Below are 105,859 nucleotides of genomic sequence, written 5' to 3'. Positions count from 1 at the left end.
TTCCAGACCACAGTGGTCCCAAGGGCTGATCTTTTCTTTCCTTCCTTCTCTCATTCAATTACCTGACAAATATTTGTCCTGAACTTCTTGTGTGCCTTTCTAGGTAGTGGGGAGTCAACAGTGAACAAAACAGACAAAATGCCTGCTTTCGTGGGCTTTGCAGTCAAGAAGAGGGAGAGGGGTCATCAAACAACCTAACAAACCGGGTCCTGTGCCGGGGAAAACTAGTAAGTGGGAATGTGGGGCGGGGGTTGGGTGGTTTGCAATTTAAAATGAGGGGCTTGGTTGGGGGGAGGGCAAGTCGGGAAAAACCTCACCGGAGGCTTTAAAACAAGGGTGTCATTAAAGCAAGGGTCTGGAGGAGATGAGGAATGAAGACAGGAGGGCGGGAGGGGAGAATGTTCTGGGGAGACCGAAGGGCACCAGCAGGGGTCCTGAGTGGGGAGTGCGCCTGGGGTTTCAGAAACAGCCACAGGGCACAGCAGTGGGGCAGGCGGTCACAGGGGTGAGGGGCAGAGGACCCTAAGGGCTGTGAAGGACGTCCTGAGGCCTGGCTTTTCTGCTGGATGAGAGCGAGCACTGCAGGGTCTGGAGGGGAGGATTGAGATTTCTGACAGGCATTTTACCAGCGTCTCTCTGGCTTCTGTGTTGAGCAGGGACTGTGGGGGATGAGGCCAGGATGAGGCGACCAGAATGGAGGCTGCAGCAAAGGCCCAGGTAAGGGGTGAGGAGTGAGGGTGGCTGGGACCCAAGAGTTGCAGGAGAGGTGAAGGGGAGGGCGGGGTTCTGGATACACTGGAGGGAGAAACAACAGGATTTGTTCAAAGACGTGGAGGGGAGGGCGTGAGAGACCACGAAGAGGCAGTTCCTGGGCTTTGGCCTGAGCAACTGAAGAACGCAGAAGTCATTTTCCAAGATGGGAAGACAGTGGCGGGAGCAGGTTGGCCGCAGAGGCACGACCAGGAGTTCTCCTCTGGCCCACATCAAGCTTGAGTTGCTGAACAGAGATGTGGAGCGGGCAGCGGGATGCTTGGGGACAGGGCCACGAGGAAGCCTCAGTGGAGAGGTGCTGGTCACAGCCCTGAGGCCACGAGATCCCCTGGCGCTCTAGATGGTAAAAGTGAGCCCAGGGGCCACCAACATGTAGAGGTGGGGGAGGTCCCGGGTGAGTGTGGGCCCCTAGAAGCCACGTGGAAGGCATGTGCAAAGATCAAAGCAGGGTCAGCTCGGGACAAACGCCGTCTCTGAGGACTGACAATCACCGCTGCCGTGGAGGCCATTGGTGACCCCGAGAACACAGTATGAGCTGTGTGGTGGGGCCCAAAACCTGACTGGAACAGGTTGAGGGGAGGACAAGAAGAGGGGATTTGGAGACCACGGCACCTTCGAGCAGTTTTGCCAGTAAAAAGAGCAGAAAATAGGGCACTAGCTGGAGGGCCAAGAGAGGGTTTTTTTTTAAGACATAAAAGACCTTAAGGTACCTGAGCTAAGCATCTGACTTCCGCTCAGGTCACGACCTCACGGTTCATGAGTTCGAGCCCCGCATCGGACTCTGTGCTGACAGCTCAGAGCCTGGAGCCTGCTTTGGATTCTGTGTCTCCCTCTCTCTCTGCCCTTCCCCCACTCACGTTCTCTCTCTCTCTCTCTCTCTCTCTCTCTCTCTCTCTCTCTCTCAAAATAATAAACAAACATTTAAATTTTTTTCTTTAACGTTAATTTTTTTGAGAGAGAGAGAGAGACAGAGTGTGAGCAGGGAAGGGGCAGAGAGAGAGACACACACAGAATCCGAAGCAGGCCCCAGGGTCTGAGCTGTCAGCACAGAGCCTGATGCAGGACTCAAACTCACGAACTGTGAGATCATAACCCGAGCTGAAGTTGGACGCTTAACCGACTGAGCCACCCAGGCGCCCCTGTGAGATTTTAAGTAATCCCTATACCCAGCGTGGGGCTCAAACTTACAACCCTGAGACTAAGAGTCCCACGCTCCACCGACTGAGCCAGCCAGGAGCTACCCTCATCTTTCTTTGAATGGCTTCAAATTCTTCCATTCTATGATACACCGTATGTATTTTTTATCCAGTCCTCCACTGACAGACAACCACCTGAGATCGGGTCTATTATTATCTCCACTTTCCAGAGAGGCAGCTGAGCCCTGAGAGGTCCGTGGGCTCCACTGTGGGTGCTCAGCTAGCGTGCTGTGGCGTGAGAACTCCATGCCCTTAACCACTCACTAGACTCTCCTCCTCCTCCTGGATTAGCTTCCAACCCTATCTCTCCCTCACTCCGACACCTTTAGCAATTATTTCGCTATCCTTTTGTTCATCCAGATAACACATACTTACAAGCCCTGACCACGTGCCAGACACAGGGCTGGGCCCAGAGGATGTGGAGGGACATGACAGAGAAGTCCTCTGCTGGCAAGGAGCTTACTAAGTCTTTGTGCGCTTTTGTAAGCCACCTCAAATCTTCCACGGAACAACGCAGGGAATTAATAAAGGAGCCTGGTCCCTGTTTTTCCTAATGAGGAAACCAAACGTGCCAACAAATCACTGTTGCAGTCCTGTGAGCTGAATACCGTAACAGCCTGGGAACCCAAAACGCTGAACTCTGCAATGCTGGCCCCATCCCCTCAGCCTGGCTCTCCTCCAGTTTCCCATCTCAGTGAAAGGCCCACCACCCAGCTAGTATGAAAACCCTCCTGCTTTGGCTCTTCCCACTTCCGTCCCTGGGTCACCCACTCTATCGCCGCCGCGACCACCGCCTGAAGACATCTGGACTCTGCCCAACTGTTCTCTCCATGGCTACCAGCCTTACTCGGTTCTTCTCTTAGAGGAGCTACCCAGTAACTTCCTCCCCGGTCTTCTTGTTTCCACCGCAGCCCCTTCCCATCCACTGTCCATCCAGCCAATGTATCACTGTGTCATTTCCCTGTTCTACCCATCTAAGTCTTCCCTTTGCTGTCCTTGGGCTAATAATGTCCTGGTGGCACAGGCCAGTAGTTAGGATCATGGGCTCTGGAGCCTGAATCCCAGCTCTGCCACTTAATACCTGTGTGACCTTGAACGACCTGCTTAACCTCTCTCTGCCTTAGAGGAGGCAAAATAATACGATAAATGAGAATGATAAATGATAATGAGATAAATCAGATAATAATAACCCCTACTTTATATAGCTGTTGTAAGGATTAAAAGTTAATGAATGTTATAATGATAAGGCACTTGTGATCTGGACCCTGCTGAGCTCTCCAATCTCACTGGTTCTTATATCCCTATAAACCAGCTAAAATACTTTTGATTCCCAGAGAGCATCAAATTCTCTCTCTCTCTTCCCTGCAATCTCTCTGAGCTGAAGCTGGACTTGGGGCCCAGTTCTTCTCCACTGGATCTCCAAAGCTGGGCACACAGTATGTTAAGTGAATGAATGAATGAAATAGGCATTGCATTTGGGTTCTGATGGATGAGTAGGAGTTTTCCAGGTAAAGAAGTGTTTGAGGCAGGACTGTAAAAGAACTTGCTCCATCCCAGTGCTTGGAGAACAGAAGGGAGGTGAGACTGGAAAGAAAGGCTGGGTTCAGTCCAGACCTTTCTGCGTGGGCAGAGAAGGGAAGGCTTTCGTGACAGTGTGGAGGTCACTTGCCGGAAAGACTCAGGCCGGGAACTGGGGTATGTGGCTAAGCTCCAGGGGAGTAAAGGAAGGGACTGAACCAGAGCAGTAGCAGTGGGAATGGAATGAAGAGGGAGGTTTGAGAGATTGAGAAAAAGACTTAATATCATCTCCTGAATGCTTTTCCTGAATGCCTCTTAGAAATGATATTAGGGGATTGTGGGAATAAAGAGCTGAAGTAGCATTTCCCCGCTGTCTTCAAGTAGCTCAAATCTTAGGAGAGGCAGACAGACCTAAAAATAAAAATATGGATGCAGAGAAGGCCAAATTAAGTATCACAGCCTCATATCTCTACACGTGTAAAATCAGCAAATTGAAGCACCATACATTTCTGAGTGCCTGTCATTTACCCCAAGGCTTTTTTTAAGTTCTCAAATTTTTATTTGGTTTAAACACACTACAGTACATTTCCACAGTCCACCAACTTTGAGAGGCAGTGTGGAGGTTTAGATGGGCCCTCTTCAACCACTTAACAGCCCATGATCTTGGCCAAGCTACTGAACTGTCTTAGCCCAAGTTACCTATCACATGAAGGTGAGGGAGGATAGCACCCTTGGCAGCCAAGAGAACAAAAGGGGGCTGGAGGTGTGGGTGGTGGTTAAGATTCTGCAGAGTCTTGTGAGGTACTATAAAGCTTTTGGACTTTTTTTTTTTTTAATTTTATTAAGTAATCTCTATACCCAAGGTGGGGCTTGAACTCACAATCTAGAGTTCAAGAGCCCAATGCTCCACCCACTGAGCCAGCCAGACGCCTCAAGGTTTTGGACTTTATTAATTAGTTCAGGGGGAAGTTACTGAGGTTGTTTTTTGGCCCCAATCTATTATCACTTTTCAGTTGAGATGTAATCTGCCTACAATTACATGCAAAGATCTTAACTGTTGAGTTCAATGAGTTTTGACAATTGTATACACCTGTGTAACCCACCCCTTAGAAGATAGGGAACATTTCTATCACCCCACAAAGGTCCTGCCTGCCCCTTTCCAGTTAATTCTCCTGCCTCCAGGGTACTGAAGGGTCTAAGCATATCGTGCTGCCTCTTGAGAGGACCCCTCTGGCTGCAGCGGCGGCTCAGAGCTAGGCCTGAGACCAGCAAGGAGAGAGTACTACACAGGCCAGGTGAGAGAAGGCTGAAGCGCAGCGAGGTTGCCTAGCAACCAGCAAACGCAGTTGGAGCCTCGACTGCTCCTCCCTGGCAGTAGGGGAGGCCCCGCCCCACCTTACGTCACGTCGGGGGGCGGGCGAAAGCTTCTTATTGGTCCGTTCTCCGGAAGCGACGGGATTCGGAATCTCGCCCAAAGTCGGCGGCGCGTGGAAGCGCGGTGCGTGGCGTTGGCGCGTGGCTCGGGCGGAGCGGGGGGGGGGGGGGGCTTGGTAGGGTCGTGTGGCGGGCGCTCGCACCCCTCCCACTAGAGCGAGGGTCCCTCCCGCTGAGCCTCAGTTTCCTCTCTTTGCAGAGGCTGAGCGCGCCCCACACCGGTTACTTGGGGCCCTGCCGCGCCGCCCCACTGCCGGCCTGGGTTGACGGGAGCGGAGAGTCTCAGCAACTGGGACGGGACCGAGGGGGTTCGGGAGTGCCCACCGCCCCACACCCGGTGCTTGACTGACGCTCCCATTCCCAGGACCCCCGCGCGGGCCGGGATGTTCGTCCTGGTGGAGATGGTGGACACCGTGCGGATCCCCCCGTGGCAATTTGAGAGGAAGCTCAACGACTCCATTGCCGAAGAGCTGAACAAAAAGTTGGCCAACAAGGTACTGGACCGACGGGGTCGTGGACGGGCCTTGGCACGGGAGGGCCCAGCACTGCCCACCTGCCCGCTGCAGGCCTCGACTTGGTCATGACAAACCTTGGCCTCGGGCAGGTAGCTTCACGTGTCGGAACTCGGTTTCTACACCTGTACGTGGGATGGGGGGCAATCCACCTGCACATGGGATGTTAGAGGGGATCAAAAAGGGAACTGGGATTGAAAAGGGTCATTGTAACTGGGAGGTGCTGGACTCTACACTGCCAAATTACTTTGCAGTCTTGGGCAGGTCACTTACCTGCTCCGGGCCTCAGTTTCCGTTTGTAAAATGGAAATCATGGTGGCCGTGTAACCGTGCGTTGTCTTTGTGAAGATGGACAGTGGTTTAGAGTTCACTGTCGGGAGGTTTATCCGTTCATTTCTGCGAAAAAGTATTTGTGCACCTTTTATGTGCCAGGCTTGCATGCCTTAGTGCTAGCGAGTACCTAGTGCGGGGCCTTCCCACTGCCTTCTCTGTAGTAACCCTCCCTCAGTTACTCTGTGTCATTATCACTCTTTCCTTCTTAGCACTTATCAGCACTATTTTCTTGTTTACTTGGTTACCCTTTTTCTTTCCCTCTGCATGAGGGCAGGGACTTTTGTCTTTTTCCTCAGTGTCCCACATATTTTGCCGGAGCCTGGCACACAGTAGGTGTTCTGTAATTGTCTGTTGATTGTATGAATGAAGCAGACAAGGTTCTGCTGTGTCGTGTGGTGGGAAAAGCAGATATGAATGGAGAGGGTCCCACAGTTGAGTATGTGATGACAAGTTGAGATAGACGCTGTGAAGGACAGGCACTCGCGAGCCTGTGGAATGAAGGAGAACTCTGCCTACGATGAGGGACAAAAGAGGCTTTGTTAGGGATGTGGTACTTGAGTTTGAGCTGAGATCTGATGCTGAGAAGAGGAACTAACTAGGGGATTTATTGAGGGTGGGAGAGGGCTGGGCAGAGAGAAGAGCTGGGCAGGCAAAGGAAACAGTATGTGCAAAGACCCTGTGGCAGGAGGGACTATTTCACCCATCATGACATGGAGGAGCCTGGTGTGGCCTAGGCAGAGGGGGACAGAGAGGAGAGGGCAGACTGGGAAGGTGGCAGGAGCCAAGGCACACGGAGCCTGAGGGACATCATGGTGGTACTGGTCTTCATCCCTAGAACAGCAGGAGGTGATAGGCTGAGAAGGAGTCAGCAAGAGGAAGGTTGGCTGGCTTTAGACAGGAGGCCAGTCCCTTTGATAGAGGCCGAGGTCATAGAAGGGAGGTGGACAGATCTGGGGAGCTGTTGGTGGAGAGAACTCATGATGTTCTTAGTGGATGGCTTGTGGTTACTTTGCGAGGTAGAAGGCAAGGGGGTCTGTGGAGGGACCAAGTGTGAGCATCATGGAGAGAAGAGGGGCGAAAAGCCCAAGAAGGGAATGTAGTCCCTTTGGGGATACAAGTCCTTCAGTGACCTGTTGAGACAAGTCTTCTGTATTTGAGTCATTTGTTAAATTTTTTTTTTAAACGTTTTATTTATTTTTGAGACAGGAAGAGACAGAGCATGAACAGGGGAGGGTCAGAGAGAGGGAGACACAGAATCTGAAACAGGCTCCAGGCCCTGAGCTGTCAGCACAGAGCCTGACGCGGGGCTCGAACTCACGGACCGCGAGATCATGACCTGAGCCGAAGTCGGCCACTTAATCGACTGAGCCACCCAAGCACCCCTGTATTTGAGTCATTTGAGTGGAGGCTGCACAAAGAGGTCCGCGGTCCAGCCAAGGGCACAGATCTTGTGCTGCCAAAGCCAGCCGGACTCTATGCCTCATTGTGGTGAGGTCTGGCCAGGACTCTGAGCCCTCTGAGCTTCTTGGTAATCCTTGAACAGTCCTTCAGGGTCTCTAACTGGGAGGTGATGACGCTGGTGGCAGATAAGCTGACACCAAAGGGGTTCAGTGGTTTGAAGCACCATGGGGTGGGGATGGGGGCATGGGATGCTCTCTGCCCAGTCTCAGGGCCTTGGCCGTGCCTCAGTCCCTGTGGCCACTGGTGTATGTCTGATACTTTGTGAGCAGAATGGGGATTAACCAGGACTCTGACACTCACTCTGAGCTCTAGTATAGACCTGGAGACTTTGGGAAGTGTAGGTTTGACCAGGGTCCCCTCCCAGTGTTCCTCACTGGCAATAATAGTGATCTGTGGGTTGACTGTTATTATTTCCAGCATGTGAGCCAGGCACTGGCATAGGGGCTTCACATCCATATGTCTCTTTATTTAACGAGCCTGCAGCCTGGCAGGTTCATTTTTGCAGATGGGGGAAACTGAGGCTCGGAGAAGTGACCTTGGAGGTCACACAGTGGGTGGTGGAACTGTCACTGTGACCTTGATCTGCCTTGTCACCAAAGGCCCTGCTCTTTCCAGAGCTCCACATTCTTCTGAGGCTCCTTACCCATGGTTACCTCACACCGTGCCTCGACTCCTTGCTAGCTATAAAATGGGGATAATCCTACCTGCCCTGAGTGGGGAGGGTCTCAGGAGAGAATGCTGGGGAGCTGGGCCTCTGGGTCACTGTGTGTGTGTGTGTGTGTGTGTGTGTGTGTGTGTGTGTGTGTATGCGGATGCACACAGGTCGTGTACAACGTGGGGCTCTGCATCTGCCTGTTTGACATCACTAAGCTGGAGGACGCCTACGTGTTCCCAGGAGACGGCGCATCACACACCAAAGGTGGGTGCCCTTTCCTCCTCGGTGTTGGGTTTCTTGGGGTTTGGGGTTTGGCTGTGGGAGTCCTGGTCTAGGGATTGGGAGACCTGAGGCCTAGTCCTGACTGCCAGGAATTGACTGGGTGACAGTGGGCAGAATCCTCCCCTGTCTGGGCCTTGGTTTCCTCATCTATAAGAAACAGTGCACAGGGCAATTCTTGAGGCCTCTCTGGCTCTGAGATTGTGGCTGTGTGTCTGTGCCCCCTTTGGTCTTGTTTATTACTGAGCTCTGCTCTGCCTGGCCCTCTAGCTGCTCAGTCTGGTGGAGGGTGGCCAGACAGAGATGAGGACACTTGGAGTAGTCATCACTGGGTTAAAAGTGTGGAGAGCAGAGGTGCCTGACTGGCTCAGTCAGTAGACTGTGCAATTCTTGATCTCGGGGTTGTGAGTTCGAGACCCATGTTGGACTTAAAGATGACTTAAAAATAAGCTCTTCAGGGGCGCCTGGGTGGCTCAGTCGGTTAAGCATCCGACTTCGGCTCAGGTCATGATCTCACGGTCTGTGAGTTCGAGCCCCGCGTCGGGCTCTGTGCTGACGGCTCAGAGCCTGGAGCCTGTTTCAGATTCTGTGTCTCCCTCTCTCTCTGCCCCTCCCCTGTTCACGCTCTGTCTCTCTCTGTCTCAAAAATAAATAAACGTTAAAAAAAAATAATTAAAAAAAAAAAAAAAACTCTTCAGAGGCACCTGGGTGGCTTAATCAGTTAAACATCCGACCTCGACTCAGGTCATGATCTCACAGTCTGTGAGTTCAAGCCCCACATCGGGTGAGCTAGAGCCCCGCTCAGGGCTCCACACTCTCTCTCCTTCTCTCTCTCTCCCTCTCTCTCCCTCTCTCTCTGCACTTTGTGGGATTCCCTCCCTTTCCCTCTCTCCCTGCCCCTTGCTCGCTCTCACTCTCTCTCTCTCTCAAAAGTAAATAAATAGGGCCGCCTGTGTGGCTCAGTTGGTTAAGCGTCTGACTTTGGTTGAGGTCATGGTCTCACAGTTTGTGAGTTTGAGCCCCTCATCGGGCTCTGTGCTGACAGCTCGGAGCCTGGAGCCTGCTTCGGATTCTGTGTCTCCCTCTCTCTGGGCCCCTCCCCCACTCCTGCTCAGTCTTTCAAAAATAAACATTAAAAAAAAAAAAAAAGCAAAAATAAATAAATAAAATTTTAAGAGTTTAAAAAAAAAAAAAAGTGTGGAGGGATGCCTGGGTGGCTCAGTCAGTTAAGCATCTGACTTCAGCTCAGGTCATGATCTCGCAGTCAATGAGTTCGAGCCCCGCATCAGGCTCTGTGCTGACAGCTCAGAGCCTGGAGCCTGCTTCAGATTCTGTGTCTCCCTCTCTCTCTGCCCCTCCCCCGTTCATGCTCTGTCTCTCTGTCTCAAAAATAAATAAAAACATTAAAAAAAAAATTTAAAAAAAAAGTGTGGAGAGCAGAGGGGAGTGCATCTGTTTCCTGGGGAGGAGGCTGGTTGAGGGTGGGGGACTTTTGACGGGCACTATGGACATAATGGTTAAGCGTGGCCTCTGCATTTGAATTCCGTCTCTGCCACTTATTTGCTATGTATCCTGTGCAGAATATATAACCTCTGTGCCTCTGCTTCCTTGCCAATAGAATGCAATTAACAGTAGATTTTATATTACAGTCCTGATGTGATGATTCTACTGACTTCATATGTGCAAAGATCGTAGGACAGGACCTTGGTTCTTCTGGACTGGCTTGGCCAGTAGGGTGTAGGGCGGCCTCATGTGACTGGCGGCTGGCAGGCTAGTTGGTGGGGAGGGATGGCTCATCTCTGCTGCCTGTGGTCTCATTTTTGCTTAGGGGACACTGGGCACCATAGGGCAGCTGGAGCCCCCAGGCACCAGCCACTTTTCAGTGTCTGCTTCTATCCCATTGGCCAGAGCAGGTCACATGGCCGAGGCTGGCGTCAGGGGATGGATAAATAGCCGCCACCTCTTGCTGGGAGGAGCCAGAGTCACATGGCAAAGGGGCACGCACCCTGGGAAGGGAGGGTTGGTTACCAGACCTGGAGGTGTACCAGGAGGGTCACCTTGGCTACAGCTCTCGGAGAGGGAGTGGGGCATTCTTCACTCTCCTCCCTGGACCCCACCAAATCAGAAGCAGAAGGCAGGAGGGCCACTGAGGTGGTTCGGGGCTAATCAGTGTCTGCGTGTGGCTCGGACCTGCTGAATCACAGTCTCTGGGGGAGAGCCTGCAGGCTGTTTTAGCAAGTAGCCAGGTGATTCTCCCACCAGGCCCTGTGTGAGGAGCCCTGCCCTAGCCCATCCTGGTCAGCCTCTGGGCACAGAGGTGTCGAGCATTCTAGAACGTGCCATGAGGCTGCCTGATGCTGTCTGGGATCCAGAGACTTCATTAGTTCACAGAGATGTTAACTGCTCTGTGGGCAGCCCTAAGAAACGGGCTGTGTTTGTACCGACTAGAAGCATTTAGCAGAAAAATAAGACGGTGATATAAAACAAAACCAGGGGCCTCTGTTTACAAAGAAGGATGCCCTTAAGCTGAGCCCAGTTTCTGCCTTTAGCTGGTGGTCCAGGTGGTAAGAGCCACCAGAACTTGAAGGAAAACTGGGAGAAAAAAAGTTAAAATTGAGGAAATTCTGTTCTTTCATTTTGTTGTTTCTGCCACTTAGTGTAAGATTTCCACTTTGGGTTTTCATTATCCCCCACCCCCAGTTCACCCTGGACCCCCTGGTTCTTTGGGAATGAGGTGTGAGGATTAGGGCACTGGGCTAGGCATGTCACATGGACCTGGATTTGAATTCTGGCTCTGACCCCTCTCTCCCCTGCATACCTTGGGCACGTATCTCTCCACCTCTCTTGGCCTGGCTTCCTCATATGTAAATGGGTTAACACTCGCAGCTATAAAGCTTCTTGCGGTCCGCCAGGCATCATGCAGGGTGGCATTTTATGGTGGGGATTGGTTGCCATGCTTTAAGGCTGATTCTCGACTTGCCCCATTTCTGCTGCCCCCCCCCCCCCCCCCCGCCACTACCTCCCCCTGGGCTGTGGCCAGGTGTGCCGAAGGAGGCCTCAGCCTTTGCTTTGAGGACTCTTTTTTTTTTTTTTTTTCTTAATCCTGAGAGAGAAAGAGGGAGAGGATCCCAGGCGGGCTCCTCGATGTCCGTGCAGAGCCGGACTCAGGGATGGAACCCACAGACCATGAGATCATGACCTGAGCTGAAATCAAGAGTTGGACGCATAACCGGCTGAGCCACCCTGGAGCCTCTGGAGGACTCTTCTTTTGCTCACTGCCTTCTGCTTCTTCCTCCCCCCTCCTCTTCCCCCTCCTCCTCCTTATCTCCCTCCTCATCTCCCTCCTCATCTCCCTCCTCCTCCTCCCCAGGCCAGATTGCTTTCCCTCTCGACAGTAAGTGTGTACAAGATGTCAGCCTTTGGGATTTGTGACACTGGCCCCAGTTGTCTAGCCTCATCTCTTGTCACTTAGGGTACGTTTACCTGGCCCCAGTCCCATGTTCTCTATGTCCCGCAAGCCAACTGGACCCGGCCTCCCTGGGGAAGCCTCTCTTGACCTGCTCCACCACCCTGCCCCGCTGGGAGCTCCAGAGCAGCCTAACTTCATGCCACCATTTCTTTTTTCTTTTTCTTTTTTTTAAAGTCGTGATAACATACATATAACATAAAATTGACCATTTGAACTATTTTTAGTGCACGGTTCAGTGGCACTGAATACATTTCACATTGTTGTGCGACCATCACCAAACTTCTTCATCTTCCCAGACTGAAACTCTGTCCCTATTAAGGATTCACTCCCCATTTCCCGCTCCTCCAGGCCCCGGAAACCACCGCTGTACTTTGTCTCTATGAATTTGAGTATTCCAGGTACCCATATAAGTGGAGTCACACAGTGTCTGCCCTTTGCAGAAACTCACGTGCACCCCGAGGGAGCCCCACTTCTCCTGGGACAGACTTTGCCCAAATCTGCACCTGACAACAGGTCTTCCTCTCAATGATCCCGCAGACCCACTTTTTCTGACTTTCCAGGCCTCCCGCCTGCCCACTCAACACCCCTGGAACTTCAGGTGGGGCCCTTGGGAGGCGGCTCGAAAGAGCACTGTCCCTCCGGCTGGTCTGTGGCCTCCTTTTTAATTGAGATCTAATTCACATATCGTAAAATTCACCCTTTGAAAGCTTAGGATATTCACAGACCGTGCAACCATCACCACTGTCCAATTCCAGAACATTTTCATCCCCTTAAAAAGAAACCCGTACCCATCAGCAGTCACTCCTCATTCTCCCCCTTCCCCCAGCCCCTGGCAGCCGCTGATGTACTGTCTCTGGATTTGCCTATTCTGGACATTTCACATAAATGGAATTACACAGTATGTGGTCTTTTGTGACTGGCGCATTTCATGTAGCATAATGTCCTCAGGGTTCGTCCATGTTATGGCAGGTATCAATACTCCATTGCTTTTTAATACTGAGAAGTATTCCGTTATATGGATAGGCTACATTTTGTGTATCCGTTCATCTGCTGATGGACACTGGGTTGGCCACCATATGCTTTTGGGTGTAGTTGTTCCAGATTGGAGCGCCCTGGGCACAAGACCACATGCAATTCTGCCCCCATAAGCCCAGTGCCCAAACAGGCCCTGGCACAGACTCGGTAGAGGCTCTGTGGGGATTTGTTAAACTGAACTGAATGTTGGGTCAGATGGGGGACAGGGTTTTTCCATCCTGTGGCTAGGTGACCCTTGGCTGCCCTCAGCTGCTCTCCGCAAGGTCAGCAGGAGGCTCTCATCACAAGGAGGGGAGGGGATACCAGCTGCCCCCTCTTCTTTTCCCATGCTTCCTGCCTGGTGGGGCCACGGAGAAGCAGCCTGGCAGCGAGCTGGGGGCCCAGTAGGCCCTGCTGTCCTCAGTGCAGCGTTGGAGACCAGGCAGCTGAGGGTGCTAGTGGCAGAAGCGTGTGTCTGGGGATGAAATCTGTCCGAGGAAGGCAGATTCCACCCTGTGGCCCTGTCTGGTGGTCCAGGAGGACTTGGAGTCTTCTGTGGCACAACAGGGCAGAACGGCTCTGTGGCTTTGAGTATGTTACCCAGCCCCTCTGAGCTGCTTCTCCATCCTGACAGTGGGGAAGCATGATGCTGATATGGATGCGTTGTGCCGGGCATGACCAGCAGGAAGTAGCCTCGTGGTTATTCTCTAGCTCCGGCGGTGTGTTTAGGCCAGTAGTGGTCACCCCCTTTGGGGCTTTGAGGGGCAGGAGTGATGAGGTAATAGTGGGCACAGACCCTACCTGATGTTTTCCTGGGGGTCTGGTGAGTGGGGAGCACTAGGGCAGGGCCTGAGAACCCACAGAGGGCATTTCTGTTGGGTTATTGCCTCTGCCTCCCCCCACTCCCCCTCAGTTTCAGGGCATTTTTAACATCATGTTCCAGGTCAGAGCTATGCCTGGGGCAAACTTTCCAGAGGGAGATGGGGAACTTGTTTCCAAACCTGGCTTCCTTTGCCAATTACTTCCGCCCTTTTTAGAATTTAAGGGAGAGAGTCTAGAGGAAGGGTGGGATTGATTCTGGAGTTACCCGTGGCCCAGAATCCGGGTTTGTCTAATGGGTTTGGGGGCCAGCCCTCACTTCCAGGGCTGCCGCTGTTGGCCTGTTATGGGGGCCACACTGTGGCCTTGCAGGGGGCTGGGTCTGGGTCCAGGGGCACTGGGTGTGGACTGCCCAGCAGACTCCTGGGTGGCCAGAGGGCCTCCAGGTCAGCAGGCTGGCCAATGGGGTCAACACTGGAAAGCCTGGGCCGCCCCAGAGCGGCCATCCCTCACATGCTTGCTCGTCACCGACATCCTTATCCTTTTTTCATTTCCAGTCCATTTTCGCTATGTGGTGTTCCATCCATTCCTGGATGAGATTCTGATCGGCAAGATCAAAGGCTGCAGCCCGGAGGGAGTTCACGGTAATGGTGGCCCCGACTCGTCACACGAGGCCTGGGAGCTCACTGGGGCAAGTGGCCAGGCCAGCAGGCCTCCCTTCAGCTTCTGTCTGAGCCACACAGTCAGGGGAGGGGTCAGGAAAGCTCATGGGTGAGGGGAACACACAGCCCCGTCGTGCTCATGTAACCATGAAGACCTTGGCCAGCTGTGGGCCTTCCCTGTGAGGCCCTAACTCAGCACCTCGGGTTGGGCACTGGAGCTGGTGGAGGGGACTTGGGGTCCCAGGCGCCTCCTGGTCCCCATTGTGTGTGGTGTCCGCCATGGGTTTTGGTGGCCACTCAGGCCGTGTAAGTGGCATCAGCAGAGGTGTGGGGCTTTGAGGTGGGGGAGGCACTCAGATTTCCATGCCAACAACTGCCTCTGTCCCATGCTGTCACTTTCTTCATTTCTTCCAGTCTCTCTAGGGTTCTTCGATGACATTCTCATCCCCCCAGAGTCGCTGCAGCAGCCAGCCAAGTTGTATCCTCCCAAGGTTAAAGCGGGTCACAGGGGGCTCAGGTGTTTCCAGAGGACAGCCCCGCTCCTTGGGGTGGCCCTGGCTCCTGTGATCTGATACTGCTGACCTCCCTGTCCCCCCCCCCCCCCCAAGCCTGCACATGTGCTCTGGAAGCGCTGGCCTGCCTGTGCTTCCCGTGCTCGTGTCCACACACCTGTGCTTCTGTCTGGGCCGTCGGGCCTGGTTGGGTAGGTTGTGCTCTGTAGGTGGCATGCTATTCACTTCCGGTTCACTTTGCTTCGGGTGTCGTCTCCGGGATCATATCAAAGCTTCCCTCCCTGGAAAGGTTTGCCCTGCTTGGCTCACCTCCCCTGGTATGCAGACAATACCACTGGCTGACATTTGAGGGCTCGACTGCCTGGGCCTGTGACGGGTTGTTTCCCTCTGCTGGGTTCCCCCAGCGCCCTGCCCCAGCCCTTCCCCTGCTGCGCTGAGTGGTGTTTCTGCGGGTTCTCCTCGAGACTACTCACCGGAAGGGACCCCGTCTTGTCAGGACTCTGTCCACAGTGCCTAGCGGGGGGGGACCTGACAGAGGGGTTAAGGCAGGACCCTTTGCAGCATCGCCACTAGAGGGCGCTGTGGCCCCTCGGTGTGCACTGAGGGAGGGGTTGGGCTTTGTAGGGAGTTCGGGGGTGCTGCCCTCACCGGATGGTTCATCAGATCCGCTCTGCCTGGGCCTCTGTGGGCCAGGGGCAGGGTCCGTGTGTGACTCCAGAGCTTGTCAGAAAACCTGGCCCTGCCCGGCTGGGCCTCTTGCTGGCCACGGGCCCTCAGGCACGTGACCTTCCATCTGCCACGTCTGTCCTCCTGAAAACTGGGAAAGTCCTTGTGCCGTGTGTGGGTCATGGTCGCGGGGCATGGTTGGGAAGGGGCGTGGAGTCGCACTGCACAGAGGGCATAGGACAGCTTCAGCCAGCACTCCAGGACCAAGTGTGCAGGTCCTGGGGAAAGCACTTTATTACCTCCACCATGGCCCTGTGAGGGCAGGCCTTGCTACAATTCCTGTTTTACAGATGGGGACCTGAGGCACAGAGCTTGGGCCTGGCCCCGGTCACAGCTGGCGGAGCCGAGATCTGAACTTGGCAGTTGGACCGAGAGGACACCCAGGCAGGGAGAGGACCCCAGGCAGCAAGAGGCCCTCGTCCTTCCTGCCTCAAGAGACGGGGGACCCGCTCTGCCCTTGAGCCTCCTTCCTGCCCTGAGGATGTATGTTACCAGCCAGGGCCCTGGTACCCCAGCGTTCCTGCTCTTTACTGTGGGGCCCAGGGCGGGCCCAACCTTGCCTTCTGCACGTGGTGTGGGCTTGCTTTTCCTGGACCTCCCAGGCACGGTGATCTCCTTCTGGGATTGGATCTTCCTGGGGGCGGGTATTGTGGGAGGAACCCCCACCCCCACCCTCAGGCTCCCCCATGTCTGGTTGTTGCCTTGACCCTGCACCCCGCCCAGCGACGAGGCAGAGCAGGTGTGGGTGTGGGAGTACGAGACGGAGGAAGGAGCGCACGACTTGTACATGGACACCGGCGAGGAGATCCGCTTCCGGGTGGTGGACGAGAGCTTTGTGGACACGTCCCCCACGGGGCCCAGCTCGGCAGAGGCCACCTCTTCCAGTGAGGAGCTGCCAAAGAAGGAGGCTCCGTACACGCTTGTGGTGAGATGTCCTGACGCCGCTGCCAGAACCGCGGGGATGGTGTGGGGACAACCCAGGCGGTGGGGTGGCGGGGGAGCCGCTTCTGAGGGTGTTCGCCCCGGGTTCACCGCCTCGAACCCCTCTCCCCGCAGATCAGGGTGCGGGTCCCTGTTTGGTTCTTAAGCGGTCGCTTCTCCCTGGGGAGCCTGTTTCGCAGGTCACAGGCCAGGGCGTAACACCCATGAGGTGACGAAGCTGCCGCGGCTGTCGGGGAACGGGGGGGGGGGGGGGGGTCAGGCTCCTGACCGCAGGAGGGACAGGGCCCAAGTTGGGTGACAAGGCTGTCCAGCAAGACGAGGCCAAGGGAGAGAGACCAGGGCAGGGGTTTGGGAGCGAACCAAAGGTGGGGCATCAGGGACAGGTGACCCTCAGGGCTGTGCCTGTACCAGACCCTGTACGGACGTGAGGTGGCAGGGGAGCTGCGACCAGCCAGATCTGACTTGGGTTGTCGTCTACTCTCATGGGGTGAGACTGTGATGCAGGACAAAGTGGGACACGGTTGTTCGCTCGGGGGTAGCCGTTCTCTGTCAAGGCCATCCCCTCTGCGTGTATTTGGAGGCTGGGACTTTGTGGCAGGACTGCCTGGTGCGAGGAAGGGTACCTGACTGAGCCGAGGCCCTGGGGCAGGAAGGGCGCGCATGGGCTGTGTTCCTGTACGGCAGCTAGGGGCGCTGGTGTGGCTCCTGGGTTTCCCCATCCCCCGGCCGGTGTGTGCATGTGTCACCACCGTTCCCTCTGCCGGTGCCCGGAAGGAAGGGCCCCTTTGCCTCCTGTGTTCAAGCCCTTGAGGTGGATATGTGCCTGTTCTCTGTCTACCCCTGGCAGGGATCCATTAGCGAGCCAGGCCTGGGCCTCCTCTCCTGGTGGACCAGCAGTTAGCCCTGGGGCTGGACAGACCCCCACCCCCACCCCGCCATCCGGGGAAGGAGGTGCCGCTGGCCATGGAGACAACAGCAGCTTCTGCAGGTGCCAAGGAGCAGAGTGTGTGCCCCACCGGACTGTCCCCTCCCTCGCCATCCTGGCCCTGTTTCTGGAGCTACCCTGAAGTCACTGTTCCTGTGGACTTCTGCCTCTTGGTGACAGCAAAGACATTTAATAAATAAGGGCAGCATCAGTCAGGGAGGAGCCGCCCTTGTCTCCTTGATCTAAGGTCACCGTGTTGCCACAGCTGGGACAGCATGTCCTTCCTCTCCCCGGATGGCTGCTGGAGAAGAACTCCCCCTGATGGCAGGACGTGGTGGTGAGAGATCATTGGCCTCATGGGCTCTGGGCCGGCCTAGCCCGGCGGCTCCTAAGGTCACCAAGAGAGGCTGGCCTGGGGCAGCTGCCAGCTGTTGGTCGGAGTCTTGACCTTTCAGGGACGACCATCTTCTTTCCCACCAGCATTTGGAAGGTGGGGGCCTGGGCTTAGCTGGCCCAAGGTCAGGGATGGTGACTATCCATGTCGTCCCTCCCACCAGAGGTACAGCTGTCACTTCCAGACCCTGGCCGCACCAGGACCCTGTGTGTCAGCTGGTGATGCCAGATCCTGGACGAGGGCGGACACCACACCGTTTACTCAGCCAAATGGCTTTGGCAGGTCCCCCCTGCCCCGTCACTCCCTCGTGCACAAACCGCACGCTTGTTCTGTCGGGCAAGTCTTGTGCTGAGGAAGGGACCTCCGCGGGGCCTGCCTCCTGCTCTGGTCTTTCAGCTCACACAGGCACCGAGCATGGAGGTGGAGGTACTGCCGGTGGACATCACCCCAGGGACAGCAGCAGCCGCGGAACGGTGCCGGCCGCCACCTGGGGCTGAGGGGCAGGGCGGGGACAGAGCACGTAGTGGACCAGCTGTGTGACCTCGGATGAGGTGGCCTCTTAGAAGGGGGGCTGTGCCCCGCCTCGGGGTGTTTGCAGGGCTGACTCTACGCCCAGGGGAAGCGGAGGCTCCTGGCACACGGGGAGGTGGGGGAGGCCGCGCTGTGGGCGGAAGTGGGTTAGGGCAGGGAGGCGGGGCTGAGAAGCAGCGCGAGATCCAGCCCCGTGTGTCCTCCACCGCAGTGGCAGGTGTGCCATGGCGTGGCTAGCGGGAGCCTCTGCCGACTGGCCACGAGGACCCAGCCCGAGCCCTGGAGTCGGGGACGATCCGGACACCACCACTCACACACCGGAACAGTCACTGAGTCCGTATTCTTATTTTCCTCATGAGAGCGAAAATTTCTTTAAAATCTTTCAGCCACCAGTGAAATGATGAGGCGGGAGAAATAACTTTAGATGGGAGTCTTGTCATCAAAAATAAATACAGTTGCATGGAATTGTTCAAGATCTGAATCAGACTAAAAATGGGAAGGCAGGGGGCTGGAACATTCTTTTAAGAGCCCTCCCCCCGCTCACCCACCCACCTGTGTGTCCCTCGGCCGGCTGAGGGAAGGGAGGGCAGGAGGCCTGACCACACCATCTTGGAGCAGGAAGCCAAGGCCGGAAGAGGGCAGATCCAGTTCTGATGACGCACTGACTGCACCGGGGACCCCGGAGCGGGGTCCAAGGAGTAGGCAGACAGGTGGCATGGCTGGACCTTACTGCTGCTGCAGCTCCTTCATCCTGTTCAGGGCGCTGCCGGCGCGGAACCACTCGATCTGGGTCTCGTTGAAGGTGTGGTTCAGGAGGATGGTCTCCTGAGTCCCGTTGGGGTGCTTGATGATGCATTTCAGGGGCTGTAAGAGGAGGGGGAGTGGCTCTTAGGAACATGACCCTCGATTCTGCAGGAGGGTCAGAAAGGTAGGGTGCCCCCAGAGTGGACCGGCAGGCAAACGGAGGTCTAGGCCAGGTCTGAGCTGGGGTGGCCGTGGTCAGACCCGATGTTAGAACTCGCGGAGCCTAGCGAGCCCCGCCAAGCACAGGCTGTTGGCCTCTGACTGCCAAGCCTGAGCTAATGAGTGAGGCCTGAGCTGGCTCCACCCTCGTCTCTGAGGAGACACTTCCTTTCTGGGGGGGGAGGGGGTGCTTGGAGAATTTAAGGGCCCTACCAGCTGGAACAAAGGCTCATGGGAGGAAAAAGGGGGGTCAGAAGTGGGCATAGAAGGAGGGAAAGCAAAGTGGCTGTCCCCGGCCCACCCTCCTTCCCTGGCTCCCTGACCTTGCCAGGAGCGAAGTCTTTCAGGCCCTGGATGGTCAGCTTGTCCACAGGGTGAATCTTATTGTAGTCAGCCGGGTCAGCAAAGGTGAGGGGCAGCAGGCCCTGCTTCTTCAGGTTGGTTTCTAGAAGGCAGAGGGCACACTCAATCCACAGATGGCAGAGCCAGTCTCCGTTCCTCTGCACAGGGAACCTCACCAGCCAAGAGAGCTTCCTTTTCTAAGCCCAGTGACAGCTCTGGGAGAGGCCCCTAGTCTTGCCACCTGGGGTCCTTCGAGAACCTTCTGCGGGTGTGCTGGTTTGTGTCTTGGCCTTCCTGACATTCACAATCAGAAAAATCCTCTGACCATGTGCCCTGGATTTCAATTGCTTAGGTCTGCAAGTTTGGAAGCAAGACTGGGGCTTCCCGTGACGGGAAGCTGTGGGCATCACGCTCAACACAACTCAGAAGGGGTAGAGACGATGGTGGAAAACAGGAGCCGGGGACACGGCTCAGTAACCTGGCATGTGGCTCCAGGCCTGACTCAGCCACCAGCAGGTTGGGTGACCTTGGGCTGCCAGTAGGGGAAGCGGGCGTGGCTAGACCCCAGGCTCCAGCTTACCATGGATCCTGGCGAAGCTCTTGGTGATGATGGCCCGGCCCCCGAGGTGGCGAGGCTCCAGTGCTGCGTGCTCCCGGCTCGAGCCCTCCCCATAGTTCTCGTCTCCGATCACCACCCACCGGATACCATGTTTCTGTCAGTGAGGAGGGTATGAGAGAGAGGAAGACAGTGGTCCCTTGCTGCTGCCCCTGGGCTTCCTGAAGCTCAGAGGCCAAGAGGCTAGAGAGGCCCCTCCTTACCTGTTCCCCAAGGAAGGGCTGGTGAAATCAGAGGTGAATTAGGCCCAGACCAGGCCCTGAGGGGACAGAGGTGACCAGACACAGGCCCTGGCTATCTGCAAGGGGCCTGGGGAGGTGGCGCGACCTACCCATCAGTGCCCAGCATAGAGGCGGGCTTTTGGGGGAAGGCCACGGTATGGGATTGGAGCCCAGAGCAGGAGTATATGGTGAGAATGACACAGGACCGCCCCATGGCACCAGGGTGTCCTTCAACTGCAGAGCTACTGGTGTGGAGTCCTGGAGAGCAACCCCCTTCCCTGCACCCCCACCCCTGCCCCTACGGACTGGGACCCACCTTGTAGTAGCGGGCAGTGTCAGGGACAGGGCCAAACTCCTGGGTGACAGCATTGCGCACGGAGTTGGCCTTGCCATTTTCAATGTTGATGGCACCAATGAGCAGATTATTGGAGATGTTGTCCAGGTGCCCACGGAACTTGAGCCAGGGGCCGGCAGCGGAGATGTGGTCAGTGGTACACTTCCCTTTGACCTTGGGTGGGGGACAAGAGAGGACTAAGGTCAGGGCATGGTGCATGCGTGAGAGGTGGATGAAGGGAGAAGCCCTCCTAGAGGCCGGTGGCTGGACCCGGGAAGGGGGACAAGAACAGCGGGTCTGCAGCCCTGGTGCTGCTACACTTTGTCCATGGGGCTCAGGCAAGACCATCACCCACCCCTCGAAGGCCCTGTGCTGCTCAGGGTCTTGTCCAGGACAGGGCACTCACAGGGACAGAGGCTGGACAGGCAGGACAGGAATGTCTGCTCACTCACCCTTCAGATGCCCAGGCTGGAAAAAACTACTGACCTCATGCTGGACACAGAGGAGCCCGAGGATGTGTCCTGCTCCTGGCTGGTGACCAGTTTTATCTATCATGTGGGCTTAATACTGGCTGTGTCACTGCCTGGCGACTCTTAGTAAACAGGATGAATTCATGTCTGACACGGGCCTAAGGCCTCTAGCCACACCATGAAGCCTTGTGTCTGCCCAGCTCCCAAACACAGGCCATACCAACTGATGCCCAAGTGTGGGAACTGAGGAGTCGATGGCTTTTGGAGCCTACCAGGTCAAGCTAGAGGCGTGGAGACCTGCTGTGCAAGGTCACATGTGCCCTTCTTGCTGCATCCACTGCCCGTGGCTGCCAGAGGTGGCCCTCACCAGCTGCAGCCGATGGCTGCGAGCCCTGGACACAGCTGGCCAGATCCAGCTCGGCCTGGCACGGGGCAGTGGAGAAGGAGACACAACTGTGGATGCCCCGGCTCCTCTCTCCGCAGCCACACCTCTCTCTCTCCCTGCCCCCACCCTAGTCCTGACCTTCCTCCCTGGGGCCCAGGGAGAACACGTGGTTTCACAGCCCTTCCTGCTGCCAAGGGGAGGGCCCCTGCCAGGCTGGGGCTGTTCTCCCCCGATCCCTGCCCCATGTCGCTGACCTTGATGAGGATTTGCAGGTCCTCCAGGTCTTTGCCATCCCACTTGTCAAAAGGCTCCAGGAGCTGCAGGCGCTGGCTGGTGGGGCTCACGTCCACTCGCTGCCCGCTGCTGTCCTTGGGAGGATGCTGGTAGGTGTCCTGCCCAGGGTCAAACTCCTGCAGGAGGAGGCAGGGGCGTGCTGGGTGCCTAATTCTCCGTCCTCAAGCAGACGGGCTCTTGTAGGCCCCACACCTTCCCCTCCAGTGCACAGAGCTGCCTCATTCTTGCTAACTGTGCCATCCTGCCTGCCCAGGATGCTGGCATGTTGGGAAGGAGTGTCTTGGCCACAGAGTAACCGGCAGGGGCCCGAGGCGGGCCTGCGGCGGCTAATAGCACCAGGTGGCAGTGCCTGCTCACCGCTCGGGGAAGCTCGTCTGCATCTGGGGCCTCCAGCTTGAATTTCTTGCCATCCTTGCCTGTCAGGAAGTCGGTCTCTGGGTTGAACTTGAGGGTGCCCGCAATGGCCAGGGCTGTGACAATCTGTAATAGAGGTGGCCCACTGCTGCTTAGTACCAAACACCACTCCCATCCCCCACCCTAGCGGGAGCCCAGACATAAACTGAGAATGGAGCCCACGTATATCTAAGATCTCCACAGTCAAGTCCTCCAGACAGAGGCCAAAACTGCAACATCATCTCTGAGAATGTGGGCTACTGGGCCTGGACCTCAGCGCCCTCCTCAGGGATAGTCTCTCCCCTCAGGGGCATGAGCCCTGGCACAGGAACGATGCTGTGACAAAAATGTTCCTAAATGGGCAGCTGAAGGGGCACCTGGGTGGCTCAGTTAAGTGTCTGGTTTCAGCTCCGGTCATGATCTCACGGTTTGTGAGTTCGAGCCCCACGTCAGGTTCTGTGCTGACAGCTCAAAGCCTGGAGCCTGCTTCGGATTCTGTGTCTCCCTCTCTCTCTGCCTTTCCCCCTCTTACACTCGGTCTCTTTTTCTCAAAAATAATTTAACATTAAAAAAGGGAGGGGGGGAGCTGAAACAATGGAAGGCACCACCTTTGCACTCATTTTTAGCAAGCAAAAGTATTTCTGGAACACTCCTTTAAAGAGACAAGAAAGACTGGCTGTGCTCAGACAATGGCTGAGGCTGGGAGCACTCGGCTCAGTTGATGTCCGTCATAACAAGAGGCCACCTTCCCAGCTTGAAGACAGTGCAAGTGCTTTCTAGACTTGCTCATGGAATGGTGACAGGACCCCCGGGCACAGAGAAGGAAAGTGACTAGGACAAACCCATCTGGCCAGGAAGAGGCAGGGCAGGCGTTGGTCCTGGGCAGTCATTCCAAGCTCCTGCTTATGACCATAACTGGGCCAAGCAAGCACTTGGGGCTTCTGAGACCTGAGGGGGCCAAGCAGGGAGCACTGAGGGAGCAGGATGCTTGGGGCCTGTGGCTCTTGGTTTGTGCCCAGACAACCTCTTGCTCTGTGATGCCAACCCTCCCTCAGCAGCCCCACAGGGTCAGACGCCTTGTTGCAGGCTCCATTTTCCCCACTGACCAGCCAGGGGTAGGTCCCCAGAGGCAGTCCCAGGCTATGGCTGGGCTACACAGTCTCACCTCTGGGGACGTGACGAAGGCATGGGTCTCAGGGTTTGCATCATTGCGGCCTGTGAAGTTCCTGTTGTAGGAGGTGACGATTGTGTTCTTCTCCCCCTTCTTGATGTCCTTTCTGCCAGGTCAGAAGAGACAGGGTTAAGTGTGTCTGCCTGCCTTATGACACAGGAGGGGAAATGAAAAGACCCTGGAATAGTCACCTTCTCCCTGGGACTCACGCATACAGAGCAGGAGGGAACCTGGGAGATCGTGGCGGTTTGCCTGAGACCGCACCTAAGACAGGGAGAGCCCAGACCAAGGCCTGAGTTTCCTGACCTGGGGCCATTGCCTTTCAAATGCTTCCATCCGGGCTCCTGGCTGCATCTGGCTTCAGCCAGGTGGCCAGTCAGTCTCGTGGCAGGGCTCTTCCTCTTGCTTCCAGACCAGCCTTCTAGTCCTGCCTAGAAAAGTCTCCTAGAAAAACCCCTAGTGTGCAATAGCCCCTGAAGCTAGAGGCCTGAGTCTCTTTTCTCCACCCAGTAATGTTTCCCTTCAGCATCTGGGACTCGGACCCCAGGACACAAGGGGTTGTCTTAACAAAGGTGCGCCTCTCACCTGTCCCACTGGCCAATGCAGGGGCCACAAGCATTGGCCAGGACGATGCCGCCTACTTCCCTTAGGATTTGTGCCTGCAGAGGAGAGAGCAGGATGGGGAACTGTCAGGGGCAGGCTAATGGCTGACGGGAAAGGCTGGGTGGGCAGCCTGAGTGCTGAAGAGCTGTATCCGAACCCCGGGGCAGCTGCGGGGCACCTGTACCCGCCCCGGCTAACAGGGCTGTGGCTTGTCCTGCCCGAAGCCACGCTGCTCAGCAGGGGGGAGAGGGAGCCAGGGGCAGGGGGTGTGGGCACTCACATAGCCATCCCGCTCAATGGTGGCACGGATCTGCTCAGAGCCCGGTGTGATGGTGAATTGGGACTTGCACTTAAGCCCATGGGCCAGTGCCTGCTTGGCCACGGCTGCCGAGCGCCCCATGTCCTCATAGCTGGAGTTGGTGCAGCTGCCGATCAGACCTGGTGCATTGTGGATAGTGAGGCCAGGGGTCAAGATCAGAGGTCTCCACCTGACCTCAAGTATCCAGACTTGGTCAAGAGTTCACCAACTGTGCTGGGCTGGGGCTATCCTAAACGGAGACAACCTGGAAGCAATCCAACTGTCTAATAATAAAGGACAGGCTGCGCCGTGGCCCAGCCACTCAAGGGAAGACGAGGTGCCAGTGAAGTGACATGAACACTGAGTCAGAGGGCTCACTCCGGAATATTGACAGTGACCACGGCTGGATGAGGGCTTACAAGAGATGCTAATTTTCTTCTACTTTCAAGTATTCTCTGTTTTTTAAATGCTTTATAATCAGGAAGAAAAAGAATTATTTTTTAAAAGTCTATGATGGTTATTCAAAAAGTCAGTAAAGACTGGATGACATCACATATTGTTTACAGATATCAAAACAATCTCTCTTACCAGTTCAGCAATTTATTTCCAATTAAATCACCAAAGTTTTAAAAAATGTACTTAATCTGCTAAGGGCGAACAAATTACACGGCACTTGTTTTGTGCCAGACACTGAAGAAAGTTCTTTGCGCACATTAACTCCTCACCTCTCTCAACAACATTAACGGGGAAACACAGTATCACCCTCATTTTCCAGACAAGGGACCAAGGCACAGGTAGGTCAAGAAACTTGCTCAGAGTCACCCAACGATGTAGCACCGGAAGCTCATTCAAAGCAAGGCCACCTGGCTTCGGGGTCCATGCTCCGGTCACACTGTACTGTGACAAGAGCAGGTGCCCGTCATCCCAACATGCTAGTGTATCTTCCATGTAAAGCACGCAAAGTGAAATCAGGCAACAAGGTTGGGATGACGAAATGTTTGTAAAGCAGAAACAGACACACATCAGTATGTACACACACACATGGAAACGGTATACCTCAAGGAGCTTCTGAGCTGGTTTCTGGTTGGGAGTTAAGATTAGGAGTCTTTAAAATTCGTTTTGTCTGTCAATATGCTCTACAATGAGCATGTGTTTCTTTTATACCAAGAAAAGGTAATTTTTTTTTAAACCCATAAAGAAGAAACCAACTATTTCAAAAAGTGCCTGGTACCTTTAGGAAGCGCTCTGTGGTAAGCACAATGGTAACCCACCGGCCCAGAGGCCTGTTAAACCCACAGGGTGGAAGGGACTCACCCACTCGGATGTCCAGAGGCCATCCTTCCTTCTCTGCCACAGTGCCGACCTCTGCCACAGGGTGAGCCAGGTCGGGGGTGAAGGGCCCATTGATATGCGGCTTCAGCTGAAGAAACAGAGAAAGGGGAGAGAACAAATCTTGCAGTGTGGGCAGTCTCTGTTCTTCAGAGGCTGCCTGACTCCCACTCAACCAAGTCGAGGACCCAGAAGGCCGACTTACGGCTCAAAAATTCAACCCAGGAAACACCCGAGCAGCGGGCTCTATACATGCACCAGCTCCAGGATCCCTCCAACCCCGTGAAGCTGGTATTATCTCCATTCTGCCAATGAAGGCGATGGCATGCCTTGCTCAAGGTCACAGAGCTAGGAGATGGCAAAGGCATGGAATAAATCAAGGAGGTCAACTTCGTAAGTCCATTATCCCCTACAGTGTGATGCTTGTGTAACCTTATGACAAAAATAGACTTCAAGCCAGGTGCTTTGTGATAATACTTACCAAAAAATGCAAACGCTTAGCAAAGTGCCTGGCACACACATCTCTCAATAAACGTTCCCAATTATGACTATGTGAATTGGCGCATTCAATTCCATGGCCACCTGAGATTTTACACATGATAAAGTAGGGCCCACAGAGGTTGAGTAACTTGTTCAGGGTCACAGGATTAAGTGGCAGAGTCAGGAATTAGGACTTAAATTCATGGAGACGGGCTTCAGGGCTAAACCCTCAACCACTCTACTTGGCTGCTTCCGTTCCTCCAGTCTGCCTTTCCCCTGGCCTTCCAGATGCTCACTCTGGCCTGCAGGTCTCAGGGTGCCAAACCCTGCACAGGCCTGGGAATCTTGGGCCTTGAGCTCTAGCACTCTGACAAAACTGCAGGGCAAAATCATGGCTTCAGCTAATGGTGAGGTGGAGGCAAACTGAGCCAGTTTCTGAATCACCAGCCACAGCCACATCTCCTGCCAACCACAGCCTGATTTGGGCGGCAGTGTGCAGGGGCACTGGGGAACCAAAGGCCCCCCCACCGTCCTGGGTGTGCAGACAGGGCCCACTAGGGGTCCCAGATGAGGCTTGAACACCCCAGCCTCAGAAATTCCTTGGTCTCCCCTCCCTTCCTCACCTCATTGAGGTTAATTTCAATTAGTTGGTCATAATGGCAGCCAGGGTCAGGTACCAAGTGATCCTTATATTCATCAGCTAGTTTGGCAATGTCTGAAATCAATAAGGGAAGAAGATTAAACCATGTAGAACAGGAAATGGTCAAGAGACAGACCAACTGACTGACTACCCACCCACCCACCCATCCATCCATCCAAGCCAGTTACCTGGCACCTGTTAAACTGGGCCCTGGACACTAAGCAAACAAAGGAACAATGAAAACAGCACAGGACACACAGTCCCTGCTCTCAAGGAGCATGCAATCTAACGAAGGAGCTATCAACGAACTGGTATGATATGATACAACAGAGACACATAGGGACACAGAAGCACCAACCAAGGTTCAAAGTCAAGGAAGACTTCCTAGAGATGAGAAGTGTTGAGTTTTGAAGAAGTTACTTGATAATGAAAGAGAGGGATGGGACTTCCAGGTAGGACTTCATGTGCTCAGCACTTGGACACAATTGGACAAGCTCTCCCCATGACCCCTGGCCTCTGCTTCCACCAATCACCCTTGCTCATTTCCCTTCAGAGGCTCCAACAATCCCTCCCACAGGCCCTATTTCTTCCTCTGAGCTTCAAAGAAGTCAAGCTAGAACCTCAGGCAAACGGGGGGGGGGGGGGGGGGGGGGGAGGCTGGGAATGGTTCTGGTTCCAGATGTTTTTTTCCTTCTCCAGGACAGGAATCATGAACAGATCCCTGTCATTTCTGGAGCTTCCTATAGGGGGCACCAGGGACCAGACCAAAAGACCCCAGACTTGGCCCTCCTTTCAGGTGAAACTAAACTCCAATCTCAAGGCAGGGGAATCTCAAACTTAGATGCCAGGCCCTTTGACAAACTGTTGGAGTTGCAGACACGCTACTCAGAAACAATAACACATATAACTTCATACCCCTCTGGGGGCTTCTCAGGGCCTCTAAAGCCAATCTAGAAACATGAGATTAAAGACCCCTGCCCTAAAGGGAAAGGTGTAGCTCAAGGGTCTCCATGCAATATGACTGCTCTGCGGACCGCCCTGCCCCCGCCAGCTCACCCTCCCGGCCTGTCTTGCTCAGGTACTTCTTCATCCTGTGGTTGTAAGGAAACACTGACGTGGTGGCCCCGATCTCTGCGCCCATGTTGCAGATTGTCGCCATGCCTGGAGAGAAACAGAGCTGGTGAAGCTGGCCTAGCGGCTGGACACGGGCCCCATACACCTATCGGGTGTGCGCACGCATCTTCACGCCAGGGAGCTGGGGTCACTTCTTCCCTCGCTCACGCAGCCATCTAGTGGCAGCAGGCAGACTCGTCCCCCATGACCCACAGTTAAAACCAGGGCCAAAGAAAACACAAAATTCAGCCCCTACCAGCTGGGTTCTAGCTCTGGGCCTGGCTATCCTGGCCAGACTGCCTCGCCATTACTGTGCCCATCTTGCAGGTGAGGGAACTGGCTCAAAGAGGTCCAAAGTCACGCCATAAAGCAAATGCAGGTGCCGGCATTCAGGTCAAGGCCCACCTGCCTAGTGCCCGGACCTGCTCTCTTTCAGTCACACCACGGTGCCGTGTGGAAGTGTTTCTGGGTCTCAGGTTTTCCAGCAATAAGACTGGAATGAAGTGCACTGTCCCGACCACAGAGCCTCACGCAGAACGGGTGAGACTTACAGATATCCTGTTTCATGGGGTTGCTGGGACATGGGACCAGGCTTGTTATCAACTTCGGAACTGAGCTGTCCAATGGTAATAAGCACTACCTGTAAGAGTGAGCCCTGTCTCTGGAGGGGTGCAAGGGCAGCTGAACAGGAGCCCCGTGGGGCTGCTGTGGAGCTGAGGCAGGCACCGGGGGAAGTCTGGGCTGGACCATCCATAAGGCTTGTTCCAAGTCTCCCTGCATTCCTGAGGGCCTAGGCATTGAGGCCAGGTCACCCGGAGTGATGAGTAGAAGGGGCCCGCTCGGGGCGCCTGGGTGGCGCAGTCGGTTAAGCGTCCGACATCAGCCAGGTCACTATCTCGCGGTCCGTGAGTTCGAGCCCCATGTCAGGCTCTGGGCTGATGGCTCGGAGCCTGGAGACTGTTTCCGATTCTGTGTGTGTGTCTCTCTCTTCCCCTCCCCCGTTCATGCTCTGTCTCTCTCTGTCCCAAAAATAAATAAAAAACGTTGGAAAAAAAAAAAAGAAGGGGCCCGCTCCTACTTGGTCTTAGAGCCTCGTAGGTGATAAATCTAATCCAAGTAAAGTGAGTGAGGCTCCAAGGAAGATGTGGGGACGGGGCTGCTCTGTGAATGAACCCTGGCTCTGGCTCCCCATTCCACCACCACCTCCATTCTCTCTGGGATTCCCTTTCTGGATCACCCAAGGCAGCGCAGTGCCAGGGCAGGCGGGGTTGGCTTGGTCCCTAACTCTGCGTGGCCACAGGGAGGTACTCGCCCACCCCCCCAGAAGAGGCCACCATCTCTTAGACTAGAGGAACCTAGACTAATCCCCCCCCACACCTCTAGGTGTCCATCATGTCCCCAAACTGGATGGATACTCAGGGGAAGGCCATTCACTGCTTCCATGGATCAACTACTGGCCCCACCAGGCCCAACACAGGCCGCGGGGCGCGTCACATGGCCGCCCTCCTCACCGGTGCAGGAGATGGAGTCCACGCCCGGCCCGTGGTACTCCACGATGGCACCCGTGCCACCTTTCACTGTGAGGATACCCGCCACCTTTAGGATCACGTCTTTGGGGGAGGTCCAGCCAGAGAGGGAGCCCGTCAGCTTCACACCAATCACCTGAACAGGAGGGGCGAGACAGCAATTACAGGCACCGTGTACCATGCTCCAACCACGAAGCCAAAGCATCTGCCTGCTGGGATTCCCATTTCTGCTTATTTACCCCTGGCTCTCCCCCAAAGAGACTGGAGTCTGAAATATTCCCTCATCCCTTTTGGGTTTCACAGACTTCCATTCGTCCCCACCAAAAACACCCCTGAAAGAGCGTTTCCCCACTCCTCACCTTGGGGCACTTCAGCTCCCAGGGGATCCCAGCCATGACATCCACTGCATCAGCACCCCCGACTCCGATGCAGATGCCCCCCAGGCCACCGCCATTGGGGGTGTGGGAATCAGTGCCAATCAGGAGAACCCCAGGATATGCGTAGTTTTCCAGAATGATCTGAAAAAGAACCCAAGATCTTCAGCTTACCAGCCCTCATCAGAGAATGGAAGTGGGGACCAAGAGGGGTCTGCAAAACTGGCCCCCTGGGTCATTTCTAGGCACCCCTCCAGGAGAGGGCCTCTCAGGTGTGGCTGGAAGGGCCAGGGGCTTGGGAGACAGGTGGCTTGGGCTCCCGAACGGCTCCGACAGTCCTGGACTGTCTGACTTGGGCTCGCGAGTGCCTTCTTGCACCTCAGTGCCCGTGTTTGCGGCACAGTAACAAGAACACATGCACCACACTGAGCCGAGAACCGTGGTGGGAAGCAGATGAACTGGGATACGGAAATGTGTCCTGGGACAAGTGTGACTGCCTACTGGGCTTCATAGGGTGGACAATTCCTTCAGGACCCGGCTCCAGTCTCTGCAAGCAAGCACTGGGAAGCCAGCAGGAGCACAGGCCACGAGCTCTTCTGCTGCTGATCTGAAAGGAAGTACAGACGATGCCTCCCCAACCCCAGAGGCCTGGAGGGGCTTAGAGAACTGAAGTGACTTGCACGTGAAGATGGCACCCTGCCTCCTCACCTTTCCTGTTTTACTGTGGCTCCTTCATCGAGGGACTCCTAGCCGGGAAGGCACCGACCATGAGCATTTCTCCAAAACATTTGATTGCAGAGGCATGGCTGTCGTAGCGCGGCCCTGACCCTACCCAGGCACCTGAGGCTGCAGCATCCCAAGGGAAAGCCCTGGCCAAGGGGCCCCAGTCTGAGCTCCGGCCCCACTGCCTACGAGTAGTTGTGGGACGTCGGGCAAGTTACTTCACCTCCCAGGCCTGTTTTCTCGTGGGTAAAAGTAGCCAGTTCTGCTCACCTCATCGAATCACAGTGATAACGCCATGAGAACATGTATATTAAGCTGTAAGAGTACCTGGGAGAGGCCTTCTTTTTACTTATTCTGTAGCACACACTGGGATGTTAGGAAGAGCAAAGGAGGTCAGAGACAAGAAAGGCTCCATGAACGGTCAGGCCTGACTAAATGGTGAGCAGGGTCCATGCACTATTATGGAAACCCCATGGCCCCTGCCCTGGGACAGGGCACACTCCCAGCACACTCAGCAAGGTGTGAGTGATCTTGCCTGTCGGAATGCAGTTAGAAGACCTGGTCTCTTCCCAGGAGGGTGGCAGCTGGCTGGGAGAAAAGGCCAACACAGAGGAAATCCTGAACAAACAACTGTTGGACAGGACACTCGCTGCTCAACTGTTTAATTTTTCTGGCCTCCGTGCCCCAGCCACAAAGATTTAAAACTAGTTAATCTCGAGGCGCCTGGGTGTCTCAGTCGGTTGGGCATCCGACTCTGGCTCAGGTCATGACCTCATGGTTTGTGGGTTTGAGCCCCACATGGGGCTCTGTGCTAACAGCTCAGAGCCTGCAGCCTGCTTCGGATTCTGTGTCTCCCTATCTGCCCTTCCCCCTCTCACACTCTGTCTCTGTCTCTCTTCTCAATAAAATAAATAAATGTTTAAAAATAACAAAATAAAATAAAATAAAACTAGTTAATCTCTAAGGCTCTTCAAGGTTCTGAAAGTTTGATCCATGAAGACCAGACACAGAATTCAGTGTGGTCTACACAGTATAGACCATGAATATGGCCCATGTTCAAAAGGGAGAGGGACCTTGGGTCTGAACTAAGGAAAGAGTCACAGTGAAGCTGGCTGTACAGTGACCTCCGCAGTCAGCGGGATATGGCTGCGTGGATGGGGGTGAGGGTGGGGGATCAGTGTACTTTAGTCTGGACTAACACCTAGAACATAAATCTGGAAATTCAGCCACCCCCGGGGGTGCTCCTGGCTGGCTCAGTCGGTATAGCATGCGACTCTCGATCTCAGGGTTGTTAAGTTTGAGCCCCATGTTGGGTGCAGAGACTACTTAAAAGAATAAAATCTTACAGAAAAAAAAAAAAATCAGCCTCCATCTGCACAACACATGTACACCGAGGCCTCATTCTGCACCTACCTGGCCCCAGGCCCAGCGCCAGAGAGGAATAAATAAACCACAGTCTCTGTCCCCAGAGCATGTGGTGCGGTAGGGGAAGCACCTGGCACATCCTGGGGTCATTATGTGAAGGGTCCCATAGAGGATCACACAAGGGGGCTCCAATGTCCAGCACCAGGGAGGACTGGGGGCGGGGGCTTCACAGAGGTGACCAAAAGGCAGAGATGTGGAGGAGGAAGGATGTGCCGGGCCGAGCACAGGACGTTCAGGGTGGAGGGAAAGGGGTTAGGTTTGGTTTGGTAGATTAAAGCTGCCGATGGCCTGACATCAAGGGGGAGAGAAAAGCAAAGCTGTACAGAGATCACATGCTTCCTGGGAATTTTCTTTTTAAAGGAACAAATCTACCAGGCTATACACTTAGCTGGTGGCCAGAGGCAGGTGTGAGCTGCCATCATTCATAGCCCTGAACTTTGGCCATGAGCCGCCAAAGACGCCCGGGGGTTGGAATGAGGTGGGAAGGGAGACACTTGGGACTGGGGAGCCGTTCTTGACGAAAGTCCAAAGCTGGATCTACCCGACTCCCTAGCCCTGCTGTGGGGAGAAGCTTCCTAGCCCCTGCAGACTGACGTGACCTGCCATTTGCAGGCAGTCCCTTCTTGGCGAGGGCAATATTTTTAAAGGGCAGAGCAGTGACCCATGGGCTCTGGTTTCAGAGTGGGGCAGTGCCGGGAGCCCACGCAGGGTCGGATTACAGCCTGACTCAGCTCATCCTGAAGGAGGGCTGGGATGGAGGTGGGGAGAAGGGTCACCTTGGGAAGGCGCGAAGAGGCACATACAGGATGGATGGCAAATAGCCAGTACAAGCTAGCGCTCCCCACAAACCAGTCACCCTGGATGAAAGCTGAGCACCTATCTCCCAGAAACACGCGTGCACACAAAATTGCCCATCAAAAGAAAATCCATCCTTCGGGAGAGCCCAGAAGAACTGGCTGACACCGCCACGTGACCTATGGTACCTCCATCCCACACAATACCACGAAGGGGCCAAGAAGACCCCAAGGAGCGCTATGTGCGCCGAGGAGGGGAGAAGCCTGGGTGTGACAGGAGGCACACCAGCAGCACACGGGCGGAGCACTGGCTGTGGGGCCAGACTCTTGGATCAGCCAGCTGTCCCTGGGCAAGTGGATTAACTCCTTCGCGCCTCAGTTACTTCACCTACACAGCGTAGATCATGAAACCACCTACCTCACAGAGTTGTGGTGAACAATGAGTAAGTTAGTATCTGTCGAGTGCGAAGTCTAGTGCCTGGCACACAGAATGTGCCCATCAAACGTTAGGTATCCACACAAAAAGGAATAACGTTTGTGGAAAAAAGCAAGACAAAAAAATAATACAACACCCCTCTGCCCTCCCGAGCCTCTGGCCTTCTGTCCCGCAGGCCAGGAGATGCTCTCTGGTTCCCTAAGGTCCCCTCCCCCAGAAAGGCAGGCCAAGCCCTGCTTTACCTGGTGAATGATTCCAGAGCCAGGCCTCCAGAAGCCCACGCCATACTTGGCACCTGCAGTTGCCAGGAAATTATACACTTCCTGGTTTATGTCCTATTGAGACAAATCAATAACCAGAGCATGAGTAACACGGTTTGTCTCTGGGACGACTCCTGCTCACCTCCCCCCCACCCCCCCCACGACTCTGAAATGCTGGCACTGTGAAGTCAGGCCCTCTCCTGGAGGTCTTCTACAAATAATTCCAAAAGGGCTTGGATGTTGGCCCAGTCTCAGCTGGCCAGTCTGGGGAGAAAAGCAAGGAAGCAGGGATGGAGCCTCAGTTCCGTGACACCTGGCCAGGGAGCGGTTCTGGAGCAAGTCCCTTCCCTACCCTGTTCTCAGTTTCCTTATTTGCAAAAGGAACTCAATTACATCATCTCCAAGGGTCCCTCTGGCACTCAGGTCTTCGGTCAAGGCCAGCAGTGGGGGGCACATCCAACAAGACCATCTAACTGGGATATGGTGTTGGGGGAAGGGAGCCGTCAAAGGGAAACAGTGGCATCGAGTGGACATTCCAGTTCCAATGTAGCTCAGGCAAGGTGTTGTTAACCTCAGAGGCCTCATTCGAGGCAAGGTCAGAATCCTAGCTGACATTTACTGAATGCCCACTGCACTGAACACCCTCACAATCCATCCCAAGAAACAGGGAAGGCACTGTCACCAAGGCCATTTTACAGACGCAAAAACCGAGGCTCAAAGGTGAAATAACTTGCTGGAGATCCCCAAAGTAAATCCCAGGGTTTGAAACCAGGCCTGTGCAACCACATAGCCTGAGAGCGACATTCTAATATAAAATAAAGCTACCTCCCCTTATAGCAAAGAGGGCATCTCAGAACACCAGCGTCCGGCATGCTGTAGGCGTTCCATACTTGCTGGTTTGATGGGCCCCAATGAGACTGTCAAACGGACCATGTTCTGAAATGCAGATTTCAACAAAACAAGGCTGGGCCAGGCCCACTCTGCCTAGAATTTGAAGGTGACCTCCTCAGGGGGCATGGAAGGCTTCCCAGGACAGCTAATGTGAGGCCAGGGTTTATCAGGAAGACATGGCACGCTCCTGGGCAGGGGAGACTCAGTGATGGAAGGGATGGGACCAGGCGGACGGCAAAGACTCCCCCCTGCGAGGAGGAACGAGGCAGTGAGATCTGCTGGCCTCGGCACAGGAGACTCATGCCCCAAGGCAGAGGGACTCACTGTCAGCTCCCTGGACCCTCAATAAAACACCCTCAAGACCATGCAACCTCCTTCACCTAAACTCCAGACCAACCACACACACCCTTCTGAGGCCCGTTTCGTACCCCCAGGCAAAAGAATAGCACACAAAAAACTTGGGCCCCCAGAGCCGTCTCTCTCTGCTTAATAATGAAATGAATATGCCAGCTTTTTCCTTCAAATCCGTCACTTATAACAAGGGTACCAAGGGCAGGAGGCAGTGGCTGTGTTCTGGGTGCGTGTCCTCGGGTCTGTGTAAGTGGTGGTAAAGAGACAGGGGTGGCAGGGCACAGAGCTGGGCAGCAGAGTCTCGGTCTGAACTCAGCCGAGAGTCTTCTCTGGCTATGCGACCCTGGATAGGTCACTCAGCCTCTCCGGTCCCTGGCCAGAGGGACTCTTTATTTACAAATATACGTCAATCTGGCCACACCCCTCCTTGCTTAAGCCCTTCAGGGACCCCTAGGATGATGCCCATGGCCCTCAAGGCCCTTTCTGAGCCTGCCCCCACCCACTCATACCACCCTCTCTTCCACACACAGCTCCAGCCCCATGGCCCTCTTTCAACTCCACAAAGCATCCAGTTGCTTCCTGCCTTGGGGTCTTTATATACACTGTTCTGTCTACAAAGTTCTTCCTCAAGTCAGTATCAGCTTATCTGCACAGGTTTCAGCTTACGTATCACGTCCTCAAGAGGCGGTCCCGTTCCCCCAGAGTCTAAACTGAATGGCTTTCTTACACTCTCACAGTCCTATGTCTTCCCTTCATAACATATATACAAACTGGCAATTACCTATTTGTGTGATGGTTTAACGTGGGTCTCCCTCCTTGTTCATGAAGGCAGGGCTCCTGTCTTGTTCACACAGAAACCCCAGCATCTAGCACAGTGCCTGGCATACAATTAGTGTTCAATAAACACTGGTCAAATAAATGAGTGAGTCCTGAAATCCTTGATTCTGTGAATCTCATCTCCAGAAGGCAGATTCTGAATCCATAAAGCAAAGCGAGGGCCAGACCCCAAAGGCGGTGGTGGCCCTGCTGTGGGCAGTCATCCCAGGGCGGTTCCCGGCCAAACCCAGCTCCTGGCACCGCAGGAGCCCCTGTACCGCTACCACCCCCACTGCTGCTAACATGGAAACCTCTGGCCAGCAGGCTGGGCTTTCAGCCGAGTAGAAAAACAACCACCGGCAACCAGGACAAAAACTGGCAGGGCAGGGTGGGAAGAAAGGGCTCCAGTGGGAAAGCTGAGTGCTTCCCATGGGCCTGAGAGGCGCTCGAAGCTCCACTGACCCTGAAGCTGGAGCACTTTCAATGGCAGCCCAGCCAGCATTCAGCTCCTGCCAGAGGCCCCCCAGGAGGGCGCCCCTTCCACTGCGGGGGGGCTGGGGGAGGGTGTGGAAAGGGTGGAGGGCCAGAGCTGGCAGAGGCACACGCAGAGGGGCCACAAGCAGAGCCTGGGGGGAGGAGCAGGAACGGGATTTCATGAGGAAGGGTGCGAGGAATTCAAGGAAAAACCTACTCATTGTGGCACACGGCCCCTGCTATGTCCTTAAGCAAACTCCCGGAAGAAAGCCCCCAAAGGAGGCCAGTCAGTAAGAGGGCGCTCGGGACACGGCACTGGTCCTAACCACGTGCCCACGCAGCCGAGGTACCTCACCGCACAGGGCCCTGGCCGCCTCGGATGGACAACGAGCAGCACCGCCTGCCCGCCTCCCTGGCGGGGTCCTCGGGGCTCGGCCGAGCGCCTGGGTGAGCGCACGTGTGACGCCGGCGGAGAGGAAGGAGCAAACTACCCTCTGCAGAGCGACCGGCGATCTGTGTCATAACCTGCTGTTTCTAATGTGCCAGAACAAAGACCACACAAGAACAACGTGGTAAGATTAGGGACGATTTGGGTTTTGTCTGTTTTTAGGCATTCTCTAACATCTTCACAATGAGCAAACGGTATCTTCAGAGTTAGTAAAGAGCAAAGATGTTTTAAAAAAGACTAAACCAAAGAACCTGTTAGAATTGCAAAGCGATGCCTTAGCTCAAGGGCTTTGCCTCTTGTCCCATGTCACACCCACCGTCCCCCGATGCCACCTTCGGCTCACCTTGGCCCGACGCAGGTCTTTCTCACCCCCGAGCTGGGCCTCAATCAGGTGATCGCAGTGGATGGTGGACGGCACAGCCACCTTGGGCAGCCCGCTGCTGATGAACTGCAACATGGCCATCTGGGCCGTGGCATCCTGCATGGCCACACGGTCGGGCCGCAGCCGCAGGTACGTCTTGCCCCGCTCGATCTCCTGCTTGGCTGGGTCATCCAGGTGTCCGTATACAATCTTCTCTGAGAGGGTCAGAGGCCGGTTCAATCTGCGGGGAGAGGGAGAGGTGCCGGCTGCACAATGCCCTGCCTGCCCACAGCCGTGGCAACCATGAGGGGTGGGCACGAATCAGTCCCTCTGACACTCAGCACTCACTGGGTGCTCCAAAATTACTTAAGTGACTGACAGCATCATGAGAGGTGGGCAGGTTGCTTTTTCACAGAGGATATCTGCTCTTCCGGCATATTGATCACTATTATCTGATGAACCCCTATTACATGTGTGTCTCACTGTTCACTCCTCATTGTATCCCTGTCATCTGATAAGACGGGCAAGAGGGAAGGGAGGCTCGGCAGAGTGGCGGTGATCGCTCCAGCTCAGTCAGGGTCTTGCTTGCGAGCCTCTAATTCTCTCTGTCCCCGGCCACTTCTCCTGTGCTCTCGGCCCCACCAAGACACAGAGGATCCCACCAGCATCCCACACAACCCACAACCCCCTGCTGTTTACACTGCTGGGCTGAAGCCCTTCCCATTAGCCCCCCTTGCTCTCACCCCATTCACCCAGCACGGCTATCAGCTCTCAACAACGCACACCCAGTCGCTGTCCCCAGCCCCTCACTAGACCCTCTTCCTAGACCCCCTCTCCCTGGAGGTCCCACCCCTCCCTTCCCCGTTGGGGCCAAAGTGGCAGTCCGACCCTGGCTCCCGGGCGGCCCCTGCCAGGCCTCAGGCGGCCTCCTCCTCACCAGCCTCCCCCGAGGCCGACTGAGCTCGGTGCAGGTCAGCCCTCAACCGCCCACCCTGAGGCTCCCTGGTGACACCCACACAACCTGGCTGCCCCGTGCCGCAGAGCAGCCTCCCCTCTGCCCGCCACAGCTGCCCTGGCTAGACCTCACACTCTGCCTCCCAGACCAGAGGCCTCCAGGGAAGGCGGTTAGCGTTCCCTTTCAGGGAAGGGGTGTAGCTGCACTCACACCCCACGAGCCAGGAAAGAAAAAAAGTATCAGACTAAGGAGTCAGAGGCCCTGGGTTTAGTCCTGACCCCAGTACTAAACCCACTGTGTAACCAGAAAAGCCACCGCTCTGCTCAAAGGGCTCGCCACCCCACCTCCGAAGTCCAGGGCCCGGCCTGGACCGAGGTAACAGCGCTCATTCGGCGCTTGTTTTTAAACAGCCTCACTGAGGTGTAACCGGCCTGTCATAAGCCGCGCACATTTAAAGGACACAATTTGGTAAGTCTTGACACAGTACATAGCTACACACCTGTGAAACTGTCACCACAGTCAAGACAATGAACACGTCTCCCAAGCAGCCAGTGACCTGCTTTCTGTCACCACAGACTCATTTTCTCACAGAACTTCCTCTTCCCTCAGCTCGGCTCTAAGCACCTCAATGGATGCGACACGTCGCAGCCTCGTAACACGGACGAGGGCACCGAAGCCCAGCGAGGTGAAGCAACCTGCCTCGGGTCGCGTGCTGGCGAGCAGCAGAGCCAGACCGCGAGGAGCCAAGCCGTGTGGCTCTGACGTCTGTGCTCTTTATTTACATAGATTTTTTTTTTTTTAACCTAATCTCTGCACCCAACATGGGGCTTGAACTCACAACCTCAAGTTCAAGGGTCACTCGCTCCACTGACTGAGCCAGCCAGGCGCCGCGTCCACACTCCTTACATTGCCCTATACCGTCCCTCTGTAACTAACGCCCGGAAACTCAGAACAGGGCCCAGCCTACAGGAAGTGTTCGAGTTCTATCATTACTGCCACTAGGACTCTGCTGGGAAAGCAGAGCAACTTCCTTCCGATGGCCTGGGTTCTAGCCCCCCATGTATCTAACCCTCAAGAGCAAGAGCTCCCTAAGGGGCTGGCTCTGTGGGCAACGGCAGAGCAAGTGGCAATTCTGAAAACCTCTACGGTTCTGCTGTCATGAGAACCTTGAATAAAAATAGCACTGGCCTGAGGTACAGCCTGCCCCGTTTTGTGGCAGCATCTCCGAGGCTGGTGTACGGGCAGTGACTCGCTGCGCAGAGCGCAGCCCCTCTTTCTGGGCCCCAGGGGAGATGAAAAATAGCACATGGGCTTTAAAACCAAAGACCTTGACAGCAAATGCCCAAAGTTGTACAAAAAAGCCTGACAGCGACAAAAACCTAAGGACATGTTCCGCACCACATTTCCTTAAGGATTAACTGAGGATGGCAAAGTGGGTCCTCTACGTCCATCTGTCCCTCTGCCATACTGGATGACAAAGACCTAGTTTCTCGAGAACAGAATTGAGCTCCTTCTGTCACGAACACAGGGTGGAGAAAGAGTTCCTCTGCAAGCCCCCGGCCTTCTAAATTTTTTTTTATATGTTTATTTATTTTTGAGACATAGAGAAAGAGAGAAACAGAGACAGAGACAGACACAGAATCCGAAGTGGGCTCTAGGCTCCAAGCTGTCAGCACAGAGTCTGATGTGGGACTCGAACTCACGAACCCCAAGATCATGACCTGATCTGAAGTTGGAAGCTTAACCGACTGAGCCACCCAAGCGCCCCAAGTCCCCTGGCCTTCTAAAACATTCTTACATTTTCATCCACTGATCTCTGTTTTGAATAGCCTCATTTCTAATAAGCTCCCAGGTGATGCTGATGCTGCTGACTCACAGACCACATTTTGAGGAACAGGGCCCACACCATCGGAAGGAATCAGGGCCCAGGTGTTGGTAGTTTTAAAAGCTTCCGAAGCGGGGAGCCCGGCTGGCTCGGTCGGTGGAGTGTGACTCTTGATCTCGGGACTGTGGGCTCAAGCCCCACGCTTGGCGTAGAGGTTACTTAAAAATAAAATCTTTAAAAAATAAATAAATAAAAGCTTCCAAGATGATTCTAATGCGCAGCCTAGACAAAACCCACAAGAATGCTAGAACAAACACTGGGAGGCAACAGAGCCAGACAGACCTGGCTTGAGTTTGGGTCCAACCACTCAATAGATGTATGACCTCAGACTGGGTATTTCCCTGACACTCGATTTCCTTATCTGCAAAATGGGGAGATGGATATAATAACAACCTGTAGGGGTTGTTGAGAAGAAAAGAAACGTATATGAAGTGCCTAGAACAAACTGCACACTCAAGCAGCCACTATTATTATAGTTATCCTTGATGACCATTAATCAGTTCTTACTATAATTAGGTGATGCCATGCGGGAGGCTGCTGGAGATAAAGACTATGACAGTCCCTACCCTTAAAACCAAAGTGAGGATACCAGTAAAGAGGAAGCAAAGTGGCAGCAGAGAGGGAGCGTGGGAGTACAGTTAGAGCATGGGCTGAGGGCAGGGAGACTCACTGTGTGACCCTGGGCAAGCTGCTTCTCCACCTGAGCCTGTTCCTCGGCTATAAATGGGTATATTCATATCTGTTCTCTCTTACTCCCAGGGTCACGGTCACCAGGTGGGCGAGCGCCCAGCCCTATCTACAGTTGTTCAAGCTCCAGGGGCAGTGCTGGTTGCAATGTACTACCAGCCCCACTCCCCATCCTCTCGTGGCATCATCCTTCCAGCACCAGCATCTGGCCCAGGACCTGGCACACAGGACAGCAGTGCGAAAATGGCTGCCATCTTACCAAACAAGGAAAGAGAGGCCCAGAAAAAAAGATATGCTCAAGACCCTCCCTGAGCTTTCTTCTGGGTCTCAAGCCTGAGCTCTCCTCTAGGACTACACACTGAAGAGGAAATACAGATATTTAGCCAGCCTCTGGGCCTGGTGGATCCCACAGGGCCAGCTCAGGGTCAGCAGTCCATCTTGGAAAAGGTGGCTGGGAGGTTCAGGCCACAATACCATAGAGTGTCTGAGACCTTCCCTGTGGCCCAAATCACCAGGCTTCTGGTAAGAGATCTTTCCTTGGCAGAGAAGGCCAAGGCCCACCACCAATCTGCAATGCCTTTCCCCAGCAGGGAACTTCGTACCCTAAAGGCCTTGATCCTACCACCATCACCGACCGTCCATTGCCAAGCACCTCCTGTGCTGCCTGAAAGGGGCAAGAAGCACAAACAGCCCTGTGGCGGTCTCTACAGCTCCCCCATCGCACCCCCCGCAGCCTTACCTTTTGCGAACAATGTCAATGTTCTTCTCTAGCAGGTCATAGCGGATGTACTCATTGGGCTCAAAGTGGCTCATGGCCACCTTGGCCCGTTGGCACAAGACTGAGGCCACATGGTACTGCCGCACACCCAGGGCTTTCTGCAAGAAGAAAGACAAGAGCAACTGTCAATGGAGTATTTAGGGTGGCCCGCCCCAGAGGACAGCTCAGTGTGGTGAAGAGAGCAAGGAAGTATCAAGAGCTCACCAGTGACTGTGGCCTCCATGTCCTCCTCTGAGACAGAGGATGATACAGCAGCCACGGGAACAGAGCCCGTGGCAGGAGAGAGTGCAAGGGATTTGCAGTCAGAATTGCTGGGATCAAAGTCAAGTTCTATCAACTTAAGAAAATCCCCCATCATCTGAGCCCCAGAGGAGACGGGCACTGGGGCTGTAACTGGCCACGGTGATCACACAGGGCTACCGGGATGGTTAGATATGAACGTATGTGAAAGTCCTAACGAGGCTGTAAAGCACTGTCCAAATCATAGCTATTACTCTCCTGAACAATACGTTCCTTGAGGGTTGGGGTCAAGCCTTATTTATTTCTGTGTCTGGACTATACTTGACACATAACAGAGATTCGATGAGTAATTATCGAATGGATGGAAAAATGAGGAAAACCCTGTGCATGAGCTTCGGATGTTTCCTTAATCCCTTCAAAAGGTGGTCCCCTTGAATGTGCAGAGGACTGACTTCCTTCTAATGGCCAGAATGGGGCATAAGTGAGGCTATGTGGCCTCCAAGACTGGTCATAAAAGGACAGCTTCTGCCTAGCCCTCTCTCTGGTTGCTTTAGGAAAAGACAGTTACCATGTCGCTAAGACACTGAAACAGTGCTGGGAGAGGCCCACTTAGAGAGGATTTGAGGCTTCTTGCCAATAACCAACACCATCTCCCACGAGAGTGCTGTAGCCCAAGGCCACGCCTTCAGGTAACTGCGGCCCTGACCAAAGTCTGGATTGCAATTTCTTGAGTGACCCCAAGCTAGAACCACCCTGACAAGCCACTCCCAAATTCCTGGTCCACAGAAATTGTGAGAGAGAATGTTTATTGTTGTTCTAAGCCTTTAAGTGTAGGGGCAATCTGTTCTGCAGTAACAAGATAAATGACTGTTATGCTGGGGTCTGTTAATTTTAAACTGTGACAACCTTCACAGGGTACACTGTGATCAGAGGAGAATAAAGGAACCCAAAAAAATGACACAGGGAAAGGAATGGCTGCTTCCTTTCCAGGTGATGCTCCCTGTCTAGAGCAGAGGATCATACCAAGGCAAAACTCAAGCCACTACCCGAGGCCCCCTTTCTTTGTGTCACCAAAATCTTGAAATCCAAACTCTACCAACCCCGGCCCCTGAACCAGTACAAGGGCACAGCTCAAGCCACTCATTAGTGACAGCCAACAGCACCCCAACCACCACCCACCTGCCCACCCTTGCCCTCCAGCAGGGGATCCTCACGATCTGCCCCACGCGGTAACCGATGACACATCAAAGGACTTTCAACAGCCAGGGCCTGGGATGAATGGCATACCGTGGCCACAGCTCTGACCACAGCTACGACAGCGGGGGCCCCAGTGCAAGGCGGGAGGATGGGGAAACCAGAGCCTCAGTCAGGTGGCCACTTACTATCGAGTCACCTCGGTCAATTTACCCTAAGCACTTGTTTCCTCACAGAGCTACTGTGGGGATTAGGAGAGGTTACATAAAGTACTTGGCACAGTTTCTATTACCCCTTGTAAGAGAAACCATACAAGCTGCTCTGCAACTTGCTTTTCCTATTTACCAATACACCTTACACGTCTTTCCAATGTCCATATACAGATCCTTCTTTTTGTAAACGAACTATCTTAAGCTTAAGTTTCCCTAGAAATAAAAATAAATGTAATAAGATGGGCGCCTGGATGGCTCAGTCGGTTAAGAGTCTAACTCTTGATTTTGGCTCAGGTCATGATCCCACGGTTTGCGCGACTGAGCCCCAAGTCAGGCTCTGTATTGACAGCATAGTATGCTTGGGATTCCATCTCTCCCTTTGTGCCCCTCCCCTGCTTGTGCGTGTGCACACACTCTCTCTCTCAAAATAAATAAACTTTAAAAAATAAATTAAAAAATAAATGTAACAACAGCCAGCGTCTGGCCCAGTAGGCAAAACAATTAGCTGTCATCATAGTGTAGAGAAAAGGTAAAGTCCCAAATTCTCTATAGCAAGGGAACACTTAAGCAATCCACAGACGTACATCAATATCCGAAAAAGAGGCTTGGGGCGCCTGCATGGCTCAGTCGGTTGAGCATCCAACTTCAGCTCAGGTCACCATCTCGCAGTTTGTGGGTTCGAGCCCCACCTTGGGCTCACAGAGCCCACTTTGGATCCTCTGTCCTCTCCCCTCCCCCATTCAGTCTCTCAAAAATATAAAACAATTAAAAAATAAAATTAAATAAAAAACAGGTTTAAGAAAAATGCTGACCGGGGGGGAGAAAGGACAACATAGTATGCTCTTATACAGAATACAACTTATGGGTAAGAGAAAAACGTTTATTGACGCCCAGTGATGCCAGCACTGTGCTGCACTTTGCGTTGTGTTACATCACCTCAGCCTCACAGCCATCCAGTGAAGTGGCTCCTGTGATTAGTCCATTTTCCAAGTGAGGAAATTGAGGCTTGCAAGAAGCGACCAAGGCCACAGCATAGCAAGTAGGACTCGCATCCAGTCTGACTGACCCACTTACCTGCCGTGGCCCCAGGCAAGTTATATAACTCCCTAAGCCTTCCCTCCAAAATGCAGATAAACTCTGTTGTTCATAACAGATGAAATCATTGCGTGCTCAATCCTTGATCACGAAGTGCTGTGCTTTCCAAACATCTGTGCACAACAGCCAGCACCGGCCAACAGGACTTCGTGCCATGACAGACATGTTTTAGATCCACACGACCAATACACTGGCCACTAGCCATGTGGCTGCGGAGCACGTGAAGTGTGGTGAGGAGCGGAGTTTTTAATGTTATTCCATTTTAACTTAAAATGAAGTTGCTACATGGTATGGCTCAGGTTTAGACACTAATAAGAAGGGAAAACATTTTTAGGAAGCCCCCAACAACTTACATGTTCGTTAAGCTCCCCCGCTTTAAAGAATTTTACTTATTTATTTGAAATGTTTATTTATTATTTTGAGAAAAAAGTGGGGCAGAGAGAGAAGGAGACAGAATCCCAAGCTGGCTCCATGCTGTCAGCGCAGAGCCTGATGCGCGGCTCAACCCCACAAACTGTGAGATCATGACCTGAGCCAAAATCAAGAGTCAGATGCTCAACCGACTGAACCATCCAGGTGCCATTTTTTCTTTCTTCATTATTTATTTTTTAAATTAAATTTAATTTATTGAGGAGGGAAGGGGCAGAGGGGGAGAGAGAGAATCTCAAGCAGGCTCCATGATCAGCGCAGAGCCTGATGCAGGGCCTGATCCCACAACCCTGAATCATGACCTGAGAGCCGAAACCAAGAGTTGGACGCTCAACCAACTGAGCCACCAAGGCACCCCTTATTATTTATTTTATTTTAGAAAGAGAGAGGGAAAGCACAAGTGGGGGAGAAAAGCAGAGGGAGAAGAGAGAGAGAGAATCTTAAGCTCAGCACGGAGCCCAAAGCAGGGCTCAATCCCACGACCCTGGGATCATGACCTGAGCCGAAATCAAGAGTCGGACACTCGACCGACAGCCACTCAGGCGCTCCAAGACCCTTTTTCTATAAAGGCACTCTTACGCTTTTAAGTTCGGAGCACCACCCCCATACACCTCCCCACACCAGTGCATCATCCTGTACAACCACCCAACCCATTTCTGAATAATTTGAGAATATTCTCCTGCACACTCAGCCTCCCTGCGCAGTCTGCTTTTCGGCTGGGGTCCACCCCTGGGGACCCAACCTCTCTTCCTCAGGACAGCTCCCAGGCCTCAGATGCATCAGAACCTCCTGAGTCTGTTAAAAATACATAATCCTAAACCCTTCCCACATCAATGACTCAGTCTCCAGGGGTGGGGTCCCTCACCTACTTGAAGTCGGCCATGCCCTGTCATCTTCTCTAAAATCTCACCTTGGCCAAGGGCAGCCCAGAGTTTTTTTCAACTGATCCTTTCCACGGCAAGTTTCCAAATTCTGCAACAGCCCAACCATATCCTGTGCTGAGAGCAAAGGGCTCATCACCTCCTTTGCTGAAGGCTGTCATCAGCCCAGGACAGCCCACCTCACTGCTGACACACATATCGCTTCCAGACACCCTAACACCTCAACAGCCGTCTTCCTCATTGACTGCTCTTCAGCCATGCTGCACTTGTAGACTTGGTTTTTTCTTTTTCGTGTTTATTTATTTTTGAGAGAGAGAATGTAGGTGAGGGAGGGGCAAAGAGAGAGGGGACAGAGGATCCCAAGCGGGCTCTGGGCTGACAGCAGACAGCCGAAATCAGATGTTTAACTGAGCCACCCAGGTGCCCCTACAGACTTGGTTTTCTGTGCAAAGCTCTACCCCCATCTTGATTTAATTTCATCATCAGTTTCTGTCCGCCTCTAGCCCCTGCAGTCTACAGGAGTCCTGGTCAGTCACCCCGTGTCCTGACAGGCTGGCCCTCCCAGAGTGTGTCAGCCACAAACACAGCACAATTCCCAGGTTGCTCATCCAAGCCTCAACACCAGTGTGACCCATTCCAGGCCAGGCTCCCCAGGACACATGTTTGGTCAGGTCAACGGTGGTCTATTTAACAACACTCCTGAGGTGCAGGTCCTTCCTCAACTGCAACAGTCACCCAACTATATATATATGTTTTTTTAAGTAGACTCCACGCCCCATGTGGGGCTTGAACTCATGACTGGAGATTAAGTCACCTGTCCACCAACTGAGCCAGTCAGGCACCCCAATACCCAAGTAGGCGAACTGTCACTAAGGCCTTGCTTGTTTTGTAGTTAGAGACAGCCTGGCTGACCTGTTGAATTCCCTGCAGAAATCAGTACTCGCTCTCACCAATCTATCTGCTAATCCCAACAAAAAGTGAAAGATGTTCGATTTGCTGTGAGACCTTACACAATTCACTTCATCCCTCCAGGCCTTAGGTATTCACATAGAACCTGAAATCTCAGCCTTGCTCCCTGCTTCACAGCAGGGCTGGGAGAGGCTGACGTGCATGAAATGTCACGTGTAAACTCTGGAGAGCCCAGCCACCTTAATACGCTGATCCCAGAGGCTGACTTCAAAGGCAAGGACATCATGTATAACTCATTCATGAGCCCCACAAATCTCATATGTAAAATGAAGATTAGGCCAAGGGTGACCACCCCCCCTCCAATGAGAACAAAAACAGCTGTTACTTATTAAGCACCTGCTCTGTGCCAAGCACTTTTTGTGCCTAATTTTGAATTCCTGTAACAACAGTGCCAGGTAATTGTTATTCCGGTCTCACAGATGTGGGAACCAAAGACCACGGAAGTCACATACCGCTAAGTGGTAAGCAGTGAATCCGGGACGCAACTTCAGGTCTCTCTTTTCGAGATGGGTCAGTTCCCCTGGATTCTGCTACTCTCTCGCCTCTCATAGCCCACCCGTTCTCACTGAAGGTGGCGTGGTGTGATGGTTTGTTCGGATTGAAGTTCTGTACTCAGATTGCTCAACCCTGCACCACCACTACGCGGCTACAGCCCTGGACAAGTTCTTTAGCCTTCTCAAGCCTTAGTTTCTCCATAGAGAAAATAAAACTTCACAGTGTTATTATGAAATAAAATAATCTACATCAAATTCTTGGCACAGAGCCTGTTCACATAATGCACATAATCACATAATACATGATTCACATGTTATTTTCCTTCGTAGAGGAGACAGAAGAAATTAGATGCCACGTTGTGTTCCTTCTCTGGACACTGGCAGAAGCAACGGGTCTCTTCTTTTGCTTACTACAAACACAGCTTTAAAGACTCTTTTCACTGATGAACATTTTTCAGAAGACTTAGCTCATCTGGGCCTTTGGCATTCCAGACCCTCTTCTGATGTATCCCAGTGGTGGTAGAATTTCTCCTTGGTTATTTGCCCTCAAACTATGACCAACTTATTCTAAAAATCTAAGCTGATGTCTTTAGGTGCAGATCTTCCTTCTCTCCTTCAGGGGACCTGCAATTTGTTAGAATTTAGAATTTATCTAGGAAAGCATTTCATCCCTCTGAAATCCTTCCTGCTTATGGGGTCCTGGCAGTGGGAAATCATCTATTTGGTCTCTCAATAATTCAAAATTTGCCTTCCTCAAAGGTACCAAACATGTTGAACTTCGCTGGGCAGTAAAACTTCTAGAGGTATCAGCCACAGGGCCTTTGCACATGCTGTTTATTCTGCTCAGAAGGTTCTCTGCCTACCCTCATTCCCAATCTGCTCTTTGTCTAGGTCACTCCCATTGATCCTTCAAAGTTCCAAATAAACAGGGAATTCTTCCTGAACTCCCAGCCCAGCCAAAGCCTCCTATTTTTTATGCCCACTTACTACTTCTTGACATTCATTTGTGAGATGGTATCTGTCTCCACTAGTTTGGCAGTTCCACTAAGGAGGGATTGTGTCTATTCATAACAAATTCCCCATTCCTGAACACTAGGTCTGATACATAGGAGGTGCTACATAAATATCAATTAAACCAACGAATGTTGCCTCTGCTTGACTAACTAGCCCTTCTGTATTGAGGAGGGGTAAATACAGAGCAGGTTGGGTTAACTTTGTGAGAGCAAACAGTTAACAAGACAAATCAATAATTTACCAGTCTCAGATGCTTTTGGTTACAGTATAAACAGGTTCAACATTTTTGAAAGACAATTAGGCAATACCTATTAAAATGTAAAATATCTGTACACTCTAACCAGCTTTCCTGCTTCCAGGAAGCTGGCTCACAAAAATGCTCACATAAACAAGCACTGACACAGGCAAGGACGTTCTCTGCAGCACTGTTTTTAAGAGAACAACCCTATTGTCCAAAAATAGGGCAGTAACTGAATAAATTCTGGCTCATCCACCAAGGAATGCCATCTTACAGCTGTTTAAAAAGGTTTGCTCAGGGGGCACCTGGGTGGCTTAGTTGAGCACCTGACTTTGGCTCAGGTCATGGTCTCGCGGTTCATGAGTTCAAGGCCTGTGTTGGGCTCTGTGCTGACAGCTTGGAGTCTGGAGCCTGCTTTGGATTCTGTGTTGCCTTCTCTCTCTGCCCCTCCCCCGCTTGCACTCTGTCTCTAAAATAAACATTTAAAAAGTAAATAAACATTAAAAAAACAAAACAAAACAAAACAAAAAAACAAGACTGGCTCAGGGGCGCCTGGGTGGCTCAGTGGGTTCAGCATCTGACTTTGGCTCAGGTTATAATCTCACGGTTGGTGGGTTCAAGCCCCTGTGTTGGGCTCTGTGCTGACAGCTCAGAGCCTGGAGCCTGCTTCAGATTCTGGGTCTCCCTCTCTCTGCTCCTTCCATGCTTGTGCTCTGTCTCTCAAAAATAAACATTAAAAAATATATAAAAAATTTTTAAAAGGCAGGCTTAGATGAAAGAACGTCTGACTCTTGATCTCAGATGCTTGAATTCAAGCCCCATGGTAGGTGTAGAGATTACTTTAAATAAATGAAAACTTAAAAAAAAAAAATTAGATAGAGGTGGTGGTCCCACAACACTGTTAATGCAATTAATGCCACTGAATTGAACACTGAAAAATGGTTAAAATGTCAACATGTTACATATATTTTACCATAATTAAAAAAAAAAAAAAAAAGAGGGTAGATCTAACATTACTGGCGGAGAAAAACTTCCGTGGCACATTCAGTGAAAACAGTAAGTAGTAAGATAGCATTATGAGCTTATTTCTATATAATAATTAATAGTTCACACATGTAAATGTATAAATATATTTAAAAATGAAATGACAGGGATTAATTGTGCATAGCAGTTATCTCTAGGGATTAGGATTTTGGACACGTTTACTTTCTACGCCAAGTATTTCTGTAACTTTTAAATGTTACAGGATATATAAGAGTTCCTTTTGTAACCAGGAAAAAAAAGAACGAACAAGATATGTGCAGAAAGCATGGTGGCTGTGGAGTGGTCGAGCACAATCATTTACTGGCAATTTGACAATCAACAGTGCTCTGGGTTTGTTTGGTTTTTCCTCCCCAATGGTGCAAACTCTTCATTTCAGCAAGTTAATTTACAGGAATTTATCATTAATAAGGAAAATGGAAAAAAATGTATCTTTCTATTAGAGGGACCTGGTTACCACCATTATCTTTTTCTTTCTTTTTTTTTAATGTTTTTATTTATTTTGGTGAGAGAGACAGAGTACGAGCAGTGGAGGGGTAAAGAGAGAAGGAGACACAGAATCTGAAGCGGGCTCCAGGCTCTGAGCTGTCAGCACAGAGCCCAACCCGGGGCTTGAACTCACAAACCGTGAGATCATGACCTGAGCCGAAGTTTGATGGTTAATCAACTGAGCCACCCAGGCACCCCTGGTTACCGCCATTATCTTAAGCCACAGATCAAACTCAGCATCACCAACAGCAAGACTACCTGACACTCATGCCCCTGATGGGAAAGCATCACCTATGAAGAATTCTTGTTGGAGTGCCTGGCTGGCTCAGTCAATGGAGCATGTGATGCTTAATTATGGGGTCATGAGTTCGAGCCCCAGGTTAGGGGTAGGGCTTACTTAAAAAAAAAAAAAAGTGGGGGGGCACCTGGTGGCTCAGTCAGTTAAGTGTCCGACTTCAGCTCAGGTCACGATATCGTAGTTGGTGGGTTCCAGCCCCCGCATCAGGCTCTGTGCTGACATCTCAGAGCCTGGAGCCTGCTTTGGATTCTGTGTCTCCCTCTCTCTCTGGCCCTCCCCCACTTGCGCTCTATCTCTGTCTCTCAAGAAAAGAATAAACGTTAAAAAAAAATTAAATGCTCAAAACCAAAGATAAACATTCTTGCAGACTCCTTGCTGTGGAGTAAAAGGAAATTGATCTTTTGGTAAAGCAGCTTGTCAATACGAAACCCACAGGAACATCCATATCCTCTGACCCAGCAATTCCATATCTGAAATTTTATCCTTGAGAAAGAATTCTAAATATGAAAATGATACTATATGCATCAAATAATTCAGTGCATTACTACTTATAGCTGCTAAAACTGAAAGCAACTTAACATGTATAATTTCCACTCAGTAGGAATGATGGTTTTAAGCACCAAATAGCAATAGGAAACTGTCTGTAATAATATGTGAAAAAGCAGGTTATAAGTTACATACACACTGACTACAATGCTATAAAACGAATGTTCACAGACCAAAAGGAAATACACTAACATCATAGAAAATGTTTGGGTTAAGGGGTGCCTGGCTGGCTCTGTCAGTTAAGCATCTGACTCTTGAGTTCAGCTCAGGTCACAATCTCGAGGTTCGTGGGATCAACCCCCATGTAGGGCTCCACGCTGTCAGCACGGAGCCTGCTTAGGATCCTCTCTCTCCTTCTCTCTCTCTGGCCCTCCACTACAGGCAGATGCTCACTCTCTCTCAAAAAAAATTAGATGAACTTTAAGAAAACAGGTTAAGATGGAAAATCATTTTCTCCTATAATTCCCCTAATTTGTATTAAGGTGATGTGTGGTTGAAAAGAGTTGACAGCAAGCTGTTTTCAGCTGGTGTAGAGAGAGCTGGAGTCCCCTAGTGTCACTGTATTTTTGTCCTTGAACGCCAATTTTGCAATCCAACATTCTGGTGAAGACAGCACACTCAGACACCCAAAGAGCCAGGGTATGTGTACCCCATGGGCCACTTCCCCATGTGCAGATTCAACAGTGAAAGCCCCCATGTGACAAGAGGGAACATTTAGGGCATGGGAGTCCACAGATCTGGCCTCCCAGCTCAGTCACTAGGTACCCTTATAGTAAAGTAATCCAGCCTTTCTGTGTGCCCCTTCCCATTTCTACGACATGGGAGAAGTGGATCATTCCAGCTGCATCAAAACCACCTGAGAGGTTTCATAAACACTCAGCTTCTAGGCCCTACCACACCCAGACCTCTCAATCAGAACCACCTGGAATGGAGCCTAAGCATCGGTAAAGACTGCCAGGTCACTCTTGATACTTCTATGTCTGGGAACCACTGGACTAGATGTCCTCCAGTTCTTTCCAGCTCAGAGAGTCTATAAATATTCCTCCCCAGCAAACAGGCTCTCAGATAAACTTGTGTATTCCCCAAAGGACCGGAGGAAAATGTAGCAATGTCAGAACAGATTTATCTGCACCAGGGAAGAAAACTCCCTGAGTTTAGGCTTTTCTGAATCAGCCATGGCCTTTGCCTTCGTTTACACACAGGCGAGGACACAGTGCTATGCGTACATGCACACGTAAAATGCACCCCAGTGTGGTGCCACACACGGCGCACTAGATTCAGAACACTACCTGCTTATTAGCAGGGCTTATTAGCCCCATTTCTGGGTTCTCCATTCTGTTCCATTGATCTGAGTGTCTGTTTTTGTGCCATAGAGAACTTCCAATTTTAAAAAATGAGTTACAAATGTCAGAGCCAAACAGCCATAAGGAAGGAATTGCTCACAATTGCCCTAGGCCTTTGCAGAGCATTATCAGGCTCTCTGCAGCATTCAGTCTGAGGTGCCAGAGGCACCCAAACCTCAGCCTGACCACTTGGTGCCTCTCTCCACACAGCTATCCTCCAGGAAAATGGGAAAAATGAAGACAACAAAGCAAGTTGGTTTTGTTTTTTTTTTTTAAGTCAAATCTACTAACTTTTTTGATGTTTTTATTTATTTCTGAGACAGAAAGCATGAGCTGGGGAGGGGCAGAGAGAGGGAGACAGGAACCAAAGCAGACTCTGCACTGACAGCAGAGAGCCCGATGCAGGGCTCGGATTCACAAGCCATGAGATCATGACCTGAGCCAAAGTCAGACACTTAGCTGACTGAGCCACCCAGGCACCCCCCAAATTTATTAAATTTAAAACACATCTTCTGTTCTGAACCATGCCTTCCTATACTTAACATTAGTGTTAAAAAGGCCCTTTCTTTTTAAGAAATGACGCTGATAAGGAAGGAAGGAAGGAAGGAAGGAAGGAAGGAAGGAAGGAAGGAAGGAAGGAAGGGAGGGAGGGAGGGAGGGAGGGAGGGAGGGAGGAAAGAAGCTGACAGTGGACAATGATTTGTGTGACATGCAGACAAGGGAGGTGTTTTTTCAGTATCCTTACTTGGAGAAATTCAACACCTGCAACCCCATGTTGATCCCCTCAATTCTGTGTGCACATTCTGGTGCTAGCATACAACTTTTCCAGAACACAATTGTCAGTGAGGGGCAGGTACAGTCACTAAAGAAGATACAAAGAAGAAATAGCTGGGATTTTAATTTTACCCTTAGAATCTCAGTAGCAGCCAAATTTGAGAAGTGATGAGCACTGCTGACCGGGGAAAAACCTCTGTCTTCACTGCCATTCTCTCCGTCCTCGCTCCCTCCTACCACCAAACCTTATTCATCTATTCATGCATCTGTCTATCCGTCAAATAGTTACTGAATGACTCTGGGTGCCAGGCACTATTCTAGGCATTGGGATACAGCAATGAACAAAATGATCCTCTTGGGACTTAGACGAAGACAGAGTGAGAGAAAGAGGAAAAAAAAAAAAAAGTAAAACCTCAATCAGACATTGATAAGTATCATGAAAGATAATGAAGCAGGAGCAAGGAGAAAAGAGCCAACATGGTGGGGGAGGTGCAGTTTAAAATAGGATAGTTGGGGGGCGCCTGGGTGGCTCAGTCAGTTGAGCATCCAACTTCGACTCAGGTCATGATCTTGCGGTCCATGAGTTTGGGCCCCACATTGGGCTCTGTGTTAACAGCTCAGAGCCTGGAGCCTGCTTCAAATTCTTTGTCTCCTTCTCTCTTTCTCTCTCACCTCTCCTCTCTCTCTCAAAAGTAAACATTAAAAAAAATTTTTTTTAATAAATAAATAAATAAATAGGGGCGCCTGGGTGGCTCAGTCGGTTAAGTGTCCGACTTCGGCTCAGGTCACGATCTCGCGGTCCGTGAGTTCGGGCCCCGCGTCGGGCTCTGGGCTGATGGCTCAGAGCCTGGAGCCTGCTTCCGATTCTGTGTCTCCTTCTCTCTCTGCCCCTCCCTCGTTCATGCTGTGTCTCTCTCTGTCTCAAAAATAAATAAACGTTAAAAAATAAATAAATAAATAAATAAATAAATAAATAAATAAAATAGGATAGTTGGTGGGTGCCTGGATGACTCAATCTGTTAAGCACCGGACTTTGGACTTCGGCTCAGGTCATGATCTCACGGTTTGTGGGCTCAAGCCCTGCATCAGGCTCTCTGCTTCCAGCACAGAGCCAGCTTTGGATCCTCTGTCTCCCTCTCACGGACCCTACCCAGCCCTCCCTCTCTCAAAAATAATAAACATTAAAAAAAATTTTTTTATAGGATAGCTGAGAAAGGCTTCCATTGAGAAAATGACACTGAACAATGACCTGACAAAAGGTACAAGCCAACCTACAGACTGAAAGAGCATTCCAGACAGAAAATCTGAGGATCCTCTAAAGTGAGGTGGCAACTGTTGTGTTCAAAGAACAGCAAGGAGAGGTATTTGTACACCTATACTGAGAACAGCATTGTTCACAACAGCCAAAATACAGAAGGAACCCAAGTGTCCACAATGGATGAACAGATAAATAAAGAAACTGTGATGCACACATACAATGGAATATCCCTTGAAAAGAACTCTGGGCGCCTGGCTGGCTCAGTTGGTGGAGCATGTGACTCTTGATCTCAGGGTTGGGAGTTTGAGCCCCACGTTAAGCATGCACACACTCCGTCTCGCTCTCTCTCAAAATAAACAAACACTAAAAAAATAATAATAAAAAAAAAAGATGATGGTGATTTGGACCAGAGTAAGAGTGACAGAGGCAGTGAGAAGGGGTTGGAGTCTGGATATATTCTGTAGGTAGTAACAATAAGATATGCCGACAAACCGGCCAAGGGGTGTGAGAGAAGAGTCAAGAATATCACTGAGGTTCTGGGCCCGAGCCACTTAAAGAATGGCGCTGCACGGGGCGCCTGGGTGGCGCAGTCTGAGGTGCCAGAGGCTGAAGTCCGACTTCAGCCAGGTCACGATCTCGCGGTCCGTGAGTTCGAGCCCCGCGTCAGGCTCTGGGCTGATGGCTCAGAGCCTGGAGCCTGTTCCCGATTCTGTGTCTCCCTCTCTCTCTGCCCCTCCCCCGTTCATGCTCTGTCTCTCTCTGTCCCCAAAATAAATAAATGTTGAAAAAAAAATTTAAAAAAAAAATGTTTAAAAAAAGAATGGCGCTGCTGTACACCGAACAGGAAAGGCGACAGGGAGAGCGGGCTTGAGGGTGAGGACACTTGGGTGGAGATGTCAAGTAGGCAGTTGGATTCTTATCCCAGCCCCCCTCCCTAGAACTCGGCTAATTAAACAGTTCATCTAGAATCACAGATTATCAGGTGAGCCCAGATCACCAAGTATTTTTTCTTCATTTGGCAGATGAAGAAATGAAAGCCCAAGGTCACATGCCTAGTTAACAGCAGTTAGGAGAACTCAAGCCACTTAAGCCTCAAGTCAAGCTTTTTCCACCATACTACTTCCCTAATTTAAACGAAGGTGTTACTGCTTCATGAAACAAATACTTATCAAGCCCCAGAACTTCTGCAGTGCTGTCTGAATTAATGAGATAAGCAAGATTGGCATAGTCCCTGCCCATGTTGAGTTTACAGTTTGGTGGAGAAGACAGATACCAAGTAATCACTCAAGGGACAATATAAGCAGCTATGTCAGAGAGGTGCTATGAAATTAAAGTTAATCAGCTGAAACAGTAGAAAGGTGGAGAACCTAAGCTAGACTGGGAGGATGGCTTCTCCCAAGAAAGTGATATTTTAATCTGAGAAATGAAACATTACAGGAGTTCGCCAGGCAAATCAGATGGGGTTTAGGAGAGGGAGTCCTAGCAAACTCGCAGGCCCAGAACAGCATGTGCAAAGGCCCCACGGCGGGAAAACACCTGTAACTGAAAGACAGAGAAAGACAGGTTGGCAGGAGCAAAGTGCGGCGGAAATGGCATAAAATAAGGGTAAGAGGTAAAAGGGAATCCGGAATCATGAGGGAACTTGTAGGGGTAGGAGAAAAGCACCCTAGCAACCTTGAACCACAGCTCATCTGAGTCTTGCTACAATACCTTGTGATCCCCCTGGAACACTAGATGGGAGCCTCTAAAGGAGCTGCTGTGAAGACTGTTTAGGAAAGAGGTCCGTATGCATTTTTTTTTTTTTTTTTTTGAGATCTGGATGCATTTTAACACTTGAGCACTTATTCTGTGCCAAGCAACAGGACACAGACACCAAGAAGAGTAAGACAGTCCCTAAGCTAATATATATTAGTCTGACCAAGTTCAGCACAAAAATGCAACCAACTGTCATCTATGCTAAAAAGGAAGCACAAACCAGAGGCAGGAGTGCTGCAGAGGGAGCAATTAACTCTGGGATGCCAGGGCAAAGTTTCACTGAGTGGGGCTGAGGAGGATAAAGAAGAGTTTGCAAGGTATTCAGAGGACAGACAGTATGGAAAAGACACGGAATCACAAGTGAAGTGTGTAAAAGCTACTAAGTACTCCAAACGGTAAGATGCAAAAGACAAAGCAGCAAATGGTGGAAGGTCAGGCTGGGTGAGGTTCCCTATGCTAAAATTTGAATCCCAACCTTTGGTTTACAAGAGGCAACGCCACACAATGGAAAACCTAGATCTAGCTCCAAAGCCCAGCTCTACCATTTACTGGCTGCGTGACCTCAGACAGGCTTCACCTTTGAGCCCAATTTCCTTGTGTGGAAAAAGGGGGTAATAGGTGCAGTATTACGTGAGGTTGGAGAGGACATGGATGGGCTCCCCCCAAATGCCAACTATTAGGTAAAATGCTACAAGCAGATTTTGGTTTTTGGTTTTCAAATAGCATTTGCTAGGGTTTTTCCAGCCAGTTCAAAGAGCAGGACATACTTCATGGAGAAAATTCAGAAAAAACAAAATACACAATTTTAGACTCCCTGAAGCCCACCCAGGGATACCTACCACCACTCCTCCCACCAGACTCCCTGGTCTGACACCAGGTACTCAGTGGTATTTAATACTCAGTGAGTCTGAGAGAGGCAGCAAACACCTGTTCCATGCCAAATCTAACCACCACCCCCCAAGTCACTGGCACCACAGCACCCACTATACCCACACCAAACAGGTATCATGGCTGAGGTTTCTATGCAAAGACCATTTTTAAAATTAAAAAAAAAAATGTTTATTTTGAGAGAGACAGAGACAGAGGGAGGGAGGGAAGGAGGGAGGGAGGGAGGGAGACAATCACAAGCAGGCTCTACACTCAGCACAGAGCCCGCCACAGGGTTCAATCCCACAGGATCATGACCTAAGCCGAAATCAAAAGTTGTATGCTCAACCAACTGAGCCACCCAGGCACCCCTGATATTCTTCATACCTCTGTATTTTCCAACTTTCCTAAAATGAGTAATTACCTCCGTAAACAAGAAAAAAAGTTAAGAAATTAATTTCACCTTAAAAGCAGATATTACCAAGTACTGCAACTTGCTGACTACTGAGGTTGGGGAAAAAGTAGTCTGGATCAGTATTATTTGAAGAACGATTATGATTTGTGGCATATAAAAAAACATAATAGGGGCACCTGGCCGGCTCAATCAGTTAAGCATCTGACTTCAGCTCAGATCATGATCCCATGGCTTGTGAGTTCGAGCCCGCATCGGGCTCTGTGCTGACAGCTCGGAGCCTGGAGCCTGTTTCAGATTCTGTGTCTCCCTCTCTCTCTGCCCCTCCCCTCCTCCCACTCTGTCTCTCGTTCTCTCAAAAATAAACACTAAAAAAATTTATAAAAAAAAAACATAATAACCTACTAGAATTTTGCTTTTGTTTCCTAAGCCCAAAAGTAAAACATACTCAATGCTCAGTTCAACCTGGCCCTAGGACCCACAGACATTCCCGAGATCACCCATAAGGCCAGCCAACTCAAATATCACAACAACCAGGAAATAGGAAAATTGTTTCCCACACCTGGAACCCAAGTCCCAGGCCTTGTGAAATTCTCATGGGTAAACACCAAGCCCTTATCTAGAAGAGATACTTTCACTAAGCCCTTACTAACCTCTGCTTCCTCTGGAACAAAGGAGCCTAGAACAGGACTGAGCAGAAATGTCTCTTCAGCAACCTCCCCAGGCCACTAATTCAACAGGATGGGGCCAAGAAGCTCATTTTCTTCCAGAAAGCCTATTCCACTACTGGATACTTCTAATACTTCCCAACCACAACAAACGCCTTTTTTTTTTTTTAATATTTTTTTTAAAATTTACTTATTTTGAGAGAGACAGAGAGAGCATGGGGAGGGGAAGGAGGGAGGAGGAGGGAGGGGGAGGGGGAGGGAGGGAGGGAGGGGGGGAGGGAGAGAGAGAGAGAGAATGAATATATCCCAAGCAGGCTCTGCACTGTCAGCACAGAGGCTAACAGAGGAGATCATGACCTGAGCCGAAATCAAGAGCTGGATGCTTAAACCATCTGAGCCACCCAGGCGTCCCCCACAACAAATGCTTCTTATACTGACCTGAAACATGCCTCCATCACATCAGAATACAGATTCCAGCACTGGAGACCTGGGCTCAAATCCCGACTCCACCCCCAACAAGCTATGTAACCTCGTGTGGCTGTATTTAGCATCTACACATCCCATCTCTAAGTGGGGATAACCTTCCCAGGCCGCAGTGAGGATTAAGGAGAGCACCTGTGGGAAAGTACTCGGTCCAGTGTCTGACACTCAGCAGGCCTCACTTCCTAGCCCTGCCCTTTGGAACCAGATCAAATGAGCCTGGTCACTCTTCCACACCTCAGCCTTTCCAATCTTTGAAAACCCTAGTCGTGTCTTCAACACTGTAGGAATCCACACCGCATTTCCTCTGCTATCAAACAACTCCCTAATTTTACAGTCGGGTGGAAGTCTCCCATAGTAGCCAGATGCCCACAGAACTGTTCTGCAGTATTAAATAGCTGTTAGCTGTCACTCTGCTCCATTCCAGCTACTCTGCTAAACCTTGCTGTACAAAGTTCAGCCTCTCCAACTGCCCCGAAGGCCCAGAGGCCCAGAGACAGAAGTGGCCTGCCCCAGGTCACATGGCTGGAAGCTACAGAGCCCGTGCTCTTCTCGCTGTGCTACAGAAGGTGTCTCAACCTCTGTTCTGGCCCAACAGCCCGCTGCGCTCAGCCCTCGATGGGGGCTCTTAGTCCCAACTGCTGGACCGGACGGAGTGCCTTCGGTGGAGTCTGGCTCCTTGGGTCTTGGCAGTGCCCACTCCCTTACTGGATGGGATACAAATCTCTTGGGCTCCAAGGGAGTAAGGGAGCCTCTGCTGATCTTACCTCTACTGACACAGAATTTTTTTTTTTTTTGATGTTTTATTTTATATTTGAGGGAGAGAGAGCGAGCGCATGAGCAGGGGAGGGGCAGAGAGATAGAGACAGAATCTGAAGCAGGTTCCAGGTTCTGAGCTGTCAACACAGAGCCTGATGCGGGGCTTCAACTCACGAGCAATGAGATCATGACCTGAGCCGAAGTCGGACGCTTAACCGACTGAGCCACCCGGGCGCCCCCAGAATAAATTCTGAAGGGGAAACATACCCACAGTAGACCCCACTGGGGAGCCTGGCAAGAAATGAAATGAAAAAAACTGTGCCCGGCAAGGTCACAAAGGTTATCTTATGTCACCTTCCCAACAACTGTGCCAAATGGGATTGTGACAAGTCAGGTTGTCCCTTGTACAGCTGAAAAAATGGAGACTCCGACAAATGAAAAAGGAAACTCCACCAAAATGTAAGCTCCCTGCAGGCAGAAAACTTGTCTAGTCAGTGAGGCATTTTATTTGTATGACTGTATTACACCCCTGGAAAAAGAATCCCAGGATTTTCCCTCTTGTGTGTTTTCGTCTTGCTTTCATGGTCCATGATGCCAGCTGAGGTTGTCAAGTACAATGAAACCAAACTGGCGGGACGGGAGCAGATTATTCTGCCGTTTTTCTAGATCTTTGACTTGTACATCAAACCCGGGGCTGATCACTCCACACTTGTTTAACCTGCCTGTGAGGTTCGCAACAATTTTCCCAGCTCTGTGATCATCGATGATTTCAAATTTGCCAATGTAACCATGTTTCACCGTCACAGTCAGAAATCGGGCGATGACTTTGGAGCATAGCCTAATAAGAGCCTGGTGTTTGCCTCTTTTCAGCATTGTTAATGCTCTTGAGAGCATCTGCCAAGACATTCACGCGCACCATTATGGTGGCACGGAAAGATGGTGGAAAGAGGACAGGAGGGGCAGGCAAGCGCACGGAGTTATGGAAAAGTTGTCTAGTCAGGTTACCATGTATACTCAGAGCCTAGAACAATGTCTGACACACAGGAGTTCAAGAAATATTTGGTCATGAAAGAGACGAAGGCAGAGCCATAATTTGAACACAAGCCTCTTCATCGTGCTTTCAAGTTCACATTTTGAGTGCCTCTAGCAGAGGTGCTGAGCCAGCAGCACCGTTCATGGAGACAAGCAGAGGAAAAGGGACGCACCTTGTGGCACGTCATGCGCACACCCACACAGAACTCTCGCTTTCCCATCTGGCCAAAGTCAGACATGCTACTCTCTCTTCCCAAAGGACAGAAGTCTTCCCTTGAAACCACTTCTATTCAGAAAACAGTCCAAACCAAAAGGACTGACATTCTCGGACAGGAGGCCAGCCTGGTTGGGCCAGTCTGACCTTTTGTCCATCCTGTGAAGCATGGCACATGCCAGCATTGTCTCAGGGAACCACGGGTTGGTGAGCCCCAGAATGTGGGGCAAGCCAAGGAGAAGTAGCTGAGCTGTGCAAACAGGCTGGGCTCCGGGAGGAGGCCTGGTCTCTTCAGGCAGCTGCTTCAGGGAGAGACAAAGAAGTCACCAGCCCCATTCTGACCTGCAGAGTGCCACTGTGGAAACACTCCAACCCATGCCAAGTAAAAGAAAGGGCATGCACTCTGGAACTGGATGGATCTGGCTTAGAATCTCAGCTCCCCTGGCTATGGGACCTCGGACAAGATTGTTCACCTCTTTGAGCCTGTTTCCTGTTCTGTAAAATGGGGGTAAAAGAGGGGGATTTTGCGACATTTTTGTGACAATGTACCGCTTTGCAAATGCAGAGAAAAAAGTCTGGAACGATAAACGCGAAATTCCTATCAGTGTTTGCCCTTGGGGACTGGAATGGGGAAGAGAGTTATGAATACACCGCATTCTTTGAGGAAAAAATATATGAAAAGCACAGAGCTCAGTTGCTGGGTTCCTGACAGGCATTCAATAAAGGTAAGTTGCTATTACTCAGTTCTCCTTGGAGGATATGCTGCTACTAACACACTGTGTATTACAAAAAGGACTATGGGGTGCCGTTTTCCACCATGTCCCTAGCTTGCAAACGAAGTCCAGGAGCCCGAGAGCAGGCCCCAAGCACAAGGGCAGCACATAGCAGAACTGAAATGGGATTGAAAAGGTCTCATCTATCCACTCATGCTGCCCTTGAACGTCTAACATGACCTATCCAACCTATGCAAGCCTGTCCAGCAGGGAAACACACTACCTTGTGTGGCAGCACATCTCACCAGGAGGACTTCAAGGTCTCGGTAGGGTCAGACCCCTGGTTCCTCTGACCATGACCCTCAGCAGCCTTCTGGCTCATAGCTGTTAGCTTGTAGCTGCCTGGCTCTTCCTGGCAGGGAAGCCTCAGGCAGGCTCTGTCTAGTGGGCTACACAGGAATGCCTGTCAGTCAGCACCCTCCTAAGAAGCAGCAGCTTCCCACACCTCTGCTGCTTCTAACAAATTTCTCCCACCCCTGGGAGGTGATGCCTGGCACCTCTTCCAAGAATCCAGAGCTAAACAGTTTTCTCCCGCCAGGAGGCAATCAGCTAGCTTGGTTGCTATGCAACTGGCAGGCACAAAAGGAGATGCAGTCCCGTTCAGAGGCTTGGGAAGGGGGCAGGGAGCTGTGTCTCTCCAAGTCACAGTCTCTAAACGGGCTCCAACGCGTTCCTTTAAGGAACTGATAGATGCACTCATCTGCTTACTTGTCCTTTGCTGCTGGTGTCAGTGGCAGGGACTCCAGGCACACTGTGAACTGCATACAAATCCTGAGCCCTACTCTGGCCCCCGGGGCAACAGCTCTGCACTAACACACTTAGGAAGGGCATCTTCTGCAAGCTCAATAGGCAGCCTGTGAGGCCGACCCACAGCTCAGTCAAGGAATAAAGCTGCCTCTGTGGGACTCTCACCTCTAGCCTCTCCCTCTCAAGTTTGGCTGGTTTTTGGGGCAGGAGGCAATGAAGGCCCCCAAATAGGGCGGGACCCAAATGAACTGTGTCCCCTATATCCAGCCTACTTCACAGAGATCTACTTTCTACTCCCTATCCCCGGGAAGTGCTCTGGGCAAAGTCTGGTCGAGTGGTAAAAACCCTGGGTCCTGCAATCAAATCAAACAAATGTGCATTCAGAATCTGGCTCTGCTGCGTGCCAGACAAACTACTGAACCTCTGTGGTTCTCAGTTTCATCATGAAAACAGGCTAACGATACCTGCTTCTTATGGGTGTTGTGAAGGCAAATGAGGCAGTCGTTGTAAAATGAGAGTTAGCTCAGTGACCGGGATCCCTGACACCGGCGATAGTGTGGAGCACACTAAACACGCCCCCATGACGCCCAAGTTCCACAATGGCCCACACCCCTTCCCTCCTTGCTTCAGCGTGTTGAGGTTAAGTGACTTCTTCCTCACCAGCATATAAGCTCGTCCACAGGCAGGGCCTTTGTCTTAAACCAGCGCTATAGCTCTCTCAGTGAACAGTAAGAACATGGGGGCACCTTGGTGGCTCAGTCGGTTGAGTGTCCATCTTCGGCTCAGGTCATGATCTGGCAGTTTGTAGGTTCAAGCCCTGCATCCAGCTCCATGCTGACAGCTCAGACAGAGCCTGGAGCATGCTTTGGATTCTGTGTCTCCCTCTCTCTCTGCCCCTCCCCCCCCCCCCCCCCCCCCGGTTAACTCTGTGCATCTCTCTCTCTCTCTCAAAAATAAACATTAAAAAAAATTTTTTTTGGGGGGGGCGCCTGGGTGGCACAGTCGGTTAAGCATCCGACTTCAGCCAGGTCACGATCTCGCGGTCCGGGAGTTCGAGCCCCGCGTCAGGCTCTGGGCTGATGGCTCAGAGCCTGGAGCCTGTTTCCGATTCTGTGTCTCCCTCTCTCTCTGCCCCTCCCCCGTTCATGCTCTGTCTCTCTCTGTCCCAAAAATAAATAAATGTTGAAAAAAAAAATTAAAAAAAAAAAATTTTTTTTTTTTTAAAGAACACCACCACAAATGTCCAGAAGGTGAAGGAACCCAACTACACAGCACTGAAGTGTACAGGTTAAGGGGGCTCCTGAGACCTCTTTGGTTCCTTGCACAACTGGCCCCAGAATTGAAGCTCCCAAAGCTGTCTCAGACCCTGCAGGGCAGAAGCAGGAATACTCCCCACTAGGCCAAACTTCCCCCAGGACCTGGACTTCAATGATAAAAATACAACAAATGTAATTCTAAAGCTCATTTTCCCAATGTTGCCCTTCAACTTAGAGAACAAAATCAGGAAGCCAACAGATTCATTTTTGCCTCTTCTCCCAACTCTTTTTTTTTTTTTAATTTTTTTTTAACGTTTATTTATTATTGAGAGACAGAGTGACACAGAGTATGAGCAGGAGAGGCATAGAGAGAGGGAGAGACACAGAATCTGAAGTAGGCTCCAGGCTCTGGGCCGTCAGCACAGAGCCCGACGCAGGGCTCAAACTCACAAACTATGAGATCATGACCTGAGCCGAAGTTGGACGCTTACCCGACTGAGCCACCCAGGTGCCCCCTCTTCTCTCAACTCTTACAGAAGCACCAAAAGGTTTTCCTGAACTACTACATACCCGAACTCCATGGAGATTAGGGGAGGAACAAGCAGTTTCCTTACAGCCAGTCTGTTTTTAAACGTAAGAGCTCAGGAAAAATGCCAAGGCAATGGAGGCTATAAGCCATCTCAAGAGCTGGAGACTGAGACCAACTTTCACCAAGCACCCGTACCTTGAACCAGATTTGCCCTACTTACTTTTTTTTTTTTTCAAGTTTACTTATTTATTAAGAGAAAGAAACAACGAACCAGCAGGGGAGGGGCAGAGAGAGGGGGGACAGAGATAAGAAATGGGCTCTGTGCTGACAGCAGCGACCCCGATGTAGGGCTCAAATCCATGAACTGTGAGATCATGACCTGAGCCACCCAGGCGCCCCCTGCACTAGGTACTTTATACACACAGTCCTACTATTGATCCCATTTACAGCTGTACCAAAAAACCATAAAATACCTAGGAATAAACCCAACCAAAGAGGTGAAAAATCTATACACTGAAAATTATAGAAAGCTTATGAGAGAAATTGAAGAAGACACAAAAAAATGGAAAAAGATTCCATGCTCCTGGATAGGAAGAACAAATATTGTTAAAATGTCGATATTACCCAAAGCAATCTACACATTCAATGCAATCCCTAACAAAATAACACCAGTATTCTTCACAGAGCTAGAACAAATAATCCCAAAGTTTGTATGGAACCAGAAAAGACCCCAAATAGCCAAAGCAATCTTGAAAAAGAAAACCAAAGCAGGAGGCATCACAATCCCGGACTTCAAGCTATACTACAAAGCTGTAATCATCAAGACAGTATGGCACTGGCACAAAAAGACACTCAGATCAATGGAACAGAATGGAGAACCCAGAAATGGACCCACAAACGTATGGCCAGCTAATCTTTGACAAAGCAGGAAAGAATATCCAATGGAATAAAGACAGACTCTTAAACAAGTGGTGCTGGGAAAACTGGACAGCGACATGCAGAAGAATGAACCTGGACCACTTTCTTACACCATACACAAAAAGAAACTCAAAATGGATGAAAGACCTAAATGTAAGCCAGGAAGCCATCAAAATCCTCGAGGAAAAAGCAGGCAAAAACCTCTTTGGTCTTGACGGCAGCAACTTCTTACTCAACATGTCTCCAGAGGCAAGGGAAACAAAAGCAAAAATGAACTACTGGGACCTCATCAAAATAAAAAGCTTCTGCACAGCGAAGGAAACAATCATCAAAACTAAAAGGCAACCGACGGAATGGGAGAAGATTTGCAAATGACATATCAGATAAAGGGTTAGTATCCAAAATCTATAGAGAACTTATCAAATTCAACACCCAGAAAACAAATAATCCAGTGAAGAAATGGGCAAAAGACATGAATAGACACTTCTCCAAAGAAGACATCCAGATGGCCAGCCGGCACATGAAGTATGCTCAACATCATTCATCATCAGGGAAATACAAATCAAAACCACCATGAGATACCACCTTACACCTGTCAGAATGGCTAACATTCACAACTCGGACGACAACAACAGATGTTGGCGAGGATGCGGAGAAAGAGGATCTCTTTTGCACTGTTTGTGGGAATGCAAGCTGGTGCAGCCACTCTGGAAAACAGGATGGAGGTTCCTCAAAAATCTAAAAATAGACCTACCCTACAACCCAGCAATTGCACTACTAGGTATTTATCCAAGGGATACAGGGGTGTTGTTTGGAAGGGACACACACACCCCAATGTTTATAGCAGCACTATCAACAATAGCCAGAGTATGGAAAGAGCCCAAATGTCCATCAATGGATGAATGGATAAAGAAGATGTAAGGGGCGCCTGAGTGGCTCAGTCGGTTAAGCATCCGACTGCAGCTCAGGTCATGATCTCACGGTTTGTGAGTTCGAACCCCGCATCGGGCTGTGTGCTGACAGCCTGGAGCCTTTTTCCGATTTTATGTCTCCCTCTCTCTCTGCCCCTCCCCGGCTCACACTCTGTCTCTGTCTCTCAAAAATAAATAAATAAATAAATAAATTTTGGGGCACCTGGGTGGATCAGTTGGTTAAGCACCCGACTTTGGCTCAGGTCATGATCTCTTAGTTCATCAGTTCGAGCCCCACATCAGGCTCTGACTTGACACCTTGGAGCCTGAAGCCTGCTTCAGATTCTGCGTCTCCTTCTGACACTGGCCTGCTCCTTCTCTGTCTCTCAAAAATAAACATTAAAAAAAAAAAAAAAAAGATGATATGGTATATGTGTGTGTGTGTGTGTGCGCGCGCGCACACACACACACACACACACACACGATGGGAGTATTACTCGGCAATCAAAAAGAATGAAATCTTGCCATTTGCAACTACGTGGATGGAACTGGAGGGTATTATGCTAAGTGAAATTAGAGAAAGACAAATATATGACTTCACTCATATGAGGACTTTAAGAGAAAAAGCAGATGAACATAAGGGAAGGGAAACAATAATAATACAAAAACAGGGAGGAGGACAAAGCATAAGAGACTCATAAATATGGAGAACAGAGGGTTACTAGAGGGGTGTGGGAGAGGGATGGACTAAATGTGTAAAGGGCATTAAGGAATCTACTCCTGAAATCACTGTTGCACTACATGCTAACTAATTTGGATGTAAATTTAAAAAAATAAGTAAACATACACACAGTCCTACTTAATATTCACAATTATCCTGAGAGGCAGAAGGTACTATGCCCACTTTACAGATGAGGAAACTGAGGCTCTAGTATGTTAATTATCTTGTCCATGGTCTCACAGCAAAGGTGGAATTCCAGACCAGGCTCCAAAATTGGTGCCCTTTCTTTTGACCCAAATTTTGCAGAATGAACCCAAGAAAACCATTATCCACGCTTTTTAGGGCCCCAAAATAAAGAACAGAGTCTACAGGTTCATTCAGAAACAACGTGAGGAAAAATCCTGCCCCTATCCTCAATGTTAGAAAGGGCCTATTCCCAGGGGCGCCTGGGTGGCTCAGTCGGTTAAGCGTCCGACTTCAGCTCAGGTCACGATCTCGCGGTCCGTGAGTTCAAGCCCCGCATCAGGCTCTGGGCTGATGGCTCGGAGCCTGGAGCCTGTTTCCGATTCTGTGCCTCCCTCTCTCTCTGCCCCTCCCCCGTTCATGCTCTGTCTCTGTCTCAAAAATAAATAAACGTTAAAAAAAAAATTAAAAAAAAAAAAAAAAGAAAGGGCCTATTCCTTAAAAAATAAAGACAAAAATTAGTAAAAAAAAAAAAAAAAAATTTAAGGGCCTATTCCTACAACAACAACAGAAACTATTCACAAAATTTTACAGTGTATCAGAGTTGGCCTTCTGGACCCTTCTTAATGGGAGGGTAGCTATTAACAGTCCCTTTTTAATGTTTATTCATTTTTGAGAGAGAGTGTGAGCAGGGGAGGGGCAGAAAGAGAGGGGGACAGAGGATCTGTAGTGGGCTCTATGCTGACAGTAGCAAGCCTGAGCACGACGCAGGGATCGAACTCAGGAACCATGAGATAACGACTTGAGCCAAAGTTGGACGCTTAACTAACTCAGCCATCCAGGGGTCCCAATAGCCCCATTTTGCAGATGTGTAACCTGAGGGCCACAGAGGGCTGAAACCCTGCCTGAAGATATGATAGATAAGGATAGATAAGTCTGTCGCAGAGGAAGTCTCTCTCAGGTTCCTGATATTCCTTGCAAAGCTTTTTCAAAAGTGCAAGTAGCCTCCATGTGGTCCCTCCCCTCTTTCATACACAAAGGCCCAAAGCCTACCACTACCTTTCTGAACAGGTGCAGGGAAAAACAAGTCAAAGAAAGCTAGAGCCAACAAAGAGGCGGTTCAAGCATCAACACTCCCTTGGAAGTATGAACCAGATGGCCCTCTGGGAGACACGACGCGCCAGAAATAGAACAGGGCTCACTTCAGAAATGATGCTCATACTCAAGTGAGGGACCCTGGACAAGACACTTGACCCCATCCAGCCTCCTCACCTGTGAAATTCAGGTACTGTTGAGAGCTGATGGAAGGATCAAAAATTTGTAAACAAGCTTTAGCCATGTTACAAGGACTATGCAAACACGTGACCAACAAATTCAACTACCCTCAGGTGCTTAGACCACAAACCTAGTCGTCATCCTTAATTATTCCTATCCCTCACATGCCACATCCAATCCATCTGCCTCCAAAATATCTCCACTACCAGAACCCTAGTCCCAGACACCATCACCACTCCCTGGATGATTCCAACAGCCTGCACTGGTCTCCCTGCCTCCTCTTTGTCCCTCTGTGGTCCACCATCCATTCAACAATCCAAATGACTTTCTTCAACCATAAATCACATCCTGTCACTCCCTGGCTTCAAACCTTTGTGTGTGTGGGGTGGGGAGCATGGGGGAACAAAACCTTTCAGCGGATTTTCATTCCACTTGGGAGTAAAACCAAAGCCTACATGACCTTGCCCCCATCTCTTGCTCAGGCCTTCCTCTCCTCTCAACACCTCAGCCACACTGGCCTTATTTTTTCTTTAAGATTTTTAGGGGTGCATGGGTGGCTCAGTCAGTTAAGCGTCCGGCTTCAGCTCAGGTCACGATCTCGCCATATGTGAGTTTGAGCCCCGCATCGGGTTCTATGCTGACAGCTCAGAGCCTGGAGCCTGCTTTGGATTCTGTGTGTCTCTCTCTCTCCATCCCTCCCCCATGCACATGCACTCTCTTTCTCGCTCACTCTCTCTCTCAAAAGTAAACAAACATTAAAAAAAAAAAAAGATCTTATTTTTAAGTAATCTCTACACCCAACGTGAGGCTCAAGCCCACAAGCCCGAGATCAAAAGTCACACCCTCCACCAACAGGCCAGCAAGGGACCCCAACACTCGCTTTATTTCTTATCAACACACCAAGTTCATATATACATCAGGTGCTTTGCACATGCTGCTCAGGCTTGAAATCTCTCCTCCCAAAATACTGAAGGGCTGCCTTCTTATCATCTAAGTATCGGCTCAAATGTCACCTCTTCTGAGGGCCTTCCCCAACTACCCCAGTTAAAGCCATGTCACATCCCCACCCTTACCCTCTCTACCACACAATCCTACTTGCCTCCCTGGGAGCACTTAGTAGCTATGTTTTTTTGTCTACTTGGTTTTTTTCTGTCTCCCCAAAAGTACAATATAAGCTCCACTCTTCTTGTTCACTATTACACTCCCAGTGTCCAGGTATATGTTCAATAAACATTTTGGACACAGCTGGCTCAAAAGTCCACAGTGTGCTTTCCCAGTTCTCAAGATGATTACTCTATTCCTTCTGCCCAAATTGGAGACTGGAAATTTGTTTACTCATCCACTCAATCATTCATCCATTTACTCAACTCAAATCAACAGGTGACTGCAGGACAGGACACCTAAGACGATACTACAGTGACATATAACTTAGAATGACCTGTCTCATAATTCCCAAGGTTTTTTTCCTTAACACGGCACTTTATTGAGAACTTAACTTCTGCTAAATATGGCAAACTCTTCTGTAGTTAACTGCCATCTCAGATTTACATGCGAGAGGTTATAGGACTTCCTCAAGGTCACATGATGAGAACTCAGCACCCTAGTACCTCAAGGCAAAACCAAAGACCTAGAAAATGTATTTGCAAGTGCCCAACCCCTTTTATTTACCATCCATAGTCATGGGCACAAGAATAAAAAATAAACACCAGAGAGTTAATGTGGCTTTTCAAAATCTTCACCTCTGTTTTCCTCACTGCTTCTAACCCTACTACCTGGTGGCAGGCACCATTAAATAGAACACTCTCAACTTAAGGAGATCTGTTCTCGGGTTACGAAGCATTAATGTTACCCTGGTTGACAAGCTGAGTCTTGATGTCAAAGGGAAGCAGTATAGTGCAGGTGCTAGGACTTCAGCTCGGGAATCAGAAAGGTACAAATTCAAATCACACCTGCTGTGGACTGGCGATAAGGCAAGTTTATTTCATCTTACTTAATAATTAATTACACAGCACTTACTAGATACAGGCAAGGGTCTAAATACTTTGCAACTATGGTATGATAACTAGACAAGCCAGATGTACTATCATTATCTGTACCTTACAGGTGAGGAAACACGCACACAAAGTGAAGTAACCTGCCCAAAGCATTCAAGTCAGCATTCAAGACCAGATAGTGTGATGCCAGAAACTATGTTCTTAACCATTATACAGTGTTTCTTCTCTAGTCCTGTTTCAACAGGTCTGTCTTATCTCACAGGATCATGTGAGATGACTGGCACACAGTAGGGTAAACGTTTATCTACTCTTAGTAGTGGTAGTAATTGCCATTATTCTATTATTTACTTTCACCTTTGGTCCAGCCAAGGACAGAAGAAAAATATTTTGGCTGAGAAAGACCTCCAAGGCCATCTGCAGTAAAATACATTAGAATACAGAAGTTCCGTGAAAAGGGGAACTGTCTGCTTCGCCTATCATTGTATCCGAAGCAAGTAGTAGGTATCAATAAATATGCAGTGAATGAGGTAGGAATAAACTGAATGCATGGACAGGGTCCTGCAGACACAACAACTAAGGTAGTACCATCACCTCTCAAATGTAGCTAAACATAAAAGAGGTAAATTTACGAGGGTCTCAGAGGACAGTGTTAACTAGCCATTACTTAAGACAGCCTGGCTATTGAGAGGCAGTGCGGTATATAATGTTGTTCACTCATCTTAGGTGAATGAACAAACAAGGACACCTGGATTTTAATCCTCACTCTGCTACTGTAAGTCACCTAGGCTCTCAAGGTCTTGGATTATCCATCTGTAAAAGAGGAAGTAGAACTATATGATGATCACAAACAAAAATATCACATTTTCTTATTTCTTATTCACAATCTGAATGGAAGCTTATTACCAAGTATTCAATAAACATTTGTCAATGAAGATCATCCCAAACTGACAGATGAGGAAACCAGAATTCAGAAGTAATTTGCTCAAGGTCACAGGGTTAGGACAGAATATGAACTATGGCCCAGATCTCCTTCTATACCAGCCTAACACTCATGCTTTCCAAGATCTTTTTTCAGTTCAGAAATCCCATGATATTGATCCTCTCTTCCAAGACCACTAAATCCGTAATGATTTAACCATCAAATAATATTGCCTGACATCATTACATTATGAGAGAGCAGGATCAGGAAAAAACAACCACCTGTATTTCTATAACGTTAACCTTGGGAATCAAAAAATCTGAAAAAAAACAGTTAGAGCAAACCCCTTGTCCTTGCCCAGAACTGAGAGATCAGAAGTATTTAAGATAAATGATGATTTCATTTTAAACCATATGGTCTAAATTTCAGCAACGTGACTTAAAAAAAAAAAAACAATAACAACCCTAGTAACACAACGCTTCCCGAGAGAGTACAGCACATAACTTCTTTAATTTTATCATCAAAGTTGTGCCATTTGATTCAAAGTAGATTCACAAAGTTAAAATGTAAAGGTTGTCAGAGAATGTCTACTTTATTGTTTGATTGTTATTAACAAAACACATGCTTGATATTGAAACCTTGCATATAACTCCTTCCTGGTGCTGTCAAGTCACGAGGGAAAAAAAAAATCTGGCATCACAGTCAATTTTCTAGATGGTTCATAACAGAAGAGTCAAGGTCAAACCGTTGAGTCTCTTTATCCTCCCACCTTGTAATTGAGAAGCAACTAACTGTGAGCTCAAAATACTCTATACAGGTACTCTCACAAATACAAGTATTAGCTGAAGGATCATACTCTGGCCCAGAGAAGTTCTGTGAAGGCAGGCTGACAAGAACAAGAACCAAAGGGTAAGTTGGGCAGATGTTCAGGCCACAACACTTCGGTGACACTCAAAAGAGCAGAAACTTTCACCTACTTTCTAGCAGTTTCGCCACCTATCTAATGAGAATCATCATCTCACCAGATGATTATATGAATCAAATAATATGAGGAATGAAAACAGTCTTGGCAATCTTGCAAAGAAGAAAGTCTCTTGTTATTACTATTTACTAAGTCTGGGCCCGGAAAGTCCCCTCGCCTTCTCGGCTATATGTTCCGCAAGACACTCTTAAAACGAACAGAATACTAATCTCTTCTCCAGACTCCAGGCCGGACAATCGTAGATGCAGCCGGCTAACAAGTCTCTGCTGCCGGAAGATGAGAAGTGAGGCCTTTCAGACCCCGGGCCTAGTGGACGCAACAACGACCGCGCCCCCCAGTCACCTTGTCCTCACCTTGAGGAAAGGAAAGAAACCCTACAAGAGAGAGGAGTGAAGTCCTCAGAAAGGGGTGCCTCCACTCTTCACCTGGCCGGCGTTTCTGAGACCTACGCTTCCCACCGGGCGCTTCCCAGGGCTGGGAGAGCTGAGCCGGGGACGCCTTGACCTCGGGCGCGGGAGGAGCGGGCACCGGCGCTGGGCCCGCGGCCGGGACGGGTACAGGAAAAGTCGGCGGGAGGTCGGGCCCGCCTCGCCTTGCCTCGCCCACAGCCGCAGGCACAGTAGGAGGTACCCCGCCCTCGTGAACCCAGAGGTCCCTGAGTTGGCTCACCTGCAGCCGGGTCACCAGTAGACTGTAAGGCGCCATTTTGTGCACTGACAAAGATGAGGTCGCATGAAAATGACGTACAATACTGCGTATTTAAAGCTTTCGGGAAGGGGCGTGGTTTGAAGAGAAACTCGCAACGGTGAAGGTGGGGCCTCTGTGGAGGTGCCAGAGCCCGGGGAGCGCAGTGGGCGGAGCTCCCGTTAGAGACGAAGGCCTGAAAGGAAAACAGCTGCAGAAAAACACTGGCGGCAGTAAATACTGGCCACAAAGATGTATTATGGAAGGACAAACTTCACTTGTCTCTTCCATCCATATCTGGGAAAGCCATTTTTTTTCAAAATACTTTTACGTCCCTGCCAGGACCTGGCTCGCCAACTACGACGGAGACTCCTGTTTAACTGAAGGGTTTTGATCGCGCGAGAGCGGGCGGAACTTGGTGAAGCCTGGAGGACCAATCACAGCAACCGGGAGGCTGGAAAGTGGAGGTTAAAGGGCGGACGGAAGTTCCTTAAACTTCCGGTGGCCGGCTGGTGTCGGAGTTATGGCCAAACATCATCCGGATTTGATCTTTTGCCGCAAGCAGGCTGGTGTTGGTGAGGCGGCTTCTGGCCCCCGGGTGTCTGGGTGGGGACAGTATTAAGAGCCCGGGGGTCGGAGGTTGCCATCTCATTCTTAGGGTTTTGCCTCGGAGGCGCCACGTTTCCCGCCTCACGGTCGGTAGCGTGAGAGCGCGCCGATTTGCCGCCTCTTCAAAAGAGGGCGGGCGCGCGCGTGCTGGGAGCCAGAGGCGGACGGCCGAGGTGAGGTCAGGAGAAACTCAGATTGCCTAGGTCCTGGGGGCGGCCTCAGGAGGGTGTGGGTGTGCTTCGGATGGAAGCTTATGAGAGTAAGATGGTGAAGATCCCTCGGGGCTCACTGCAGCCCTTGCTCGAAGATGTCTTTCCCCTCTTCGTCCAAGCCCGTTCTAACTGTACCATCTTTGCCTTTGCAGCTATCGGAAGACTGTGTGAGAAATGTGAGTGGAACACGCCCTCCTAAACACCCCACTCCTCCCCCTTCACAGTTTGTGTAGAGCCAGCCGGTGGGCATTTCCAGCAGTGCCACAAAGAGCGCTTTGAGTAGATGTGCCTGGAAGTATGTGAACAGTGAAAGCTAGGCTGCAACCGAAGGCCCTCTCCACCTCACCACTCTAATTCGCGCGTTTTAAACAGGGTTAGGTCTTGAGAAAAATCTTTGACTTTGGACAGGAGATAGCCCGACCCCGTCCCAACACACACATGGTTCTTTACCAGGAGTCATATAGACTTATCGTCTACCAAGTGATGTTCTAAGTTCGTTATATATTGGTTGGTGAATTTCTGTGTGGAGGGGATTGAGGTGGACACTGAGTTGTGAGTTGGCCAAAATAGAGGGTCCTAAAGTCACGCTCAGGTGGATACTAGTGTATATCCCCGCAGCAGGAGGAGGGCAGTAGACCTGAGGAGGTACTTGCAAGTGAGCATAATTCCATTCTCTCTTCTCACAGGTGATGGCAAGTGTGTGATCTGTGACTCCTACGTGCGTCCCTGCACTCTGGTGCGCATATGTGATGAGTGTAATTATGGCTCTTACCAAGGGCGCTGTGTGATCTGTGGAGGCCCTGGAGTTTCTGATGCCTATTACTGTAAGGAGTGCACCATCCAAGAGAAGGATGTGAGTGTATGCCAAGATTTTCATCCGATCTTTGCTGCTTTTATTTAGTAACTCTTTGACAACGATGGCAAACACCTGTGGTCTCTTGGGATTACTATGTTGAGCTGGTCACGTAGGTTATAATTTCATTAAGTTCTGGGAGCTGAGCTAGGTGTAGTCCAATAAAAGGCAGTTATTTTGCATCAAGGGCTAAAATGCAAAAGAAGCAAGTCTTTGTCAACGTCAGCAATTTGGAGAGCCCTCTCTCTATTCCTTTGATGTCTCTCTCTGATTATTCTTATTCAGAAACAACATCCTGCGCTTTGTGAGTCCTGGCACAGTACATAGTGTGTAATATACTCAGTAATTCTCTTTACTGTCATTAAAAATTGTTAGAGTGGATGTGGTGACAGTTGAATTTGGGGCAACTCGTGTTGATTTCCACTTTAACTGGCTAAAGAATGCCTTTGGTTTGATATTATAGAATTGTCATTCAGTCTTGTGACATGTTTGCCCCTTGACATTGTGTGGTGGCAGTGGACATTCCATTTCTTTAGCCAAATGCTAGGATAGAGGGCTTGTAGATCTATACTAAAGGCAAGTTTTACTCTTTGTTTAGGTTGGAGGCAGAAGGCTTCTTAGGGGGATGGGGGACTGTGCATCAGCTTGTTTTCTTCTTTTTACGGCACAGTAAAGAAGTGTGATAATAGTACCATTAAGCTAATAGAAGGTACCTGGATACCTAATTTAGGGTAAAGCAAAAGATAACATGATTCTTAATGTTCATACGTGCAAAGAATAGGTAGTTATAGATGTCATTCATTTTTTTTTTTGAGAGAGAGCAGGGGAGGGGCAGAGGGAGGGAGAGAAGATCTTAAGCAGGCTTCACACCTAGCTCAGAGCCAAACAGAGCCATCTCAAGACCATGAGATCATGACCTGAGCTGAAATCAAAAGTCGAACACTTAGCTGATAGAGCCACCCAAGCACCCCTGTCATTCTTTATTCTTCACAACAGCTTTGTTAAATAGGGATTGTTATTGTCCCCATTTTACAGTCTCTAACTCGGACAATAAGTGACAAACACAGCCTATCTGACTAAACCCAGTGATGTCCCCATTATACCTTGTCGTCCTTTTGTAAGTCCTTCTGGTAGGATGTGCCTATTTTGAGTAGAAACATCCAGCCTCCCCGGCAGTCTACATATTTGGATCCTGTCTACTCCCAGGAAGTGGAACATACCTGGCCAGATAAGACTGTTCCTTATATCATTATGTCTTCTGATTTTTTAGGGAGATGAGAAAGGTCATAGATAAAATACCAAAAATATAATTTCAGTTGGTGTGCTGTCCTAAACTGGTTTGCATTTACCTTTGACTCTCAAAGCATATCCTTATCGATCTGATGCACCAGCTAGGTTGCACTGGTTTAAAGAAAGGACCTTGGTTTAGGTATTTATCTTTTACCTAAGTTCTTGGTACAGTGCTTGATAAATATTATAAGCATTGTCCATGTTTTTGGTGCTTCCCCTGTAAGCCATTCACAGGAGTGCTCCGTGTCTGTATATAGTAGGTGTTTAGTAATTATTTGTAATTTATGAACAGTAAAACCATGGAAAGGCAACAGCAGTGAAGAGGCAGTATGAACAGCTCTTAAACTAGCTACAGAGTCCTTAAGGACAACATTTTCCTGAACTTTTGCATTGTTGTAGCTAGAGTTCTTGTCTGGAATAAGCTTGTAACCAGAGTGCCTGATGTTAATTACTGTCTGACTTACCTGCATGTGGTATGTTAACTGATCGATACCTTTGGATCTTCATGCTTCATTCTGTTCCTGAGGATTATTGTAGACATCACTTCGCCTACTTCATACTGTACAGGAATGTTCTGAGGATGCTTGAGATAGCGCCTAGCTTACATATACTCGGCAGTAGTTTCCTAGGAACACAAAGCAGTCGAGTGACATGATCCAGCCTCTCAGCCTTTCAGATCATTGTGTAGATAAGTGCCTAAGACTTTTTCCTATGCAGAAATCCTTCTGTAACCAAAGTAACCCCAGTTATTGTACTCCTCTTCCTGCTGTTTTCATAATTGATAAGCGAATTAGACCAGTAAACTAGACAGGTTCTTCTCACTTAGTTTTTCAGCGTCAAGAATAGGCAGGAGTTAGGGAGAATATCTGTGGGTACTGCTGCCAGGGGACTAATTTGTAGCTTCTTATAATACGGCATCATGCTGATCTGATTCCTGCTTAACCCTCAATTTCTTTGCTCCTTTTGCTTGACCATTTTCTTCAGCTTTCCCAACCAGAAGATAAGAATAGCTGGTAACAGGGGCGCCTGGGTGGCGCAGTCAGTTAAGCGTCTGACTTCAGCCAGGTCACAATCTTGCGGTCCGTGAGTTCGAACCCCGCGTCAGGCTCTGCGCTGATGGCTCAGAGCCTGGAGCCTGTTTCCGATTCTGTGTCTCCCTCTCTCTCTGCCCCTCCCCCGTTCATGCTCTGTCTCTCTCTGTCCCAAAAATAAATAAACGTTGAAAAAAAAAAAAGAATAGCTGGTAACATTCGTAGAGCTCCTCCTGTGTGCCCCAAACTATGCTAAACATTCTTTTCCAAAAGTTCTTCGTGATAAAAACAATAAAAAGTAAGGCTTCCAGATGTTAAGCAACTTGGCCCAAGGTCACATGGCTAATCAATGGCAGACGTAGGACTAGAACCCAGGTTATCTGACTCCATGTTTCTCATGTTTTTTGTTTCATTATTGCTCCCCTAAAGAGAAAAGTTAAAATTCAAATTATAATTTTTTTCCTAAGAAGAGAAGTGAGATTTTGTTGGCTGAGGATGAACTTTAAATCACAAACCCTGGTAAATATCGAAGATGCTTTCATCCCCTTTGAGAATGGATAGTCAAACTCAAAGCATTCTCTCAAACCACCTCACTGCATTACTCTTCTCAGTGTGGTTAAGGATGCCTCTCCCTCTCACTATTTCTACTATTCTCTGCTCCGCTTACTGAACAGCAGAGCCCATTAGACTGATTAAAAATACTTGATATTTTTTGGGGCGCCTGGGTGGCGCAGTCGGTTAAGCGTCCGACTTCAGCCAGGTCACGATCTCGCGGTCCGTGAGTTCGAGCCCCATGTCGGGCTCTGGGCTGATGGCTCAGAGTCTGGAGCCTGTTTCCGATTCTGTGTCTCCCTCTCTCTCTGCCCCTCCCCCATTCATGCTCTGTCTCTCTCTGTCGCAAAAATAAATAAACGTTGAAAAAAAATTTTTTTTTTTAAATACTTGATATTTTTCAAAGTTAATTCATAAATTTACTTCCTTACAACTTCTTAAACATGGGAAAGTTTTGGGGGTTTTGCCTCTGGGAAACCCTAGTAGTGAAAACACCATACTAAGAGACAGAAAGCCCATATTCAAGTCTTTGCTACAAATGTGGATGACTTTGTGGAATTCTCCAAAAAGGAAGTAATAATCCTTATTACCTCATGGATACATTTATTGAGAGATTGAAGGTCTTTCCGAAGGAAAACATGACACTGTCGTTAAGGTCCCAAACCAATGTACAGTCTGCTTTTTACATGGTATTGACTAAACAATTGTCAAAAGAATGAACAGCATTTGGGGTGCCTGGCCAGCTCAGTTGGTAAAGCATGCAGACTCTGGATCTTGGAGTCCTGAGTTTGAGCTCCACGTTGGGCAGTAGAGTTTACTTAAAAACAAAAAAACAGGCACCTGCCTGGCTCAGTCAATAGAACATGCGACTCTTGATCTTAGGGTTGTAAGTATGAGCCCCACATTGGGTGTAGAGATTACTTAAAAATAAAATCTAAAAATGGGGCACTTGGGTGGCTTGGTTGAGCATCCAGCTCTTGGTTTCAGTTCAGGTCATGATCCTGGGGTCTGTGCTGAGCATGGAGCCTGCTTGGGATCCTCTCTCTCTCCCTCTGACCCTCGCCCCATTAAGTTTTTATTTTTTTATGTTTTTATTTTTATTTTTTTAATTTATTTTTGAGACAGAGCATGAGCAGGGGAGGGGCATAGAGAGAGAGAGGGAGACACAGAATCTAAAGAAGGCTCCAGGCTCTAAACTGTCAGCACAGAGCCTGACACGGGGCCTGAACTCACGGACGGTGAGATTATGACCTGAGCTGAAGTCGGACGCCCAACCGACTGAGCCACCCAGGCGCCCCAAGATTTTTAATGAAATTTTAGAAATTAAATGGCCATAAGACGTATTTACGATTCAAGCTACAGCTGCCTAAAATTAAAAGTTCCCTATGCTAGGAATGGGGAAATCTGCCAATCCTCTGGAAGGGCTGAAAAAGGGTGAAATTTTTAGTATTTAGACATGCGGTTGCTAAAAGAGCTACTGGCAGACTTTTGCAGGTATTTTTAAAATACCTTCTAGCTCAGTTCACAAATACTTGTAGGAGCACCTGGGTGGCTCAGTCAGGTAAGCATCCAACTTTGGCTCAGGTCATGATCTCACTGTTCGTGAGTTCAAGCCCCACATCAAGCCTGCTACTGTCAGCCTGTCAGCACAGAGCCCACTTCAGATCCTCTGTCCCCCTCTCTCTGCTCCTCCCCTGCTAGCGCTCTTCCAAAAATAAATAAATATTATATATACACACACACACATACACAAAACAAATACTGTTTCAACCTCTAAGGTTTCTTACCAGTCCTTCCATCTTCCTCTTCATGCTCTTCATTCACAGCATACTCAGCAAAAGCCAGCCAGTTACAGAGAGCACATCCTCATCTCGCACAACATTTAGACCCTTGGGAGATGTATAGAAAATAAAAGGCAGGAGTGCTTAGGCAACAAAACAGGAAACCTGTGGGTCTGTGAAGAGAAGTCCATAAAAATCAAAGATCTCTTAATCTAGTACATTGGTTTTCCAACTTTTATTAAATTTTTTTTAAAGTTTTGTTTTGAGAGAGAGTGTGAACAAGGGAGGGGCAGAGAATGAGGAAGAGAGAGAGAATCCTAAGCGGGCTCGGCACTGTCAGCACAGAGCCCAATGCGGGGCTCGAACCTACATATCCTAAGATTATGACCTGAGCTGAAATAGGACGCTCAACCAACTGAGCCACCCACGCGCCCCTCCAACTGTTTTTTAATACATAGAGTCCTATCTTCTAAAAGTATCTTACACAGGGGTGCCTAGCTGGCTCAGTCGGTAGAGCATACAACTCTTGATAGCAGGGTTGTAAATTTGAGCCCCGCATTGGATATAAAGATTAGTTAAAAATTAAAAAAAAAAAAAATCTTTTTAAGTATCCTACACAGAAGCCTAGAGAGAGAGAGAGAGAGAGAGAGAGAGTGAGTGTGTGTGTGTGTGTGTGTGTGTGTGTGTGTGTGTGTGTGTGTGAGGTTGAACCATAGTGAAATTGTTGATAGTTGTTTTTGGCAGTTTCTTAGGATTTATCAAGGGCTGATTATATACTTAGTAACTTACCAAAACTCAGGTAGCCTGGCTCCAGAGCCTACTCTCTTGACCTAAACTACGAGTGAGAATGGAGCTACCCAGTTTGGAGGATGGATTCTTATATCACCTCTCAGGACTCTCTGGGGCTCTCTGTAGTTTGTAAACAGTTTGTAAAGCAGTTTGTAAACTGCTCTGGCCCACTTATTTTACAGTTGGAGAATACAACTCCAAAGAGAACTGACTTGCCCACAGTCATGCAAATCATTTAGGCACAGTAAGCCTAACCAGGCTGTCGTCATAGCATCTCTAAAGATAGCTTAGAGCACTGTCCTATGTAATACCAGACCTTCAGCCGTGAGGGGCAGCTGTTCCTTCATTTGTACAAGGACTTTGAATACGGATTACATAGCTTGAGTTCACCTAGGGAACTGTTGGTGGGGCTGAGCCCCCTCCCAGGCTCCCTCAGCACACAAGCTACTCAGATGATAGTTTTGTTGTTGTTGTTTAATTTTTTTTTTTTAATGTTTATTTTGAGAGAGAGACAGAGCATGAGCAGGGAAGGGGCAGAGAGAGAGGGAAACTTTGACCTGAGCCGAAGTCAGAGGCTTAACCGACTGAGCCACCCAGGCACCCCCCAGATGGTAGTTCTTAAGGGTAATATATGCTATGTAGTTTTTAGAAAGTAATCAGATGTTAGTGTTGCCTTTGCATGTTTAGAGTTTTTTTTTTTTTTTTAATGTTTATTTATTTTGAGAGGATGGAGGGGCAGAAAGAGAAACCCAAGCAGGCTCTTAGCCGTCAGCACGGAACCCAGTGCAGAGCTCAGTCCCATGAACCACAAGATCATGACCTGAGCTGAGATCAAGAGTCAGATGCTTTAACTGAGCTACCCAGGCGCCCCTAGAGGTTTTTGTACAATATTATATCGATCCCCAAAAAGAGAAATCAACTAAATTAGAAATGAGATGTCTAAGGACTTGATTAATTCATTCATTCTAAAGCCCATCGTCACAAGGAGCAACCTCCTTTAATGTAGGGGTTTAATAAAATCAGACCTGTGAAGGTTTTCTTTAATAACGCCTCCCCCAGTTTTCTTACCCATCATCCCAGATCAACTGATGGAGTCCTCATTTCTGCAGAACACAGCTTCCCGGAGGCTTCACTGAAACCACTCAAGCTCACAAAATGGCCAGGGGAACATGTCATTACAAATCAGATTATAGACCTTCAATAGCCATCTCTAGCACAGGAACACTCTTCCCCCAAGACCATGTGTCAAATTCAGTGAATTCATAAGGACACATCAAGCCCAGTTTTCTCCTACTGTATTTAACATGTAAAGTACTATTTCCTAAAGCCTTCAGGTTTTTTTTTTTCCTTGGTGGTATTCTTCCCTTTCTTGAGCTAGGGGAGGAGAGCTAGAGAGCTTGATCTGTAGATGATTAATACTGTGTCTTCTCACTTGAAAACCTTTTGGATATCTTAAGGGTTAAATTCTACCTCAGCTGTATCAGATTAGCAACAGAAGTGGGCTGAGAATCCAACATTCTTTTTTTTAATGTTTATTTTTGAGAGAGGGAGATACAGAATCCAAAGCAGGCTTCACGCTCCCTGAGAGTCCAATATTGTATGTGTAGGCCACCCTAGGTAGAGAGTGGACAGGCCCTGGGCACATTCTAGATGCTTAATAAATTCTTGATGATAGATTGAATAGGATAACTGAACAGGTAAGGTAAATGGCTAAACCTGTTGATCAAAACGGTTCAGTTCAGACTCAAAGACTTTTAACAACTTCTCTATTCTGTTTTCCAGAGAGATGGCTGCCCAAAGATTGTCAATTTGGGGAGCTCTAAGACAGATCTCTTCTATGAACGCAAAAAATACGGCTTCAAGAAGAGGTGATCGGTGGATGGCCTTTTCCTCCCACCAAGCTGCTGCAGCTGCCAGAAAAGACACCTACTACCACCAGCAGAGAGTGAGCGGAGCACAGAGCACCACCCGAGTGCCTGTTAGTACACTGGCACCTCTCCACCTCTCCTCTTACCCAGACACGTGGTGGGAATGGGAAAGAAATCTTCACAGAGCACTCTGGCAGACGATAGCAGAGAAAAATTGATAGATTGGTCCGTGATTTTTCTTGAACTCGAGAAACAAGCCTCTGGTTTCCAAATTGATATCTTGTCTCTACACCAAGAGCTTCTGAAACAGGAATCGCATCATTTCAGTCTTTTGTTTGAGGAATTGCCCACGAAGCTAGCGCAGTGAGGAGCCTGTTCTGGGCAGCAGCTCTGATGGCAGCTGCCGTTGATGAGGCATCTGCAGTGTGGTGGGGAGCTCTCCCCACAATCAGTGTGGGCATTTAATCTTGTAACGCTTAGCAGGTGGTGCCTGTTCATGTTATTCTTCTAACAACTTGGAAACCCTTTCTGTTGCTGTTGTATTAATAAAACAGGTGTTTCTTTTCTGGTATTCAGTCACAGTCCCAATTTGACTCTAGGAATTTATTTTAGTCACCTAGGAATTTGTAGTTCAGGGTAGATGCATGGGGATTCATCAAGCACCTTGTTCTCTTATTACTACCAGAAGGAATTCTAAACCATTGACTCCTTTCATTATAGGCAAATCAAAAAGTTGTTTTTAGAAACTTATTTTTCTTCCTGTTTAACTTGAACTGAAGAAATGGCTTCCAGCAAAATGTGTTCAAGTTGATAAGTTCAGAGAACTGAACAGGGTTGATTTATTTCATAAAGTCCACATATACTCACATCAAGGATATGTTTCCTTTTTTTTTTTTTTTAAGTAAATAAACAGAATAAGGGGAAATTCAGACGCATCCTTCACCCTAACAAGACTAGAGGTGTTTCTGCCTGCTAGAGGTGATCAGCAGGTTATCCTAAAGAGGCACAGTCAGTCACTGGGGCACCTGGATGGCTCAGTCAGTTAAGCATTTGACTTCAGCTCTCATCTTGATTTCATTGGTTTGTGAGTTCAAGCCCTGTGTCTGGCTCTCTGCTGTCAGCACACAGCCTACTTCCAATCCTCTGCCTCTCCCCTCTCCTCACACTCACTCAAAAACTTTAAAAAAAAAAAATGAAGGCACAATCATAACTTGAGACTCCCAGTCAAGTGGTCTTTGATGCCATGGATTTGAATTTTTAATGTTTTCTTCATTTCTGAGAGAGAGCATGAGCAGGGGAGGGGCAGAGAAAGAGGGAAATACACAATCTGAAGCAGGCTCCAGGCTCAGCTGTTAGTACAGAGCCCAACACGGGCCTCAGACTCACTAGCCATGAGATAACGACCTGAACCAAAGTCAGATGCTTAACCAACTGAGCCACCCAGGCACCCCTGACACCATGGATTTGAAACTGGTTTTGAGTCCTTAGGAATGCAGGGGCTTCGCCCAAAGTTACACTGAAATTTAGTGGCAAAGACAAGGAAAGATATGATAGTCTTTTCTGACTACTTGTCAGAGCTTTGATTTAGATCAACAAAACTCTTGATTAATTGTGATCTATCAAGGGTCAAAAATTGAATTAAAATATAATCTCTACCTTCAGAGAATTTAATAAGGGAAGCTGCCAGAAACAGTTTAGAATAACCCAGAGAGGGTGCACAAAGGAAGGGTCCTTGGCCTAGGTTGGGGGCACCTCAGGGGTAATAATCTTGAAGGGTTTCCCCATCTCCTCCTGCCACTCTGTTCACACTCCAGCCCCTGGGCCTCCTTTCAGTTCCTCTGCTGGTTTCCTTCCTGCCTCTGCTTTTTACCTATTAAGCTTCCTAATGCTCAGTCCCCCTTTTGCTCAGCTGTTACACATCCTTCAGACCTTAGATAATATTTCCTCAAAAGATGCCTCCTGACCCCCAATCTAAATCAGTTCCTCTTGTTAATATGCCCACATAGCACCCTATTATTATGATTACAGTGTCTAGTAATTATTGACAGTCCTCCTTTAGGCTGGTTCCCTGATGGCAGTAACCGAGTCTGTCTGGCTCAGCAGGTAGCAGGTACTCAGTATTAAATGAATAATTAAAGTTAAACCAGATGATAAACTGGGCTTTGAAGGATATGTTGGAACTTAACAGGCAAAGGGGGTGGGGTCCGTGGATACGTACATCTGTATTGGCGAAACAATCTGAATGGGCAGTGTGTTTGGGGAGCTCTCTGAGCAGTTCTAAAGCATAGTTGGGGGGGATTACAGTGTGTCAACATTGTAGAGACTAGATCATTTTCAGATTATAATTAGAATGGGTATTGATTCTATAGTCCCTTTAGTTTTAATGTGTAATAGAAGTTAAAAATATTTTGGATAAAAACAAACCAACCTTTTAAACTTGCTTATTAACCACTCCAGTCCACGTAACATCTTGCATCTACAAATGTATCAAAAGCTACTTAATTTGAGCAAAACACCACTTGAACTGTGCTCCTTCAGCCTCAGCAAGTGTGCCTCTGAGAGGTATGGCAAGCAAGTTTACAATTAACACCCAAAGGATTTCAAGGGCATACCCCCTCCATGCTCCACTGCTGAATGGAGCAAGTTCAACCTTAGCCCAGTGAATTCTGCTGAACTCTGTTCCCCTGTCACCTAGTTCCATAATCCCATGCTTGGTTTGTTTCCTCTCAGAGGCCAAGAGAACAATACAATTAATGAGTTAAGAACACCAGAGATAAAGTAAATGGCCCTGGAGCTGGAATCCTTAAATTACTGTCTATTTTGGACTTAATTAAGTCCTTTTCAATTAAAAAAAAGTTCTTTATTTATTTATTTTGCAAAAGAGAGAGTCAGAGACAGAGAATCCCAAACAGGCTCCGTGCTGTCAGCATGGAGCCCCATGCAGGGCTCGATCCTAGGAACCACAAAATCATGACCTGAGCCGAAATCCAGTTATCAGACGCTTAACCGACTGAACCACCAAGGCGCCCCTAAATCCTTTTCAGTTTTAAAAATTAGGATAATAGCTAGCACCAAATTCTCTGTTGGGAAAACATCACTTACAAACTGAATTTTAACCTCTAACAACATAGAGTTCTGTGGCGAGAACTAGAAAATGATCTCAGCCAACTGTGTATGTCCACAAAGAATCAAAATGGTCTTAAAAATTGAGTGTTTCCATCGTTAAATAAGTACTAAAAAATAGATCAATAAATAAGCATTGCCTACATAGGTCTGGTTGAAATAATAGAACTCATCATGGTCAGCCTGAGAAAGTGGTGCCCTTTCCTGGATTTATGAGCATTACTATTATCTATTCAGTATTTGATATTCATTCCAGGCTCTAGAAAGGATGGATGTCTTCCAGTTTCTCAAGTACACTGTACACACATGGTAATTTAATCACCTTTAAACATTGCACTTTTTACATGTGCTCTTACTTAAAAAAAAAAAAAAAAAGTGTAATTAGAAATAGGTGGGCTTGGGGCGCCTGGGTGGCGTAGTCAGTTAAGCGTCCGACTTCAGCCAGGTCACGATCTCACGGTCCGTGAGTTCGAGCCCTGAGTCAGGCTCTGGGCTGATGGCTCGGAGCCTGGAGCCTGTTTCCGATTCTGTGTCTCCCTCTCTCTCTGCCCCTCCCCCGTTCATGCTCTGTCTCTCTCTGTCCCAAAAATAAATAAAAACGTTGAAAAAAAAATTTTTTTTAAAAGAAATAGGTGGGCTTTATAATTAGACCTGTATTTGAATTATGCTCTGCTCTTGACTTCTGGTGAGTCATTTAACCTCTATTTGCTTCTTTTTTCTTATCTGTTAAATAAGGACAATAATGCCTACCTCTTCAGGTTGTAAGGATGAAATTTGACCTTGTAAGTTCCTTACCCTTACCGGGAAGTCTTTATATAAATGGTAGGTCTTTTACAGTGGGATCCTACTTTTTCATCGATAAACATTTAAGTCTTGGCATGGAAGGGCCTCAAAATGGTTCCCTCTTCCCTACCCCCAAGATTTTCCTCTATTTGCTTCTCTCCGTGCACTTCATCAGGCAGTTAAAGGAACATTCCTTGCACATATCCTGTCTTCTTGACTCTATTTCCTTTGTTCAAAATACCTTTCCACGTTCACATTAGCCATCCAACTGGGTACCTCTTCCTTCTAAGTTCCTGGCATCTCATGAATGTTTCTAGATACACCATACCCCACAACAATCTCTCCCACTTGGACTATTCATGCCTACTATATACATAGAAAAGTTTCATGAAGCGTTTACTGTGTAAACACGCTCCAATATTTTCATTTTATTCTATTCTATTCTAAAACTTCTGCCTGAAACCCACTAAACCAAGTGATTGCATGACCGTACTAATGGATCATGAATCCCAATCCAGAAGTTCACAACAATGAACTAGGTAAAATCCTTGAACTCCTTTTGCCTCTCCCTCCACTGCAGGGCAATCACTCAATTATTTATTACATTGAACTGAAAAATGGGTCACAAATTCAAGAGTCTGAGTAAGCAATATAATTGATTGAAAAAAGAGGGGTGTGAGAAGAATAGCCCAAACAGGGTGATAAATGATTTATGACCCTTGGCCTCAGTGTGGGGAATCTGGGGGGAGACCAGAGAACATAGGACATGTCTAAAGGAGATAGCTGCTATTCAACTCCGGACAGTTTCCACCTGGAATGCCCAGATCCTTTGAATTTAGGACAAATGGCAAATTAAAAAATCTTTGTGCCATCTCCCAATTTTTAAATGTCAACTCATTTTATAATCTTTTAATGTTTATTTTTGAGAGAGAGAAAGAGGGAAAGAAAGAGCAAACGGGGGAGGGGCAGAGAGGGAGGGAGACACAGAATCTGAAACAGGATCCAGGCTCTGTGCCTACGAACCTGGAGACCATGACCTGAGCTGAAGTTAGACCCTTAACTGACCGAGCCACCCGGGCGCCCATTAAATGTCAACTCATTTTAAAAATTTTAATGTGTCAGTATACACCAAGACAATATATCCACCAGATGTGGACCTTGGCTTGCCAATTAGCAGCTTCTAAATTAAGAAGATTAACTTCAGTATGTTAACTATACTGGAAATAAAAAAGAAAGAAAAAGTTTCCAGGGAATCAAACTGAACTGTCTACATTTCAGAAAAACTGTGTCACTCTATTCTGACCTGCAGGTTTTTAGTTGTAGTTTGAAGCTAGGTATAAAGGTGAAAGATTATTTGCCTTGATAGAAATGTTCTTGCCTTAAGAAAAGGATTCCAATTCCCATCTTTTCCCAGCTATTTGGTTGCTCATCAACTCCATCCGGAGTGGCCTGTTACCACCAAGACTAAAATGTTACACTCTTTGAACTCTGAATTTTTAGTGTCTTAGCAAAGGCCGGGTTTGTTCACTCACGTATTGGTGGTGAATAAATAGCAAATCATTTTGTCCTGCATCCAATCACTTCTCCAAAGTCAGTTTTGTTGTGGTTGTCTTTGTTGCTGCCCGGCTGGAGCAGTGGATCTGAAAAATCAAATTGAGGAAATATTTTCTTAGGTAACATAAAAGTAACTACAAAATTTCTCACCCTAGCATGTGTGTATGAGAGAGTGACTCACCCCTGAGAGTTAATTGGGGTTAATTATTAACCAGCCTGACTTGCCAAGGCAACAAAACATCTGGTATAACTTGCTTACTCTCAGACCGGGGGGTTGCGTCTGAAGCTCACCATTTTGAAACCGTGGTGTGTACCTTGCAACGTATGATTATTCAAAATGGGAGGGGACTGCGGAATGCTTGAGTACAAATTAAGCTCACAATTAAGCCCTGGCAAGATGAAATCACACGTTGAGGAGAGAAAAAGTCCTTCTCTCCTCCAACTCACACGACAAATGGAGCCATCAGCAGTAAAGAATGGTGATTACCTTTTGCTCCTCTATTTTATTTCTTCCTATTTATATGCCAACCCTTTTTACCCAGGGCTCTCAATTGCCAAGGAGGCTGGATTTCTCAGTTTTGTTCAGTTAAATTGCTCAGGCCTGGTGTGTTTCCAGCACTGCAGGGGAGATTAGAATAAAAGCTGGAACACGCAGAAATGTAACGCCTTCTGTCCAGGGATTCACTGTGCCCTTCCTCAGCCTGCACTTATATGTTAGGAGACGTCTACCTTTAATCTGCTAATATGGACTCCATCTCTCCTTTCTGAGATTCCCTAGGACAGTTCATTTCAGCTCACCCTAACCTTTTTTTCTCTTCATTCTGTATAGTAGGGTTTCTTGTTGGGGAATGCACATCTAACTGTGAACAGGATATGTAGGATGCAGTTTGGCCTGAACAGTTACCTTTAATGTTTATTTATTTTTGAGAGAGAGAGAGACACAGAGCGTGAGCAGGAGAGGGACAGAAAGAGAAGGAGACACAGAATCCGAAGCAGGCTGCAGGCTCTGAACTGTCAGCACAGAGACCAACGCAGGGCTCCAACTCACAAATGTGAGATCATGACCTGAGCCAAAGTCAGAGGCTTAACTCACTGAGCCACCTAGGTCCCCCCTGAACAGTTACCTCTGAATTAAGTATACCAACTATTTGAGCCAAGCTTTATACACTGTATCATATTTAATCTCCACACGATCCCCATTTTAAGAACAAGAAAGCAGGTTTGATGATGTAAAGAGACTTGCTGCCATTAAATCAAGTTTAACATGGTTGCTGGACAGACAGAACTGGGATTCAAACCCACCTATTTCCAAGGTTGCCTCTAATGAATAACTTCAAATACCAGCATCCTTTGCAATGCCTCACTGCGCAAACGCACACTGTCCCCTTGGGCCGAGCGCCACGGTTCTTGGCCCGCATTCTTAATCCTAGCTGTTGGAAAGGAAACCCAATCAGATACCGCCTCTCCCTGCTCCCCGACCAATCAGAAGGCTGTTGCTAGCACACCCGTTATATTTTTAGCTCTTCAGTGCTCTGGAACCCTGTGGGTCCGCCGGGTCTCTCTGCTCGCGTGGAACACGCTAAGGGAGAGCGAGGGAGGAGTGGGAAGAGATGGGGAGGGAGGGAGGTGGAGAGGGAGGAAAAAGAAGGGGAGGAGTGGAGTAGGGCAAAACGGAGGGGGGCGTATATGTGACGCTCTGCCACTCGCTGACGCACGAGGCAAGTAGTCCCTGGAGGTGCCCCAGGGGCTGAAGCGCTGGGGGGGGGGGGGGGGGGGGGGGGATGGGATGGGCGATTTCGGGCTCAGGCTCCCTCCCGCCTCCCTGTCCCCTTGGAGTTTGCCCTCCAGTCCGGCGTTTTCCTGCTGCAGTCAAGGAAAGCGCTTTTACACCCCCCCCCCCCCCCCCGCTACCTTGGTCTCTGCCCTTGCCAAAAAAAAGTGATCAAGGAACAAACAAATGCAAACTGTTCGTAGCTGGAAACTTTTGGATTCCGCCACCCCACGTGGGTTCGGTGACTGCCGTTGGGCTGGAACCGTCTCGAATGAGAATAAAGGTTGGGGGGAGGGGAGAAAATTGGGGAATGGGCAATTGGGGAGACGACAACGCGCAAGCTTCCAGAGGCCCCGGATCTCGCCACCTGGCAGTCCAGTCCGCCTGTGACCTCACCTGGGCACAGCCTCCCTACCCCCAACTCCACGCCCCGCAGTCACAAAGTAGCCGAGTGCGGGGGCCCGAGCGTGCGGGCCTGGCGCACCCCATCCAGGGCCAGGAAGCCCAGCTAGGTCTTGCAGCCTAAGGGACCGTCGAGTTGGGGACCCCGGCACCCCTAACATGGGCAGGCTCCAAGCCCCGCCGGCGGGAGCTCTTAATAGAAGAAATGTGGCTCTCTCTAGTGCCCAGTACAAGGGTCACCGGCCGGGAGAAAGCAAACGGGAGGATCCCCACAAGGGCCGAGCCCCGCCCGGGGCGGGCCGGGGACGTGCTCGCGCGCCTGCGCGGAGTCGGTGTTGGCCTTCTCCGGTCGCGAGGTGATTGGGGGCCACAGGCGGCAAGTGGAAGGTTAACGTGGCGCTAGGCTCCCTCGCCTCCCCTGCCTCCTGCTCAGTGTGCCTTGGCCCCGGCTTCCCCTTCGCCCTCCCTTCGACATTAGCATCCCCCGACGAGGCCCGAGGCGCTGGGAAGACTCGAGCCAGCCCGAACGTAGGAGCGAAACGTTTCTAAAGCTCGCGCCGTCCCGTCAAAGGACAGTAACTGGGACGGTGCGGGAGCCGTGGGGGGTGGTCGGACGGTTAGACGCCCAGACCCGGAGGGACTCGCCAAGGTGCCCTGGAGTAAGGGGTCGGGCGACCGTCAGCGCCTGGGCAGGTGTAGGGCCCAAGCCACAGAAGTTGGGGGGAGAGAGTTACCCCTCCCCGCGACATCCATTCATCCAACACGTCTGAAGTGAGCAACTTGGTTCCAGTTCAGGCCCCTGCCCTCCCGGAGCTCGCTGTCTACCTGGGGAGAAACACTGTACCCAATAAGCACACTTTCAAAGTGATCTGGGGCATGAAGAAAATAACTGTGGCACGGCGCTGTGATGGGGAGGGGAAGCGGACAGCGTTACAGGCCGGCCAAAGGCAGCTTTGCTGGCGTCTGGGCTGGGATCTGAGTGAGAAGAGGCAGGCCACGGGACGGCGGGCGAAAGGGGGTCGCGGAGCACCCCCGAGTGGCACACGGCGCTTCGGGCCGCGCTGCGCGAGGGGTTAGGCCTCCCGGCGTGCTGAGAAGTAGTCCCGGCTCGGCGCCCGGCCCCGCCCCTGCAGGGCGGAGGGACGCATCACGCAGGGGTGGGGAAGCCGGATCCATGCGCAGGGTTGCTAAGGGTGAAACTTTTCATTGACTTTGCTCACTTCGGGCCGGGGCGCGGGAAGGTGCGGGTCGTTGCCGGAGAGAAGCGAGTGGCTCGGGCGACGCGGGGCCAGAAGGGCAGGACCGCCCGCTGGCCAGAGCCCGGACCGTCCTCCGCCCTGCGACACGAGCCGCCCTTCGGTCCGACATCCCCGCGCCGTCGCCGCCGGCCGGCCCGCCCGCCTTCCGTCCCCCCTTGGCCGAGCCTGACCTCCAAAAAGCTGAAAGAATTATTATTGAGAATCATAGCCCCAAACTCCCTTACTTGCTCCCAACCTTCAACGAAGAAAAAGACCCATCAGCCTCCGGCCCGGCGGCGCCCGGGAAGGAAGAAAGAACGACCACCGTACCGCGCCCCGGACTACCCTGGAAGGGAGAAGCCACCCTGAACGGCCCCGCCGCCGCGGAGACCCGAGTGAGTGCGTGGGGGGCGTGCGGGCGGGGGAACCCTCGAGACGCCTTCCTTCACCTCCGTCCCACTCCGCTCTTCGCCTTGCTGGACGCTGCACGTTGCTGTCGCGCCCCCACCCTGACGACTGGCCAACATTTTCCTTTCTCCTTCCACCTCCCCTGTAGAACCCCCCGCCCCCCGCCCCGTTTCCCCCGGTGCTCCTCTCTTCTCTAGGTTCGGAGTGTGGCCCCCTCCTGGGTGGGGTGCATTTCCTCCCCTCTCCGCCTCCCTCAGTTCTTCATATCGTAGAGACGCGGTAGATTTTTCCTTGATCTCCTCCCCCCCCCCCCAAAACATAACTTCCGCCACCATTAAATGAATCAGGAAAGAAGGGGACCCAGGCCTTGTTTTTCTGCTTCTTGTCCCGTGTGTGGGGAAGGGGGTGGTCATAATTAATAGGGTTTATTTCTGGGCCTGTGGAGCCGAGAGGTGGAAGGTGGACATCCCCTTTTGGACCGGTCAGTGGTGACTGTCTCCTGGCCGCTGAACCAGAATTCACCATTTTGGCCTGAGCTCTTTATCCTCTTTAGTGTTTTAAGGGAAAACTGTGCAGGGAGGGGGTAAGTACCTTTACAGCAATACCAAGTGAGGGGATTCTGATGGATCCTGGTGAGGTACCTGGGAGGAAGAGCCCTACTTTTAAGCTCCTTCCCCTCGTGTCCAGAGGATGGACTGTGCCCTTGAACAGAGAGGTGGGGGGAGGAGGGGCAGCTGGCAGGGCTTTTCCCACCCCGCAGAAGAACCAGAACCCTACAAAGTAGGCTTCAGGTTGGACCAGCGAAGGGGTTCTTGGGTGCCTGCTCAGTATCTTAACCTTTCTTTTTCTCCTTCCTGGCCACCCTACCCTGGGAGTGAGTCCCTCATCTTTGATTTTCCAGCAGAAAAGCACTGCTATTGCTTTCTTGGGCGCCTGCCCCATCCCCCTCTTAAGCAGTGGGAGAAAGAAGCTTGTGTGGGAGGGAGGATTAGGGAGGTTTAACACTGTTGGGGAGCTTTGCCGAGGATCTGGTAAGTCTGGTCATAGAGCAGGCCTTGCAATGGGAGGGGACTCACAAACAATTTCAAGTATTAGAATATGTTGTTCAAGTGTCAGATGTACGGTTTTTCCTTTCCTGCCCAGGAACCTTTTCCCATTTCCCTAGCTGGGTCTAGTTACTCTGAGTTGGATTAAAAGAGGGGTGAGGCTTGGGCCCTGCTGGCTTGGGGCCTTTTGATTGTCGGCCCGGCTCCTCCCCGCAGCTTAACTGGGAATTTCTTTGGCTGAGAGGACGGGAGAACTGGGTTTAGTTCCTGCCTTCCCTGGCTCTGGGGGTCCTGGAGCTGAGCCCGCTGGGCATTAAGTGAAAAGGCTTTTTTTTTTTTTTTTTTTTTTTTTTTTCCTTTTTGAATTCACTGTCCCTACAGCAACTCCAGAAGGAGACCACCCAGCCCAAGGAATACAGATTAAGTGGCAGTGTTGGGTGAGGCGCCGGAGGGGGGGGGGGGGGGGCGAGGGGGAGGGGGGATGGGAGGGGTGACCTTTATCTGTCCCACCCACCGCCTTCACCCAGAAAAAAACTCACTAGGAGATCTTTAATTCAACAGTCATGAGAGGCAGTGAAGAAAAAGAGGAAGGGGTGGGGAGAATTCAGCCTTACTTGAGGCCAAGACGCGAATACAGTGGGGTGGTACAATACGAGGAGTAGGCCTTATGGGTAGAATTTATATAAAATGTATTAGGCGGTGGGCGGGGTGGGGGGGCGTCCGCCACAGCGCGCATGTGCATCGGAAACTTTTCCTCGGTTCTCGGGACCTCGGCCAGCTCCCCTTACCGGGCATGCGTGATTAGCTGGCTGAACCTTCGCAAAGCACGCAGGGAAGTGTAGTGTACACAGAAAGTAGGTCACTTGCTCCAACGTGAGTATGAGGTTTCTGAGGACTACAATTCCCAGGGTACAGAGCGCGCCTTCGCTGCCGGCCTACGTTGGAGTGAAATCTTCCTGGCTTCGGAGTAATGGAGTGCCCCAGAAAGGGCCTTCTTAGTCTGAAGAGTTGGGCTTGCACAGTCCATGTTTGAGGGACATGGTGGAGACTCTGGCTGGGGTGTTGCGGTCAGTCAGCCCAAGTCCTGGAAGCCCTTCAACCATACCCGCCGGTCCTGTCATTGCGGGGTGGGGCCGGGCAGTCCCACTGAGCCGGCTCTCCTGGGCATCCGGTTTGTGGCACCTGCTGGCCTTGTCAAAACTGAGGGCCCCTCCTCCCTGACTCCTCTCTCCAGACTCTTTTCAGACTCTTTTGAATCTGATAGCGCTTCAGTTGTAGGACTATTCCGATGTTAGGGCTTGAGGTGCCTGGATTTTTTTTTTTTTTTTTTTTTTTTAATGTTTATTGATTTTTGAGAGACAGAGACAGAGTGCAAGCCGGGGAGGGGCAGAGAGAGAGAGGGAGACACAGAATCCGAAGCAGGCTCCGGGCTCTGAGCTGTCAGAGCAGAGCCAACTCGAGGCTCTAACCCAAGAAGCCTGAGATCATGACCTGAGCCCAAGTTGGACACTTAACAGACTGAGCCACCCAGGTGCCCAAGGTGCCTGGATATTTTTATAGGTTCTCGTGGTTTAGGGACCTGAGGATTTCTGTCACCATTATCCCTCCTTTTCCTCTTTAAACGTAGCTGCTTTTCTTCATAAAAATCCTCTATAGCATATTTGTCGTAAGTTCTTTCTGGAATCACCATTACCACATCACTGACTGCAGCAGCCGCCTTTCTTACCTCATTTTTGTCCTTAAGCATTCTTTAAAACACAAGTCAGCACAAGGGATCTGAACCAGAGATTAATTTTGCTGTTGGAAATAAAAAGTGAAGGAGAATAAGAGTCTAACGGAATTTGGACAGAATTTACTCTCACGTTTTCAACTTTCTAATATATTAACAAAAGATAGATTTTGCTATTGTTAAATACTTAGCATTGGATTTGGGGGGGGGTGTTTGCTTGGGTTTGTTTTTACTTTTACTTTTTGCCACCTTTCTGTCCTTTTGCACGTGAGTGAGGGTTGGAGGAGATCTTCGAGTCCTTCCTTGCCTCCTAAATCTACTTGTTCCTTGTGTCGAAGAGTAGTTATTGCCAAGCTTTCTAATCTTACCACATTTTTATGAATATTTTATATATAAGCTCTAGAATTTGCCCATAGCCTTAAAAAAAAAAAAAAAAAAAAAGAACAAACTCATCTGATTGGTCATTCTTATCTTTAGTTAAAGACAAGACAGCATCAGTGCTTTAATCCTCTGTTCCATAAGCTTCTTGAAGTCAAAATTAGAGCCTGAGCTGATAGAGCAGAAAATCTCATTCTGGTTGTCCAGCATTTTTGAAAGGTTCCACCCCACAGCCATCTGGCCTGGCCTGTTCTCCAATTAAAGAGGCAAAGACGGCATTATGTACTTCCTTATTTGTGTAGCAGCATCACTGAGGTATAAATTGGTGTGCAGCTTTAGTTGCTTATGCTGCAGAAAATGGTTAGCTAGGCAGGGCTGATGACAGTGGTTCTATTGTATTTTGGGGTGGGAGGCTTATTTCCCAATGACTTTGGCCTGCATTTAAAATGCTTCCATTTTGGGGCACCTGGGTGGCTCAGTCGGTTAAGCGTCTGACTTCGGCTCAGGTCATGATTTCGCGGTTCCTGAGTTTGAGCCCCACGTCAGGAGCTGTCAGCACATGCTCATGCTGTCTCTCTCTCCCCCCAAAATAAATAAACAATAAAATTGGTTTTTTTAATGTTTACTTATTTTTGAGAGACAGAGCATGAGAGGCAGAGGGGCAGAGCTAGAAGGAGTCACAGAATCCGAAGCAGGCTCCAGGCTCTGAGCTGTCAGCACAGAGCCCAACGCAGGGCTCAAACTCACAGGCTGTGAGATCATGACCTGAGCTAAAGTTGGACGCTTAACTGACTGAACCACCCAGGCGCACACCCACTTTTTTTTTTTTTTTTTTTTTTTTAGTTTATTTTTGAGAGAGAGAGAGACAGAGCACTAGCAGGGGAGGGGCAGAGAGAAAGAAGGAGAGAGAGACACACAATCTGAAGCAGGCTCCAGGCTCCGAGCTGTCAGCACAGAGTCCGACATGGGGCTTGAACCCACAAGTGGTGAGATCATGACCTGAGCCGAAATTGGACAGTTAACTGACTGAGCCACCCAAGCACCCCCCAAAAAATTTTTTAATGCTCCCATTTGGGGCACCTGGGTGGCTCAGTCAGTTAAGTGTCGACTCTTGATTTTGGCTTAGGTCATGATCTCATGGTTCATGAGTTGAAGCCCCACGTCAGGCTCTGCGCTGTCAGCAAAGGGATTCTCTCTCTGTCCCCTCTTTCTGCCCCTCTCCTGCTCGTGCTCTCTCTCTCTTTCTCTCTCAAAATAAATAAATAAACTTAATACATAAATAAAAATATTTTTAAAAGTAAAACAAAATGGTCCCATTGTGAAGATGAACTTTTAAGGGGAAGTTAACTTGGAAGTTACATATGCAGTAAAGTTTCAGGAGGCCTAGAGAGGTGTAGGAAGCCCCTTGGTCTGCTATACCAAGAGGCCATGTGGTGCTTTGGGAGAAGAGTCACGTCATATTTAAGTCTGTCTTATTTTTAAACACACTTTGAAAACATTGTCTTTAACTCCAGGCCTATTCTTGGGAACCAGTGCCAACTTTCTTCACACCTTTGTAATCTCCTCCATGTAGGACACCTCTGGTGGCTGCTACGGCCCTTATAGACTTCCATTCCTGGGGGCCAGCCTTGCATCTGGTGATGAACGCAATCCTTATCAACAGAAAACCCTCTACCGTTATCATTTTTTTTCCCTCTTTTAACCTAGAAGGACTCTGTTGACTTGGCATGTGACCCTCTGCTCAGACCTGAAATGAGGGTGGGATAGACTCGTAGCCAGTGTTATGTGATGCTCCAGATTGATCCAGTGCTGCTTCTCTGATACTCACCCCAGAGAGCTTTTGCCTGAGGATCCAGTCCTAACAATACCCCTAGGAGCCATGGCCCCAGTCCTGAGAATTACAAGGAAGTAAGCCGGGGCAGGTGTTCAGAAAACTTAGGATCCTCAAATGAAGAATTAGCAACTGATTATTCTCTGCTGGACCCAGAAGGGATTTATATTTATTTATTTACTTAAAAAAATTTTTTTAAGAGCGACTCTTTTAATTTTTTTAAATGTTTATTATTGAGAGAGAGCATGCGTGGGGGAGGGGCAGACAGAGAAGGGGACAGAGGATCTGAAGCAGGCTCGCACTGACAGCAGTGAACCTGATGCGGGGCTCAAACTCACGAACCATGAGATCATGAACTGAGCCGAAGTTGGACACTCTACTGAGCCATGCAGGCGCCCCTATTTACTTACTATTTTAAGTAGGCTCCAAGCTGCACATGGAGCCCAAAGCGGGGCTCAAACTCATGACCCTGATATCAAGACCTGAGCTGAGATCAAGAGTGAGACACTTAATCAGCTGAGCCACCAGTCACCACCAGAAGGGATTTTAATCAAAATCTAGCCCCACATCTATCACAGGGCAAAAATGCCCTTGATGGATCATGGATTAGTCTTGTCTCTGTGCTGAGCTCAGCAGCACATTCTCACCCAGAGGCTTGGCTAGAAACACGTTCTGGCCCTGCTGAACCTCGAAGGTGGTCCTTTTCGGTCTTCTCACGGCATGAGCCTGGAGCTGCCATTGTGGAGAAAGTGGGACTAGGATCACTGGCTCTCGGGACTTTACAGATCATCTTCCTGAGACACGAGGCTGGCCCAGACCTCAGAAATAAACCTTTTCGACCTCTGTGGGAGCTGGCTGTGAGAGAATCCCAAAATAACAATCTGAGTGTTTATCTTGGGCTGTCTCCTCTCCGGGGATCTCCAAACACTTGAGAAATCCAATCCGATGCCAAGGACAGGTGGTCAGACAGTCCCCAGGAGACTGAGTGATGATGGGTCCCCAGCTGGAGACTGCAGGGTGATGGAAAATTTCTTCTCTTTGCTGTCCTCATCACCTGCACTCCAGCCAGAAGTGTAGAGATTCCCTCAGGCCACACCAGTGCTGTTCTTAAGGATTTTTTGGCCTACAGGGCTTTGCTTCCCTCTCATTTCCTCTGCTTCCCTGGGACGGCCCCCTCGTCAGCGTTCCCTTGTTGGTCCACACCTCTGGTTAATGCAGGTCTTGACTTCTTCCTAGGGATCATGTTCTCGTCTCCATTCTTGGAGACGGCCTACACGGAAGTGCACCCTTTGGTTACGCTGTGGCGTTCTTACATCAGTTCTGCAAACCCAGAGTGAGCCAGAAAGCGTACATACTCAGGGAGCCCAGGATGACAAATTGGATGTGACTGGAGTCCAAGCCCCCACTGAAAAGTTGGCAGTGCTGCTTCCTGTTCAGTGATCTGTATCCCTTTCCATTTAAGGAGAAAAACTAAGGATTTTACACTTATATCTTGGCCTGTGACAGTTTGGGAGCACGACTTCACCGAGATGTTACAGAGATACATTAGCAAGAGCCTTCTCTTCTCCAGCTGAATTAGGGGCTCCTTTTTTTTTTTTTTTTTAAATAGCAGTTGTATAGTGTGACCCGGCTTCTCAAAATAGTGGAAGCCACAGCACTCCTTTAAAATTACTTGAATTCCTTTAGAATTTCTTTAGAATTACTTGCAAAACAGTAGCTCATTTTATCAAGTCTTTACTAGCTACCAGGTTCGGCATAAGACAGTTGACATCTTTGAGCTAACTTCATCTCCATGATAACCTTGTGTTACTGATGAAACTAAGGCTGAGAAAAAAAGTGGCTCGCTCTCAGTCACACAATTAAGCTGGTCACTGGTGGAGCAGAAAATGGGACCCTGAGTATATGTGGCCCGAAGCTGGTGCTTTTGTGCCTTTTGCCATTGAACCCCCTACCCTCTGGGCTTTCTGCATAATCTACTCATGATGCCCTTTGTTCTCATTTCTCAGAGCTCTCTGGAGCCCAAGGCTGCCTATCTTACGTCACCTGCCACTGCCCTTGGTTTGCACTCTTGCCGTGAGCTGACTCGCCACCTAGGAGAGCAAGGACCATGCAGCTGGAGATCAAAGTGGCCCTGAACTTTATCATCTCCTACTTGTATAATAAGCTGCCCCGGCGCCGGGCAGACCTGTTTGGGGAGGAGCTTGAGCGGCTCTTGAAAAAGAAATATGAAGGCCACTGGTACCCTGACAAGCCACTGAAGGGCTCTGGCTTCCGCTGTGTTCACATCGGGGAGATCGTGGACCCCGTGGTGGAGCTGGCCGCCAAGCGGAGCGGCCTGGCAGTGGAGGATGTGCGGGCCAATGTGCCTGAAGAGCTGAGCGTCTGGATCGACCCTTTCGAGGTGTCCTACCAGATCGGTGAGAAGGGGGCAGTGAAAGTGCTGTACCTGGATGACAGCGAGGGCTGTGTTGCACCAGAGCTGGACAAGGAGTTCAAGAGCAGTTTCAACCCTGATGCCCAGGTCTTCGTGCCCATCGGCAGCCAGGACAGCTCCCTTTCCAACTCCCCGTCACCATCCTTCGGCCAGTCACCCAGCCCCACTTTCATCCCCCGCTCCGCCCAGCCCATCACCTTCACCACTGCCTCCTTCGCTGCCACCAAGTTTGGCTCCACCAAGATGAAGAAGGGGGGTGCGGCAGCAAATGGCGGGGGCATGGCCGGCGGCGGGGCAAGTGGCCAGCAGCCTCCCCAGCAGCAGCCCCGCATGGCCCGCTCTCCCACCAACAACCTGCTGAAGCACAAGAGCCTCTCTTTGTCTCTGCACTCGCTGAACTTCATTGCGGCCAACCCGGCCCCTCAGTCCCAGCTCTCCCCCAATGCCAAGGAGTTCGTGTACAACGGGGGCTCTCCCGGCCTCTTCTTTGACGGGGCCGATGGCGGGGGCAGTGGGGCCGGCACGTGCAACAGCAGCGGCTTCGACGTGGCCCAGGTATTTGGAGGCGGCACCAACAGCCTCTTCCTGGAGAAGACCCCCTTCGTGGAAGGCCTCAGCTACAACCTGAGCACCATGCAGTACCCCAGCCAGCCCTTCCAGCCGGTTGTGCTGGCCAACTGACCGCCCACCCGCCACGGGGCCAGGAGCGCCCAAGACCACAGAAAAGAGAAAGGAAAAGAAAGGCCAAAAAAAGAGGAAAAGAAAAATACACAAAAAGATTTCCAGTCTTCGCACTCTGGCTTCTAGAAAAAAGATCCGGTCCAGGCATGGAGTGGGAGGGGGCTCCTGAAGCACCGAATCTGTTTAACTCAACCCCCTGCTGCTTTCCTGCCTGCCTCTGATTTATTTGATTGGTTTGGGTTTTATATTTTTTCTTTTTTTTTTTCTTTTTTCTTTCTTTTTTTTTTTTTTTTTACATGTAGTTTTCTATATAACATCTTTAATTAGCAGCTTCCTGTGCTAAGAATGGTCCAGATGTGAATTGCTGCTCCCTGTTCCCTCCCTCCCTCCCTCCCTCACACTGTTGAGGATCGCGTGTCCTCTCTCACAGGGAAGGAAGAGCCGGAAGAGGCGCAGCTGGGGCCTGACCCTGCCCAGAGCAGGGAGAGGCTGCCTTGTGTCACTGCCTCTATCACCCAGCTATCCTTTTACTCAAAGCCATCCAACCTCAGAGGGCCTTCTTGGGCCCTGCCACCCAAATAGGTCTGACCCCAGCACCCACCCCCCCGCCTCTCAGGCCTGAGACACGGGGAGCTGCTGACTGGCGACTTGACACCCTCCCACTAGAGCTGATGTCTGTGACTCCAGGTAGCACTCTGTCTGGTGGAACTGCTTTCATCTCTGTCCTGTGTTCCCACGCCACCATCCCCATCTGGCTCGGACTATCATCGTGGCCCTGGAGACCCATCCGTTGACACATGTGGCTCTTCATGCAGCCCCTTGTTCCCGGGGCCTGAGATTGTGGGTAACGGGGCGGGGGGGGGGGGAGGGCAGGTGTGGGTGTGTGTGCGCGTCCATGTGCGTGGTTTGCTGTCCTGTTTTAAAGGATTCCAAGCCATGTGAAACTACCCCCCCCCCCCGACATGATTCCAGGTTGCAGCAAGTGCTTATTTATGTAGGAGGCTGGGGAATGGGCCGGGCGGGTGGTCAGTCCCTTTTGTAGGGTGGGTCATGTGGTGGGGTGAGACTGCGGCTGAGCCTAAGACACTCCCAGGGGAAAATACTGCAGAAGGAACTGGTTTCCAGACTGCGGAGGGATCTGCACTTTTGTTTTTGACCAAAAAAAAAAAAAAAAAAGAAAAAAAAAAAAAAGAAAAGAAAGAAAAAAAAGGGTTAGCTGTGAGGGGCTGAGGGAATACCAGCCCCTGTTGCCTAAGAGAAGTCCCTGGACTCAGATCCTCCTATTTGGTGACCTTAACCCAGGGTGGGAGCCGCTCACCTGAGCACCCTGGGGGGGGGGTGGGAGTTTGGGTCAGTGCCTACAGTGGGCAGTCCTGAGCCTTCAATTGAGACTAATTAGTCTTTTGGTTGTAGATGTTATTTTAGTATGTTTCTGCCCCTGCCTGCATGAGAACTTCTTGGTACCTCTTGGCATCCCCTCTTACTGGCTGACCCGGTCCCACTTGGCCTTGATGCCGTGAGGAGTGGTTTCCCGGGCAGGCCAGGTTGGACAGGCATTTGACTATGGCAGGCGGTGCGTGTGGATTGTAAGAGAGCACCAGCTCCTGCCTCTGCCAGAAGAGGAGATGTTTCTCCCACCCAACCCTAGTGAACCAGCTTTCACGCGCCGATGCTTTGGCTGGTGGGCCACATGGCGGCAGGGCCCCCGTCACCAAAAAGTACCAAAGCCCTTGGCACCCCACCCCACCCCCACCTCCTCAGTGACCCCCCAAGTGGGCAACCCCAAGTGGCAGTGGGTCCGGCCCAGACAGACACTGCCAGCCTCCCCTCCCTGCAGTGGGCACCAGCTCTACCTCCCCCAGCGGGGCAATGCCCTGGCTCCTCAGCCCGGTATCCTCTGTCCCCTATGCTTCTCAGGGGCCAGCCCCATCCGGGCCACCCTCTCCCTAGCCCTCAGCTCCCGCGCAAGTGACAGGCCCAGGCAGATCGCTGCTCTCTGGGAAAGGTTGGATGCTGCCTTATTTATGCCCTCTTCCAGCCCCCCTTTCCCTCCCTCACGTGCACAGGTACCTACCACCCCCCAGTCAGCTTGTTTCTCACCACATCTAGGGAGAGGGGGAGATCGACCCCTTAGTGTCTTTTGAAATACGAAGAAAAATGTTTGTTCAGGAGCATGGCTCCAGTGCTGGACTCTTGGGCCCGGTTCAGTCTGTCTCGTCTCAGATCTAGGCATTTTTGCTTCAATTTTATTTTTTTTAAGGAAACAAAAACAAAACTCTGCACTAATTTACCTGGTTTCGTAGGAAAACTTTTTTTTTATTTTTTACATTTTTTGGTGTCCGTTTGTATTGAATAATTTGCTACATTTGTAAAATGTAAGAGGTATATATAATATATGTATATTTCTAACGTAAAAAACGTAATTTTTTTCTTTTCAAGATTTTTTCTTAAGAGGAGAGAAACGATATTTTTTCAGGAAAAACAAACTTTAAAATAAAAAAAGAGGAGAATTAAACCTATTTCTCCCCTTTCCCCATCCTCTCTCTGTCTGTCCCTCTTTCCCAGGAATAAATCAAAAGGTGGATCGTCTTGTAAAGAATGTAAACTCTTAGTCCAGAATGATGTATTTTTCTCGATGCAGTGAGCTATAGATTCTCTAGTTTGACCCCTAGGGATGGGAAGGAGGGCATTGAGGCAACGTGGAGAGGAGCTTGGGGGAGCAGGGTAATGAACTTGTTTTCTTTAGTGAAGGAGGAATACAATCAAGCGTTTTGTATTCAGAATGTTGTGCAATATTTTGGAATGGGACATTGGTGTGTTTAGAGATTTAGTTTAAAAACAAAACAAAAAGATTGATCAAATCTGTACAGTTTATATTGTTCCAGATTTTTTTAAGTTTGTATTAAAAGCATGATATATAATAGCCTTCTGCTTGCTCCTGGCTTGTTTTATTTGGGGGCCCCTCTTAGGATGGAGAACGTGGGAGCAACCCAGCCTCCGTTGGCTTCAAGAGACCGCTGGTCCTCCTGACCTGACCCCTTAGGAGGGCCCACGTGCCACAGGCCCCTTTTGACCACCTGTCCCATCAACCCAGGATGTGGAGTCCCCACTTCCAAGGGTTCTTTTCCACTGGAAGTAGGCTCCCCAAGGTTGGGAACTGCCCAGGCTCCCTCTGCTGATAGGTTGCGGAGCCAGTACTGGCAACAGAGCCCTGAGAACAGGATAACTTCGTGGCTTTTTTAGGAATGGCCTATTCCTCGGAGGCCGAAGGAGGGATCGGCCTCCAGCCTGCTCTAGATCTAGTATTTGCTGACCTCAGACCGCTAGACCCTTAGAGGTGGGTAAGGATGAGAAGAGCCACCTAAGTCTGGTTCTGTCCAAAAACCTGGTTCTTGGATTCTGGCCCTTCTCTTGGCTGGGCAGTTCCAGAGCCTGGGGCTGGGGAAGAACTCAGCCACCTCCCCCCCCGCAGGGCCGGCCTGTATAATGCCGTGCCTCACCGGGGAAACCACTTCCTCTGGGTACCGCCGTGGCCCCCAAGTTGAAGAGGGCATCCAGGTATTCAATGAATCTTTGACCCTCATAGCAACCTGGGGATAGAGGTGTTACCTCCACAGTACAACTGAAAACAGGGCTCCGAGGTGGATTACCTGCTCAATTCACGAGACTAGTACAATGGGAAGCTGGAATAGTGTGTAACATTTTCACGTAGAGTCGTGAGAAATGCTATAGAAGTGTAACACTGGTAGAGGGGACAGGAGGGTGGACCTTGCCACTTCAAGGCTGGGACAGGGGGCGGGCAGTTCTGGGGCATCAGTGGGATGGGGGTCTCCTCCGGTGCCCTGCTTCCCAAACTGGCCAGCACTGATCCCTCCCTGAGTGTGTGAACTAGGCCTAGAAGCTCTCGGGCCAGACTCCGAATCTCTACACGGGGTCCCAGGAGCTCTTGCTGTCTGGCCCCTTCACGGGCCACTTTTCCACAGAGCCTGTCAGGCAGAGGGAGGCCCCTGCTCAGGATGCCCAGGCCTTTGCCAGCCGGAAGTCTGCTCCCAGGGGTCCCACTTTCCTGTTGGGAGAAGCCCAGCCTCTCCCTCTGACCCTGTGTACAGGCTACCGATCTACCTGGGGGCCCCGGGGCCCCTTGCACACTCATTTCTATTTATGCTGATATAAAGCATCTAGCACAGGTCTTGCCATAGCAGGTACCCGTGGTCCCCATTCCCATTCCCTGCACATGTGCCAGAGCTGACCTGCCTGAGGGAGCCCCGGCTCAGTGCCGAGACCGCCTTCTGGGTCGAGAGAATGGTAATTCCAGATTCACACAACCCCCCAAATTCTCCACGGCACGGGCAAAGAAAGGATTTCTTCATACATTCATGCCTTCATTTATTCACTAAATGCTCACTGGCTCTTGAGGGGTGGAGTGCGGGGAAAGGGCTGCCTGGGGTCCCTGCCCTGCCACAGAGAAAGAAAAAGCATTCATTCTGGTACATTCAGCTCCTCGGAAAGAAGGCACATTTATTCACGTGACAAACCTTCCGTGAACACCCACTGTCCACCCCGGGAGCACAGGTGAGACAGTTACAGGACAGGTGAGCCCAGGGTGGGTGAGAGCTGAGGGATCAGGAGGCGAAGAAAGCACAAGTTAGCCAGGAAGGAGAAAAGCAAGGCCAGGCCCCTCCCCAGGGAACCATCTGGGCAGAGTCACCTCTACTCCCTTTTAGAAGACGCAAGTTCTACTCCCGCCCGCACTGCTCGCTCGCTGGTGGACCTCCAGCCAAACCATTTCACCTCCTCTGGCTCCTCAGTTCCCTCACTTCTAAAATGGGGATAATAATCGTACTACCCGTGAAAATGAAATGAAATAATGAATGGAAAATGCTAAGCACAGTGGCTGGCCCAGACTAAATGGCAAGTGTCACTTTCTCCATCGGGGCCATTACTGTCCATCCTCGAACACCGCCAGCCAGCCCCGTCCCGGAGGCTTCCTTGCATCAGCAAACAGGCCAAAACCCAACCCCGCCAGCAGCAGGACCCGGCAGCTCGGGCACAAAAGGAAACTCCATCCTTGGAGCAGAGGCTAGGCCGGCCCCTGCTCTGCCCTCTGCCAAGGTGGGAAGCTGTTTGTCTCCTGGCAATGTCCCTCTCCCCCATACTACAAAGTACGCTGACTGCCCCTCATCCTCTCCGGGGACCCAGCCTTCAGCCTTGGGCTGTGAAGGACCTTTGACCTGCGTCCCGAAACCTCCTGGGAGTTTCTCTCTGGAGAACAGATGGGCGGGTGGGTGTGAGTCACGGCGGCAGGAGAACTCTGCTCTGTTGGTCACTGCCTGCCTGAGTCAGTGCCCGCCCATAGGCCAAGGGGATGCCAGTGTCTGGTCCTCGCGACTGCCACCTCCCCGAGTGAGTCAGGGGCAGAGGGGCACACTCCCCCCCTCCCCCGCTCCCTCCCCCCGCCCCCGGGCCTGGCCAGTTTGGCCAAGTCCTGCCTGGGCAGGGCCTAAGACAGGCTGGGACCAGCCAGGAAGTCTCCAAGCCTCTGGGCAACAGCAACCTACTGATCCACTGTTTTTTAATTTGGGGAATTTCACTGCCAGCAAGAGAAGTGGGCTCTCAGACCTCACAGCTGCTCACTTTCCTTTTAACCTTGAACATCTCTCTTCCCTCTTGACGGCTGTCCCACTTGTACAACAAGGGATAGCAAAGGGTGCCTGGGTGGGTCAGTCAGTTAAGCAACTGACTTCGGCTCAGGTCATGATCTCACAGTTCGTGGGTTCAAGCCCCGCGTCGGGCTCTGTGCTGACAGCTCGGAGCCTGGAGCCTGCTTCCGATTCTGTGTCTCCCTCTCTCTCTGCCCCTCCCCCACTTGTGCTCTGTCTCTGTCTCTCTCTCTCTCTCAAAAATAAATGCAAAAAAAATTAAAACAACAACAACAACAAAGGATAGCAAAGCGAGGCCCCTGGCCACTTAGGCCACTCAGGCTGGTCCCTGGGTCAACACTTCTTATTCCTGCCTCGGTGGCTCCCAAGACCCGAGGGAGGGCCCCATGCCATAGCACGTTTCCCAGGGAGGGAGGGAAGACGAATAGATTGAGTCCTGGGCAGGACCGCATGGGTCCTGGCTGAGACACACACCGCTCGCAGGCACAAGGACATAAGAACGCCGCTGGGTGGTGGCAGGGCTGAGTAAAGAGAAGGGCTGTGGAGCAGAGACCTGGCCCAGGCACCCAAACAGCTGCGTCCTCTGGCTAGCTCGACCCTGACTCGCTCTACTCAACATGTAATATTCACCGTACACCATGGAGCCTCCGTAAGTCCTGGACACTGTTCCAGGCATGAGGAAAATAAGGGCAAACAGCAGAAAAAAAATCCCTGCTCTTCTAAAGGTGATGTTCTAGGGGCACCTGAGTAGCTCAGTTGGTTAGGTGTCCGACTTCGGCTCAGGTCATGATCTTGCAGTCTGTGAGTTCGGGCGAAGCATCGGGCTCTGTGCTGACTGCTCGGAGCCCAGACCCTGTTTCGGATCCCGTGTCTCCCTCTCCCTGTCTGCCCCTCCCCCACATGTATTCCGTCTCTCTCTCTCTCTCTCTCTCTCTCTCTCTCTCTCTCTCTCTCAAAAATAAATAAACGTTAAAAAAAAATAAAGATGATGTTCTATTAACCACAAACAAATGAGAAAATGTCAGACATCGAGGATGAGCCGTTAAGACAATCGCAACCAGTGATGGTAGCTAGTGACCAAGTGGCTCCTTTAGCTTGGTCAGGGGAAGAAGGGGCTTCCCCAAGGAGGGGGACTCTCAACTTACGATCTGAACTACGAGAGAATTAGCAGAGGGAGCAGCAGAGGGGTCAACCACTTCCAAGGGCAAGGTGGGAACAAGCGTGGTATGCTCAGGCCAAAGAAGTCCTCAGGGCCACATCATGGGCCCTGTGGCCCAGAGGAGGAATTGGGGTTTTATCTTAAATGTTAGATTGAAGTCTCTCACCCCCAGATTGCCCCATCTGTAGCTAGCGACAGACAGAGTAAGACCCTGCTCTCTCACACAGTCGATGAACCTTCCCAGAGCCCCTTCCTTGTGCCAGGCCCTGACCTGGACACAAAGGCCTGGCATGTGGGCCTCCTAGAGGAAGTGTGGATAAGTCTGGTGGATAAGACAGACCCAGGTCATTATGCCTTCAACACCTTGGTCAGGTCCACGACAGAAGGAAGCACAGGGAGCCACAAGTGCCCAGAGAAGGCTACCACCCAGAGCAGGAAGGCTCTTCAGAGGGCTGACAGAAGCTAGTGAGTGAGGAGCTACGGCACAGAACACAGGCCAAGGGCTCCAGCGGGGGCTGGTAAGATGACACCCAGACTAAGTACCGGGGGGCTCCAGGCAGTCAGTGGCAAGGCGAGGAGAGGACAGGTCTCAGGAGTAGATGGGTGATAGGTGAAGCCACGGGCACAGCAAATGAAGATGGCCCATTCAAGGAGCCACAGAGAGGGGCGCCTGGGTGGCCCAATCGGTTAAGCGTCTGACTTCAGCTCAGCTCGTGATCTCTCGGTTTGATGGTTCAAGTCCCGCGTCGGGCTCTGTGCTGACAGCTCGGAGCCTGGAGCCTGCTTCGGAGTCCGTGTTTCCCTCTCTCTGCCCCTCCCCTGCTCGCACTCTCTCTCTCTCAAAAAAAAAAAAAAAAAAAAGGCCACAGAGATATCCCAAAGACAGAAATATAAAACTAAAACTAAAGACCTCTAAAAGAAAACAGAAAATTTTCATGATCTCGAGTTAGACCAAAGTTCTTAGATATGACTCCAAAAAAAAATGATCCATAAAAGAAAAAACTGATAAATTGACTTTATTTAAAAAAAAAACAAAACACTTTCCATAGACACTAGTAAGAGAATAAAAAGACAAGCCTCAGACTGGGAGAAAA

General features: G+C 50.2%; 4 protein-coding genes, 1 long non-coding RNA gene and 1 pseudogene across 8 annotated transcripts; 3 read left to right on the top strand and 3 right to left on the bottom strand.

Annotated features, from left to right (window-relative positions):
* The first annotated feature begins 4,845 nt into the window (after positions 1 to 4,845).
* Positions 4,846 to 18,618, top strand: POLR3H (RNA polymerase III subunit H). 2 transcript variants are annotated; one of them, XM_003989333.5, is made up of 7 exons: positions 4,846 to 4,983; positions 5,284 to 5,413; positions 8,048 to 8,144; positions 14,019 to 14,105; positions 14,538 to 14,601; positions 16,085 to 16,286; positions 17,151 to 18,618. In XM_003989333.5, the coding sequence occupies exons 2-7, from the start codon at positions 5,303 to 5,305 to the stop codon at positions 17,202 to 17,204; spliced, it is 615 nt and encodes a 204-aa protein (XP_003989382.3). In that variant the 5' UTR covers positions 4,846 to 4,983; positions 5,284 to 5,302; the 3' UTR covers positions 17,205 to 18,618. The 2 variants fall into 2 exon arrangements, with proteins under 2 accessions (XP_003989382.3, XP_044918373.1); XM_045062438.1 differs by having other exon boundaries at positions 4,943 to 4,983; positions 5,119 to 5,413.
* On the bottom strand, positions 18,479 to 71,742 carry ACO2 (aconitase 2). Of its 2 annotated transcripts, XM_003989332.6 has the most exons (18): positions 71,569 to 71,742; positions 40,951 to 41,087; positions 36,667 to 36,925; positions 33,326 to 33,418; positions 29,691 to 29,849; positions 29,317 to 29,467; positions 27,749 to 27,853; positions 26,676 to 26,767; positions 25,558 to 25,663; positions 24,226 to 24,383; positions 23,928 to 24,001; positions 23,337 to 23,448; positions 22,136 to 22,258; positions 21,739 to 21,894; positions 20,612 to 20,803; positions 20,039 to 20,171; positions 19,440 to 19,561; positions 18,479 to 19,017 (listed from the first exon to the last, which is right to left on the bottom strand). In XM_003989332.6, the coding sequence occupies exons 1-18, from the start codon at positions 71,602 to 71,604 to the stop codon at positions 18,880 to 18,882; spliced, it is 2,346 nt and encodes a 781-aa protein (XP_003989381.2). In that variant the 5' UTR covers positions 71,605 to 71,742; the 3' UTR covers positions 18,479 to 18,879. The 2 variants fall into 2 exon arrangements, with proteins under 2 accessions (XP_003989381.2, XP_044918371.1); XM_045062436.1 differs by lacking the exon at positions 33,326 to 33,418.
* LOC123386752 lies at positions 57,513 to 62,072 on the bottom strand (annotated as a pseudogene).
* Positions 71,743 to 71,963: 221 nt separating the features above from the next.
* On the top strand, positions 71,964 to 81,139 carry PHF5A (PHD finger protein 5A). The gene is made up of 4 exons (XM_003989331.6): positions 71,964 to 72,158; positions 72,557 to 72,580; positions 73,091 to 73,257; positions 80,483 to 81,139. The coding sequence occupies exons 1-4, from the start codon at positions 72,107 to 72,109 to the stop codon at positions 80,570 to 80,572; spliced, it is 333 nt and encodes a 110-aa protein (XP_003989380.1). The 5' UTR covers positions 71,964 to 72,106; the 3' UTR covers positions 80,573 to 81,139.
* LOC109501818 lies at positions 77,342 to 87,783 on the bottom strand. The gene is made up of 3 exons (XR_002160129.3): positions 87,331 to 87,783; positions 86,007 to 86,114; positions 77,342 to 78,019 (listed from the first exon to the last, which is right to left on the bottom strand). It is a non-coding gene; the product is annotated as an uncharacterized LOC109501818 (long non-coding RNA).
* A 294-nt stretch (positions 87,784 to 88,077) lies between these two features.
* TOB2 (transducer of ERBB2, 2) lies at positions 88,078 to 100,871 on the top strand. Of its 2 annotated transcripts, XM_045062437.1 has the most exons (3): positions 88,078 to 89,834; positions 91,275 to 91,330; positions 96,838 to 100,871. In XM_045062437.1, exon 3 carries the CDS (start codon positions 96,939 to 96,941, stop codon positions 97,944 to 97,946), a length of 1,008 nt encoding a protein of 335 aa, XP_044918372.1. In that variant the 5' UTR covers positions 88,078 to 89,834; positions 91,275 to 91,330; positions 96,838 to 96,938; the 3' UTR covers positions 97,947 to 100,871. The 2 variants fall into 2 exon arrangements, with proteins under 2 accessions (XP_044918372.1, XP_011282546.2); XM_011284244.4 differs by lacking the exon at positions 91,275 to 91,330 and having other exon boundaries at positions 89,229 to 89,834.
* Positions 100,872 to 105,859: the final 4,988 nt, after the last annotated feature.

The sequence above is a fragment of the Felis catus genome, chromosome B4 (genome assembly GCF_018350175.1).
Source record: "Felis catus isolate Fca126 chromosome B4, F.catus_Fca126_mat1.0, whole genome shotgun sequence".
Classification (NCBI taxonomy): Eukaryota; Metazoa; Chordata; class Mammalia; order Carnivora; family Felidae; genus Felis; species Felis catus.
This window is presented reverse-complemented; position numbering and strand designations above follow the sequence as displayed.

Bases quoted from the DNA above. Each gene is read 5' to 3' on its own strand.
- TOB2 (XM_045062437.1), top strand. From the start codon at position 96,939: ATGCAGCTGGAGATCAAAGTGGCCCTGAACTTTATCATCTCCTACTTG.
- POLR3H (XM_003989333.5), top strand. From the start codon at position 5,303: ATGTTCGTCCTGGTGGAGATGGTGGACACCGTGCGGATCCCCCCGTGG. The intron at 5,414-8,047 runs GTACTGGACCGA...GGATGCACACAG, and splicing joins ACAAAAAGTTGGCCAACAAG to GTCGTGTACAACGTGGGGCT. The intron at 14,106-14,537 runs GTAATGGTGGCC...CATTTCTTCCAG, and splicing joins CAGCCCGGAGGGAGTTCACG to TCTCTCTAGGGTTCTTCGAT.
- PHF5A (XM_003989331.6), top strand. From the start codon at position 72,107: ATGGCCAAACATCATCCGGATTTGATCTTTTGCCGCAAGCAGGCTGGT. The intron at 72,159-72,556 runs GTGAGGCGGCTT...TTGCCTTTGCAG, and splicing joins CCGCAAGCAGGCTGGTGTTG to CTATCGGAAGACTGTGTGAG. The intron at 73,258-80,482 runs GTGAGTGTATGC...TCTGTTTTCCAG, and splicing joins GCACCATCCAAGAGAAGGAT to AGAGATGGCTGCCCAAAGAT.
- ACO2 (XM_003989332.6), bottom strand. From the start codon at position 71,604: ATGGCGCCTTACAGTCTACTGGTGACCCGGCTGCAG. The intron at 21,895-22,135 runs GTGAGCAGGCAC...CTCCTCCTGCAG, and splicing joins CAGACGAGCTTCCCCGAGCG to GAGTTTGACCCTGGGCAGGA. The intron at 20,804-21,738 runs GTCAGCGACATG...CCCCCACCCAAG, and splicing joins ACCTGCAAATCCTCATCAAG to GTCAAAGGGAAGTGTACCAC.